Here is a 121896-nt window from a genome sequence, read left to right as displayed (position 1 = left end):
GAATCTTCACTGCTTTTGCTTGTACTCACCTTAAACAGAGAAGAAGAGTATACCCTCAAGGAGTAATTTCCTACAACCTCTGCAGAATTCAGCAAGGCTCTCATCAGCTGGGAGGAGCAGCATATGAGCATGGGAAACGGGCTTTTAGACCTGAGGGAGTATTCAGCAGTTCAGCAACTACTATGTTGGACTTCTGTAGTACTTTTCATTCCAAGAACCTCAAATCATCTTGCGATGAAAGCTTTCTTGTGTTATGAGATCCCAATTCAGCAGGTAAACCTCCTTTATTCAGAGCCCCTCAACAGAAAGGCTTTTGAGCAAAAACCAGATGGATTTTACTAGAATATAAATGAGAATTCTTAATTTCTCACAGAATTATCATGGGTGAAAGAGACATTGAATGTCATTTAGTCCAGCTGTCAACCCAGCACCACCACAGTCACCACTAAACCCTATCCCCACCTGCCACAAGTCTCCCAAACACTTCCAGAGATGTGACTCTACCACCTCCCTGGGCAACTTTATTCGGTGCTTAGCCACTCTTTTCAATGATTTTATTTTCTAATATCTAGTCTGAACCTTCCCTGGTGCAACTTAAGGCTGTTTCTTCTTGTCGTTTCACTTGATACATGGCAGAAGAGATGATCCCCATCTCACTACAATCTCCTTTCAGGCAGTTGTAGAGAGCAATGGTGTCCCCCCGAGCCTCCTTTTCTCCAGGCTCCCTCACCTGCTCCTCAAAAGACAGGATTTCTAGACCCTTCACCAGCTTTGTTGCCCTGCTTTGGACATGCTCCAGACCCTCAATAAACTTTTTGAAGTGAGGGCCCAAAACTGAACGTAGATTTTGAGACTTGGCCTCACCAGTGCCAAGTACAGGGGGACAATCACTGCCCTGGTCCTGCTGGCCACACTATTGTTGATACAGGCCAGGATGCCATTGGCCTTCTTGGCCACCTGGGCACACACTGGCTGATGTTCAGCAGCTGTCATCCAGCACCCCCAAGCCCCTTTCTACTCTCTCGGAGTGGCAGCTCTCAAGCCACTCTGCCCAAAGCCCCTAGTGCTGACCTGGGTTCTTTTGAGTCAAGTGCAGGACCCAGCACTTTGTCTTATTGAAGGTCACACAACCAGCCCCAGCCCATTGATCCAGCCTGTCAAGACCTCTCTGGAGAGCCTTTCTGCCCTCCAGCAAACCAACGGTCCCACCTAACTTGATGTTGTCTGCGAACTAATTGAGGATGCACTCAGTCCCCTTTTCCAAATCATCAGTAAAGATATTAAACAGGAGCAGCCCCAACACTGAGTGCTGTGGAACACCCCTGGCAACCTGCTGCCAAAAGGATTTAGTTCTATTCACCACCACTCTCTGGGCCAGACCATCCAGCCAGTTTTTCACAAATTGGACTGACTAGGTCAAACACAATCACCATAAAATGGATGACATAAATCCATTTTCCCCTGCCCACTGCATCCTTGCAGGGATGCCTTCTATCTAGTTTCATTCAACTCAGTCAATCTTTGGACCAGAGCAAGCCATGCATAACCAGTCCTGGTCATCATGAAGCTGCTTCTTCCCATCCCAAAGGCACTTAACTATGAATCTACTTCTTGCTTTTATTCATTATGTCCCAGCCTGCCCACTGGAAGCCTCTGTTACTGAGTGGTTGCTCCTCCCTGTCTGCCATACTCTACCTCTTCTATGAAGTCATCTCCTTCATAACACTTCATGGATAAAAAGGGTAGAAGGAACCATCTTCCTCTCACAGTGGCTGCAGTTGAGTCAACTATATCTTATTACAAAGAAATCTAAACTCTAAATTGAGGCTTAATAAAGTAGACACTGTCAATTGAACCTTGGCATTATCCTAATTTTTCAGTTGGGAAACAGGAGCCAGGAAAAGGAGACATCAAGATAATAAAGCTTTCTGTGAGACCTCTGACTTCCCAGGTGCCTCGCTCAATTCTCCAACTTGGCTGGCTTATACAGCATGCCATAAAAATTTAGATGAGTCCATTTTAAAGGCTTTCATGTCCTGGAAATGCTCAGAGAATTTACCCACTCACCACTCACAAGAACGCTATTCCTATGCATATAGAGAGCATTGGCCTTAATTAATCTGATGTACAAAATTGCATCTTAAAAAAGTCACAAGCTTGAAGGATGCTTTCCTCCACCCACAGCAATCAACAACACTTTGTTTTTCTCTCTATTTCTCAAAATAAAAACTTCACCCGGCCAGTTTTTTGTTCAGGGATTAATTTGGTTTTTGTCTGATTTCACAACCTTCCCAGATTAACCCTGTGGACTGCTGCATAACCATCAGGCCTCTGAGCTGACTTTTCATTCCAAATCAATGTTTTCTAAATAGTTATTTAACCATGAACAGGTCATAGAGGCCCTATAGTAATGTTTTCCTCCCCCTTCCATATGCAGAATCATTACTCAAAAGGGCAATGTGCCTCAGGTTTCCAGACTCCTCACCAACTCATCTTTTCTTTAAGCCACATTATGCATAAGCGTTAATGCCCAGCACCAAATCTGGAGATAGCCTGTCCAACTCTTCAGAGAAAACAAATTAATTGAATACCATCAATGAGAACGAAGTTCTGATGGCACCCTGAGTGTGTGAAGTTCCTGAATCCCTCCTAAGCTTTTCAACTAACAGGGGCCCAGGCGACAGCAAACAGCAGTTCTGAAAACACATGGAGCAGTATCATGTAATTTCATTTTCCTATATACAAGTTTTCTTATCCAAAAAGTGAATATTTACCAGCCCAGAAACAGCATTCCAGTGCTACAGGAGGCTGCTAACAGGAATTGTTCCAGGCCTGAAACTGGACAAGGAGGAGGAAAGGGAGAGGATCATAGAAGTGAGTCCACAGCATGAAGAAGTGTAGTCAAAGTGTTAGAGTTGCACAGTGTTTTAGGGTGAAGGAACCCATTCCTTTATATGGTTTCTGCTGGATTGAGTAATACCTCCATTTGGACCTGTCCTGAATTCAAACACAAAGCAAAATTCCCTTACAAGAAAGTTAAAGTGCTACAAGAGATGGCTCAAGAACAAGAGTTTGGTTGACTCCATCTTCCTCACCAGCATTCTGCCCACCAATTCCTATGCAGCGTCTCTCCAATCATAAGCAGCTCAGCATGACAGATCTGACCTTGAGCTAGGTTGAGTTTAGTTGGTGTAGGGGCACGTCACTACTCCTTCAAAGCTGGTAACCTGGACGTGGCAGCGGGCTGTATGTGAAAGGGACAATAATTGGAGCCAACGCAAGTTAGACTGAACAGGTAGCAGGGCCAAGACCCGAGTTCATGACTCTTCTCCTTGGCTCTGATGAGACTATGCAGAGTAGGACATGCTCAGGGTTTGTGCTACCACTTACTCAAAGTTTTGCAACGAACAAGATGATGATTATGGCTAAAAGTCAGATCCTGAAGGAAATGGGGAATAAAGTGAAAATGGGGAATAAATAGAAAATGGAACACTGAAATTCTCTGGGGGAAGTGCTGTTTTGTCCTGTGCCTAACCGCAAGCAACATAAATCAACAGAGATCAAAGAAAATGTTCCTTCTCCCTAGCTCTCAAACCCTTTGAACAGTAGGAGACCCACCAGTCTGAGGTTAAACAAAAAAATAAGAGGAGCGATTAGAGTGAGGCAGTAGGTCAGTACACAGACTTTAGAAGAGGAATTGTTGTATCTAACAGCCATTACTTGCCTTTATATCATGTAAGATGTCAGAACATCTGGGCTTCCTCTTTGCATCTCAGTCACCAGAAGTGGGTGATCAACAGAACACCCATTGCTGAGTGAAGAGATCACCAAGAAGACAAGAGTCAAGCTCTCCACAGCAGTGTGTGGTAGGATGGCAAGGCATGAGTGGAAAGCAGCTCAGACTGGTTATAAGGATATTTATTTTTCCCCTGGGGACAACCAGAGCTGCCCAGAGATTGAGCAGCCTCCTTGGAGGTTTTCAAGGCCCACCTAGATAAAGCCTTGGGCAGCCTGGTCTCATCTTATGGCAGATCCTGTTTAGAGCAAGATGTTGGACTAGAGACCTCCCGAGATGTTTTCCACCCTAATTATCCTGTGATCATACTTGCCCTGATATTGTTTGCATATTAACGGATCCTGTATTAGAAAAGAAAGCAGCTTTACAATTGATAGCGAGGACTCTGTCTCAGTGCTGGAATACTTGGATTCTTTTGTCTTGTGTAATGGCCAATTAAGTACCACTACAATTACATTACAGTTGAGATTACACCTAGATGTCTAATATCTCTATATTAATATCCAATTTTGACTTCAGTGTGTCAGCAAGCCAGTAATTTTCAGCACAGAAAGTTTGCATGCTGTACATACTACATACAGTCTGGTGTTTTGATATAGTGACCCATAATAGGAAAAAATACACATACACAGGAAATTAATCTTCATCTCCTGGAGCTGTTCAAACATCCAAGGTTCCATCAGACTCTTCCAGCTTAGCGCCATCTTCCTTTGCATTTCTAGAGAATGAGAACATAAGGAAATGCCATTCCTTTTACAGCTAAATCGTGCTATTACTCCAGCTACTTCTGAGATATTGGTACTGTTTGTTCTCCTAGCAGCAACTTCGAGATACTCAAACAGTCACATATTGCTCAGAGAAAATACAGAAGAAAAACAAGTTGAAATTTTGGTGGAGACCTTAATTATGAACACATAAGGACAAGTACATTTTTCTTCATTAAGTCCAGAATGTCCAGACTGTACAACACAGCAAGAATTTCTAACCCTTCTAAAGTAATGTCATTGATGCCAGATATTTAGTGCAATGATTTCAGCAGTGAATGTCAAATATCTCTCAAATATTTGCATGCTTCTTAGCTCCTAAACTGACAAGCTTTAATTTAAGCAGATATAAGTGAAATCTGCCACGGCACATGTTGGCTAAGATATTTAAATTATACAGGCCACAACGAGAAAGACACAGAGCACATGCAATCCTCATTAGAATCAGTGTGGCAGGGGCTCTTCTCATTGCAGTTATTTAAACAATAAATTAATTAAAAACTCCTCAAAAAGCCCAAGCACAAAACTATTCAAGATGTGTGGGAAAAATGCCACAGTCTTGCAATCTGCTCTTCTTGGAAAAAATGGCAGTCCTCTCTTTTCATCTTTATTTCTCTTTTCCCTACAGATCTCATGTGGAGTATATAATAAATAACCAAGCAAATGGGGCAACAGAAAGTGTGAGGATATTAATTCCTGCATCATACCTTTGTGCAAGCTCAATAGACCCCAGCAGTGTAGATGGTGGCAAGCCAAGCTGAGGGCTCCTCAAGTTCTACCTGCTCTTTCCAACATGAGTCCTTAATATGTCATACCTCCCTCAGTCCATTCTCTTGTCTTTAGCCCATCCTTTAGGGATACAGTAAGCTTCATAGGACAGACACTACACCCTTGTAATTTTACTTTTCTCAGGAAAGCACTATGTGCCATCCTGTATCTATCTATCTTCTCTCCCCCAACCCAGCCTTTTGAGCCTGTTGGCACATTTCAAGCCAGCTACTAAAGGACTAGAAGGTAAAAGATTAAATTCCACAAATCATGTGAAAGTAAGAAGGCAGGAAATTATTGTAGAGCTTTTAACAAAAGAGACCTCTAAGAACTCTTTCACCATATTTTTCATCACCAGAGAACCCCCAGAGGCAAGCACTTTGAGGAGTTTTCCAGCTGCAGGCAAACCTTGGAATAGAGCTCATGCCTTCTTAGACACAGGATAATCCAGTCACAAGATACAAAGGCTTCTCATGTGCCACTCATTAATTCCAGCTATCACACCCTAATTCTAGACCTGCTTTTGGGTAGAACTAATTGTTATCTCCACCTGTCTGTTCAAGTCCATGGAGGACTAGGGGCTGGATCTAAACCCTCATTTAGGTGCCCACAGTGCCACTTGGGTAAGTGGAGAGGCCTGATAGCAAGAGATATTCTGTTTCTCCTCTAACCACTCAGTTCTCCTCCAGAGCACTTACCGAGGCACCTTGAATTCTTCTGCTGAGCATGTCCAGAAATATAACTGTTTTGGCTATGTTGGGCCAAACATCTTGGAGCCATCCTACCCCAGAAGGCATTTGGGACTTATGAAATAGGCTGTCTAGTGCTGACATTCACTCAGCACATGGCTGGAGGAGAGGAGAAAGTCCTATTGAATCTGTCCTGTTAGACAACCAGCAGCAGCTCAGTTCCCAGGGTTGAGCAAGAGTGCAAAGAGGGGCCTCTCCTTTTGGGATCTGGTCACTTTCTGCCCAAGGTGCCTCCATCCCAGGTAGCATTCAGAATTATTCTCTTGGTCTGAAGCCAAGGGAACTGGAAATAACAGATGATGATAATGACTAACTACAGACATCCTGTTAATGCCCTGCTGAGATGATCAGCCAATAAATTTCCATCCAAAGATAAGTGCCTAAGAAAATGGAACATGCCAACCTCTCTCCACTGACTGAAGAGGCAGCCCAGACCACTCAACTTCTCTCTATTACACAGGTACATTTACAATCTGTCCTTCAGACTCCAAAATACACAATTCACTTTGGAAATCCTTTAAAATGATAACAATTTTATTCTAATAAATAATACAGACAAGCTTTTTAGATTCAGCTGGGATACATTTCAGACTCTGGAAATAATGTTCACATATTTATGTTATAAATTTAATGCAGAATTTCCAGTCTTACTTTTTAGATGCCAAATGCTTTTATTAGAAAGCTTTTTAGATAATAGGACCTTTCTTGTATTATGCATTCATAAATTTCCTTCAGTGATAGGGGTGAGTTGAAAGATCAGTTCAACACTGCTGATTAGTTTCTTAATTAAGTTATTGTGTTCAAAAAGGGATAAATAAATACTGGTCACAACTTAAAGAGAAGCAAAAGTGGGTCACAGAACTTGAAAAGGCTGCCCAATGAAATAAAAACAACAAAATGTTGCATTTTTCTCGCTGGAGAAGTGCTTTTGCAAGTGGCTAGTGCGACTTTTCTCCCTCTCAATAAGTGAACTGGAAATGCTGCACTGAGCTATCATGAAAAAGGGGTCAGTCAGGGGTGTTTTGTAAGGTGGGGAATGAGATTTACAGCAACACAATCAGTTGGCCAGTTCATCATTACACATGCACATGTCCTAAATTAGGAGAGCATGAAGCGGGTGGATACATTATGCTGTTCCACGGGAAGCTATTTGAGCGAGTTGTTCCTGTTCCAGTTCTTTGAGACTCAGCAACGCATCTCCCAGGAATCTGTAAATCATCAGCAGGTGATATTGTTGGCTGTCATAGCACAGACAGGCAGAGCCAGTTACAACTTTTTCCAGATTATTTTTCTGTTCTTGTTCTTAAAACTCTCCTTTCCAGGAAGCTGCAAAACAAATCACAAACCAATAAGCAAAGTAGGACAGCAGAAAACAAAATTCCAGAGATAAGAGACATGCTGATAATTACTTCTGTTTGGGAGCATTGCTGAGTTAAATATCAGTCCTTTACCAGATTAATAAATGTATGCATGCTCTCTCTCTCTGTTCACCTATGTAGCCTCTGTCAGTGCAGTATCTGAGTGCCTCTGGAAACACCAAGGAATGTACCCTCACAGCACCCCTTTGGGGTACCAAAATATAGAGATTAACAGACTTCTCTGAGGACAGATGTAAAATACATGGCAGAGAAAGGCCCCTAAAATTCTGGTTCCACGTAACCACAGCAGAAGCATCTATGTTACAGGGTTCCCCATGTATCTGGTACATAAAAGGTTGTTACTGATTGCCTCTGTGGCCACTGAGGAGGGAACAAGATTTACATCAAAGACAATGGTGTTGGACATGAGGGGAAATCTAACTGCAGAGAAATGAGGTACTGGGACAGGATATTCACAGCAACACTGTGACTCGTCCTTCAAATAGGTTTTTGAGAAAGGGCTGATAAATAATCCTCAGTAATGGGTCTTTCGAAAGCTGGAGTTGCCCTGCTGCATTGTATGCTGTGGACACGACAGCCTAGGGTATTACCGAGTTTGTTTTGCTGTCTTTAGCTTTGCAGTGCATATCAGGACTTGAGTGGTAGACAAGTAGTGGTGACATTTATTACCACCATGGTAAAATAGAAATGGGTTTAAGTCTACTGTGTCAGAAGATATACAAAATTATATGGCTTATGAAGTTATCAGAGTAAACCAAGAAGCTACAAAGGACTAGGGACAGGCTCTCTCAGCAATGCTGAAGCACAGTCAGTGGGGCCTGAGGGAACATCTCCGTATAAATGGACGAGGGCTCTAACATGAACTATAGTGAGTATGTAAGGTGTGCTGAAAACTAAAGTAACTTTCAGGAGTTCTCTCAGCAGCTGATCAGTCAAGAATCCATGAGATGGAAAAGCAAATGAAATGGCCACATCTGCATGGAAGATGCAGATGTGTCTTATGGGTCCAACCCACCTCCTTTTTTAATTCAACAGAGCACTTCCATCTCACTTCAGGAGCCTGGACTTGGCTTGCCCCTTACAAAAAGTGACCCAAACTTCATATTTTGTAAGGGGCTGAATTCTTAGGGAATGCCAAGAAATGTAGCACCCTCCAATGGAGTCTCTTGTTACAGCATACTTGCGTGGGACTTCTGAGCATCTGGAAGCCTGTCCTGACCCAAAGTCATGGACAAATAGTGACTGCACAGATGCAGTCAGAGTGCTCCCAACTTTCTTTATGTGCACTCAGCAACTCACAGTACCCAAGCATTAAAACGCAGGTATCACATTTCTGAGCTGGGCTTACCAGTCAAAAATGCATCTGTGCATAACCCCAGCCATCACTTTGCAATGCATCTTCCTCCCCTTGCTTGTTTGAATTGAGTTTGCCTCTGCCCTCTCTATAGAGATAAAATAATTGAAACAGTTGACATAAAGTATGTGTTCCAAATTATTTATGTGTTTTCTAGGGGATTGTTTTTAAAAAAGGGGGGAAAAGAAAAAAAAAAGAACAGAAATACCAAACATACCTTCCTATCTATGCAGCAGAAAAGGAGACAATCTGGGAACAAATACAGCTCAGTTCAAAACCATGGTTTGCATTCTGTGAGGAAAATACATGTCACATCATGTATGGGTATGTGAGTTTTCTATGGGTTAAGCAAACACCACCATATGCTGCAGGTCAAAAAAAGATAAAATCCTGTGCATGTGTAGAGTTACAGATATCTGTCTCCTTCTGCCATTTCTAACAGCATGCAGAGCTAGAGTTCATAGCAGGATCTGGCACTGAGGAACCAACATGTGCATCTGAATGTGGCCCTGCAGAGATAGATACATTTGTTTCTATGCTTATACTGCATCAGGGGTGGAATATGCAGCCCATTTCTTCTCTTTTGGCTAATCTGGGGAAGGCTCAAGTCATGAAGCCCTAGCAGCATACCACCCCTCAGGGCATTCCTGACACAAGCCTCAAAATCCTGTGAGTAGCCAAGCTTCAGATATGCACCTGAGAGTTTCCACAGCCCAGCGCCCTGTGTTACAGGATCACAGCTGTGATAACTTGATCTTCACCACTCTCTAGGGAGAAATCTAAATCAAAAGCTTTTCGGAGCTATAGGCCTCACTTTTCTGTTCATGAGAGAGACTGTTTTTATGTGGCCATGGTATGTTGCATTTATCTGAAGATTATGTTCAGCTGTTGCCTTTCCAAACCTTTTGATACAGTGCCTGTAGATGTTCACTAGCCTGTCAAGGATAAAATGAATACAGGGGAATCTTGGAAAGACATCAAGCAGAGAGGAACCTAGATCACAATAACATGATATCAAGTGTAGATAAAGATCCAAACTTATCTAGAGCCTGGGGTTTAGTTGGGCCCTTTCTCTCCACAACATCGGTGCTTACAAAAATTCTCTCTAAAATTTTACACACGCAATTTCTGTGACATTGGCCATTAAGGAACTCATGCTGGTTTTGGTAAGTGCTGGGAAAACTGGCCTTTTTGGTATAGAGCTGTCACTTTTGCCTCTGGGAAGCAAAGAAAGTAAAAATAGATCAGTGACTACAGCTCAAGAGACAGATTTACATGGCCCATGTAAATAAAAAATTTGGCCAGGCTTCTTTTATTTCCAACTTTTTCATCTTTATAATATCTTTTCAGCTTTACATTAAAGATGGTTCTTATCACAGAAATCAGCCTCAAATCCAAGGCTAGATAGATGTGGAATATCCTTCACATAGACCAACCCTTTTTAACCCCATGTATGCCCTTTACAGAGCTTAAGCTCTGGTTCAGAACCAGACCCAATTTCCAAGCTGTCCTCTTTTAACAAAAATTTAAACCTTTTTCTAAGCTTGCTGGCCATAAAGCATTTCTCAGTTTCAGTACAGCCTGTCTTCCCACATGCATCCTATGGTCTCTTCTAGAGAACCTGTCCTAAGCTGGTATACACTGTTCAGGAAACAAAAGCAAATATTAGTTTTCTAGTGTGACATAACCTTATAAACCTCTTTCAAGCCCACCTCCTACCCCTTCTCCCTCTAAGGCCAGAAACCTGTTGCTACAGATTTTTGGTACTCAAGGCTGGAATCAGCCATCAGAGTGATGAGGGGAACACGCGACAACACAACTGCTCTCTGCTCACATGGTGAGTGCTACAGGGCAGCCTCCCAGCATCTCTGTCCCTACCTTGACAAACCTTGCTGTCTGCATATTGAAACCACTTGCAGATCTCCCCTCTACCCCCATGATGAGTAAATCCAGACCACTGACTCAAAGTCTCTATGCTGTAGGATCCCCTTCCTTCCTGTTTTAACAATTTCAAAATCTGGTAGCTTGAAAACTCCCAGCACTCAGCACAAATTGCTTTAAATCCCAGTGGAAAGCAGATTCTTCCATTTCAATAACACAGAGTTTGCTTAGAGAGCTGGCAATTCAGAGGAGACTGAACCACAGTTCCTGCCAAGCCTGGGCCACACACCACAGCAGCTGGGGCAATGAGTAAGTATTTATTTTTTCCCACAGTGGTGGAATTGAGACATCACTCATGTAAATATGTTTCCCCATGTTTTAAATGATGGCTGCTAAAGGGTGGCTCCCACACTTCAGGAACATCTTTGTCTAGTCACCTGCTCAGGACAACCTGGATCAGGTCATGTACCTCCAACAATGTCTTAGATTGGATACACCTGCTGGCCTTTCAAACACAAAACATTCTCCTAAGGTGATGGAAAGGAGAACCTCATCAAAACATTATAGATGGGAGAACATTTATTCTCCTTCAGTTAGCACCTGGAATCCTCCTCACTAGTTTCAGTCATCCTCACACATAAGCCCACACTTACAACCATCCACTGCTTTCTCAAAGACCTTCGCCACAGCCTGCTAGGGGCTTATGCTAAATACTGATCTAGCCTCAGTCCCATCCAACCAGCAACACTTTTAACACTTTGTTGACTAGCTATCTGCAGAAAAAGAGGGATTATTCTTTGTCATCCTCAGCCCAGCAAGCATTATCCTTCTTAGTCATTTAAATCCAATACCATACAATGTCTCGGGTCTTCCTTACAGGCCATGGTTGCTGTTGCAGCCCTGCAGGAACCAAATGTGTTCCCTTTCTTCTCAGGGGAAAATGCCAACACCATGAAGAGCCTACCTTCCCAAAATACTCAGGAGTCAGCACAGTAATCAGCGAGAGCCAGAAGCTTTCTACAGAGCCCCAGACCCAGGACTGCAACTAAGATTTAGCAGTGTCCAATGCCGGCAGATGTGGAAAAAGAAATCCAGCTGCTGCCAAACTGGTTGCATTTGCAACTGCATCTTAAGCTGGCCAGCACTCTGAAGAGGTCTTCTCACACCTTTTCCTTAATGTGAGCAGCCCAAGCATGCCAAGGGATTAGGATCTGCACAGATGTGAGTTCAGGCAACTGCAAACAAAGAGTACACAAATCTTAGAACAGAAAACAAACCCCAACAGTGCTCACCACTCCTTCCCCACCTCATCTTCCCAGCTATTGTGTATTCACATGCTAAGGAGCTCCCAAACCTTCCCTAAATCCAACAGTTTTCAGTGCTCAGCTCAGTCCTGAACCATTCCTGCTGGCTCCCAGGAGAACCTCTATGAGGGGCACGTGGGGATGTCATGGCCTAGTGCCGTGCTTGGGAGTTTCCAAAGAGCTCTGCTCCAGTTTGGGGGGTATGTGTCAGGTAGAATAGGATGCCCCACACTGCCCTCTGTAAAAGCTCTTCTCCCCTCCCCATGGAATTTTGAGAAGGGGTAGCTTTCCCCTCTCTTCAGAACGGAGGCAGGCAGAATAAAACACCTTGCTGTTCACCCACAGCTTTCCTAACAAAACAGAACATGCACTAGCAGAAAAACAAAACAGCTACCTCCCTTTACAGCAAATTACACAGCTTTGCCTGGCATATTTTTCTACTCTAAAACCGTCCCAAGAATGAAGGCAGTAAGTGGGCACCATCGGGGGCTGGGAACAAGTGTCAGAACAAGTTCCACCGTAAAGCACTTGTGTAGCCACAGATACACATGCAATGATGAGGACATAGAACAGCTCACGAAGGAATTAACCATTTTGTCATCAGAGAAGGACTTGAATGTTGTACCATAAATAAGGGTAGATGCCACACACTAAACAGTAAGGGGAAAACTAAATATTGAGTTGCTGCTCAGTAATTGAGCACAGCCCATTCTGTGCACGAAACAAGGCAGGGATGAAAGGGGGGAAAATAGCAGAAGCATACGTAATTAAATGCTATGACAGAGAAACATTCCCACAGGGACTAATGGAAGATACCAGGGGTAGCTGGAGTTCTGGCATTTGCTGACTTGAAAGTGTTATGCACGTGCACATGTGAGTGTGTGCATATGTGTGTATTCCTGCTGTGCACGTGGGATTGCCCCATGCAGAGGTCATCTGCATAAAATCAGTAGCCAAGTCCCTTGAGACAATGCTAGAAGGATAGCAACGGAGGTTAGAAGGACAAGTGCCAGAAGTCATCAACAAAAAGCTATGCAGAATAACAGTGTTTCCTTATACTGTTCATGTACCTACATAATTCCCACTACTGAGAAATTTGTGTGAGTAGCAGGGCAATTCCAGTCAAGTTGCAGGTTACCTACTAGAAAACAACAGCCTTGCCTTTGCATCTCTGAGGCCATCCTTTAATTAATTTCTTTTTTAATGTGAATGCTCTCAGCTTCAGCATGAGCAATGGTGGGAGTAGGAGAAATTCATTAAATCTCTCTTCTAGTGATAATCTTTAGCAGGAAGCTAGGGCACCTACCCATCATTTACACCTCTCTCCAGAATGCTGTTTGCCTGCAGATCATTGATAAAAATTATAATAGATCAAAAAGCAGTTTTTCCAATTCTGGGATAGGCTAGAGAGTGAGGCAAGGCCTGGGTGGAGCTGGAAAAAATGACAGCAAGCAAGAGATGGGAAGTGGAGGTAGCCCAGGGAGGAGAGGCAGTGGAAGCCTCCCTTAGTAGGTTGCAGCTGGGATGAGAGGGGAAGTGGTCAGTTTAAGGGGAGAAGAAAAGACAGAGCCGTAATGCTGTTCACTCTGGTTACTTTACTGCAAATTACAAAAGGGAGCATGGAAAAGGAAAATCAGAAGGCAGCCTTTAACTCCTCTGATTTCTGGCAGCCTGGGAAGCCTTGTTCTGATCATTAAAATAATGACCAGCCTACAGTATAGCAAGAGGAGGGTGCCAGCCACTTCTCTTCCAAAACTGACCAAAGCTGCCAGAAATTTTCCCACTGGTTTGGGCCTAAGGGTGCCAGTAAGCTGATTGCTAATCTCTAACACATGCCTTGTCTCAGCAGTCGCAGTGGGGTGAGGCACAAGGGTTTTAATTTCTGCTTTACATCCTTCCCGCTAACGCCCAGCATGCCTCTCCCTTCACCACATGGCTTTGCAACCTCTGCTTCTACTATTTTCCACCTTCTTTTTCCAAAAGTCAGCCTCAGGGCCAGGGGAGGTGGTGAAGCACTGTGTGGGAGCAAAACCCAAACACAGCTACTTAAAGCAAATATTATTTTTCAACTGAAAGACTTTTAAATTCCCCCCTCCCCCCCAGTTTATTTTTAGAACAATGGTAAAATATACAAATCCTGGAGGCTTCAAGCACTTTCCTGCTGTGCTATTGACTTAATTTACTTCTTTAATTTGTTAAAACCTCACCAAAAAAAATGTTATTCTTTGGAGACTTTGCTAGCCCAAGTTTTGCATATATTATTTGCTGCAAAAGATTAATGAGGTAGCAGAGGCATTTTTTAATGGATTCCCTTGGTTTTCTCTCACTCTCCATCACTTTTTCTTTTTTTTCAACTCACATGGCAGTGCAGGTCCATGAGTCTGCTAAGCGCTCTCCACAGACAGGATACAGGGTATGGGAAGAAAGTAATGAAGTTAAAAAGCCTCTTTCACAACTCTTGTCCTTCTCTTTCCCCACCCAGAGATACCGTGCTAGCCAGAGCGCTGCACCAGCCTCCGGCGGATCCAACGCCTCCACAGCCCCGTCCTTTGCGAGGCTCCGAGGGAGTGGACGGAGCTGAACACCCTGGGTTTACAGGAAGGCTGCACGTGTGACAGCAGCTAATCCTACGCATAGTTCAGAGGTGCCGTCAGCGAGCCCGGCCATGCACAGAGGCCCCGCTCTTGGCTCACTGAGGAATCTGCTGACACTCCCAGAGACTCATGGGGAGCACTTTGGATCCTGGCCCCAGAAACCTGCTCCTCTTACAGGAACTGAGCACTGCCTGAAGTGTGGCAGCAGCACAGACTTCCGTGGTGATGGCTAAGGATCAGATCTGTTTCTCTTTCTTCACCAGAATAACTAGGCTATTTTTCAAGAAGACACTATGCTTAGAGGTGTCTAAATACTTTCTCTTCTCTCAGCCCACGCGCAGCCTCTGTTCCACAGAGCACAGATTTTGCCTAACAGGAGGTGAAATGGAAAGAGAGAAGAGGAAAACAAGTGAGGGAGCACAGGAAGAGTGGGTTAAGATATGGGGGTCAGGGCAGAGGGATGTGACAAGTTCTTTGTGATATCTTTAGAGACAGGGTAGGTCTGTAATAGGGCAAGGGTATGTGAAAGGGAAAAGAAGCCACAACACCCTGCTGGCAGAAGTGAGGAGAAGAAAGTTGCAAGTCTCTTGAAAAGCAGCCAGTAGAGACCTCCTCTCTTTCTTCACATGCAAAGCTGATTTTTAACCTGAACGGACCGAAAAGAAATGGCAAGAAGCCACTCTTCTAGCTTTCCTCCCTGGCTTTGGGGAAGTCTGCCCATTGCTTTAGGGCTGGAGACTCCTATATGCTGAAGAACTGAAGACAAATGCCCTTCAGCATGACTGAGGTCAGGCCACTCAGCACATCACTGCACTCAAACCACTTGGAACAGTTTGGAATTCTGTCCAGCTTGACCCATCAGAGAGAATACACAATAGGAACTGAGTCAGGGACACTAACCATGGTATGACTTCATTTAGGGGGATCGGGTAGTGATCCGAGGGCCACATACAGTCTATGGGGCAAATCCATGCAGCTCAGTATCTTTTTTTGCCATAGTCTTAACACTAACACTGTTAGGACCATTTCCAAACATTTCTGTGTGCCACTGGTGCAGCACTGAGCCTGATAATCTGCACTTGTTCCTGAATCAGAGCGTGTCAGCCATGATCAGACAGATTTCTACAGGCTCTGTTCTGCATACTCTGCTGCCCTGCTTCGAGTACTGGTGCCACAGAGGCAAAAATGTTCTGTGAGAAAGCCAGCTCCTGTAGTATTCCACTCAGGCAAATACCACCAGCACATTTTTTTCACCCTGTCTTCTTTTTCCACACAGAAAGAGCAAGGCAGAGCAACAATGCAGGAATAAGGAAATGACATGAAAGTACCTGTCTAGAACAGCCAACTCAAAGACAATGACACACAATAAATAACCCTGAATACTGAAAAATGGAACTGCCATTCTCTGTCATGCCAGAAATGTCATAATGCACAAAAGAGACATGCCAATCATTTGAGGACCCCCCCAGAAGAATTTTTATAGCACCATATTTCATAACTTCTTTTTCTGTCTAGAGGGCCCAATTTCCTGATCTATGTCTGCCTCTGCCTCCCAGCTCAGTCTGCACTGCTGCAGGTGCATTCAAGTTGCTGGCTATCCATCCCCAGAGGCACCTAGGGCCCTCCAATGCATGTAAAACACTGCTTTGTGCAACATGCATAATGCTGGGATCCAAAGGAAAGACTGCTGAGGGAGGCAAAACAAAACAGTAGCTCAGTCTGGTTCAGACTAAGGAGTAAGATCAGCTGAGAGAAAGTGTCCCTTGTGTATTTATCAAGTGTCAGAGGCAAGACTTATGTCCACATTGAACTCAGTGCTATCAGACAAGGTAGCTTAGAGCTACTTTGGGCATTTCTAGATGAGTTGCAAGCACAGCCCTACACCCTTTTAGGCAACTCTGAAAAAAATATAAATGTTTAGTTCAACCAACAGAATTTTAAGTGTGCAGAGGTAGCCCTAACACCTTTGAATATCACTGACTGGATTCCTCACTATATCATGTTGATCAAAAACTCAACAGGATTCCTCTTCTGCATTTTCTTTGGTTATTTTTGTTTTCGTTTTTTTTGGAATGGTATGACGCATGATAAACGATACCACACAGATACAGTAATGGTACTTAAATAATCCCATACATAGCAAAGATTCCTGCATACCTTCATTTAAAGTAGGCCTAAGGCAAGCCAAATATACAAACAATTAGAGATCTGTAGGCATGCCAAGAAATATTCATGCAGCATATAGGCCCAAGAGAAAATACAGTGAAGATTAAGAATATTATTAACACATATTTGGAGATAATAGTATATGATGAATTTGTCTATGAGTATCTCTGTGATCCTGGCAAATCCCATAAAAAGGACTGGACTGACGTCTTCCACATTTACCTACAACAGTCAAATCCATAGCACTGCAGTAGGGCTAATTACCTGCAATTTAAACGGCTGCTAAGCCATCTTCCTTTGTTTTGTTACACAGTAATTAGATCCACCTCATTCACTCAGTTCATGAGCAATGTTTCCGTTTCACTCACATCCCAAGATAACTTCTGTTGCCCTTTTCTTTAATTTTTTTCCACAAAAAGGCTTTTTCCCCCTCCTGAACATTGTAAGATTTTTGTTCCCATTACAATCTTTGGCACGCAATGCAGGTGGTATCAGAAAGAGCAAATGCTTCCATATTCTTTGAATTACTATAAACTGCTGTATGGTTTTGTTCATCTTAAGTACCCAGTCTTTTGATATCTCAGCCAGTCCATTCCACGCTCACGAGTTAATAAGACTAAAGGCAGGGAGAGACATGAGAAAGGCCACCCAATTAAAGCGAGAAAATGAAGATCAAAACCGGCTACTGTGCTGTCATATGGTCAGGTACTGAACTGTGCCTGGTGCAGTCACTGATAACAGGCTAGATAATGCTGCACTTGTCACTTTGCTGTGACCTTCACCAGTCACCTGGCCCGAGCCTTATGAGAGCTGACTAACTTTTAAGTTAAAAAGGCTTAGATTTAAATTATTAGTAACCCTGGAAATCCTCAAATAGCTTCACTGAAACAAGAGGAATGACTTTGAAATTACAAGCCCTGTGGAAAGGACTCTACATAATTTAATAATGGACACAGATAATTTTCTTCTCCATTAAACCAGCAGGAACTGAGCACTGAAAGTCCATGCCTACTTGAGGGATAGGGGACTGACCCATGTGGCATGTAAGCATGAGGTTACCCAGTGTCCAGGTCAATCCTTGGAGCTGCTCAGGTAAAGCTGCTGCATACAGCATGTACTGTTCTCCTGATCATGCATCCAGAAACCACAGCATAAGCATTGCTCTAGGCATCAATACTATGGAGTAAGTGTTCCCAAACTCAGTGTTGCTGTTTCTGTATGCACTGAGAGGGAAGTGAGGGGCAGGAAACTCACTGTTAAGCAGAGACATAAGCCTTTGTTAAAACACCATAATGACTATGATCTACATTTCAGAGTACTCTCACACTGAAAATTGCTAGGAAAAATAGGACACATCTAATTTACAAAATAATAAAAAAATACTTCAATGGATTCTTCCTTAGGAGTATTAAAATAAGAGTTGCCTCCTCCTGCAAATGCAGGAAGCTGAGAAGGGTTCACCACACTTTGTACCAAATAAAACTCTTATTACAAACAGAACGCATACCACAGGAATTATTTGTTGGTGTGTTCTGCTGCTTTTCACCAAAATTCTTGTGAGTTCAGCTGCCATCAGAGTATTCAGTGAAAAAGAAGAAGAGGAAGTCTAAAAGACTAGAAGTCTGCCAGTGCTACTGGACATCCCAGTTTCCAAAGAAGGCTGACCAGTTTACTTCCTGGGGAACTTGGTATTTTACACAATGACCTGTCAGGAGTCCACCTTAAATTAAATGACTAGGAAAACCCAAATAACTGGAAGGAGAGTACAGGTATGATTTAGTTACCTAAGACATCAAATAGTTTCACAACTGGTCTCTCAAAAACAAAGGAAAAAACCCATCAAAATGCTGAATTTGGCTTCCACAGTGCAAAGAACAGCTGGAGCATTTCTGCATGACTTAGTTTAATGCAGCAAGATTGGAATTTTTAAGTTCCCAAGGAAAAAAAAGGCAGCACAGTTGTTTTTCACTTTCTGCTATCTGTACCAGTTACCACCTGGATCCAAGTATTTGCCACTTAGGATCCAACTATTCAAAAACCCACATTATTAATTAGTATCAAACCAAAGGTGTGTGAAACATCTGTACTCGAGGAGTGACCTTTTGATGAGAGAAGACCATTCCTTGACTCTCCAAGTTCTACAGCTCACATTTGCTACTTGAAAAACTATTTCCCAGCTCTAAGTCCCACCAGTCTGGCAGTGAAGTGCAGGTGAGATATAAACAAACCCAGGAGAAAAGGAGAGATTTCTTATGCATGGTTGTAGGCTCGGCAGGTTCTATTAATTTGCCTGTTCTGGGGAAATTCAGACCCCTTTTCCATTTCTTTTCTGATACTTTCCTGAAACCTACACAACACAGCAAGCAATGCATTAGGGAGGACAGCTTTTTTGCCACTAGAGCCTCAAGGGTGGGCACAGATCTCATCCCAGCAAGGAACCCCTACAGTCATAAGGCAATGGCTAGACAATGACTTGGGAGTTACGCACCACATCAGCTGGAAGTCTCTATGGGGTCAGAAGAGCAAGGCAACTGGAGACCTATTTGCCCCAGATTTGCCCCCAAAATCCACATTTCTTCCTGTGGAGTTCTTTGGCACACCCAGACATGGGCATGGGCACAATGCATGTTCCTGGATGCTGCTCTTTCAGACATAAAATCATACCGCTGCTCATGCCAGGCACTGGCACTTGTTCTTAATCTTACAGGGCTGTTTCACCTAATGGCTCCAAACCTAGCTTCCTGAAAGCAGCAGGGGACAGCTGCTGAAACACCATCAATCCAGACAAAGTCAACATGACCTGTGGATGTGGTCCAGCTCTGCCAGGAAGGGCCCAACAGTGAGGGTGGCTGAGGAAATATTATTGCAGCCTGGAGGCTTTCTCATGCAGAATTCTATTTTGGTGCACCATTTTTTGTTGCTTGAGCATTCCCCAGACATTTTGGAAGCTCCAGACGCAGTAATACTTAGTTCTAGGTCACAGTTTTTATTGATAAAGGTTTCCCCATCCTGATGTGGGTGCAAACGCTTGTGAACGCTGCAGGATTATATAGGGAATAATCACTTGCCATAGCCCACAGCATATAATGTGCCCACCAAAAAGCACAGTAAATTAAATAACAGTGCTTCCTGCCAGTTCAAACAAACATTTTTCCCTTGCTAGTGGAGCAAAGGAGTACTAACCCACAGAAAGGCAGTGTTTTGGAACTTCATGTAATAGTAGCAAGAAAAAAGTCACACTGCTATGAAGTGACACAGAAACATCCATAACACATTTTTGTCATCAACACAGCAGCAGTGGTTAGACACAAGGAAATGTTTATTTGATCCATTTGCTAACATATAAATCAACTTGTTCTAAAACTATTTCATAATACGCATTTTCAAGCAATGACCCAGTTTGAGGTGAGCTATTTGAGGTAATCACTGCATGTTTTGAGGCAAGACAGCCATCTGAGTAACAACTATATCTTCTTTGTCCACAGACTGCAGAGTTTGCACCAGGAAGAGAGTTGCAATGAAAATAAATTAACCCATTTTACTTGAGCCATGTTAATTGTTTTCACTTGAAAAAAAAAGAATGAAACTGTGACCTAGTGAATGGGAAATCCTCAAGGACTTGGATAAAGTTGTCACGTGTATCCACTTGCCCTAACCTTTGGCCTTTTGTCTAAGTACAAGGGGCATATCAGTTAAGTATATGATGTCTTCTCTCTGGGAAACTCAGAGAGTTAATAAGTAATTTCAAACTATTATAATTTTGATGCATGGAAAAAAAAACCTTTGGCTTTCCTCAGACAGTACAGCTGGGTAAGTACAGAATTTCCCGGCACTCTTTAAGGCTGGGTGGGGTGGGAAAAAGAAGAAGGAAAAAGAGAAACAAATGAAGTTGCTAAAGAAGGGGAAAAAAAAAAAAAAAAAAAGAGGCAGGAGTTCTGCCAGAAGTTCAGGAAACCTTTTCTTCCTTGTTATGCTTATGGAGATCAAAAAATCCAAATTAAATATGAATCCCCCTGCAAAATGCTGATGACTTTGCTCAAACTAGGGCAGCTAAGGTGCTGAGAAGCCACGAAGCTCAGCTGTAGTCCTTCAGATAATTCATATAATCAAGTAGCTTAAGCGATAGGTCTCGTGTCTGCAGGATCAGCACAACAGTTCTAATCCTTAAGGAGGAACTGACTCGTGGGTATGCCTATAGCCCAAACCAGTTATATCCAAGCCCTCCAGGCACCCCCACAGTACAGGCAGAAAATAGCAACTGCAGAGGAGATCATATGATCTCTGCAAAACCACTGCCTTGTTTCAGGGAGATCTCACCCCACAACGGAGGAACACGGAGGGGATTGCAAGCACCTTTTCCAACCTGTTGCACAACAGAGTGAAATGCTATTGGCCATCATGTAAATGGGATGACTCATTTTTCCCCTTGCCAGTGGATGGGACTGTGCTCACAGCTATGCCTGCCCTTCAGGTGGAAGGACAGAATTGCAATCTCAAGAAAGGACTTTCTTAATGCCTGTTAACTTGGTCTTTTGTCAGCCTATAGCCATACCCTGAAATCAAATCTACAATTTTATTGCACTAAATCATCTATTTTTCACCTGAGCACCTCAAGAACAAACCCTGAAAAGTCTACAAATCACCGTGCATGTCCCCACTTAAAAAAAACACAAGCTGTGCACAAACTAATTAATCAACAGAGGGTGCATGGTGGAAGTCAAACCTACCTTATGAGTCCCATTCATTAAATGATCAGTCTTCTCTCCTCTCACTTTCCCCATGGCTTCCCTAAGTGAGAAGATTTTTCTCTCTAGGGTTTTTGAAAGACAAAAGTATCCTTTAATATGTGCAGGAACAAATTCAGGACCATGCCCACACAAAACATATGTTTATTAATATTTCATCTACATATTGATCTTGCCAATGTTAGTGACTCCCCTGACTGGCTTCCTGTGGCCAAGCAAGAGCAAATAAATTTTTAAGAGAAATTTGAAGTTAGGAAATACAACATGCAGATGTATGCATGCCAGTACCTCCCTCTGACCCCCAAGTCTGGCAGGCAAATCTTTCTGAACCAGCTTGCAGGAGGTGGCTCTGCAAGCAGGAAGGCTTTTTAAAGCAGTGCACAGGTACAGGGATGATTTTCATGTCAAGAAAGTAATGTGAAGTCCATTAAAAAAAAGTGCTTATTGCAAGTGATTCAGGGATCTGTGAAGTCAGGAGAGACCACTGGAATCCCACCCAATGCAAAACATGGGGGATTTCATCCATTCATTTCTGCAGCTGTCTTGCACAACCCACTTCATTAAGCCCCTAAATTTTGACTAACCTCAAACCTGTATTCCAGAATTAAAATTAACTTGAAAGTCACAGTCTTCAAGGCGTGTCAACGCTGCCTTGTGTAACACAAACCTGGGGGCAGGCCACTAAAATATGACTGTGCAATTGTATTGTTAAGATCCTGCTGCTCAACCTCCTCTGTATCTCATGGAGCGTCCTTGCTGTGCAGCAGGAACCTTCCCGGGAAAGAACTTGGCCAACCCACCTGCCAGGGAATATTTCCTCGTGTTTGCCAGGCATTGGCGGATTCAAGTCATCGTGAGTGTATCTCAAGAAATGCCCTATCCTGAACCCAGCCCATCCACAGTGCAAGGATAAGTTTCTTTCCTACCATGTCATAAAGCTGATCCAAAGCTAGTGCTCAGTTTGGATGCAAGATGAACTGGAGGATGACCCCAAACTTGGAACTGTGCTCAAAAGGCAGCCCAGCCGTAGCCTACATGCCAGAAAAGCCATGATCCCTCCTTTGATCATGCTCCCTTCATCTGAAGTACTCTCATCAAAAAGCAAATGCTTGAAATCTCTCCTCACTCAGAGCATCATTCTGCAGGTTCAAGAAACAATCAGTACTATGCTGTTTGGGAGGAAGGGGTGCAATTATGCAGCACAGCACTATTAAAATCATCCATATAAAGTGATTGCTCACCTAATCCATTGCACGGTTTGGCCCATTTGCTCTTTTGAGTTTCTGCTTTGTACTCCAATCTGCAGCTGCCTTGCACCTCCCACTCCTTTTCTGTCTTCATGTAAATCAAAAATCTATCAAACCTCACTTCTTCAGTAATAAATCAATTCTTTGGATTACTCAACTAAAAACCATGACCTTGTGGCTGCAAAGTCAGGGTATGTTTGAGCACCTGAATGACAGCAAGCAAAAGAGAAAAAGAAGATTTTAATAATGCTTAAAGTTCACAGAGGGCATTTTCTTCTGGGCACATTTGAGCTTGCCAGAAGGGTTGTACTATTCTAATAAAAATTCTCATTTCTTGCTTACCAGTCACCACCCTCCCACCCCCCCCCCAAAAAAAAAAAAAACAAAAAAACCCCAAAACCATTCCTATCCTTTTCTGTGCTATTTTCTCTGTTTGTATGCTGTATTCATAGCTTTCTTTCCTGAATATGGGCAAGTACAAATGTCAGAGGCAGACTAGAAATGTTGGGGCACACGCAATGCATTCTTGGTTTCTTCTAAACATCAGACAATATCACCAATTAAAAAAGAAAGGAGAAAAAAAAGAGCACTCAGTTTCCATCTACCTGCTTGCAAGCTAAGATAAGGAAACATCTCAAACTTTCCACAAAGCCTCATATTAGCTCCCATCAAAGCCAGGAGAATCCATCCTATTGTTTCCCTTGCTAGTGCTGCATCACTGCATTCCTACAGAGCTTCTGAATTTGTTCAGAGCTTGTTGATGTTGTTGTTGTTATTGTAAAAGCTGAGTGTTACACAAGACAGAGAGCTTGACAGCTTTCCCACAATCCTCAGCATGTGGGAATAGCGAGTAACAAAGTGTTAACACCTGCCAACTGGTGGTTAGGTGTACATGTCTCTGTTAACAACAAACACTGCTGCTAGCAGTCATCAGAGCAAAGCAGCAAATCTGTTCCCTTCTCCAGCTTGGAAAACACCAAACAATAACAAAAAAAAGGCACCTAATTGCTTGATTAAGATGTATCAGTGCTGGAAACTGCTGATCTAGAACATTGAATCTCTGACATTTACTTCACTCTTGATTAAACAGAAATGTTTAAAACCAGTTACTGTGCAGGCAGAAGCTCAGAGCACTGTGTACCATCCAAGGAATTGAGACAGTATAACTTTTTACAAAGAAACAGAATCAGAACCACCTCCTCTCTGTTTCATAAAAGCATCAGATGCTGGGACTCTCTGGTTATTAGGAAAAAGGGATGCAAGAACACTAATGAGGGATTAGGAGTCAGGTAACCCCTTGGAACTTCCAGGGGAACCTTGTGGAAAAGTCTAGCTCCTGCTCTGAAAAATGCTGCTAGACATGGAAGTTGGGACGGTTTCCTTATGGTGAGAGGGATTAATTGTGTACTTTTAAAAATCATGTTTTCATTTGGTGATTTCCTAGGCAGCTTAGTGAGCCAGGTGGCACTGATTTATCATCACCAATTTGCATGTGACTAATGTCCTAGACCTGAGGCTAAAAGCCTGCGTGCTCTAGATTTGCCCTCAGTAGCCAGCTTGCTTGTTTTATTGCCCGTTATGGCAAAAAAGGTAAGGGAAAAGTGAGTCAACTCACTCATCTCAAGTAAACTAGAGATTGCTAAGTCAAAAGAAGGGAAACTTCATTAATCTAACAGTACTCACAAAAGCTCACTGCCATCCAAATCTCCCTAACTGTGCATAGAAACTCCAGCTCAGCTGGGGAAGGACATTAATCCTGGTTTCCATCAGACTCTATTTCTTCAGTAATTGCTATCAAGAAAATAAATTATCCCATTCTTTAGCAGTGTGTGCGTGTGGGGGGGTGAATTTCACATTTATATCTTTCCTCTAAACATATTATCTGAAATAGTTCAGGAAACTATGATTGTACCTGATTAATCAGATGATGGCCAGGACAACGGATAATTTTAACCTACATCAGTTCCTGAATCTAAGTCACATGGGAGGAGGAAGGTGAGTGGAAGGGATAAACAACTTCTTTTGATGGTTCTACCAATTTTTGCCAACATTAACGTTGCATGAAATAAAGACTTCCAGTAGTCAGCACCTTGAAACAGAGGACACACATTCTCCTTATTTCATGAAACATCAAGTATCTGAAAATCCTACAAGTAGCAGACAGTTAGTGGTAATAAATTGTCTTACAAAGGCTGGCAGAACACTGTTCTGACTCTAAGCAACATCATTTACCAAATTGCTATGGTGAAGGCTCAAACAACCTTCCATTTAAAGCTCCCTGTAGAAGGTTCTATGGATAAAAATGGACCATTTTTTAGTTGGCCAAAAGTGGCTTTCTCCACCAGCAGTGGAGGAATAAGGTAATATACTTGCCTGCCAACATGAATATTGACCAATTTACTGAGATAGATATTTCCAAATAGCAGCTGGAAAGTTTTTTTTGGTATAGGAGGTTTAGGATCACCTGCACCAGAACAGTATTAGAGGAAAATTTCTAAGCTTTGTGTGAATATTCAAGCCCCTTAGCAGATGAATTTAGAATCTCAGTCACATGGTTTCAGTGACTCAGCCATTTGTTAGTCATCCTCTGCCCATTATATCTCAGGAAAGTTACAGATACCCGTAATTAGAAAGGCAATCCCCCTCCTTCTGTCTCTTTTCTGCCTGTTCTTTAGATATCATGTCCTCTCACTCCCTTACTAACCAGAGGTCCTGTGCTATTTATTCCCATTCCCCTCCCAGCTAGATTTAGTTCCTTACAGTCTCACCCATTTTGTGCCCTTCCCACAGTCTCTAGATCCTACCCCACGTTCAGAATGTTCCAAATTAACAGCTGTCCTTGCACCCTTCAATCCTCCCTTTTCTGAACCCAGCAGCTCTGCCCGGGTCCTCGTCTCTCTCACACAGGTTTCTATCAACAGTTGCCTTCTGTGCTCCCACGGGCCTTATTCAGTTCAGTGCCATTCTTGCCCACTCTGGAAGCATAATGCAAGAGAACTGGGTTGCTTCTGTCTAAACCTCTCCCAGGGCAAGTTTCTTTAGATAGTCTGAGTTGTCGATCTGTGGAGCTGGCACTTCTGTTCTTCCTCAAAGTAACATTGCTACCTGATATGTTATTTCTACTCTTGCACGCTACTCCCTCCATGCATCATTCCACCAGTTCTCTCTCTCCTTTGCTGCATCAAACAGCTTTCTTGGGTTTGTCTTGCAACCCACTATTTTCTCTTCTTGCTGTTCAATCAACTCCCACCATCCCTCTGCCAGGGATAGCTGCATTGATCAGAAGCAAGTCTAGTTTTCCAAGTACTCCATGACAAGTTTTTTTCATATTTTCCATTTGGTAAAAAACAGACATCTCTGAACTATCAAAGCCAGAGGGGGCCAGCTGTCATTCAGCCTGAGACAGTGCAGCTCCTGTTCACAAGGCCAAACATACAGAAAATGCTGTAGTGAATTATCAGTGTCTGATCTGCAACAGGCAAAGGGGCATGCAGCACTTAAATCTCAGATTTATGGCTCAGGTACTGGGAAGCAAGAGAAGACTGGGAAGGACAGGTACATACATGCCATTATCACACTTAGCACACTCTGAATATGAGGGTGAGAGTCTCTCTCACACAAAATTCTATCCCTTTGAAAACTACTGCATAATCTTCCCTTAAGAAAAAACACCTTGGTGGAAAATTTCAGACCAGTACTAAACTCTCACACCCTTAATGCCATAAACATCTCACACTGACATCTGTAATGCCTCTGCCAATTTAGAAATTCTTCCTGAGTTACTCTTTCTCTGGTGACAGAAGACATTAGGTTTATGATTGGCTCATTATCCCACACTTGTCCCAAACACGCGGCATGTGTATTTTACCTGAGGTTAACCCTGCCTTCTTCATGACAAGACATCCCATGACAGTCCCTTTTCCAGCAGCACTCCTACCCCTCGGGGTGATTGCTGGGCACTGCCAGGCTGCCAGGCAGACAGGTGCACACCACAGCAGCAAGGCCGGCTTAGATCCTTTTGGTCTGAACTTTGTCCATTGTGTTTCTTTCTGAAGCAGCCATCTTCAAGGCAGGTTGGTGTCTCTTTATTCAGGCACCTTGTAGCACCTGAGACCACAATACTAGAATGCTCCAGCAGCAGAAGAGCTAAATCTAATGCAGAAAACCCCAGCACAGTCTAGTATTTAAAGCACAGAGCACATGGTCTTGATTGAGCACATAAAGTCTGACCCCATCCATGACTATACTGGGTGGTGAGGGCTCTGGCAGGCTCTGATTTGGCATAGTGAGGTCACATGCTTTCCCTGCTGACACATGCACATTCCTGTATTTAGTCTTAACACGAACAGGTTAAAGTATCTTCCTCCTCTGCCATATTCAAATGATGACTGAAAGCTACATCTGCATAGTGTTTTCCCACTAGGTCAATAGCAGCCAACAAAGGAAAATTTGCTTCTGGTTCTTTAGCTGAATAGGAGAAAACAATTGGTACAATATTAGTCCAAAGAGGGAGGACCTGAAATGCACTGCCAACAAAGCAATTAGCAGCAGGATCAGGGGGTGGGCACTGCCTGCCTGCCCTGTTCATCAACCTCACTGAGGGACTCAGTTCCCAGGTATTTAATAGAACTCGTCAGAGCTAACATGCAAATTTTTGCATGCAACTATCTTGGAAATAAATTACTCTTCCTGCATTTCAGGAAAGAGATCTGTTTCTTGGTAGTCTTTGAACAAAGGAATGAGTTGTCCATTCTGTTCCACACTAATTGTAATAGTTTACACTACAGGCTCCACTACATTGCTTACAACTGGTCTATTTGAAGAGCAGCTGGGAAGGAAATAGTTCTGGTAGTGGTGATGTGGAGGACTCAAATGGACAAGTTCAAACAATGTAAGGACAATACAGGCACGTGAAAAACACTTCAACACCTACCTCCCAGTAAATTTCAGGGTGTTGGTCAGTTTAGATGGTTTCTTGGAGGGTATAATGTCTCAGTGCCAGGCAAGGCTTGGTTCTGTTCCTGTAGATCAAGGCTCCAGCATTGCACTTTTGATAGCCAGTAATGCATCCTGCTTGTCTTTCATCCTTCACCAATGATGTGCAGCCTTTTCACCATTAAAAATCAGACAACCAGAGCCTTAGTAAAAAGGAGTATTTTGGTGTGATTCTAAAAATCCCTCAAGTGAAAGGCAGATAGGCTTACTCTCTGGACTATCCAGCATAGAGCAATCTAAGCAATCTTGCTAGTGCTTGTCAGGGCCTGAGCATTGGAGTTGTCCTGATCATAAGCACTATAATCCTATCAAGAGGCAAATACATAATCACATATCACCAGTTCTTTGGGCTATGCAGTTAGGTAAGGGCCCTGCATCTGTGTGATCAGATCCTCCACTAGTAAAGGATAGCATGGAAACAATAACCTCTTATTTCCAGTTCCTATTTTGGTTTCTACTCTTCAGCACACAAAAGGATGCCTGTCTTACCCAAGGCTGCCTCACCATTAGATGGGCTATGTTTCCAGGTCACTTTCTGTCCTTTTGTCCCATGTTTTAGTTTTCTGCCTGTAAGAACAAAGCCAAGGGTCTTGAGGCTATTTGCATCTTTGGGGGATTTGGATGCACTGCAGGGCGAGGCTGGGCCTCATTTTAAGAGAAGGCTCCAGCCCACGCCAGTGCCAAGAGGCTGACTAATGCAATTATTTCCTTACGGAGCAGCATTTTTCAAAGTGCTGATTCTTATTAAGAAAAAGGAGCGGATTTGGAGCTCATATTTTGATCTGGTGCCCAGGATTATTTGGAAATTCTTTTTCCTGGAACGAGACTTTTTATTCCAAATTTCTCCATGGTGGGGAGAGAGGGTTTCCTGGGCAGAATTAGGATAATGATTACAGCCTGTATACAATCAGTTCTAACCGCTGTGGAACTCCAAAAATGAATGTTATTGCTCAGTGGCTTCATTGAAAACAGAAGTATTATTTAACCAGAAGGATGGCAACACATGGAAATAGCTCATTATCATATTTTCTCCCTATTTGAAATGTCACATTGAGCATGTATCTTTCACATCCACTACACTTTAATTAATTTGGACTGTGTTTAAATATATTACACAGCATGCTTCATTACAAAATTCTGACACATTCCCATTGATGAAGCAGGGTTTTCCTTCAAACACATGCAAAGGCAATAGGAGCTACACCGCTAAATATTGTTTTAAATACAATAAGGATACCACATCATCTCTGTGTCTGCCTGTGGTTTTCTGCGGCATGGCACATATAGAGCAAAACCAACATTACATCCAAAGCTTGCTTGCTGTTTATTGAAGGGACAATGATGTTAACATTACTATTCTAGATCTAAATCTTAACCACTTACCTTATTTACATAATTGCAAGACAAACATATATTTTACTCAATGGCTGGAAAAGATTCCAGCAGTGTGATTGCCTAGAAATTAAAAAGTAGAATTGCAGGGTGTATGTGTGAGATGAAAATAGCTTGTTTTAACACAGCTGGTGTATCTTATCTTCTGTGCACTTTCAAACACAGCACTTACGAGGATGGTTGTCCTCCTCCACCCAGGTCTCCAACAAAGTAGAGGATTTATTTCATTTGCAAACCTTCCTCTGGAACACAATCACTCCAGAAGTTATTTCTGATTTATACTTGTTTAAGCAACTGGGAGAATCAAACCAGTTTTCAAAATCATGTAAAAATGAGAGTTCATGCAACTTTTAGTGTTTCTTGGGCTGAAATCTTCTATTACTTAGAATTCTATGCTGAATGGGATCAGGGACTTTGTAGAAGGTGAGACTAGTATCTGACTGATAAGATGTCATCTCTTCACTATTGCTTCTGTTGAGGCACTGATGTACTAGCTACTGAACTACTGTAAAGCCATTTTAGTTTGAACCATCTTGGATACAGCAAACAGCTGACGACTTGCCTCCTCAGGGCAGTTCTATCTCACTCTATCATCCCACCCACTAGATGCCACTAAGCGCCGATTGTGTTTGCATCAGGAAGGAATCTCCCTCCCCACTACTCACACCCCATTCAGGAACCACGTGGAGCCAAGGTTGGTGAAGGAGACCTGATTCATTCCCTGGGAGCCAAGTGAGTGGCATACCTCACACAACAAGCCTCTGCATGACATTACAGTCAATCCCAACAGCTTGTTCTAAAATGTTCCAGGGACAGCTCCTTGGACCGTTGCTTCCTCATCCATCCTCCTAAGAGAGCAGTAATCAAAGTTTTATAATCTGAATCATGGATTCATTTTTATTATTATTATTATTATTATTCTTTTCCCTAGTAGATGGCCTTTTTCCAAAATAATTTCATAAGAAAAGATTCTTATCATGGGGAAGGTAACACTGTTCTGAAACAAACTCCCAGATGGGGCCCCGCGGAATAAACATGTTGTTCCTTAGATAAAGGGAAGGTGTTAGGCTGCTGATCACTGTGTGGATGTTGCCACAGAGGAACAGCACGGCCCTGCTCTGTGCTATTAAATACTCTACTACTTATTCTTCCGCCCTGAGTGTTCTCTCCTCACCCCACATAACCCTTTCCTCAGAAAACATTTGCACTGAGAAGAAAAATGTTTTCCAGCATTTGAACAACAACAAAAAAGTTGCGTTTAGCTACAACACATGTCTGTCTTTAAAAATCTGGATTGGTTTTATATTTAATTCATTCACTGAATTGTAATAAATGAATAAACCTAATTTGGAGGATAATAAAAAATATGAACTGTGTTGCTGAAGCCAAAAGCAGTAACTACAACTTGGTTTTTCCTGATCCTTTGCTCCTTCGGACCCAAGCATTACTGTTGCAATTTCTTTTTCTGTATTTTAAGTGGTTTTTTTATTTGATTTCTGCATTAAAAGAAAACTCTAGTGTAATATAAAAGGATACTATAATCACAATGTCTAATTACAAACAAAAGCTAAGTGTCTAATATAAAAACATGCAATAAAAAAAGAGTAACTACCAGATCAAAAGCCACCAGCACAACAATCTGATGAAGCAGGCTAAGAAGTACTGCTCAGGTCTCCCCCTTACAGAGAACCTGGTTTTCTGGTTATGGAGGTACTAGATAATCTCATCTAGGCTCCCTCTTCCATGAAAGGCTGGACAAAAGGACCTTCCAAGCCCCCTTTCAGCCCGGGCTGCTCTATGATTCTGTAAGATTGGAAGATCTCTCTGATGCATGGCTCTCACATTAACCACAGGTTTTCCTCCTTGGTTTCTTTCTAATTCCAAAGCTTGTTCTTACTGTTTTGTTGGGTTTGGGGTTTGTTTGCTTGTTTGTTTGGGGTTTTTTGGTTTGTTTGTTTTTTTCCCCTGATTCACAGGAGTAACAAATGTGAAATGGTATCCTTTTGGCTGATAGTGGGCAGGATTTTGTGTTCTTCACACATTTAGATTTTCCATCAAAATCATCAGGAATGTATTAAAACAAGCAGGCTAGTTTCCATCTCTTGGCACGAGTCAATGAAACATTTAGATGTACATGAAACACAAGACTGACTATGCAACTGGCAGCTTCCAAATAGGAGTAGATCATTTAAATATGTTCCTGAAGGAGCAGTGTTTCTTTACCTGGCATCAACCAGCTCTACTAAAAGAAACAGTAAAACTGCAGACAGCCTTGCCATCTACAGCTACCCTCAAATTAACAAGCAATTTAGGTTTGTTTTGTAGACCTTAAAAAGTCTGAAGACCACCTTTTATTAAAGGGAGCTCATTACTCTTGCCCATATGGAAGTGGACAGGAGTCTAATGCGCCAAATTCCAAGCCTGAGAGGCTCTTTAACCATAAATCCCCTCACAAAAGGCATGAGTGACTTAGTTGGATTTGAAGGTAGGAAGGACAAAGGAAAGAAGCAGTCCCATTGGAAGGATTTTTTAGAGACTCGCAACACCATCAACCCAGAGCAACAACCTTATTGAATCAGCAGAAATTATCCTGCAGAAAAAAATAACAAAAACCCCCCAACCCACAAAACCAACCCAAATTAAAAAAAAAACCCTAAACATTTTTTTGCATCTCATGTGTAGGACTTCATGTTTCTGTGTAACTTGGCAGTGGAGCAATTTTTAGCGAAGATACGAACAGAAGATTCATCAGCAGCCATACTGACATCTGAAGAGGCATATGCTCACAAGAAGTACTTTGCCTATTCACTTAAGCTGATATTTAAACCCACAAAGTATAGCTATACCGTGGATAATGTCATTTACCTTGTGCATAGGTGTGTGTTTGTGCTTTTAATATTATTCCAGCACTGAAAAAACATTTAATAAAATCCAGATAATGATGCTATAATTGTGAGACTAACAAACAGGAACATTCCAGAGAGCATTGGTTGTTTTTGTTATTTCTATTCCACTTTTGAAAGAAATTTTAAGTAGGCTGTTTTGGTTTTTTTGTTTAGCAGAGGACAACAGACATGAGACAAATAATACTTCTTAGAAAAGTGTTCTCTACAGATCAGTTCCTGCTAACTCATTCTTCCATTGGCAGACCTCATTCATTTTTCCATGTTGATTTTGCTAAAATGATTAAATAGCTTTAAGAACAATAGAATTACAAGTGTTTTGAGGAAGGGAGAAGCCTTTAAACAGATAAAATACTTTTTTTCAGAGGGAAGTCTGTTACAATCAATTGGCTACAAAGATGATGTAAACAGTCAAATCCTCCTGCAATTTCAAAATGTGTTGATTTAACTAAGATTTAAGCAACTTAAGTACATTGTTCAGGCTAGATTCTAGTCCAGAAGAATTCTGGCTACGTTTGCCAGGCAATGATTGCCTCCATTATTTGCAATAGTATTTATTCCTTTGCTCTAGTGTTCCCATTCTGCATGCAACTTCCTTTGATTTTATCATTGCTGCAATTAATTGTCCTAAATCTAAAACAGTACTGGAAACAGAATTTAACTTGGACAAATAGGACTTAATTTGCAAGAGATTCACTGCAGTGTAATCTGTGCTGAAATGTTTACAAGTTGCCCGTGGAGGAGAACTAAAAGCCAAGAGGGATTTCAGAAAGAAGCTTGTGGAAAAGCCAATTGTACCTAACTACATATACCATGCCACATCGCAATCATGCTCTTCTCTCTCCAGGGTCTTCAGTCCTACCAAGAAGTATAGCATTTCTTTTCAGTTCTATACATTACACCTTCCACTCAAAAGACAAAAAAAAAAAGTGAATTAATCTGCTATAAAGTGATAGGGATGCAAAATCTAATTGCTATCAGCATCCTAATGTAAACTGCTGTGTAAGCCTAAAATCTTTATAATTTTTTTCAGTGAGCTTTATCACTAAGATTTGTTTGCACTTTGGGTCTTACCTTCAGTGCCCTCACACCTGCATGCCCCACCTGCGTGTCTCCCCACGACTTTCTGTAGCATAGCCTAGCCCAAAGAGGAAGAAATACAGATTTAGCTTCAATTTAGTCAGTGGGCATGTTCCCCACAGTATAACTTTCAGAAGCAGAAAACCTAGCTGCTACCAAATGAAATGATAAATCTTGCTGTTTCTAAAAACACCAGAAAACGACCCACATTTTCCTGCCTCCTCTTTGCCAAAAAAGACAAGAAGCGAAATGTATGTCAAAGGCTTATACATTATTACCTTGACAGAACAAGCTGGTTTTAGGGTCCGAGTAAGAGATTAAGCTACTATAGTTTTTATTTCTAGATGGCTCTAGAAAATTCATGGCAAAGGGAGTCTCTGATGATGGGCTCTTGTTGTAGAGGGAAGCTACTCATCAGCTTGGAGAACATTCCAAGGGATTCAGGAGGCTCACAAAATAGAGACAATACTGCTAGGCACAATGTCCTATCTAATATTAATAAAACCTTTAAAAGCACGAAAATGTGAACATATTCTCTTAGACAAAGATATGTCCTAAAGCCAGCAGTATATACACACTTTTACAAACATAATGAGGTCTTGCTCCCCAAAAACTTGTGCATTTTCCTTTTTTCTTTTTTTTTTTTTTTTAATTAGTATTATTTTAACACCAACACTAAATTTCAGTGTTCAGAGAATTAGGAGGACAAGGACAGATTATTTTTCAGTAGAATTCATAATCTATTATAAATTGAATTAGTTTCTTTCTTAATGGCCTCTGTAAAACCAAGAAACAGTGAAACTGCCAAGTAATGCTACTAATAGTTTGTCACTCTATGTATGAGAAGGTACCTGTTTGTACAGAGAATCAGCCTGATTGTTTGCAGGCACAAATGGGTCATCCATTTAAAGACTTCATTTGGCATCCTAAAAGCTGTGTCTGGCTTTCTGAAATTCTGAGGGTCCGTTCTGGAGAAAAAAACAAATTATAAGGTGTTTTAAAGGGATTACCAAATATAAACTGCATAGCTATATAATATATATATATAAATTGTAAATGAAAATATATGACAGATGCATCCAGTGTTAGAAAGAATGGAAAAGGAGAGGAGGGATAGACTGGGACAACAGAGAATGTGTCCAACATAGGCAGATACGATCTAGGTTACTCTTCACATTATAGATGAATCATGACATTTCTGAGTACAAAAAGATGGCAAACAACCTTAATGAGAGGGACTACATGAAGGTCAATAAATGCATGGGTCTTACAGACCCATTTACTGATTAAATCTAGCATCTTGAATCCACTAAAGCTTGCAAACAGAGGTGCTGGAAGCCATTAAAGAAGAATGCTGTGAAAACCAACGTATAGAAGCAATTTGAGATGTTCGCTGATGACAGCATATGAGCAACACAGACCTCCACCCAAATAATATATTCCATTTTTACATCTTGAGTCTGGATGGAATAAGGAGGTGGTTAAGAGCTGAGCAGTGGTCTGTAGGCAGAAGGATCTGTAATTCTGACAATCTCTGGGAAATAAAAAAGAAATTGGTAATTAGATTATGGCATCCTAGAGAGCACAGGGACTTTGGAGCTAAGTAGTGTTGAAAATGGAAGGAGAAAATAAAGAAGTTAAGATCTGAATAAGGTGACAAGACTTGGTGCCTAAAGATACCCAATTTCTCAGCATCTCAGGAATGCAACAAGGTTGTGAGAAAATCCTATTGAAAACTTGGTCACTGCTTTTGCCACTGAGCTCATGTCCCAGTAGGGCTTTCTGCTTGAATCAGACTCTAATGTGGGACATTTTAATTGTGATTGCTGGCCCAGCAGAAAATGGTGAGCCTAATGGGCTGGTTATATTTAGCATTGCAGAGAGAGAACATGCAGAGCAGGGTGGAACATCAAAAAGGAGAAGTGACAAAGTAGCGAGCTACCTGGAGTCGAAGAGGAAGGAAGTAGATGGTAGAAGTAGGACAAACATGCCTTGGAGAAAGGAGGATGACTTCCTACTTTTGGATTGCTGCATTTCTTTACACATATTTCCCCCAATCTATAGGTGACCTCGGCTATCTCAGTTTAAGTTCAGACTGATCTCAGTTTAAATCAGACTGATTTTTTTGTTGTTGTTTCAGTTTCGTTTCCCTATAAAAGTATCTACCAGAGTCTACAATCAAATTTACCTTAAGCAGACAACAGTGCAAAAATGATGGATTCATAGAACTGCTGAGGTGTGAAGGGACCTCTGGAGATTGTCTAATACAACATCTGTGCTCAAAGCAGGGACAACTAGAGAGGCTGGTCCAGTAAGGTTTTGAGTTACTCAAAGGATGGAGGCTCCTCGATCTCTCTAAGCAACTTGTTCCAGTATTCAACCAGTTTTATACCACAAAAGTTGTCTTTTATGTTTACACTGAGTTTCCTGTGTTTCAGTTTGTGCTCATTACCCCTTGTTCTTACACTGAGCATTATCGAGAAGAGTTTGGCTCTGTCTTCTTTACCACTGCCTCATCAAGTATTTTTACACATCGGTAAGACCTGCCCAAGTTCTCTCTTGTCTGGGGTGAATAGTCCCAGCTCTCTCATCCTCTCCCAATGTCAGATACTTCAGTACTTTAATCACCTTCATGATGTTTTGCTGGACACTGGGGAGCCCAGAACTGGATCCGGAACTCCAGGTGGCTGTCACCAGGACTGAGGGAAGGGAAGGATCATCTCCTTTGACCCATCTGTTCTGCAGTATGGTAAATATGACAGAACTATTGCAGGAGATTAGCAAAGGAAGACTCCACTTACTATATTTCCAGAGAAGACTATGAGAAAAGCAGGGAGACTGTTTGTGTCAACAGTCCAATCTGGTTATACCAAAATATCTCACAGGGTTTCTCCAGTACAGACCTTTTGCCTTGTATCTTTCTCTCAGACTATGGTAAAGACTCAACACCAAAAAGCCAACATCCCAAGAAAATTTCAAAAAATCCTTCATATTTTTCAGGATTATTAATCAGAGTTGCTCACAACCTGTTACAAGACCTAGATCTGTACAGAAACAGCAGAAGAGCAGTTAGCATTATATAGCGCAACTACAATAAAGAAATCTTTTTCCACATTAATTTTCCCAGCTGATGAGAAGTAAATGCACTGTTTGTCAGAAGCTAGAAGAAATCACCACCAACATATTAAAATTTATTGTAAATTCTAGAAAAATCTTCATATTTTTCCAGGGGCAAATTTAATAGCATGTGTAAGATGAGATGTACATTTATAGCCCTCTTTTCCTCTCTCATTACAGTGCACACTCTTCTGCCAGTGAACAAAAAATCTCTGTAAGGTAGGAGTCACAACAGGTGGTGAACACTCCAACATTTAAGGGCTTGTTTAGACGGTAAATGAAACCAACCCAATTAAATCAGTTGTAAATCACACCCTTAACATTTCATCAGTAGTTAGCATGAGACAGAGATTTCAGAGCCATTTCAGTACAGCTAAATGTGATTTCTTTTATCAGCTTAAATTACATCAAAACTAGGGTTTACAAATAGAGCTTAATCAAAATATTATTAATTAAAATGCAGTTATTTCCTTTGGTTCTAGTTACCACATAGATGAATCCTAAGACTTTGTAAACATATGCATACACACACAGAACACTCACTGGTTCAGTGGGAAGACAGATTACAAATTACTCAGCGCTGCCAATTAGTGAACAAGCAGGGCAAAAAAATCTTCAAATAGAGACAAAGCAGAATGCTTCACAAAATGTATGCTGTTTCTTGTATTTGAAAAATGTCATAACTGATACTGTGAAACACCTTACCAAGAGAACCAGGGAATATCCTGTAACACCAGATATCAGAAACTATATGAGAATATACAACACACAGGAAAGAAATTCTCATTACAGCCCTGGGTTAAATATTTAGCTAATATTATCAGAAGAGACATGTGTCAGCTTGAGATACATATCAGCAAATGGCAAGGGGAGTTTTTATGCTGATATATTGACATGATTGTTCAGGAATACTGCAAGTAATTTTCTGTAGGATGCCCTAAAACAAATTAGTGCTACTATATAAACAGCCCCCCATTAAGCTTTCTACCAGCATTTCTGTGGTCATGTTATACCAGTGCAAATGTGCAAGAGCCAGCAGATCTTTAACTCTGCATATTCTGCAGAAAGTTTTCAAATAACTTCCTGTGAGGATTCAACAGAAAATTTTGACCTGCTAAGCTCATTCAGTCAGGGAAGAAAAACTGTGCCACATGACCAATAACAAACAGGCAGTACAACTTAAATTACCAATATTGAACACCTCCACAAACCACAGAGTAATTTACAACATGTCAGTCAGCTGCAAAGGCTTCTGAGAGAACGGCAGCCAACTGGGAGATGTTGCATAAGGAGGCGAGATTCAAAAAGGCAAATGAGGCAGTTTCAATTCTTACATAAGCTAATGCAGCATGTACATTACCTTCCCTCTCTTGTCAGCAAGTGGGACTGTTTTCCATGGAACATGTAGAGCCTGTGCTCTTACATGGAGATGCTTTCCATATCAGGAAATCCCATGCAATGCTCTGCAGGATGGGTATGGCCAATAAATGAACAGAACTTTGCAAAATTAGCATCACTGGCCTCCAGTTGGGATTCAGTCCCTAAGGGACAAAATGCTGCAGAGTCAGGATGACTCCAGGCAGATGCCATATCCACTGTGTGGATTAAACATGAATGTCTGGGTGAGTTTTTGCCACCCCATAACGACCTTATATTTTCACATGCTGGCTCAGCATCAGAAGACATGGATAGGGATGTGATTACTCTCTGCAAATATACCAAGGAGGAAGTATATAATAGGAGGAAAGAAGAATGCAAAAACAATGTTGGCACAGCAATAGGGAGAAGTCAGCCAGAAATATGTTTAGATATTAGAAAAAAAGGTCATAATCTTCAGGGGAAAAAGTGAATGTGGGGCAGATATTGCATAAATATAACAAGGGAAGAAATCCTTTCCTCATTTTTAACATGATTGATGCTAAGCATAATACAATGCAATTACTTGTTGCAGGAAGGACAGGCTTGGGAAGGTCCCTCTACTCCTGTCAAAATTTATATACATAGATGGAGAGACAGACATGGAAAAAGGTTGGTTAACATAGCAAGGTGAGCCTCAAAAGAGCATGAACAAAAGAAAAATTATTTCCTCAAGAAAAAAAAAAAAACCAACAAAAACCCAGCAGTGAGTAGCTAACATAAGCAGCCACGTTATAACTTAGGACATTGTTTTTTTCAAAATATTGGCATACTGTTGTCATGCAGCTATTATGAAGAAATCACACTGTGAAGCAAGAAGCCTTTCTGCAAACCAGGATGGGAAGCACAGAATCAGCTGCAGTTTTTTCACTGCAGGGGTTTCTCTAAAGGAAAAAAATAATAATCTGATCATTGGTTTTGCACACGCACTAAGAAAAATTCAGTTTGCAAACAATGAACATCCTTTGTGTTCAGTGTTGGCAAAGCAATTGATTCTAGTTTGAGATTGGACTTGTGCCACTGCAAAAGCAGTTCGTCTTTTCTGTTCGGAAAAGTACTGTAATGAAGAGCTTCAACAGAGAGGATTTTTATCATTAGACTCCAGCTATATTTTCATTCAATCTTGCTCACTTCACAAAAAAAAAGTATGGAATTCATCATTCCAGCATATTTAGAAATAAAGTAACTCTGAAATACTGCAGGAAATGTCAGAATTTATTATATAACAATCCCCCTCCCCCCCCCCCAAAAACAAAACAAACACACCCCCCAACACTAAACTTCCATTATACTGTTATCTTCCTCCTTCACAGAGTTTTCTCTGCTTTCTCCACCAACATTCAGGAACACACGAGAATATGACTTCCCATAGGTCCAACAGGTCTCAGTATGCATGCTATACACATGGTGGAATACCAGAGAAGATCCCCCATAATTATCAGGTGAGAAATAGGGTCACATAAACAGAAACAATTCCTAGAGTGTCAAAGAGCTTTTCTTTTGTACTCTTATATGTTCAAGAACTCACATTTCCTCTCAAAGCAGATACCTTTGTATATCCAAGCAGCAGAATAAGTCTACTTGAAAAAAAATCTGACCTTCCAATGGCACCTTTATGATAAAATATGAGTAATCCGCTATAAAAATTGGGACCTTACTACTGGTTTCTGAGCCCAAAAGCTTCTTTATTCCTCACTGTGTCAGTGTGTCTAATAAAAGATTTCACTTCTCCCTGTGAGCATTATACCTCTCATATCCTCAGACCATCTTGGCTAGAACAACCCTGCTGCATTAAAAAAGACTCACAGCCTTAAAACTTGACAGACGTTTCTTTTTAACACCTTTTTATACAAAAGCAATAACAGCAGGTAGTAAACTAACACTGCTGCACAGCGTGGTATAGGAAGGAAGTGCTATAAACCCTATCACAATTATTTCAGTGAAAGACAAGGCCATCATTAGTGCCGTATTGATCAACCTCCCCCTCCCATCTCCACTGTTTGAAAATTCATTCAACATTATTATTGCTGCCTGAGACAGTATTATTATAACAGACCTGCATTATACAATAAGAGGCTTTGGTATAATTGACATCTGAAGCACCAGGGAGCTTGAATGTTTGTTACTGGTTAGAATGTGGTCTCCAGAGGGACAGTTTCTTCCTCACAAAAGGGGCTATCACATAGTCATCGCAGTGTGTAAATCAAATCCTCAGTGACTGCTGTTTTTTCATTACTTGTCTGTGACCTGGAACCAGATCCTTACAACACTGTGCTGCTGATTATCCACCTCTGGAACCCCTCAACAATACACTGAAATGATGAACCAATACTTGGAAATTGGGTGAAGCAAATGACCTACCTGGGTTAAAACAACAGGAACTTGTTTATTTTTTAGCCTAGTTAAATAGGAACTTGGAAATATAATCGTATTGTTTGGTGCTGTGGAAAATCTCTGGCTCCCATGCATAGCTGGGCACAGGCCAGACACAGGAAGCACAGGTAGATTTAAAGCATCCATTCCTCCCATCCCCAACCAAATTAAGCTTTTGCCAGAGGTCATTAAAAGACGCACATGTTGCACGTTAAAGGCCATGTGGAAATCAAAGCCAGCTATTTACATAGGGTTTCTGATAGTGTGAAAGCCCAGGCATGCCTGGGATCTCTATCTGGCAGGAGGCTGAACACAGGAGCTGATGCAGGCGAGCACACATCGAGTCCTCCTGAGCCCCGTCCCCCACTGGCAGCTGCGCAATGAACAAAGTACACGAGCAGAATCGGCCCCCAGACAACACATTAGAAAGGCCGATTTTTAATGTCTGACCAGAGCCAGCTCCAGTTAGCAGTAATGATTTATAAGGGGGATTTGAGCCCACAGAAAGTTCTCTACATTTGCCATGGCATGGGGAAATTCTCCTGCATACCCCAAAGTCAACATAGCTCACAAACTTCATACCCCGCATGAGCTGGCCTCAGGAGGAATTCCACCCAGACACCATTTGCATGGATTCACAAGCCCAAAGGCCACCATATCACTCATTTAAATTGTGACTCCCTGGGTAATTGTCAGCTCCCCACTCTGCCCATACCAGCTATATGGGGCACAGCCAAAGAATGATATGTAGCTTCCTTCCGTGTTGCCATCATGGCTTCAAGGAAACACTACAAGCTGGCACAGGTCACAACCACTTCTTCTTAAGCCAGGACCTGAAATGGCTCTGCCAACACCAGAACCAAGGAAGAAGTGGGGAATGGGGAAGGCTGAGAAAACAACTGTTGTTTTCTTAGGGCAGTGAACCCTCAAATCTGATAGGATTGTTCAGGACACATAAGGGAGTGCCAGGTCTGCCACCTTCACCTGAGCCACTTCCAGCAAGGTGGCACTTGTGAGTTCACGTGGTAGGAGAAAGATAACATTACTGTGTCCACAGCCTGTTCCCCTCCCCAGAAAGACTACTTTCACCCTTTCCTCAGTTAGGCAGAAATTAAACAATTCTGCAGTATGGACCTGTGCCTGTTCCTCATGCCAATCTGGATTCAAAGGCTGACACCATGCTAGTGGCTGGTTGCTATTTGGCTTTGATTTACTGGGCTGGTGTGGGTGGGGAAGCAGGAGGAGAAACTGCTTGACGTGGTATAGGATACATATCCTTACAGTCTAATGAAACCCTGGTGCTTTGTGAGTAATGAGTCAGGAAAAGGCAGGAGGAGGCTGCTCACCATCCTGTTAGGGATGGATGTCTCTGGTTAAACAAGCAGGGAAGCAAGAGGTGCTGGAATAGAGGCCAAATGCAGGAGAAACAGGGTAAGTTTGCTGCATGCATGGAAGAAGAGCACACGGATCTAATTCTACCCAGAATCCAACAGTGACATCGCTAGTCCTGCATTTAAGGAACAGAGGAAAGGTGACTAATGGAGTTTGCTTAGGAGGAGGTGAGAGGCCCAAAGCCCTGTCTGCCGCAAGGAAGGCGCTGGGCTCTTACTGCCAATCCCCTTGGCTCCCTCTGGCAACAGTAGAAGACACAGGCAGATGCTGAACTGAGTAGATGATCCAGCAGCCCCCCCACACCAAGGCAACAGGGCCAACATTTGTTTTCAATATTCAGGAAAGCCAAGCAAGTAAGTCTTAGCAGTTAGTAATGAGAGAAAACAACAGAAGTCATGGCCCTGAAACCTCAGTGGTGCTCTCCTGCAATTATATTGAAAAAGACCCATCTTACTCTCCTGTATTTCTACTCAGCAGGGGGAGGTGAACTTATCTGCTGCCTGTGATGTTGGCTTAAAAGCTCTGCTTAGGACACCATCATAATTCTTGTCTTTCTTTTTTGCTAATGGTTGCATACCTTTGATTAAAACCTGCATGGTGCATTAAAGGCTAAAACAGATGATGAATGCCATGTAGTACTTTGCATTAGATCAGAGTTGATTAGAATTTTTGATGATCTAGCAGCTAGAAGAGGAAACTGCATGAGCAGTGAAAATATTCAGCTGTTACTGTTGTAGGAGGCAATGTCTTTTGTTTGACACAAGATACAAAACAGTAACTAAATGGGCAATGTACTCTGTTGATCAATGAATGGCTTTATAGCACAATAGAGCTCTGTAAAGAAAAGCTGGTGAATTAATCAGTCCAAATATTTGTAAGACTTCTTGCTTGTTTTCAAGTGGGTAACCCTCCCCCCACAACAGTTTTGGAGCCCGACGCTAGTTAGCTTATTTTTCATCACTGCAAATATAACAGTCAAGTATTTTAAAGAAACAAGCTAACAACAAAGCCATCTAGTAAAAGTTAAAGCTGCTGACCCAAGTGCATATCACATCAGCATCCAGACAGATATCTTTAGTAATCTGTGCCAACACACCAGTTAAGCAAAACACTATTGCTGCTCTGGGTGAAAAGATTTAGTTAAACAGGACAGACCAGTTGCAAAGGAGGAAACTGCCTGATTAAACATAATGCTGGCAGAAAACTGACAGTATGAGAAAACCCAATGTGCCATGGAAGGAGGTTCACTTTCTAAAGTCATCCGAAATATGAAAGAAGAGGGCACAGAGCAAGTGTATCGAATAGGAACAGAAGGAAAGAGCCAGAGATGAGTAAGGAGAGATGGAGGAGAGAAAAGAAATTATAAAAAAAGGCCAAACAGTCTTTATGGTACTGACTCCAAACAAGGAAACTCTTCCTTCGTAAGACAATTTTTCAAGAAAGACACTTGATGCTGCATCTTGCAAGACAGGGCAGAAGTTATTAGCTCACTATTTGTAAAAATGTTGCTAAATACCATCAATTACCTTTCCAGTCAAACTGAGTTTCAGTAACTGTCAACCTTTCCAGTTTGGTACACTGATATTGCAATGGTTTCTTTGTCAGTTAATGCCCCACATATGCACTTATAAACTAGATCATGGCACTCTGATAAATGGATGGCTAAGGTTACAGAGCTGAAGGGAATTTAAATCCAAGACCTCCCTACTTCTAAAACTACAGTTTTAAAGCTGAGTCAGAAGTAGGAACACATATTTTGAACAAGTATCAATATCCTCAGGTTCACAGGCCATTCTAGTGTTCAAGTTAGAACTGCTTTTCAAATCAGTTATATATATATGTACACACAAATCTGGAATAAACTGCCAAATCGCCTCTTAGATTTAAGAAGGGAGAACTGAGTAGAAAGCATACTTTGAGAAGCCCAGAAGTAGTAAAGGAAAGCCACAAAGGCCACAGAAATGAAAACACTGCTATTGGTATCACATACAAAACCACTTCCACAACTGCAAGGAAGCTGTAATGTGCTCTTGCTCCAGGCTTCCCCAGGATGTGCGGTTCAGAGATCTGGATCCTGGATCTTCCTGGACAAATGCTCTGTTCACCATGCAGACAGTTACAAGCTCTTTTTCAAGCAAGCTCTTGCTTGAATCCTGTACAGAGGATACTGACCAGTTCCTCTCTCCTGCATATAGTTTACCATCCTTGCTTGGATTATTCTCTCTGAGAAATTTCCTTGTGCTTTCTGTCCATTAAGATGTGAGTGCCCACACAGAAAGAAGCCATCACAAGGCCTACTTAATTTAAATAATCATTCAGCACATTACAGAATATCCTGCTCTGTCCAGGCCAGTGTGAGCTTTAGTCCCATCAAAGTGCACCATTGCTGCTATCCAGACATACTTTTCCTAAAGTAGGCTGCTGCAATCAGAGGAAAAAAGAAAAACAAACCTCAACAAACCAGAGCAGTATTTCTAACTGCAAAGCACAGCTAGTGCCTTTTTCCAATTTTTGCTACCCACAACTCTGTTGCAGCAGATTATGTGTTTAAGATGCATAAATGAAAAAGAATCATCCTGGAAAGAGGGTGAAAGCAAAGTACTTTACAGACAGCTTCAAACAAAACTAGCACAAAAAGCCAGAGAAGTAACTAAATAATCTCTTCTCTTACGGAGATAATGGGTTTCGATCCAAAAACTGTATCGAATTTTGTATGTATTTGCACTCTGCTATGGTTACGTGCTCTTTCTCCTCAATGTTTGGAAGGGAACATACTCCAAAGGCACACCAGCTAGATTACATGGACACATTTTAAGTTTCACAATCTTGAGAGCATCCTACTTTGATCTCAGAAGTTGATTGTTGGAATCCCACAGAGCAAAGAGATAGCACAGGAGGGTCTTTTCACTGATATTCACATAAGGAAGAATTTACGAGATTTCTGTGAAATTGCTTTGGTTTAGAATTTTCTCAAGTGTTTCATTTCAACTATAAATAGAAAACAGAATCTCATGACAAAGATGTAGTTGACATAGTGTGCAATTTATCATCTGTGAGCACATTTCAGAGTGCTTGTCTCAAAGCTGACATGCTGTGTGGACTCTGCAATATGACTACTTTAATACATTCCATGACAAATGCAAGTAAAAGTAGCTGATATACAAACAATTCACAAAGAAAATTCTCCATTGCCTCTCCTGATCTGGACTTCTTTCTGATAACAAATAACCTTGGGGAGACAAAAAACTTCCAGCCTAAGTGGAAAAAGCATTGTTTCTCAGGATTACTTCATACCATGCTTTTGCCATGGGTTGTAAAGACCTATTCCTGGGAGCACACTTAAATAGATTTGACTTCTTCCCCACCTATAAAAATACCACAGACATGCAAATGATCCATAATAAATATGTAGACAGGCATTGAAGTCAACGAACCAACATAAACAAAAGCTACAGTATCTGGTTCCATGACCATCACTCCCTTTCAGAGTATTTTTCTCCTCAGAACCATTTCTAGCAAGAATGAAAAAGTAATGTTTTACAGTATAATGCTATTATTCTCCTGCATCTCAGCCAGCAGATCCATAGGTGTAAATATAGACTGACTGTACTAATGCCAGCACAACTGAAAGAGGCAGATGACCTTTTCTTCTAAAATCTAGTTTAAAGTGTCAAAGGCTGTAAGTGATATAAGGCTGCGGCACCCTGGAGGTGAGGTGCCCAGCCTCAGAGTCCAGATGGTGACTATTACAGAAGAGGTTCTAGATTCAACCCACTTGAATATTGCCTTCAGTGACCATAGCATACGGAACGCCCTTGGATTATCACTGAGAATTTTCTTTTCTTCCTTGTGCTCTAAGAGGCTACCTCCATGCTGCAAGGGCAAACTCACAACTTTGCTATAGTAATAGTCAAGCAGTTTAGAGGTTTCCCTATCTTTTTGAGCCGGTTTCCAACTCTTTTTGCACAGGTATAAATCCAGACTGCTGAGTCTGGCTGCAGCAGAAGTCTGGATTTGCACAGGAATAACTGGTAGCAGACTTTAGCCCACTGTTTTTCTTTCACAACCCTTGCAATAAACTAAAGCAACAGCAGACAACAATTCCTAAAAAATAAGGCCCTGACTGATACTTGCTGGATTTTTCTTCGCTTCTTGTAGCACCTGCTTCTCTTACACAAGTAGCACAGACTCCTGCAACTGGGAGCAGCAATAGCCTCCTGCTCTGGTGGACACGCCACCAGAGGGCAATGAAACACATAGACTGCGTCAGCATCTTACAGTTGGAGATTTTTGGCCCCAAGTCTGGCAGGTGAAAGCTCCCGTGACAGCCATAAACACACTTAGCAGCTGCCATGAGGAGACCCGGATCCACTTAAAAACCACATCCAGTCTGTGCTTCTACCCAACATTACACATGGATCAGGCTGCAACTTCTCTTCTTGTACTGGTCAAACCTTGGAAAGCCAACAACTTCCATAGTCCTAACAGACAAAAATTGACTGGTGACCTTAGTGCCTGAGGCAAGTACTTCCACTGGAGAAACCCTATCCAAAGTTGTCAACATGCCCTTGGCTTCATGCTCATTCACACCCCTGCACCTCCATGCTGTTCAGGAGAGGAAGAAATCCAAGTTCTCAGTAATGGCTCATTCAGTTGAATTTGATATCTCTTGGGCAGAAATGATGATGTTCTTTGTCACATGGTAAGCTTCCATTGAGTAGCTTCCACTCTTCTGGGGTGGTTTTTACTCTTTCAGGTCTATTATTTGCAAATGCTGTTTTGGAAATCCAGAGGATAAGAACTGGTTATGCATTTTTTTAGTGCTAGGTTATGTATAGAAATATGTGTAATATATACCTCTAGTTTCAAGTCACTTTCCAACACTTCATTATTTTGCAGAGCAACAAATGGCCATTAAGTACAGAATCAAAACTGAATCTTGCATTTGGTGGCCTGCTAATTTTCTAATGTCACAATTTAATCATCTTGCTTTGGCACCAGAAACTACTACCTGCTATTTTAAGCACCAGGTACAGAATTTGGGTGTCCCAGCTAAATTCCAATTGGCCTAATACAGAAGCTGGTTACTACCATTTATATGATGAGAGCCCTCTGAATCAGCTGCCTATTTTGAAAATCTGTGTACTCAGAACATGCTTGGGTAGAATAGCCGGCTGATATCTTTTCAGCTCTGCTAGTCTCAGCTCTGGATTTCTCCTGAACAAGTTCACATATTGATGGGTACTCAAAGCAGGGTTCCTATATCTAGATATCAACAAAGTCTTCCCTGTTTTCCTTGCCCCTAATCTTGGGGTCTGATCAGGGAAACTGTTGAAGTCCATGGGAGCCAAAGCGATTTCACGACTTTAGAGAATCAGCATCTTAATCACATTGAAGATATTTAATTAATACAAAGCCAAGGAATGAAAGAAAACCTTTACCATAAGTAATGAAAGCTTTAAAAAGCAGGGTATGCTGCCTGCTAGACTACACCAACCAGAGTAACTTTTGTCTTCCAGGCATGAGTCAGAAGGTAAGATTAACAGTCAACACAATAATACTGGTATTAGTTATTGATGTCTCAAAGACTGATGTCGTGGTGGGATTTGCATACTCACCAGTGAAGGATCTCAACTCCAACAGGTACAAATATAGAGTTCAAAAAGTCTAAGAAAATAAAGAGTTTGAGAAGTCTGAGACTGATTTTCTCTTAATAGAGGGGTTAGGATAAATCTTCTGTAAAAGGAAGGAAAGCAGTCGGTGCATGTAGAAGACGAAGAGACTTAAAATGTAGGATGGGAGGGGAAGGAAAGAAGAAATGAGACTGGGATTTGGAACAAGATTCTGTAAATGTTGCTTTAACTATTAATTGAAGAGTAAAAATCATATTAAATTCTTATGGAATGTATGCATGAAAAGTGGTAGCACAAGTCAGATCTGCCCCATGTGGATGTTGTTTATGAAGCAGCCTCCTTGGAAGTGTTCCTCAGACTTTTGACAAATGAACTTTCTGTAGGTTGTACGTTTGAACACGGAGTGCCTATTGTTTCCATCTGCCTTTGGCTTGTACAGTTCCTTGGGGGCTTAATAGAGAGACAGACATTTAGTAGAAAGAAGGCTTTATGGAGTGGCAAAAGCACATTCTGGGAGAATGCACTAGGAAGAAAAAAAGAAAACACAACAAAAACAACTCACAACCAACCACTGGTTTCTACAGAAATTAAAACATTGCAGAAGAAAAGTGCTTTTCAAAAAGCACATACATTTTTCATGGGGTGGGCCTAAAGCACTTATTTATATTTCATCTCTGTATGACACGATTTTGCTCATCTAATTCCATTTAGAACATTACAATTTTTGTTTCAAATGTCTCTCTGCTGAAACATATTCTCTGAAGTGCCCTGGAGCTGCTGGTATTGTGAATGTTATCTAAATGACTCATTCGAATTTTTAAGGACAACTCAGCTTAGAAATACAGTATTCTGTTTTTCAGTTATTTTTATTTGAAAGGTTTTTTTTTTTGGGGGGGGGGTGCAAAGAAGAAAGATGAGGAACAACAGATAGCACTTGAATGGAGTTGCACAATTGCTGCTGTTTTCTACTTTACAGGATGAAGCCAGACACAGGCAAGTGCCACAGTTTCTCCTGATATGCACAGAGTGAATCTTGATTACTTACAGTGTTCCTGCAAAGGCCTCTTCACAAAAAACCCCCCCCTGAAATATCTCTGGTTTTGATCAGAAAGTGAAAGAAAACTATCAAACGCTGCTGCTTAGATGATGTCTGTTTCTGTGGTGCTGCTTCATATTTCACAAATTGCAGAACTTCAACTTAACATTTCATGCACACATTGTCTTTGCACACCTGTATATACACCTGTATGGTGAAATTCTAGCTCCAGTGGAGCAAAAGCTTCTTAAAATACATATTATACTATAATCTTATGCACATAAACATTCACAAATACTTCCTTGCGTATAGATCAGGTCAGGTTCTGTGTCATGTATATCACAGGGCCCCTGAGGCTGCAAAGTCTGTATTTTGAAGGCAGAATTTGCTATTTTGCTGAAGTAGACAGACTTAAGGGCTAAATTGTATGCTTTCTGAAAAAAGAATTCAGACTCAGGAATACCTTGTTGTATTCACTGACATGGAAAAAGTCACTGTAGAAAGGATGTTCCTCTAGTACCAGTACACAACAAGACAGGAATCCATTGGCTGTTGAGCTATTTTAACTACCAGAACACTACTTAAGGTGAGTTACCTGTAGTTTTGCACTGGTAGTTTCCATACAGAGCCAGAAAGCTCATTGAGGAGGATATTCTTTCAGGCAGTACAGACATTCAGTTGAGATCAGTCTACAGAATTGCATGGTTTTTACACATGGAAATGCACAATTTGAACTGTGTATGTTGACTGTTGCTTGAAATTAAACTAAAGCAAGCTGGAATTCTGCTGTACAGAGAGTAAGATTTTCTCAGGCTGTCAGAACAAGACCTCTAAGGGAGTCAGGCCATTTTCAGAACAGAAAAGGGCGCATTCCTAAATAACCACCCCAGCCTTAACCAACAAGACAGCCTATATAGATATCATTTCCTGAAAGTTAAGGCCAAAATGGATACCAGATGCACCTACTGTGTATTCACAGACCATTAATTTTAACCAAAACATCTAGTTGATGCTCAGACTTTAGTGAGGGAAAAGTATTTCTCTGCTTAGAAAACTATCTGCTACAAGCACAGGATCGGCAAGACCTGAGGAAGCCATGCAATGGCAAGGAATTAATCATCTGAGATGTACACAAATGATCCTAGCAGACGAACCACACCTCATGCTATATGAGGTGAAAGATCCACAGAGCCTGCCAACCTGACCGAGGGAAAATTCCCTCCCAACCAACTAAGGCAATGCATACTCACTCTCTGTGCCACCTACAAAGAGATCTCCTGCTCTGGCCAGTCTCTTGTGCTCCAGGGGAAAGCAGTTAATAACAATGAAAAGAAGCCGCATACAGAAACCTTCGGTTCTTGTGCAAGGGAGGAGATGAAAAGAAATCTGCCCTGATCATCTCCAGAGAAATTCAGGTCTGTTAATTGTCTTAATGTGAAGTTGCTGGCTATAAGCTTTTGAGTTGAATGCTTTCCCATAAAGGAAAGGGATGAGAAAGACAAGCTGTCCAGGCCAGGCTTGAGCTCTCATGATCAACAGACCTCGCAGCCAGAAAGCAGCTTCTTATTTCAAGACTGAATTAGCTGAACTTCAGCTTCTGTCAGCCAGGTGGAAAAGCCTCTGCTGTCAGGTGTCTTCTTCAGACTGACCTCTCACCCTGCTCTCAAATTATCTGAATACTCTGAATTCTTGACACCCCTCATCCTGATGTTTGCTTTCTAGTCTTTAACTCACATTACAGCCCAGCTTAGAACAGGACACATCACCTGATGAGGAAGCCTACAAACAGTACTAAATATTTCTGGTTTTCATGGATCACAGTATCCCTTTTTTGCCACAACACAGCAGGAAAAATTAAAGAAATTATCCGTGGTGCCACGTAAGTCCATCCATAAACTACTGTTTTCCAAAATGTGACTTACTGCGTTCTCCAAGCCAATATATACCAGCTCAGGCTTGACTGCATTAAAAAAACCTCTTCTGTTGCAACAGAAATTTTAAGCTAGGTGATAAGACCAAGTACAGACTAATTGTTTCTTTTCTTGCTAACCTTTTCATCAAACTTGGTGGTATACATCAGCAGATGCCATACATTGTGGTGGTGCAAGTGACTCCAGCCACTCTTTGTCCTGAGGAGAACTCAGACAACCAGCTGTGGTGGTCGGCAACCCAAGTTTAGCATGTAACTTTGCAGTCACAATGAGAACCCATGATTCCCTTGTTCTGCTTTTTGCACAATTGGTTAATGTTTTCCTCATCCTGTTTTATGCATGAAGTTATGTATATTCATTTCCCTTCTTTAATATGTATCAGTTCTAGAAAGTTCTTTTTTCCTCGACGCCCCATTGGATCCTTCCCTGAGTCCCTCCTATGTGTTGTTCCCATTAGTTCCCTTCCTGTCAATCCCCCCTACTTGTCTCTATCCCATTGGCTGAGATCCCTTTCCCCACCCATTCCATACCCAGTATAAGATCCCTGGCCCGTCCCACCAATTGGCCTCTTCATCCTTGTCTTTTCACTGGAATAAACCTGTGTGGAACGCATACGGAGAGTCCCCTCTGTTTACTTCTTTGCCTTCGCCTGTGTTCCTGCTTAACAGCGACAGGAAGATACAGCCCCTTTTGGGTGAGGAGCTCTACCCCATTTTCATTGTGTGTTGGGCACTGAGTGCCGCCTTCCAGAGGGGTTTCAGCGTTGACCTCCAGGCTTGTGTTGGCACGTAAAACCCCCTTCTGGCAGCTCCCGGTGGCTGTTAACCCCCGTAATACATTACCGACTTTATCCCTGATTAAGGTTTTCCCACTCCCTCAGTGTGTGGGGTAAAGCTGCCGTAAAAGTACCTGAACCAGCTGAATGACTTATGGGGAAAGGATGCTTCCTATAGAGACTATTACAACTGGAAGCAGAGAAAGATTATTGAATATTTTAGGCAGTGGGTAAAGCTGTAAAGTTGAAGAATATTTCTTTGCTCCTACAGAAAAAAAAAAAAATGTAGAGGAGAGATTTTGCTCAGGGGACAGCAACTGCATTGCTGATTGAGGTGGAAAATCTGTGAAGGAGCCCCTTGGTAGAGCTGCTGGCAGTGTATCATCCAGAGCTGTACATGCTTTCTCTTCACCAGACGGGGATTTTTCATTTCATCTATCATTCAGAAATTGTTGTAACGCTTCCAAAAGGCACATTACATTGTCATACACTTCCATTAACACAAAGACTTTCACTTCTTGAAGAAAATGGCTGCTGTGGAAGATGGGCATAGGGAGCAGGTGCTACAGGTGGCCTTTTCACATTGAGATGCTCCACCAACACACTTAGCCAGAGAAGCTGTGTTTCTTCTGAAGATGAGTTGTATCTCCCCAGCTTCCTCCACAACACCTTGTACCTGGGTGTTCTGAATATTTCTAGCATCCTTCTCCATCACCATGCCAATTATACTACTTAGAACACTCCCAGCCAAATTAAACACAAGAGTTGCTTCCACCAAGTAACAAAATTTCTGAGACCTAAGGAAAGCCCAGCAACACATCTTAAGCTATTGGCTACAATCTTCTTCCCTAAGGAGAGGAAGGCCAGGCCATATAATATTTTCTTCATAAGAAGGAGATCACTTTTGCCCTCAATAAAAACACTACAAATTAAGCTGTGTCACAAGCCGTAGCTAAAGTAGTACTTCCAGTGGTCAGGAATGACAATCACGTCCTGTTTCTTCTGCTTTACTCAGACGTGTTGCCTTTTACTTTGGTAGCAAATTTGCTTGAAAAATTACACCAGGATTTGTACCTCTAAAAAGTCGTGTATGCCTTTGTTTATTCTTTCAGGATAAACAACTTCTCTTGATGTTATTAATCACAATTAACAAAAAAAAAGGGAGGGGTGCATATTATCTAAAGATCATATATTATATAGAGCAACAATCGTTTGCATGTGTTTTCACTCCCAGTTTTAGAAAGACTCCACTGTGAAATGGAGTTAAATTTGCACAAGCAGCTCAAAAATACTAACTTAATTCAAGACATAACCAACAACTTCTGTTTGATGCACTTCCTACCCCTCAGTTGCTGTGGGTGTTTGTTTCAGGTATTTTGTGTTGGAAATACACGCTGTTACCAGCAGCTGAGAGGAGCAGCTCTGATTGCAGAAGCAGTGGTAGCATTCAATGCCCCCGAATTTCTTACGTGGTACTGTCCATGCTCTGGATGTTCACAGGTTACAAGAAAGGTCTTAGGGGAAAACAAGTAAAAATAAACATTTTTATAGGCAGAAAGACAATTTCAGGAGAAAAAAGTTAAATCGTTAAAAGAAAACCTCCACCTTCATAGTGGACAGATTTTTTAAAATTTCTTTTCAAAAATGCTTGTTCTATATAGTCTTTGATAACATGGTAAAAATGTCTTAAAGCCACAGACCTATTCAGAAACTTCAAGAGCTGAGAGTTGATGGCATGCTGCACTTGCTGTTTTGATGAGTTTACACTCCACGAAGAGGAAGGAAACATCCCCCTGCACAGCATATGGCAGCACTACAGGAGATAGCAACAAGAAATGACCTTCAAGGGACCATCTGCCAGTTCTGCTCCAGTCACACCTCCTCCTTGCCCACAACATGACCCTTTTACCAAGGAGACCAGCAAAGGATGCACATGGGAAACATCCTAAACAGTTAAAGCTCATGCTAGGCTTGCATCATTCACTTCACCTTTGCTAGAGTTTTTCCAATCAAATGCAAAGAGCACTTAACCTTTAACACATTGTCCAGAAGCATCTGAACATGCCACTGAAATCATGGCCCAGAGGTGGTTATCCATTCCTCACTGCTTCCTCATCTTCACATATTCTTTCAAAGAATAACAAAGGGAGAAAACTGCTAAGATAAAAATGTGATCTTTATGGCAGATGGTACCACAGGATAAATGGCTGTCGGTCTGCTGTAAATAATTCATCATTGTCAAGTGTGGTGCTCCAGTCATCTCAACAGAAGTATGTGATACTAAGAAAAATGTAACATTTGTCACAGAAGTACCAAAGACATCATGGGGCTTTCTTTTTAACCCAAGTTAGGCACAAGAATATGATTGACAGAGCAAGACTTTAGAGATGCACAGGAACAACCTTCCTTACGCACACACACATCCCACACCGCAAGCTGTGTGACCCCCATAACCAGAGACAAGTTAAGCTGAGTGCCACTGACTTTCCATTCACTCGTGAGAAGGTGATCAGAGAATGAGAGGAATGGGCAGGAGCTTTGTTCTGTTTCTCTCCTAAGCCCCCACCATGGCAGCCTGTGCACATCACATTCCCTGCACATTTAGGCCACCAGCAATTTATAAGATGTGTTAGAGAGAAAATGAAGTAGGGGGTCAGCTGGGGCTCACAAAATACCCCTCAGCCTCACAATTCCTAGCACAAAGCCTGGGGCAGTCCAGCTCATGCCACACTGCTTGACAACAGGGTTCAACCTCCTGTTTCAGGGATCATATGGGAACAAGTGGGCAAACAGGCAATCACCAAGTGGAAGACATTTCTGAATACTGCCCTTATGACGTAGCATTTCCCTTAGACGGCTCCGGAGAGTCCAGACCTACTAGAACTATTCTTCCCAAATTACAGGGAAGACCAGAAAAACAAGGACAGCATTAGTTGATTCAGTAGAGAAAATCCAGGTAAAGAACTGTAAACACAGATTTACTTGTTCCCCATGCTGGTCTCTCCAGTAACTGCACAGAGATGATATGCTTGACCTCAAAGGGCAGCTTGAGTCACCTATTAATCTCCTTCTCGAAGAGGTCCACATATCCATCTTAGGTGCTCAATAGTGGCACTGAATGCATCCTTAGGGCTCTCCCTCATCTACACCTCTTATAAAATATACAATGTTGTTACAGGTCCCAGCTTGAGCATACAGTTATTTAGCTCAAGAGAATTTTTTTTAATCCCCTACACTTCTGGCTGATGCTTGTGCATTCCAAGCATCAGTGAGAAGTGCTTCTCTAACAGCCATAATGGATGGGGCACAGGACCAGCCCAAAGGGCCTCCAATGCCTGCCCATGGCAGACACATTCCCCCAAACAGCAGGCAAGGATGAGCTGCCAATGCTGTTCCAACCCATAGAAATAGCAGACAGACCTGAGATGTAGGATGAATATAGTCTTCATTCAAATAAAATATGCTTGTGCAAAATAGTGTCAACACCTCCCCTCTTTTTTTCTTCTCCCCTCTTGTCACTTCTCTCTAATTTCTGCTCATTTTACCCACATTACAGCTGTAGCTGTATAAATGACAGGCTGTGGCCTAGCATCATGTGACGGATCATCCTGCATCAGCTCTGAAAAATGGAGATGCTGTCAACTGTCTGGTTCTCCTCACATTCACTGTCAGCATCAGTGCATTCAGGCAGCATGTCACAGCCATCTGAACAAGATGAATACAGCACTGTGAACATCAGCTTGGGAACCAAGTCAATCAAACATGTGACCACAACCACACAGAATCATTTGTGCTGAGAAACTGCCACAGAGAAAGGGTGCCTAGTGCCCTACTGTGCACTGCCACTGGTAGTTTTTAATTAAAATATCTGCTTAATCTAGCTGAAAAACAAAGAGGGATTTTTGTGATGAGGCTTTCCATACAGTAGCTCGTAAAGAAAATCCCAGCAGCCCCTGGGGTTGAAGACAACCTTGGTGTGAACTACAGCTGTCAGGGACCAGACTTGCAGTTCCTAATCTCACTGGACTAATTTCACTGACAAGCTCCCACTGTGGTGCAAGGGGATTGAGTCTCCTGTGCTACCCAGGTGCTTCTAATAACAGGGTCAGAGGAGATAATGTTGCCCTCCTTTCCTCTACCTGGTCTAATAGGTGTCACGGCCTATGGCAGGGGGGTTGGAACTGGATATCTTTAAGGTTCCTTCCAACCCAAACCATTCTGTGATTCTATGACTGTTCAGTACAGCTAATCTGGAAAGGAGGTGAAATGAAAGGGACCAAAGAGAAGACTGCTGCCATTTAATTCTCATTTGTAAAAGCAAAAACAGCAATGAGCCATGCAATTGTTCAGTGCTACGCTGTTCACAGTACAACATGGGTGTGCACTGCCTCCTTTCCTACCATCCCCTCCTCAAGGCTCCTGGACTCCGTATCCCAGCTGAGTGCATTAAAGGTTGTGCACCCCTTATCAAGGCACCTTGAAACAGAGGCCTTTCCCATATAACAAGAAGCTGCACAGTGAAAAATGGTAGAGGGCATGAAATGGGAAAATGAATGTTAGTCCTGTTCCACTGTATTTCATCAGACCATATCCATAGTTTTTCTTTTTTTTCCTCTCTTTCTTCTCTCTGTCCCTAGAATGCTCCTCTCATAAATGTGTGCAGGTCTTTATGTGTCTCTCTCATAAAATGTCTGTATTCTGTTGCCTGCTACAGGTTGGTCTCACAACATGGACAAACAATCAATCACTACACAAACAAGCAGGAAAATGTTAACCCGTTGTGCCTGTGCTCAAACTGGTTTCAACATCAACAAACTAAAGCAGTGGTCTGGAAAAACACCCAAAATGCCTTTAGCAATTCAGTGATAAAAAACAGCATTCACTCAGTTGAAGTGGCATTTATGGGCAAATTTTTGAGCACTGTCCCAGAATGAAAAATGGGCAGTATGTTAAAATAAGTATCATAAAAACATCAGGAAAAATGCCAAAACAGCAAGACTTTGCAAAAGTCAGAACAGTCGTATTCAAAGAGAATAGGATTTCAGCTCAGATAAAAGAAGACTGTTTCAGCTGTGTTGGGAGGTTCTCCAACCAGAAGATCCATTCGAATTGTCAGTGGAAGCCTGGACTCTTTCTGGCTGCTAACAAAAACATTGAATCTCTTTCTGGGGTGGCAGAACCTCTGCTACATGGCCGTATATGAATGACACAGCTCAGAGGACAAAGAGGAACTCCACTGCAGTTAAAGGAACACTTCTGGCTTTATCAGAAGGAGATGAGCTAAACTGTGAAGGAAAAGCTGCATACCATACCATTAACAGTAAAGTGACCTCCTGATTTTTTGGATTGCGTCTCTCGGCCTTCCTTGGATTGCCATCTCACTTGGTACCTGAATGAGAGCACTGTCTCATTCAGTACTTTATTTGAAAATGAAAATTTAGAGTAATTGCATGAGGATCCCTCCATGACTCTTCTGCCCCTCATATGGCTCTTGACAAAAGGAGAATGTTCCTTGCCTTCTTGATGTAGAATGCACATGCAGCTGAGATAGGCAATTTATCTGAAATATGATACCCATTATTAAAAACAGCAAAAATCAAGACAGGTTACTTAAATTAGTAAAAATATTCCCCAAATTCCAAAAGACAACCACTATAGTTCCTGTGGATTCTCTACTGTCCTCGTCCCAGTCGGCAGGGAGAGACATATGGAGATGTTCATGTGCAACTGTGGATATGAATCAAATGAAGATCCTACTTCTGAAATATATACCAAACTGTACCAGCTACTTCTGTCCTATGATCTGCCTAAACGAAGAGATGCATTTGTTTAAATAGCTCCCTGCACTGACAAGGACCTTAAAACAGCTCAGTATCAGTTGATAACATCTAGAAAGTGAAATTAGTTCACAGCCAGGGGATCATATAAATTGTGGAAAGTTTCTTCAGTTTTATATCACAGCCTGCGCTCCTGCCATACACACATGAAAAAATAAGCAGTGAGGCCTGAGACCGTATTTGATTCTGCTAATATTCAGACCTAGTCCATTAGGGAGATTAAAAAAAATTCTACTATAGTTCACGAAAGATAGAACAAAACTGAATTTCTCCTTTCTACTAACAGTATTTTGAAGAATAATGCAGGAAAGCTGTGAGAGATTTTACTTTCTATTTAAAGAAACACTATAGAAATTACAGAACAATCTGTCTTAAAATAATTAATTCTTCATGACCTAGCAAATTGGACTTTTATTTGCCATGAGGTAGAGTTACCTGACACATTGTCGAGTTGATGGATATTTTTAAAGTTAGATCTCCTCCTAAAATGCAGGCTCTCTGCTGCCAGCATTTGAGTAATGCGCTGGCTCATTAACAGATCTCTTTGTACGAGAAGAGGTAGAAGATTATCCCCAAGCTCATGTCTTCTAGCCAAACAGACACATTATTCTTGCTGTGCTCAAAGTTCTGAATGGTCATTTACAGTAAAGGCAACAGCTTTCACTGGAAAACAAGTGACTTGCCAAGAAATGATGAATTTAAAAAAAAAAAAAAGAAAGAATAAAGAGAAGCAGATCTATTGCAAATCTCCAAACGATGAAGCTTTGACAGGGAACAAACTTGAGAAATGCTGTAACTTGATCATCTATCTCATACCTCAACAGCTCTGCTATTCCTTTGGATTCTACCAAGAGGAATACAGAAATGTGACAGAAATGTAGGTGTCAGAAGACAACCTGACTGGGGGCAGGGACTGGAGAGGCAAAGAAAGCTATGAAATGTGATATAGGTATAGTGCCAAGTAATGCAGTATTAAGACAAGCTGACATTACTAGAACAGATATAATTCCTGGCCTTACTTGATGGTGCTCATTCACTGTGTTCATCACTTCTTATCCAAGCTGTCAGGAACATTGTAGCACTTATCATACACAGTATTAACAAAAAACACACCTTTGAAAACTGTGTTAAACAAACTGAGATAATTCATGACAGAGTTGCTAAACTCACAGGAAACGGGTTTGTTTTCTGACCACTGAGCCAAAATCTTGAAGATTTTTCATGACAGGCACTTCTCATATAACCATTGCTTACGTTTTTCTCAACAAGAAGCTTTCTAAAATCTCCGTCTTGTGGGGTAACTGCCAAGAAAGTAGGCAACTTCAAATTCTTCAAATCTAAAGTGTTAACTGGTGGGTCAAATAGAATCTAGTGGGTCATCTGTGTGCCATGTCAGCACTTCAGTCAATAAGAACTGATACCTAACAGACCAAAACCCTTTGGGATATTAGTTTGTGTTCTTTTAAATTAACATTGCATGTAAACTAGTCTACATAATTGAGTTCTGGGATAACATTGTGATATTAGGGCAAGATTTGAGCCAGTCTCACCTGTCATTACTGCACTAGAAGAGCATAAACACAGATCCAGTATGGAGTGCAGTCACACTTGTCTGGTAGTTGCATGCAGAGAACATGCCTCTCATCGTTTACATCTCAGATCAGTGAATTAGACTTCTGTCAGCGTCAGTGGAGTCAGTGAGGGAGAAAAGAGAATCAATCTGCATTCCATACTAGTTGGATAAAGTAAGTAGATCTGGTCAAACAGTGAACTAATTCAGAACTAGGTCATGAAACAAGTTAGCTCTGATATTATTGACCGAGTTGCATTATTCATTGTGTGCAGATAATTGCCAGGTCATTTGCAAAATATTTGTGGCTCATGATTATTTCACAAATACTCATTTCTTCAAAAAAAGTTTCGGTCACCCAGTGAGGAAACAGGGGAAGAATTAATATGAACTGGATAATCTATTATATATCACAAGCATTGTCTTGCTGAAGTGAACCTGTCATGAATAATCCATAGACCAAAAGAGATGCACCTATCGCTTACAACCAACACAGAGATAACGGGCTTGGTCTGCAAACAATAGAAAGTAGGTTGTTTATTGTATAATTTATTTGCAACAAAAAATTCAGGGTGCTGATTTCTTTCCCAGGACACATTAAAAATAATGTCTATTTTGAAAGCAGTGAAATCATATAAAGTTAAATAACAAAAATTAATTAGATTAATTAATGCTAAGAACTTGAAGGTTGACTTCAGAGCCAACAAGGAAAAAGAGTAAGATAACAAAAGAAATCTATTTACAGATTCGATATTGCTTCTCCTGGATGATGGAGAAGTGATATGTACTGACAGTGTCAGTAAACCCACAAATTTGCTGAGATCACTATCACCATTGCTGAAAAAAGTAGCCCACTACTCTCTATCAGCCTCAAGACATGATTACCCAATCACGTACTTTGCTACGTGCACGGAGTCACCTCAGTACCACCTTCAGCAAAGTTGTTTCAGTAGTCAACGTATTACCAAGAGGCAGTGTCAGGGAAAAGTCAGTAGTGAAAAATCTAAATTTCTTCATCCAATAATGCTTCACTGCTATGAATAAAATAGGCCTTTACTGTTTTAAGGACATCATTTTGCTGCCTCCAGTTGTAACCTTCCCAAGTGCCAAAGATGAATAAGAATGAAGTGTTACTTGGCCTTGAATGGAAGACTCCTTGTGAGAAGTAAGAGCTTAAAGGACACAGGGAAAATTATTCAGACATTAGACATTTTTTTTCCCATGGAATTCTTATTACGCTTTGAAATTTTCCTCTTGAACTTCCAAATCTGGATATTCCTTTAATGAATCAGATGTCTAGGAAATGGCCATAGTTTGCTTATTTTCATCTGTTTTATCATTAAGTACCTCCTTAAAAATCTTTCCTAATTTCTTGCAGAATTAGAAATAATAGGATTGCTGGAGATAGAATCTCCAGATTTGCCTTCACAGAGATGGCAAAAAAAAAAAAACCAAAAAAGACCCACTTTAAAACACATAATGTGGCCTTGCCTTCAGGTTCCACTATGATGACACTTTTCCTTAATAAAGGAGTGAAAAAATGTGGTGAAAATATGTTCTAAGTCAGACACTCTAATCTGCCTCTTTCTGGTTTTATTAGTATCTCAGTTTACAAATTTGGTAGACTTCATGCCTGAAACTCACAGGCAGTTGGGGATAACCACTAAAGGGAGCTGTACAAAGCTAAAAACAAAGCAGCTGCAAGTGTTAGGAGTGGACTAAAGACTTAATCCTGCAACATCCTACTCAGGTAAGTGGGCCTTAATAATGTATCTTAACTTTGTGTAAAATTGGACACAAGGAACAGCTTGAAGACTTTGTGCATATTTTGCAGTAGTCTGAAATGTTTCATGAAGAAAACCAGGTTTTCAAGTTGTCTTTTGGGTGTTACCATGGCAGTTGATAAAAGGAAATAATTTTCAAGGACAGACATGTCAAGTGCCTGATGCCCAACAATCATCTTCAAAATACTTGAGGCATGAAGGCAGGGCTATTCACCCACTGGTAGTACAAGCAGGAAAGAGTGTAATCACTTTGCATAGTTTCTCTCAGGAGGCTGAGGACAAACAGGAACAAATCTGAGGTCACTGCAGGCTAACATGGCAATTACCTTACCCTCCTTTTTCCCGAGAGGTGTCCCTTGTGCTTTTATGAGTTTCAGAAGAGTACTCAGCAGATGCTGAACTTCCAAAACAAAGGATTGCTCACATGCCACCCTCACAGTTTAGGGGACAAGGACATGCTAGAGCATTTCCCTGATTCAGGGGTCAGATGAATAGACAAATCTTCAGACTTTTTTCAAGTAGCTTATTACTCTGTTCAATTTTATATTCTCTGTTCATAAATACCTCTTCTACTTTTGTCCTAGCTTTTTCTGTTAACTTTTTTACAGTTTCAGAAAAATTCTGGAAAATATGCTCATCTTCTATATTTCTTTATTTATTTAAGATCCAGTATTTCATATTTACCTCCATTTTATGGCCCCTTGGAATACATGAGTCATATCCATAGCAGTAAATGGCTGTAAATAATGCAATGTCATGTAACAATATGAAATACAAAAGCCACACGTTAGAAAACCACACTGGTCAACATACAGCTTGTAGTCCAACACTCTCAATATTCTCAACTATCTACCTAATTCAAATTGGTAGTTTTACAAGGAATATGAAATTTTGGTCTAAATCTCCTTTAATGTATTTTGGACCTAAGCATAATAGACATTGTTTTGGTTTCAGACCCATATAAAGTGGTTTTTATATACAGGGAGAAATAAAACACAAAGGGAGAGAAGAAGAGAACAATTAATATGATTTATTAATATGAAATATGCATTAATCATTAGCCAGCCACTCTACATTCATCACTTACAGGAAGGCTCATCATTCAAACCCTTTTTGGTGTCAATGCTAATTGCCTGATCTTGGGGATGATCTTCCTTTCCACTGAAATCAACAAGACAACAACTTTCACTAACTTTTACGGGTACACATTTTGCACCTTCATGGCAGCCAAAGAGCTACCTCCTTGTGTTTCCTCCGTTTCCAAATAAAATGCCTCCTAGGCCTCTTCTTTTGCCTTAGTTTTTTTCAAGATGACACCTATATGTTCATAATTTTAGCAACTGTTTTAATCTACAGCGATTGCTTCATCACTGAAGCTGCTGGGAACATCACAAGGTTTTCTCTGTAAATCACTCCGCTCTTTGCTCTTGAGTTTTACAAGTACAGCCACTACAGATATAACATCTGACCTTAACACAGGCATTTAGTGCTTACCTGCCACTAAAACCACTACTTTGCATATCACCACAGAGTAAATATAACACACGCTCATACCAGGAAGGCTGCTTGGTAGGAGGATGGTACATCATACACAACACATAAAGTACATCACCTGTCGTAGCAGATGCCATATCTTTATGTAAGAGAATGTCTTATTTTGCTTTACTCATCAGACTACTGATGTCAGAGGCTGAAAATCTTCTGGTGCTCATACCTTACTTCTGGAATAAATTTTTACCTCCTCCAACAGGTACCAGCACATACAGGAAAGCTCTCATGGGAGATTGCAAATCCACAAGGATGTTCACCTAGGCCAAACCTAGAAGTTCACAAAAGTCTGGGATTCTTTGCAGTCCAGAGCTCGCACATGAGATACTCATTCAGTGTAGTGGCTTAGACAGGCTTAGAAAACCACTGTACAACAGGCAGCTAGATCCATTTAACTCAGATATGTAAAAATGCATCTCTAAAGGTATTATACTACCTGCAGCAGCCAGCAAAGCAATCACACAACTCAACTCTGCGTCACAGAGAAGGTTTTCCCTCCCCACACACCCAGTACACGTTCATCTTTAAAATAGTTCCCACACCATTTTTGTCACTGAAACAGCATTACTGGAAAATTGTCACTAATTCTTTTTTCATCTTTCACAAGAAATGTTTCCCCATTATTTTATTTTAAATGTTCACATCATTTTGAAGCAATTTCCAAAATCACTGACATTTTTATTTCATGAGAAGCAGTCTTTTCTTAGCCTTCACTAAAAAAGAATGTAACCCCTGCTGTTTTCTGTGAATTGGCATTTTCAAAAGTTGTTTTGAAAATTATTCAAAAATTGTTTGGAGTCTAGTCTTTAGTGTAACACAGCATAGAAAAGTTCATTGGAGATAGATCCATTTCCAATGGTGCGTATTATGTTATTTAAAAAAAAAAAAGTGCTTTCTGATTGTCTATATAAGCCTACAATAATTTCTATCAAGAGCCCTGAATGTACTAATGGACTCCAATTCCCATGAATTCAATGGAAGCAACACACTTTAGCATCTCACAAGGAGGTAACTGCCACCACATGACTGGATTTTCAAAGGGCAGTTTCTCAAACTACCTTTGTCTTTAAAGAATTCAATTTAGTCAGCCCCAAAGCCTGTCTCAGTCATACAATACATGTTTACAGTCCAGCTATTTCTCCCATTGTTCAGCACATAACTTTCAAAACCAGCTATTAAATGGCTGCCTCCTTAGTCCCCAATCTCTTTAATTTGCAAAACTGCTCACCTCTTCATTGGAATGTCCCCAGAGGACTTGACCATTGTCTGTTAGGGAGCCTACCTAAAGCCATAAGATCAAACAAGCAAAAATTCAAGTTTCTGAAAAAAAAACCCCAAAAGCTGGTTGTTGGTTGCACAATATAAGAGGTTTGAAGAATTCAAGCCAAGTTAGAAGGTTCTGGATTTGAAGCAATGACAACAATAATAAAAATCACAGAAACTGAATTGACTAAATTAATTTTCTTGTAAAAGTGTCACAGTTACAGATGGTAACAATCTGGAAATAGCTGCAAAGAGAAAATAATTACAAAGGGATGAAAATGTATTAATGCTCAACCGTACTGGATGTGTGGGAAAGTATACCCTGATGTATTCCGGCTGTCCTTAATTCATCACCCCACTGTACTAAGCGCCCACGTTTACAAACAAAAACATTGTCTCACTTGTTGAAATCCTTTATTTAGTAATCTGTGTAGGCTGAAATGTTGAAAATGGTTTCTAAATTCCTGGCTTCTGAATCTATCTTCAAAGTTGGTTTTGCCTGTATTATCATACAGCTGCAGGCTTTAATCAAAGGTCATTAGATTTACTGATTTCTGTCAAAAGTCCTAACATCATTCCTTCAAAGGAAATACCTACTATTTTAGAACTTGCAAGGAAATGACAATCTGAAATTGTTCCAAAATAAAATCTCATGCCGAGGGTGAGAGGCAAGAAGAGAGAAACTCTGGAACATTCTTCAAAGTGGGCATTAGTATGGCTTGAGAAACTGCAAAATTGCAGAGAAGTTTTAGCCAAAAACCCGAAGTCAACAGACCCTCGGTGCCCATGATACCCATGTCATTTTTTAGCACCTACAATCAAGCACTGCTCCATGAAACACTGCACCTGTCAAAAATCACCCAGGTTTTCAGTACCCTCTGCCTCAGGTGCTCACAATTGCCCACATGGTCTAGAAATTAACCCCAAGCCATTTGAGAAGTCCAGTCCAGCAGGTGTGCTAAAGCCTCCATCGTGTGTCAGGCACATTCCAAGTGGAGCACCATGCCTCAGAAGTGCATGCCCTTGCCAGGAAGCAGACAGCAGGGCTTCATGCAGGTACCTGTGTAGGCAGCCTCCAGGTAATTCCATGTAATTCTCTTGGAAAAGATCATATTCACTCTCTTGAGATAGATCTGCAATTCTATACAGAATTAAATGCAGTCTTGGAAAAAGTATGACAAATTACATATTTTCCCTCATTTATAAACCACAAATGGCTATTATGATACATAGAAAGGTGCCCCTAAGTGCAGGGAGGGCATACACAATACTCTCTCTTTTGTAATCCCATCAAGGTGGTAGGCTCAAATAAAGTCCCTGATGTTTAGGAGAGCTGCCAGTATAAGTAGAAGAGGAAGAAAGGGGACACATATTGATAGGATGCACCACTTGGCAGCAATGAACAACTGCAACTTCTCAAAAGGTGACACAGCTACTTATTGTCTTGGCAAGTGACATTGACTTTAACCTCCAGCAGATTTTGAACAAGGATAGAAAAAAGGTTTCCGGAAATGGAATCATACTAATGATATTGGGGCTATTTAATATCAGTTTCTAGAGATGACTGCTAAGTGACCAGAGCATAGTGCACAAAGTAACATCCTACTGCCTGGACTGGCAAAAGCAAACAGTACCACTGTATAGATCTGTCTCTCTGCACATGAAAGCAGAACCTGCACACACACTTCATCAGGCTCTTAATTTTTGTCTACTTTGGACAGTGACCCAAATAGGCTAAATGCTTTATGGACCCATCAAGAATCGCCTGCTCTGTTGAGCTTAGCCATAAAAAGGGGAACCACAGCAGACGTGTTCCTTGCCATCCTTGGTGCTATTTACAGCTCCCAAAATCATCAAAACCAGAAACAATGGAACAAAACTGAGTACAAGATCCAAATGGCATGGTCAAAGAAAAGCAATTCCACCCTTCATAAGTGGTACAATTTGAATTTTGTGAAGAGGTACATTAAGGGATGTAGCTTGAACAAACAGCTGTCCAGGCATCACAGGATTAAGACAGATGTTTACACATGAAGAAGCTCAGCTTTCTTTCCAGGCAATGCACATTCAGAAGACCTGCTAAACACTGGATGCCTTTGTGTCACTGCCAAGCGGTTGTAATGAATGAAGCACTTCTCAATCCCAGCTAAGATCAAAACATTATTGGTGAAGAAGAAGAAAGATCCTTCTGTACTAAATAAACCAAAGTTTCTGTACTTCAAGCAGTCCTTTGGGGAGTTCAAGTGGAGCCTGAGAAAGACATGATAGAGAATACAATAGTCCCTCTTCTGCAGAAGCAAAAGAAGAGTGCTTTCCTTCTTTCCAGGCCTGAAAAAGCAGTGCTGCCCTCAGCTCCCACATTGTCTCAACTGGTGTTGTAAAAGGTTCCATCTGCTCCAGCCACAGAGTCAGTTATCCATGATGCTTACTCTGTGCAGGCACTCACAATTACTGAAGATTAGTGTTCATGTCTGAAACTGTTCAAAGCAAAAAGTAACGGATGTTTTATTCTAAATAAGATCCCAGCGGATACATATCCGCACCCTCACCATTACTTAAGTTTTTCCTCCATATTATTTGGAGAATATGAGAGCAAGCAGATAGACTCTCATCCTGATAGTCTAACTGAACTGAGATTTAGCTTTCTGAAGATCAGCAAACTGGATTGCAAGCACATTATTGTTTGCAGCTATGCAATGGCATTGGTAGCATAATGTTTGTTAATTTTCTGTAGGGTTTATGATCAAGTGTATGCACTACTGTAGAGAATATGCGCAACTGTAGTTACACTCAGTTTATCTATAAAAGGGTTTGTTTTGTTTGCATTAGACAAAAGAATTTCATTGTCAGAAGAAGGCTAAAGTTTCTGTTATTGTTACTTGGGCAGTAGTAGTGTGTGGGTTAGTGGATCTGCCCACAAAAGCTAAATAGCTTTAGCCACTTCAAACACAAACTGTGAAGAGTTGTTATATCCTAAACTGTAGCCAGAAAAGGTCCTTAGCATAGTTGGCCTAAACTAGGAAGCATCTTAGCTATGTAAACACTACTTCTGAAGAAGATTAACATGGATAACAAGTTGCTGTCCTGATGAGCTCATAAATGGGGTAGGGTTTTGGTTTTGTTTTGCTGGGGGTTTTTGGTTTTGTTTTGGAGGTTTTTTTGTGGTTTTGTTGTTGTTTTGTTGTTTGTTTTTTGTTGCTTTGTTTTGGTTTTTTGTTGTTGTTTCGTTTTGGGGGGAGGGGGTTGTTGTTTTTTTTAAAAGGGCATCAGAACATTAGTTTCAGCAGAACTAACTGTAGCTTAGATTCCTGCTGCTATTTCCCAACTGGCTTCTCAGAACAGCAATCCATCATAACTCTCTTGCTATATTTTTACTCTATTTATGTGTTTCCATTCATTTCAGTTTGATCAGGAAATAATTGAAAAGTTCAGTCTTTTGCTACTAATGAAAAATGGACATTAAAAAAAAAAAAAGTCAGCAATTGACACAATTACCTAAGGGATTTAAATGTTAACATAAAAGGAACATTAAGTTTATCCTCTCCTTAAGGAAAGCTTAGATTGGACGTTTATGCTAGGCTTTGTAATACCTGTGTAGCATACTCCTGACATCAGCAGCAATAATCATGCCAAAGTTCTACAGGCTAAGTCCTGTGGTCTCTGAAGTGGATGAACTGAGTAAGTCCCTTTTCAAGTAACTTCCACCTGCAAAGTTACACCTGAAACATTGCTCACTTCTGGGTCTAAAAAATGCAAATGTGAAACTTTCTGGTTATTTTTTCCAAGTGTTCTTCCTCAGTCATTAAGATTCATAAGAGACATTACAAATATGGAAGAGTTTTTGATCTGAAGTAAAAAAAATTATTTAGAGAAAAGTAAATAACAACATGAGATACTACTTTCTCATTTAAGCATCATGGTGGGTGTCTAAAGTTACGGAACAACAAGGTCACTTCTTTTTAAAAATTGCAGTAATGCAAAACTAGGGAAGCAACTTCAGCAACCATAGAAAAATGTGCAGTGAATCCAAGTCCAATGAAAAACCTAATCTTTTACACATACAGGCTAATTCACCGGAGCAGGCCTTCCCCAGCTGCAGCTGCTCAGAATCAGTGCTTGCCCTCCCCAGAAGCTGCCTCTCCAGCACAAGGCCTCTTGACCAGCAGAAACACTCACCCTACCTGTCTCATCTTGTTTTCCCAAACCCTTACTAACAGAAACACATTAACTGTTAATCCAGGCTACCCAGCATTCTGCTGAGCATCTCTTTCATGGTTTAAGCAAAAGAAGGTGCTACCTTTTCCTAAAATCAGAGCACAGCAAAAGGTTATGCAACACAACATTCACCACTCCACGGGACAAAGCTCAAATGCATGCTGAATATAAATAATACTGTATGTATATGCTGTATGAAAATTAAGTTTGCCAGTAGTTATCTTTTGCCCTTTCTTTGTCAGGGCAAGGAGAGAGCTTTCCTGACATCTATCTTTTCTTACTTGGAGCTTGTGCATGAAAGAATGGGAGGTGTCTTGTTCAGAAGATCCTTTTTCTTACAGTAACCCATTTCCCCAGGCCAGCTATTGACAAAAGGTTTGTCCCATGAGTAGTCTTGCTTTTAGTACACTTGAAGAGTCAAATACAGCTGATGACAATACAGAATCCTTGAGCACAGCTCGAAATTCTTGCTTAATTTTCAGTGAATTTTATAGAATTATGACTACTGCTATTTGGAAGGAAGCTAGCTGGCACAGGATCAAGCAATACACCAACAGTTTCCAATATGGAGTAAGGTATTAACTTTTCCAAGAGTTTAGAGCTCAGCAGTAGCTGTCTTTTAAGAGCTACATTTGAAAAATAAGAAAATAAAAGTACTTTTACAAGTACTGCTACTTTTAATTACTTCTACTGCTTTTAAACACTTTAAAAGAAGACTTAAAAGTACAACTAAGGTTATAACTAGACTTAGTTTTAAACAAACAGAGAGATATAGTTTACATATTAAAAAAAAATAAAAACAAAAGCAGCTCTGTCTGCTGAGTGGACAAAGTCAATTTAACCAGGCAAGATCTAGACAGCATTCTCTCTCCATAAACAATGTAAATACCACACCTCTAACACCATTAAAATATATGTAGACATCAAAATCCCTGGGTTCCAGGTGCTACAAAGTTAACTTTTATTGTCATGCAAGAAGTCATGCTCATATCAACAAGTGCTGCTTACAGTTATCTTCCACTTGAGAAAGAAAGTTTGGCTTGAACTTTCATCATCCTCAAGACCTTTTATTCTTTTTAAAGGTTACTGTCAATCAACATTTGTGCTAAAAAAACCCCAATTTTCCTCTGCTCGTGGTTCCTTAACTGCTTACATATTACCTTAAGATAATCTTAAAACATTCCTAATCTTCTTTAAAGCAAACCCCTTTGGGTATAGGAACACAGAGATTCAGAGCAAGTTTTTCTTCTCAATCTATTTGTACCTGTCTTGTTAAGTACAATGTGTCAACCAAGCCCACATCCTGGATTTAAATTTATAATGCTCAGTTCACCAGAGGGATTTACCTTTGCAGGCAGGAAAGAGGCCTATTCAGATGCATCTTAATGCCTGAATCATTTTCAGAAAAAATTATTATGCAAATGAACATGAATAGCATTAAAAAACATATCTTGGAGTTCTGAGTTGCAGTAGGAAAAAGTTGGTTTAGTATGCTTCCCTTTATCCATGGCTGATCAGTACCATATACCATGGGCTGGTCTGCACTGGCCATTCAACACAACAACAGGGCAGTCCCTGCTGTAGATATGAGAGCAATTCTATGGTTTCTTCCACTTGCCTTCCTCTTATCCATCCTCTAAATCACCCTAAGAAGGGTTAGGATCTGTTGGATTTGGATTACACCCATAGTCTAACATTTTAATCTTCTGTGAAACGCCATTCACAGGAAAATGTGTAATGTCCTCAAGAAGCTGTTTACCAAGCACCGCCTTATTGAGGCAGCATAATTAATGAATATTAATCCAGATAATAACTCAGCAGACAGACAGGAATGCAGTGTCAGCACCCAGCAAGATGAAAATGGGATGCCTTCCTGTGTGCAAAGAAAGCAAACACTTTAATATTAAAGAAATTTCGGGAAATGAAAACAGAAAAGGCTGGGGAGTTCAGCTGGAGGTGGATTTGCACACTGCCAGATTTCTATTTCTGGAACAAGTTTTTACCTTTTTGGTTTTAAAATGAGGAATTATGAGAAACTCTTCAGTGTCCCAGGAAGTCTTAAAATGCAGTAAAATGCATCTTTCTAAATTTTTTGATCAGGCAGCAAGAAGTGATTAAACTCCTTGTTGCCCAAACTAGCAGTAGGTAACTGTAATTTCAGTTACAGCACTGGAAGGAATACTGGGAGAACAATCTATGTTCTTATGTCTCTGTGCTGGCTATGCCAAATCACAGGAGGGAACTGGAGGCTGGATTGTCTGCCATACAGCCTCTCCGGTCCTTGCAATCTTATCCCTGGTCTCAGAGTATCTGTTGCCTATGCAAAAACCTGCTCTTTGGATCTACTTCTCGGATGTGACACTTGGTTTTATTTGAGGAGTTGAAGTTGACTCTTCCCAGGGAAGGGAAGAAGCAAGTACCCAAGTCATGGAAACCTGCTGTGAAGGTCCATATGTATCTCTCTCTGCTCAATATGGAATTGCACTGTGATGATTAAAACAAATCCAGATTTTTTTCATTATACTCCTTTTCCAGAGGAAAAATAAATTATATTTTTCATAAAAATTATCTGGTTTTTTTTTTTTTCTTTTTAGCTAAACTTCTTTAGGGTGCAATTAGTCTGGAAAGTCTTATATATTGTGTTTTCACATAGGGAGCTATATAGTTCTTTGGAGGACAAACATAAAAGACTTCATGAGAAAACATGAGCTAAAGATATAAACATATTTTAAATACAACGCAATTTTTCCAGAGCTATGGAGAGATAAAAACATTAATTTGCTGAATAAATGGTTTTAGGATCTGTTGACATATTGTTACTGCTAACTCTCAGCAGTACAAAAGTTCCTTGAGAAGCAAAACTAATGAAAACTGGTTGGTTTCCTATCAATCAGGATTCCACAGACATTCTGTCTAACACTGTATATGCTCGAGGCACAGATTTCCCTCTGCTTTCAGGACATTCATAACATCACTCTCCTCTGCTGATCTCTGCTGCCCAGTAACACATTTATGTTGCTGCCTTTATGTGAATGTGGACATGAACAATATATCTCCTCTACTTACTTCCATGAATCATGCAGTTTTGTAGGCTCAGAAGAACTAATTATCTTCAGAACTTCTGTCAAATTTGGTTAAAAACAGTGAAAGCAGTGAGAAGAGTAAAAGGAGATGTGTGCAGATGTGCAGACAAGCACAGAGCATGATCTCTTAAGCCATGTTTCCTGAGGAAAACAAGCTAAAAAAGGAGTGTGGCAGTAGTTTTTTCAAAGCTCGTTCAAATAAGGAGTTACATTGTATATCCTGTTCAGCATGCCTTTTTTTATACTATTGGAATGCAGTTGCATTCATAAGCAGCTATAAATACATGCCATAGAAACAACATATAGTTGCTGCTTCTCCTTGCTCCCAGCCAAACCTCATCTCTCCAAATCTAAGACAAGAGCCTATTTTGGAACTGAACTTCTGCAATATGTGTATTTGTGCTATTTGGAAAAGGACAAGTTTTTTTGAGAAACAAAACCAACATAAAATGCCCTTGTATCGTTAGTTGTACAGTTTTCCTTCGCAGCTAAAAAGAGCAGTAATTTTAACCTTGTAGGCATTAGGATGCAAAAGCTTTAAAAAACTTATAAAAAACTTCTCAAAAAGGTGCTTTTTTTGTCACCCTAAAATAAAGCAAATTCAATATCTCATACCTACTTTGTAAATACACCTCACAGACAAAGAACAGCAGCTTGCTTTCATAGTGTTGGTATCTTGGAAAAGTTGATACATGCCTCTGGCATATCAAAAATATTTTTCTATAACATCAGGGAACATTTCGGGAATAGGGCCACGTGACAAGCACAGCACAAATTCATAAGGGTGCTCAATCCACATTCTCAAGAGATTATTGATTTGAGAGGACTTTTGTCCCTAAGTGGCAAGCTTGCCATTGCAAGGGAAGAGGCAGGCTTAGCAACATGACTCCATGTTTTCTGTGCAAGCAGCAGCAGTAGTCCAGGATCTACTCCAGCGGCACAACTTGTTAGGATAAGGCCAGCAGTGTGGAGCAATGGCTTTCAGCTTTATGTTCACACAGAAGCTTGGAGCATGATGCCAAGAACTTGTAAAATCACTTAGTTCTTTTCCAGCACTCCCTGATCTCCAATTCCAAGTTTGGAAGGCTGATGTTTAATTGAATGTATTAAGTTTAGCTGCATACATTTGAGGGAGGAACAACCAGACTGTATCCACGGCTCCTGCAAGCTCTTAGATGTGCCTACAAGACCACAGGCTAGAACTATCACTGTAAGCAAAAAGCCACAGGTAATGCCTGCCCAACAGCCTTAGCCAGTGAGAGGAACCCCTCATCACTAACTGGGAGAAGCCCAGTTTAAGAATACAAGTGGTACAAACCTGCTGACAAACCCCCTGACTTCCTGCACTTCCACTACTGGCAAGAGAAGCCGAAAATCCCTCTGAAAAGTGAAGAGAGCACAGCTCTGCTCACAAGCTAATTCCTATGACTAAAAAGTCTTGATCAGAGCTTCTGACTATTGCCACTCTTCTGTATAGCAGAGCATTTGGTTTTAAAGCACTTTGTGCTGGATCAAATCCATATGCAAAATGCTGGGCTATGGCAAACTCATTCTATACAAGAATATTCTAAAAGAAAAAAAAAATTAAAAACTGAAGGGGCATCTCATTTCTAGCATACTTTATGCCGGATTAGGTATTGCCTTTCCTCCCACTGCTGGCACAATCCCAACATAAATTCTACTCTCTGTTCTGCTTAATTTGACACTTGATCCAGATCGTATTTGTGCTGCTTAGTGACTTGGTATTAATGAATAAGAATCAGATTTAGGAAGGTCTTTTCCATCCTAAGGTCAATCAGGGTAATTATGATAACTTAGTTTTTTATTCCTGCATTACAGAGATAATTTCTTCTAAAACAATGCAGACCTACACATTTAAAAATGCTTAACAGCCATAGATCGTCCTTCTTCTAGTAATCTTCAGAGATTATTGAATTCCACAAGTTACAAAAACCATAGCATCAGAACTGAGTGTTTTGTAAGCTATTTTCTCCTTAGTTCGTCTCTTCACCTAAGGGGGATACCCAAGCAAACACAACTGAGGGAAAATAACAACTCTATAAAAATAATGACTGTAACCAAGTTCAGAGAGCTTATTCATTAATATGCCACTGATAACTTGCAGCAGTGCTGTGTGGAAAAGGCTTATGCTCATTTTCTTCTAACAAGGTCTCCTGTCACTGCTACCCTCTCCTCTGGGAGTTGTGTGTATGTGCTTAGACTGCCAGGTTACTCTTCCCCAGTCAGGGTCATTCCCAGAAATCCATGCATCCCAAATGAAGGGTAACTTGTTCCAGCTCATTGCCTGCTCTTCATATCTATCCTTGGCCCAGCCCTACACTGGGTGGTGCCTTCCCCTGCAAAAATTTCCTCTGACAACAAATCCCAGACTTGCAGAATCACGAGACATGATTATCCTTTTGAGACACACAATAGGTCAGGAGTTTCATGCATACATATCTATTCCCATGCAAGAGTTCAATCAAATGGTTTAACCAAAGCAGTTCAACCAAATACAAAGATTTAAAAATTAGGCATTTATTCTTTAATTTAGCAAGAACACCATCACTAGGTTTGAAGTTCTCCCCTTGGCATCATTAGCACTGACTTCTACTCAATAGGCCTGACGTGTCATTAGTGCATCAAATTCATATATGATAACAAATACAGGACTGAACTGTATTATTATAGGCTTAGATCTCAACTCATAAGACGGACTTGGATGTAAGTTATTAATCCAGTGATCTGCAAGAGCCAGAAATCATCCATAACCTTTTCACTATAGCAACTGGAAGATTTATATAACCAAGAGTAGTCTGATGGGTTTATGATTGTATTGAGCTATTCATCAAGACAGTTTCTCAGAGATCTAGACTTGTTCTATTTTTGTTTAGAGTTGATTTCAGATGTGGTAAGGCAGAAACAAGCAACATTTACAGCCTTTCTTCATGGCAGATAAATAATTGAAATATTCATTTCTCGTGTGCCATCTCCATATCTGTAAAGAACAATTTTAAAAGCAGCTTACACCAAAGCCAAAAGAGCTGAACACAGCACAGATGAACACACTGTTCTTACTAAACCAATGAGCCACAATGACCACAACCAACTTATTTACACATATGTCTCCAAGGTGTCCATTGAACTTATTTATTACTGTAAATACCTACCATTGCAGGTCAGATTTTTGTGATGAGATGGTCAATTAACAAGTTGATATCCAGTGAGTGTAGCACGGGGTGAGATTATTTATTTACATGAGCAGAAGTATAAATGATGTACTTAAATATGTACATAAAACAAATAAACACAAAAAAACCCAAAGAAATGCCCATGTCCCCCCAGCCAATTTCTTCTATTTGTTTTCTTCCAAAAATCTTTGTTCACTTTTGGCAATGTTCTCAGATACTGTGTAGCACTGCCTCCAAACAAGCAGGGTTTTCAGCACAGAACTGGCTGAGTTTTCATGCGCCATGCTCTAGTGCAAGCATCTGAGGATTATGGTAAAAACTTTGGTCATGCTCCCACCACTTCAACACAGTCTGAGGAACAGGACTCTTTTTTGACAGGCAGCGCCACCATCAAACTTGAGAATGAAATAATAAAGTTGACTGCAAAGCGCCCAGAGCAATCCAGCTAGCTCCCTTGATCCTGTGTTTCCTAAAGGAAGATGCATTAGATTGTAAGAGAGAGCTGAATTGCCAGACAGTGAATTTCTCAGCCTTCCTGTGGATCTCAGAACAGCAGGGTTCATGGTCTCCACCCCACAACACGTGGCAGTGATAGAAGTTGGCAGAAAATCTTGGGACTATTTCACTCCTTGGGACCAGACTACTTACCAAAGCGAAGTGCTACAACCACCAAAGGCTGTTCAGACATACTGAAAAGCAAGTAAACCTACATGAGGAAGACTAATTAGGTGCTGGTTTACCTAGTACTTATTATTTCTCTTTAACTCTTAACTTCAGTTTCACTCCCCACATTGTGGTTAAAAAAACTTTATGTAAAAAGACACTGCACACAAGATAATTGTCCTCAGGTGGCTGGTTTATTTCAGAAATAATGTACCTAAACCATCTGTTGAGCTGCAGTCCTGTAAGGCAGCAGCAGCCAAACTTCTACTGAAGGCTAACATACTACACAAAAAACCATATTAAACCATCACATAAACTTGTCAGATTTCCAGCCATTACTTACCACTGAACAAAAGTAAGTAATACCTTTTACTGAATGCACTGCTTGCACTGTAACAGGAAATAATGCTTCTTCATTCTGGGTACACTGTATTAAACACCCAAGATATATGTACATACAAACGCATATACAAGAACAAAAAGATGTAAACATGGCTTCCAAGTACACATCAAGACTGGAGAAATTCCTCACTTAGAAGGCCAGAGGGGCATCTGGGTGTTTCTGACCTCACAGCCTCCATAACACACAGTGGTGATCTTCACCCACATGCATCATATTCGTAACTGCAAAGTGCTGTACACAGTCATATGTCACCGATCCATTCCAGATCCACTTAGCGTTGCCTACGTGCCAGAGAGGTGTGTGTCTTTTGACACCATACCAAAGGTGTATGTGCAGTGTGGTATGGCTTCATGGTGCTCCTTGATGGTACCCTGTCATCAGCCATGACAATGATGCTGCAGGATAAAAAAGAAAGCAGCAATATGGGCACATCAGCACAGCTATGACATCTTCTAAGACAGAGCTGTAGTAATGGGTGCCTGGGGTTCTCCTCCGAGAACCGTTTGCTTCCGGGTCCCTTCCTCTTCTCCATACTCTTCAGGTTTACAGGATATTATAATAATGTTTAGGAACTGCAGGCAAAGAGAAAGAGCCTTCTGTTTCAAGCCCTGCACAGCCTCAGAACCAAAACTGCCCCAAGCAGTTTATCCATACCAACCTTCCCATCATTTTCAGAACAAGTAGAAAAATCCTTTTCTACAGACATGGCAGCCACAGCCCTCTTCCCTTAAACTCCCTGTGCTTCAGCCTCAACTCCTTCCCTTGTTCCCTCTGTTTGTTCTGAGCAAGCAGTCCTACGCTCTGAGCTGGCATCTCTTTCACAGTTTTGGACACAGGAGCCAGACAGAAAAAGTCCATGAGGAAACTGCTATCCAGTTTATGAATCTCAGCAGAGCTCTACCCTCAGATTTCCCATGCACAAATAAAGCCCATTCTGACACTATTCCTGATTGACTTCAGTTGATGGAGAATTCTCCTAATGCCAAAAGGGAATATCTCTCCAGCTTTCCCAGGGAACCACATTTGCCTTCAAAACCACAAATCTTATTAAGGATTTCAAATCCTGGAGAATGAAAGAATTCTCATGATATTTAATGAGGGAGTCAAACAGAATAGTAGCCCCAAGGAGTACAGGTCGCATAAAACAGACTAGGACCAGGCTTTCAAAGCTACAACAGAGCAGAAATTCCCAGAAGGCTCTTCTGCTGGTAAAAGGATTCTGCACACTTAGAATTAATGTAAAACTTAATTAGAATCTCAGTTAAAAAAAAAAAATCCATTTGGAGATGATTATAAAAAGGAGGCAGTTATAACAATTATTTATCATCTCTATTTTTGGAAGAGAAATCAGGAGCTTCATTCTTGGAGGCATTCAACAAATGTAACAAGAAGTCAGGTCCTGCTGGCCAGCACAGAGAGAATCTGAAGGGTTTGCACCTGCTCTGATCACCTCCACTCAGCCAGCATTACTGATGCATAACCAGCTGAGTTATTCCCTAACACAACTGTTATTTCAGGATCTCGACCTATTGCCTCACTTGCGGGCCACTCTTCCTCACCACCATCCCCATGCCCGGGAAATTGGACTTCTTCCCATACAGCACGCAGAATCTGTGTTGCCTTGTGGCCACAGGACGACGCTACCAGCCTGGTGACAGATGTCCTGATGCTGTGAAAACTTCAGCTGATACGTCATGGAGCACAGGAGGTTGGTTATCAGTGCGCCGAAATCCTGCTTTGCGTGCATTGAAAAAATATCCTATAGACAATGCTCTTGGGAGCCATCTACTGGCATTTAGGAATTAACTATTTGCATGTCCACAGAGAAATTAAAGAGCCACTTGTAACTCCGCCACCTCAGGGCATCTCCTAAACTCCTGCATTTATGACTGGAATCTTTTGAGGGATCACCTGAAAGCTGGTTATTTAACCATAGCTAAGCATTATAGCCCTATTTATTTAATTATTCTGAGCCCCTCATAGGCTCAATGTGCTACCTAAACATTACTATCTTTCCTAATATGCTTGGACCCCAAAAGATGGAAAGCGCTGTAGAAGCCGTGTTATTTTGATGCTAAATGCAAAGCCCTAGTAGGCACTCTCAGGAAAAGTAGGAGGAAATTCCAGGCCACACAGCAAACTCAAATGCCATGATTTGAAGATTCAATTCCATGACTGGAAACACTAGGTAAAGAAGCCAAATAATTCCCAGGAACTAGGTGGGAAGAGGGTAGCTTTTGGTTGCAGTGGAACATCACCACTGGGACAAGAACATGAGATGCAGGTGGACAACTACTCAGTGAAGAGCTGGTCTTCCCCCACCACAGCATGACAGTGTGAACACAGCCCCTTGGGCTACTGCAGATACATTGCAGGTGTCAAACTGGGAGAGAGCAGATGCTGATTTTGCTACATCTCATGCTTGGATGGTTTAAATTGCTTCCCTACTAAATGCAGGTCCAAAGGCAAGGAAAGACTCCCAGCAGTATTGTTGTAAGGGCTGAGGATAATTAGAGGGGAAAAAAGTACATGCTCAGAAAAAGGGGTTACCTTTCCAGGAGAGGAGAATTTCCTGGCACGGGGATGTGCTCACAACACACATCAGTTCCCAAGCCTGAGGGCATGACCCAGTTACATTCATGTTATACAGAGGACAGACTTGCAGCAAGCATCATTCACCCAAAATGCAGGGAAGAGTGTGGCCAGCACATGCAGGTCCCCCGCCCTCAATGCCCAGGATTTCAGCTGGAGGTAGAACATGTGCTTCAAATGGGAGCCCTGGCACCTACCAGCTCATGCATTTTGTGGTTAACCAGCAGATAAAGAAAAAAGTCTGGGGCAGTCTCCCAGGACACAGAGTACAGCCAGACCAAAAGTGATTCAGAAATAACAATGTCTTCCAGGAAGGTCTCAAAACTAATGCCTGGGGACTCACAGCAAAGTACCAGGAAACCAGCAAAGAGGAAGTGATTCATGTTTATCCTACTAGATTTTGCATGGCAGAAGGTTTCCAGGGCATTCCAAGAGCCTAGCAGACACAACACAGGTGGGTACCAAAGTAGAAAATGAGATAACCTCATATTTATCCTGTGAGGATATTGTGCTGTAAATGCATAGACCAAAGAACAGAGGTGAGAGCCCGGGAAGTAATGTCATTGCAACACACATGTGCAATATTTCTTAACCAAAAACATATGAAGTTTGTTTACATAAACACAGATTAAAAGGATCTCACTTATCACACCACCTGCTAGTTACAAAGAAGAAGATGGCAGCTTAAATATATATATCCAATTCCCATTGTGTTTCATACTTGGGTTTAGATTTAAAGCCATGTTATTTTAAAATTAAAAGTAAACCCAAAAATGCCCTGCTCATATATCACCTCTACATCAATGCTCAGTTTTCAGTCAACCATCATTAAAGCACCAACTCTGCATTAAGACCTAAAATGCTGCCAATTTTCTGTGTCCTTTGTCAAGGTCCAGTTAATTTCTTGATGTGAAGTGGTGCTGTTTCTCAGTCCAGTAGTAGTAATGCTCCATGTATTTGGGTTTTTCCCCCCCTCCTTTCTCTTCATGTCATTTTCTGTGCCAACTTGTTTTAGTGAGGCTGTCTGGCATACTTTCCATTCCTTTTAATGGTTTAAAAGAAAACATTTTTCATCAAATGAAAGCACTTTGAACATAAACTATTATGAAGAATAGAATTTTTTTTTCTCCTCAAATGTCAGTTTTGTAGGGCACTAAACTAATCTTTTGAGGTTCCTTATATCGTTAAATTTAGAAAGTCAAGTAATAGCAGCGCTACGTGGGCCAAAGGATGATCTAAGGATGAGGAAAGCAATATATCTTTTTAATAATTGAAAGAGTTGGGAACATTTCCACAGTGAGAACGGACTTAGCAAATTTCTCTGCAAGCAGGACACTTAGATGCATGGAATATTTCAGCCCCAGTAGTAATCCTGCAATGTTCTGTGCTGGAAGTGGAGGTCAGCCTTAAAGGAATTATGTTAGACATACAGTCAGACAAGGCAGGCACCTTGCGGAATAGCTCCTTGCATAAATACAAACACACCACCTGCATGCATGTCATTGCTTCCAAGATGCCACAGCTTCTCCTCTCCTCTCCTCTTCTCTTCCTACCTGCCTTTTAGAAAACCAGAATTTGACACCATGCTATTTTGAACTATCCACAGCTTTCATTTATGTGTAAAACATCACTGCACATGCAAGTAAACATGGAGCAGACAGGACAACCATTCTCAAAACAATGCCCGTGGGCACAGCCAGGCTGTTAACACACAGGTCTGCATTCAGGACTGTGTTGTCTAGCCCTGCCACATAGGGAACTCCACGTCAGATATTCTCAAAGAATATAAAATACTTTAGGTTCACGAGAGAGAGGGCATTTCCTCCAACAGGTGATTTGATGTCAAAGCCTGATTTATTGCTTCTCACCACTACTCAGAGACACTCACCACCCAAGTATGATCACCCATCTTGGATGACTCAAGTTCAACACTAAGTCCCTCCCCTACCCAGCAGCAAGTGATTCACCCAAAGAGCTCTGAACAGACCATCTCAGGACTTAAGATGGAAAATTCTCCGTGCAGGGCCCAGCTGTTTTGGTACAACAACCACAGCTTTTAAAAATCCACAAACACAACCTGCTGCAGCTTTTTGGAGAGTCCAGCCAAAGCTGTAAGTCTCCACCCTCAAGACACGTGCAAGGCCAGCTGAGTTCCTGAGGGAGAGAAACTCCATGGCCAAGTCCAGACTGGAGCACGTTCTGGGTTTTTTTCCATTCACAGCAGAGTGGCAACATATTTGAAAAAGCAGCTTGAAGCAGACATTGTTCTGGGATCCAGGGAGCACCACACACACATACCTCGCTTTGGTTCCCCTCCCAGCACAAGCTCTTATATTATGAAATCTAACCACAATTACTCTTTTATAAAATAGTGCAGTGTCAAGATCCTGCTGAGACCCAAGTCTGAAATTTTAAAAAAAGAACATTTACAGCTAGTCTTGCTTATTTGGAGTTCAACCACAGAGCAGGAGTAAGACCTGATTTATAGCAACCAAGGAGTTGATACAGCTAGAATAATTCCAGACTGATGAAGGACCTCAGCTGCAAATTACTACTGTTTTGTCCACTCTGTTTTAAAAACTGCTAGTTTCCAAAAATGTAGCTCTTGCAGAGACAGCTTGGGCAAGGAAAACAGGATTTCTTGTTCTTATGTATATTCTTAGCATGATTTAATACACATAAACAAACTGAGCTTGGTTTTCAAACCATAACCCAACAAACTACCTCTTTTTTTTTTTTTCTGGTGGCACTGGACAATGAACACCAGAAATTTAGCAACAGCTCATTGCGTGTATGCTTCCTATTTTTTAATTATTTTTTGTCGTAAGTTACAATACACTTGTTGTATATATTATTACAAAAACAATGAATACAATAGTGAAAGTTGGAGCCGGGACACTTGTGGCCTATTCTTGGCTGTATGCAGATGTGCTTTTCTCATCTTGGGTGAGGTATCCTACTGTCCCTCAGCTGAGGTACTTCTGTAATAGGTGCACTAGGTACCTGTTTCAGAGGATGTTGTGAATTAAGGTCTCCACGTGCTTTGAGATCCTGCAAAGGATGGCAATGTACCAAGCATAAATTCTTTAATAACTGGGAACCAGAAACAGAAGGGCAAACTAATTGCAAGGGTTGCACAGATATTTTTTTGAGAGAGGACAAGCAGGAAATACAAAAAGAGAGCTTGGGCTTAGCAGGCTCAGTGCTGCTTGGTGATCTGTACCTCTGAACATCTAAGCCAGCAGTTTCAGTTCCAGGCTGAGCACCAGTTTGCCTGCAAACTGCAATGAGGTACAGCTGTTCATCAGGCCAAGAAACCCAAAGGAGGATTCTCGCCAGGGATCTTGGGGTTTTATGAGGCATTGAGTGGTGACAGCTTCTCTGGGCGCTGGAAACACATGGAAACCTGCAGGCACGTGACTGCACTGAACAAAAGAAAGATGGTTTCACTTCTGAACTCCTCAAGCCTCCAGACAAAGGGCTCTGCAAATGTTCCAGCAAGATATCCCGGACCAAACACATTCAATTCACTGGAACAGACAGTAACATTTTAAGTTACTTTCACAGAATGTACCTAATTATGTCATCACAAACTATAAAGGCTGTAAGAACACATGCTAGAGCCAATATCTTGACATCATGCACACATGCTTAATGTCTTACTAAATCTTACAAGAGCAAGAATAACATCTTTGTTTAACAACAAAGAAGCAATGCTGGGTTTACTTGTCTTAATCACCTTATGTATAAGATTATTTTTTCTAGAAATCCCTGCTCATACAAATGAATGTTTGCTGCAATGTTGTTACAGCAGTGCTGTCTTCCATTTGCTGTTTAATTTTCTTTCTTCTGGAAGAAGATTCTCAATGGGCTTCACAGACACTAGATCAGGTATAATTTCTGTTTTCCTTTTTCTAATTATTTGTGTAAAAATAAGATTATGATTAAATGAAACAGTGTAATATACCCAAAATAACTACTGTCAGCGTCTACTGTCAACTATTGGCAGTAATAACTAGCCAATACTTTCAGCTGCTTCTGTGAGGACTTAAGCAAGCGAAGCCATTAAGCACGAACAATCTGAATTTTAGGAAATGTTTGTGGAAATCAAATTTGGGACTTGAAATTTTAAGTATCTGCACCCAAATCCTGATCCCAAGCACTGGTCTAATGCAATCAAAGTAACCAACACAGCTCAAATTTTTTATCCCATGTAGTCATAACAAGCTGCTTGAGAACAATCTACAGATCAAGACAATTTCAATGATGAATAAATTCATGAAAGCCCTACACTGTCCAGAAATCATTTAAACACAGGAAAATTAGGTTTAAAAGCATAAAATATACTGTATTTTAAACTACCTCTGAAGAAAACACACAAAAATACTGAAATTTCGATAAAATACTTGAAAAATACGAGCACAAGAAACATAGTCAATATAAACAATGTTCCAATAAGCACATTCACCTCCTACATTAACATCTCTATGTCTTAACCAGTCTCTAATTCTTTGTTGGAAGCATTCACCCATTTCCATATTTTTACAAATCTGGCTTTTAGACAAACACCAGATATTCAGTCCTTAGTTAAATGATAATATCTGCTGGGTATATGGTTCAAACACCAAAGAAAACTTAATTATCAGGGCAAACCCTTAATATTTAAATCCATCATCCCTGCAAAGCCCCCCATATTTATCAGCATCACGACTAATGGGTGGGTGGTACAAATAGGAGGGACCAGAGGTAAATCACCCACTTAGGTATGTCCCTTGGAAGCTAAAAAGTAATAAATATGGTAGTGATGTGAAGAAATACTTGGAAAGCAGAGTTTCAGGGCTACATCTGGAAAACAATCCCGAGAAGTGAGGAAGAATGTTCAAGAGGAGTATTTATGGCAAATGGCGAGCTAGAGCAAAAACACAAGGTATTCCTCGGAGTTCAGGGCCCCAAAAGAAAGAACAAATTTTCAGCCTCCATCTTGTCTCAGCTCACCAAGCTATCGCTTAAGACATGCTATAAAGTGACGTGTCTCTGCTGCAGACTTCTCTAAGGCAGATAAAGCAAAAAGATAAGGCCTCAAGGCCTTGTGTCTGAGGCACAGTCCCGCACAATGAGACATGCCCCAAGGGCAGCAGCAACACCAAAATTCTCTCTTCTTGAATCCCCAGCTGTGCAGCCTCCAGGCACTCACCTCTACAACCTTTAGGCACACCAACAAATGGAAGGTGACAGCTACACTCTTCCTATTCCTTCCCTTTCTTTAACACTGGGAGCACAGGCAAGAGAGTTGGGCCAAAGCAGCAGTCGCTGTGGATGAGCACTGCCATTCCTTGGATCTCATGACGGCAAGCTTACCGTGTCTGTGGCCATCCACTTCCCGAGATTCCTCTCTGCTTCCTGCCATGCTCAATTTGCCCCCACTCTTCACTGCCTGTTTTGCCTGGCAGCCAGGTTCCAGGTTTTTGTCCTTTTTTTCCATACCTACCTGGCACAGTGTACGGACCTCAGCCCAGCCAATAACTCTGCCTTGGCCAAGAAGCTCAGAAGAGAAGTCCCCACAGCAATTAGGTTGTCAGCTTTCTTAACCACCTCAAGCAATGAGTTCTGATGACCTTCTGGCTAAACACATCCTCCCTCCTATTCCTTTTTCACCATCTAGATTAGAGATCATGGTAACATAGGGATGTTGGAAAGCACATTATGCCCCTAGCAGGTGTGCAAGAAAGCTTGACAGCAGCAAGTTCCCAATTTCCCTGGTTATGCTCAGATGAATCTGCATACTAATGGAAGAAGAATCAATTACAAATTTCTGTTTATCCTAATAAACTTCACAGGACAGATCATGAAAAGAAGATTTTTGGAAGCCTTCAATTTTTAATTTGAAGCCTTAAACAAAAAAATCTGTTCTGAACTGGCTTAACATACCAGAAGATTTAACATATCACAAGCTAAAGACGCATACATGCATTGGTTTTGTTGCAAATAATTAAATATTAGTCTGATTATAATTACTACTTCTAATCCTTCAAAGGATTAATTCAGTTTTTATATGTCTTAGTCCCACCCTAATTTAACCAAGATACTTCAAATTGGAACATACCACCACAACCAAGGGTCCAGCTCTCAGAGTTCCTGTTCTATCACTGGTGGTATCCCACACAAGTATGTGAGGAAATCTCCTTCTGCCTCACTTAGCAAGAGTGGTCAAATATGTCATAGCTGTGCATATATTTTCAGAATTTCAGCACAGAAAAGAAAACCCTTGATACCAGTTCTTATACCTTGAAATAACATATTTACCTGTTACAGTGTTCTATCTGAACTACAGTGTTATCCAGAGAACTCTGATGCTTTACACAAGGCTCATGAAATTGGCTGGCAATTTTAGCATCATTAAGTACAAGAGAACATATCTGCTTAAGTGTTCAATTGAGCAGGAACATTTATGACTTATTACATAGCTGAAGAGCGGCTGTAAATGCATAAAACTAGCCAATGGACTTCATATAAAAAGAGATGCTGGTCTTTTGACTACACTGCACAGGAAAGAGCAGGAAAGAGATCCTTGTGGATAATTGGGTTCTGAAACTGGAATAGTGGCAGCGAGGTCTCACTGAAACATGCCTGCACTGGACAGGCCAATTCATGCAAGAGAAAGGCCTAAGGAGCTGTTGCTCTGATTCTTAGCTGACTGCATCACCTCACTGGAGGTGTTCTCCTGGACATCATGTCACATCAGTGTGACCTGGATCCAGCAAATGAAGCCCTTGGCAGAGTTCTCATAGACTCTTCTGGATGAGAGGATGAAAGAGGTTTTCAGAAAGCTACAGCCTGTGAAATCTGAAATGAATGTGAAAGTGGGGATGGCACTGGACAATAGCAACAGGGACAAAAGATGACTCATGCATTAGAGTCCAACTGTCCAATTAGGAAACTATTTGTACCCTTTTATTGGCTAACATCCCTCCACCAACTACATAGACAACCAGAAAATGTGCACAAAATGTACTCTAGCTAGAATCCTCCTAACCTTGTTTGCATATGAAAGAAAATCAACTCTTGATTTCCTACCTCAGAAGTAGTTCAACTGGACTGAAGAAACTGCCCACCTGGGAGTAATCTTTCAACCACTAATTCCAGCATCATTTTGCAAGTGGGATACTCCCCTTACTTCCAGCAATGCTGTTAGCTGGGAGGCCTGGGTCCATTAATGCTTGTGCACAAAAGAAAAATGTTTCCATTATTTTCCTTTTTTACTAGAATAAGCATCTTCTAGAAAAAAAGGCTGAAATCAAGGCAAAATAGCTTTTCATGTGAGGAAGAGAATAAAGTCATTAGCTATCCCAGGGGGAGCATTTGTGTGCCGTCCCACAGGGTTTAAAATTTCTGACCTGTAAAAGGAGGGAAGTCTGGATTCCCTTCTCATTCCTGTCATCTTTATCTGCTCTCTCTGCATAAGTAGGTATACTTACAAAGAGCCCCTTTAAAGGAAATATGCTTAGATGTCAATGGATGTCCCTTTTGGCTCTGAAGATATATTTAATGTATAGTAGTACACACTGTGGCAAAATAAAAAAATTTTAAAAAATAAAAACCTCGCTCGAGTTCCCCAAGCCTTTGCTGTGAGCCAGAATAGATTAAGGAATTTCAATAAAGAGGAGGTTTTGCTTTGAAGTTTTTTATCTGAGTGTCGCTTAACTATGTGACTGTCATGGACACCTAGCCACATATCTCAGTGGACAAAAGGCAAAGAAAGGAGCATGATATTTGCAGTTGTGTTGTAGCAGAACAAGCTGCAGCCTAAATCATCTCCCTGATCTTGCAGGCAGGTAGAACTCTTGCATATGCATTTAAACATTGCAACATCCTTGCTTGCTCATTCACAAGGACAGAAGAGGAAGAAAAAAATGTGTCTGTCTTCTGTCTTTACAGAAAATGTTTTGTCCCAAGTCTGCTTCTTAGCAGGAACTACAGCATTTCACTTGCTGAGCAATTTTCTTACCCCAAAGCATCCTTCATTAAATGGAGAAATGCAGCAACTTATACCAGGCAGAATAAAATTGCAAACTGCACTGATAATGCCTCTGTAACTCATGCTGCTTAAATCATTAGTTATGTAGGAACTGGAAAGTCAATGAGCCTTGCTCAAATTACAGAATCTTATTAATTCTGCCTTTTATGAGTCTTTTTCTACCCAGTTTGAGGACATTTGGCCCATGTTCACATTCAGAAGCTAGAAGAACCACCTCCCAGAGGACTAAATGCTTAACTGATTAAAAGCACAAAATCTCTCTGGTAACCCTATGGTTTTTGTGATATTTTTAGCACTCCCACAATGAACCCTAGCTCAGAAGAAGATCATCAGAAGCAAACAAGACATGAAGAAATAAAACTGGGAGCTCATGTGCACATATGAAATCCTGAAGAACGTGGTTTGGTTTTTTTGAGGGCAGCAGGCCATAACAGGCACAGCCCTACTAGCAGCTCCACTTCTAGACTACTCAGAATGTGGTGCTGGTCTCCAGCATTTCCTTTCCCTGTGTGTGTTCAGTTTCCCACCTACAAACTGGGAAAGGGAAGATGGAAATTTTTCAGTTGGACCAAAGATACAAGAACCAGGCACCACTGACTAAAGCCCATTTGCTTTCAAAATCCGTGGATTCTCTTGTTAAGCTCTTTAGGTCACAGCTACTGACCTTTATTTTATGTACTGCAAGGCTATTCCAAGCAAAGCAACAGCTCTCTATGATGCTCTTTTACTAACAGGGCTGGACAGAAAAATGCCTAAGGTAACAACACTAGATGTTATTCAGGCATGGAGAACAAGTGCCTTTCCAGGGTTTCCCTCAAGAATTAGCCTCTGGAACATTCATGCACCTGGCTTTGCCAGGGAGGTGTGGTACTGTGGGTGTTTTTCATGCCTGAAAGATGAGTCATAACTTCAGCCCACAGAAGCAAACCTAATGAAAGGTGAGATTTTTCTTTTCCTTGCCACCCTTTGACATGTTTCTGTGAAGATGCCCAGTTACTGGAACTAGTACAGCCAGGAAGCATCTGCTATTGCTGTCCAACTATCAAGAGGAGCTCATGCCAACATACACTTTACTTACAGGCACTTCTCCTTAGTAATGCTGGATAATGCTTTGTAAGTAAATAAATGTAACAAAATCACTTAGTCTTCCCGGTGAGTAAGAGTAGAGGAAGCCACTGGAGACCTAAACACTGGCACATGGAATCTTACTTGTGACCCATCTATTCTAACATCCTGCCTCTGGCCTGAGCCACACACCAAGTGTCCTAGAAAAAGAAACAAGGAAACCTGTTAGAGGTAAGGTTTCAGATATGCCACTCCTTAGAAGGTTTTTTGGGATTTTTTTTGTGGTGATCACTAGATGTTAAACCCTAAAGCTTGAGGCAGTATTTCCACCTGACATGTTTGTCAGCATTAACAGCTATAATTCTAGATATTCTGGTTATTTATACAAAAGCATTCAATCCCTTGCTTAATCCTGCTAAATCCTCTGGCCTCAGCAACGCCTTATGGCAACCATTTTCACAGTCAAATCACATCCATGGTCAGGGACTTCAGAGCTTGCAGGCTTGCTGCCATGGAGTTGGTTAACACAGCAGCTCTGCAGGCCTGAGGTGGCTCAGCACTGCCTGCAGGACACAAGGAAATACCAAGAGCAATGCCATTTCACCAGCCCTGCTGGGAGGCAAGGTGCAAAAACTAAGGCAGAGGTGGGCTTCTGGCCCCCAAATTAATTCAGAGTAATTTTGCTGTCTGCATCAGATATCTACAGTGTAGTCCTGTCCCCATTCCTGGCACTAGAGTAGAACCCAAGGCTCTATGACATCTCTCAGCACTCACAGATGATCCAGGACTTCTGGGTTCCAAAATCCCCTTTAGTTAGGATGGTTGGCAAGCAACCTATACTTAAGAAATAGAGCTGCTGCTGAAGCAGTACACTTACAGCTTGGGCTCTAAGGCTTTATTTCAAAGTGAAATCAAAATAGACTAAGAGAAAGGTACTTCATTTTTGATTTACCATAGAAAACTTAATCTTTTTTTTTTCTTCTCTACCTCTATTTTAAATGGAGCCAAGGTTTTAACTTCTTTTTCAAAATCAAAACTTTTGCACCTGTGCCAAACATACATTTGGAACTCATGCAGTCATTCCTGTAGTCACTGGAGGACCAGTGAAAGGTATAGTTGCCCTAAAAAAGTGCAGCTACAGCCAGGATTTTGTGCATGGACTTTGGGAGGCTTTCTATCAAAATAGGAGGTCAAAATGGGAAACTGGGGACCACAGACAGGATGTGACACACACAAAAGTTTATCGTCATTATGATTTGTTATCACTACTGTCCACTGTTCAGAGACAACTAAAAGCAGCAAGGTGGCTTTGATGTGCCAGTTAAAAACTTGCTGCAAAGAGCCTGATGCACTACCTTGACACACCTCTGCTGAAAAAAAGTCAGAATTACTTTGCATTTGAATCTCCCCAGGTGGGATACTACAGAACTCTATAACCACATGCCAGTACCATTTATAAAAAGACTCACTACCTGGACAGCTTGTGAGAGGTTCTATATTCTGTCAGTATGTTGGCTGCATTCACATTATAAAAAAAAATAAGCCGAGCATAGATCATCATTATTTATGATAGCACAGGAACTGTCAGGCCTCCGCACACTGCCAGAGTCTCACTTGGAATCTGCAGAGGCTGACTATTAAAAGTAGTCCATGAACAAATTCGTGTTGTAGATGATTCTCAATATATTTATTTTTTAAAAAACAAATAAAAAAAATTTGCCTTCATCAAGGAGACATTCTTGTATAAATTGAAGAGAGAAACAAAAGTAGTACTTTTGGCAAATAATTTATGACATGACATATTTAGAAAGTCGTCAGTGTAATATTGGAGGTGAATCTGCCAGACAGAATTAAGACACCTTAGACTATGCCAGCATAAGTATTTCTGGTGGTTTTGGTGCTCTGCAAGGTCTCAGAGAAAGCTGAAAACTGGTAAATCTGGATTAAAAGAATGAAGTTTTAAAAAAAGGAAATAAAACCACTTTGGATCAATTTTGAAAGTCTTGTGACATTTAGACCAATTTCAAGATATATTGAAAGAACAGGGAGAGAAAGAAAACTCCTGAGCTTTGAATACTTGGATTTGGCCGCCATGGACAGTTCCACTGGCTTTCACATCATTATGGGATTCAGATCAAAATCAATCTCCTTGTTGCAAAAATCCTTCACAGGCTTAATCTGACCAACCTGTGAACTGTGGCCCCTGTATTCAACAAGTACTGGCTTTCTTTCCGTCCTTTCACTCATTCTTGCCTTTCTCTCCCACAACTCCCTGCATCTGCTTTGTGAGTCACCAATCCATCCACACAAACAAAACTCAGCAACAGCAACAAAAAGCAAACTCCTGCTCCCACAAAGTCTCTTTTCCCCACCTTATTTTCCCCTTGATTTCTCTCCCCTTCCACTATTGTTCACCATTTGCTTTGGTACCTCTGCTGATGTCCTGACTGCAAAAGGCTTCTCAGACAAGGAAAGTTGAGACACCTCACTTCCACATTCCATATACTACTCAATATAGTTACCTCTACACCTATACCAGACTGCATATGCTATTCTATTTATCCCTGCAGTGATGGTGGCTACTACATGAGGGATGCTTTACAAAATAAAATGTGTCATCCAGGTTTAATAATAGGATTGTAAAAAAAAAAAAAAAATAACAAACAAACAAACCAAAAAAAAAAAAAACAAAAACAAAAAAAAAAAAAAACAAAAACCAAACCAGAAAAAACAAACCAAAACCCACAAAAAATTCCAGACAAACATGATGCTAAGACTAGAGACTGCTAAGGTGGGAAAAAGTAGTTATAAAATAAATAGATTTTAGTGCTTCCCAGAAACCACATGGCAATATCTTCTCCCATTGACTAAACATCACCTACACCAACATTTCTGTACGGGAATAGTAAACCCTTGGTGGCTCTGCTTCAGAAAGAGCATTAGACTTTAAATCCTCCCTGAGCACATTTATGTTTAGCAGTTTAACACAGCGCTGGAAGAGCACAACAAGGACTAGATGCATATCTACACATATATAACTTGCAAATAACTTATAAACTTTATTGATTTTGGAAGACAAGGCCAGGTATCTCAAATGTTTCCCAATTTAAAACATTCCATGCAAATGTTCGTTTATGACAGCACTAGGGGAATTAAATATGTTTATATTTGAGCTGGCAGATTTTGACTCAAAGGAAGACCTGCACCAACATCACCTCTGTAACCACCTGGAGGATAGAAAAACAACCATACAAGTAAAAAGCTGTAACTTTTCCTTGGGTTGCTTACAGTGGGAAGCCAATAGAGAGTAACTCCAGGTGCCTGTTCATCACATATCAGATATTTGCATCGGGTGGAGAGGAAGAACATCTCTTCAAAAGATGCAGGACGTAGTAGTCAGCGTTAAGAATCCTACCCATATATACCCAAATCCAGATCCTAAAGGAATTCAGCAGAAAAACTGCATTCCATGGAATTATTCTTCTGGTAAGGAAGAGAAAGAGGAGTGCCAAAACACAGGTTGCAGCAAAGGACATTGATTTCTTTTTCTTGCTCCATGAAGTTTTACTCATTTTCTCTGCCTGCTTATAAATCCAACAGCTGAAAAATCAGACCTTTCAATGGCCCACTCTCCCCTCTGACTTCACCTTTTTATGGTGTGCTTTTCTGACCTTTCACTGTAAAACCTTCTCCAGTTTGTGCCACAACTCAGAGGTCTTGTCCTTCAGACCACACTTATCAAAATAAATTCTCAGCCACAAGGAGGTAAAACCGTTGATTTGATCATCTGTTCTATTATATGACTTATATGTTCATGCAAACCATTTTGGGGTAAGCATAATAAAATATAAATATTCAATAAATATAACTATAGGGGTTATTTTGTTACATGGAAGCACATATTATCAAGTACCAATTATCATAAGCCTGAAAAGGATCCTCCACACCTATCCAGCTTCTCAAAACGGAAAAAATTAGTCTGTGGTTAAGTACAGCTCTGCCATGAGTTTGGTCTATCCAAAATATCTTTTCATAATTCCAAAGTTGTGACACTACTCTGTGCATATACAGTTACTAAAGAGACAGAAGAAACTAGACATTAGAAAACAGGAGCCCTGTCAAAAAACAAGGAAGACCAGCACTTAGTTAAGGAATGAAAGCAGCAGTCAGTCACAGAGCAAGAAAGGATAGGTGGGATTTTGTCCTGCCAGGAAAGTGGAGCTAAGAGGAAAACAAATAGCACCTGGTAGCTGAGACACTGCACACAGGAGTACATTCAGGTCCGTACTTGACAAAGGAACTCCATATGAGGCACTTGGCTACTATCCATAATCAAGTCGTAGTAAATTTCAGTGAGCCTTAAGGAAGCATCCCTGTACTGCCCCAACCTAGGACACAGTGAAAACTGAGGATGCTTGGAGGGCATTGTGTCCTGCATCATTTCAGGGGTGGTGTTGTCATACATAATCATGTAATTGTGAAAGTCCAGGAGCAGCAAAGAGATTGTTCCTTACAAAGTGAAACTTCATCAACAGGCACAATATGAGAATGGGGAAGCAGTTCTGTTTCTATTCCCTATATTCCCCTTTCCTGCTTTGTTTTACTCCCTCTCCATCTTCTGCTTAGAGATCATCTCACAGACCAAACCCAGCTGGCACTCTAGATTACTGAAAACAGTCCAGAAGTAATGCACAAATTTCCTTAAACACTGGAGATGAGGTATCAATAAAAGAAAAAGTCCCTTTTGTCCTTTGCATCTCTCCAAGAAAAGCACATCATCATTAACTACCAAACACCATGCAAGCTTTTAGCCAAAAATAGGTTGATTGATATATTATGTGTTGGCTCATCTTATCTAAGCCTCATGAAACAAACTCCTTGCTGGTTTATTTTTTTCCACTACTGGAAATATTTATATTATTTGTCATTCTTAAAAAACAAAAAAAGCTAGTACCAATACAAACAACCCAGATACACTCCCTTAAACCACCAACAAATCATTAACTGAGCACCAAGTTAATAGCTTAAGAATATAAAGTATAATGTATTGTAACAGCAGTGATAGAAAGAAAAAGATTTAAAGGGCATGGAACTATTAAAACTAGTTTTGAAAGAGCTCAATGTGAAATCAACCAGAAAATGATCATTCCACAACTATAAATACAAGTACTAAAACCAAAACAAAGTCTCTAGCTTTGTGAAAAAAAATCCATAAATTTAAAAAAAACACCCCCTAAACCATTTCGGGGGAAAGTATTTAATGCAGCTATAAAATACGGACTCTGTTTTCTTTATATTAAGTGTAGCTTTGATTGAGTTTGTGGAATTAAACACTAATGTTATTGTAAGTAAAACACAAGGAACTGGAATTTGTGTTTGGCATATAATGAAGTGAGTTGCAAAGCCAAAGGATGTGATATGCCTTTATATGGCTTACTTAGGGTTACTTTTGATGCACTGTAAAATAAAAGTGTTCCTTCTGCAAAGATACAAAACTCTTTGCAAATATACAGAGAGCTCACAATCTAATATTCTGTATACACGCACTGTGATCTGAAAGTACAGATTCACATGTATAACACTTTTGGACTTTGGATGGACATGTTTGATGTTCTCAATTACTTTGTAACAGACTGAAGGAATACATCATTTAAGTTTTTGAGAGTTTTACAGCATTTTAGATGACCTACTGCAATTGATCATGCCCATAAAATAAACTGGCAATCAGAAAGCCCAGCTTTGCCAGCTCCAACAATTTCAACCAAAAGTGTTACAATGTTTGATGTTCTGGTCAAAGTTCTAGCTCCCAAAAGTTAGCAGTTATGTGAGACCTAAAATTTCTCTGTAAAACTAACAGTGGTGAAAAACACCCCAAAACTAACAGAACACAAATGAAAACTCAAATGAGCAAACAAACAACAAAATTCAAAACAAGACCATCACTTCAAATCATGACTCAACTAGCATCTTGAAACTCAAAAGGGAAAATACTTTGAAGTATAAAGCTGCCTTATCACTTAATAATTTGCTTTTGTGTCCTGCATCTCACAACATAAACCCTCTGTAGAATAATCTGAAGACCTTTTAAGTACCTGGGACTGGTAGTTCCAGAGTACAGACAAGACATTAAATGACTCCACCTGGAGACCTCACCCTGAACGATTTCCATTTCGCCCCTTCCCCTGTCAAAGCCAACAGAACCCAAGGTCTTTGTAAACTGAGCCACCAGTTATACAGATATTGCTAATGTAATAGGACAGCAGTAGCACCCAAATTTGAGTTTCCAGAGCCTCTGGGATAGGACTAGATCAAGCTTCAAATATATAGTGGCTCTAGGGGCATACTAATGGTTCTGCCATTTGTTCAACTGTAGTAGTAAACTGAGACACTACAGTTACTCTGAAAGAGTTACTCTGAATTATTCTGTAATCTCAATCCTCTCAAAACCCTCTGCCTAGATTTCCCTGCTATATTTCCCATCAGGAATCAACAAAGCAGACAGGGCATGTGTAAAGAATCTATGTGACAGAAAACTAGTTGTAGCAAATTTCTGACTTAATGATAAAAAATCTTTAAAAGGGTAGTAAAACATACTTACTGGTGCCCAACAGTCTAAACACGTATATTAGGCAGTGGCAAGTAGAGGAGAGTTCTCTAAATTATGAAATAGCCAGCCAGTGTATCAAAGCTACTGCAATGCACCCACATTGCAATTAATATAGCTAAATGTCTGATTGCAGAGTCACTGTGGGTTGGGTGCTTGAAAAGCCAAACATAAAATGACTGGGGTTAAAATAAGGACAGCATTCACTATCAGCTGCATCAACATGACAGTGAGGACAGCAAAGAGAGAAAAGCCAAAAATCATTAAGTAACAAAGATGAAAGGAGAGCTGCAGGAGTAAAAAAGCATCTTTGGTTTGTGTGGAAATGGAACATTTCTTATGGAGACATCTTTGAACTTGATACAAATAGCAGACAAGCTGTGATGGCTCAGAAGAGCCACAGCCAATCCAGCATACAATTGTACTGTAGCTGCTCCATATACCATTCTGAAATCTGCATCTCTTCTCCTTGCTAGCTATCCAATTGCATTTTACTTTTCTGCAGGGAGAATCTAGTCTGCACCTGTTGTTACAGTTATAATTTCAATTATAATTTCAAATATAAAATGAAAAGGATAAGGATATATTGGTAGAAAGCCTACTGTGAAGATTTAATGTCTAGTGTAGATGTATTTGTGCAAACTGACATGCACTAGTACTACACTGCATGTTAGTTCACACTGTATGTGGGACTTTATGAATCTAAGTGGTCCTGGAATGACTCTGTGAAATCAAATTGGTTACCAACAGGTTTGTAGAGGAGATTATACTTAAGCGGTTTCTCTTTTTGGTTTAAGGATATACAAGTGATCGTATTATCACTGCAAGTAATGATGTAGAGTATTCTGTAGGCAAAGAGTATTCCTACCTAGTTCATCAGCATGCCATGGTGAAAGACTGGAACAGAGGCCATTATCACATAAAGATCCGAACCTCTCACTGTGATACACCCAAATAGCCCCATACTGGGAGCTGTAACACTTGGAAAGAGTGATCAGAGAGATCACAGGAACAGCTTTCTCCTGTGCCTTCACATAAGGACCTGCTTTACAAAAAATCACTAACAGCACTAATAGGGAATCAAGGACCTGCTGAGTACATTTCAACTGCTCTTCAGTGCTTTGATGCTGAGCACTTCCTGCAGAAAAAAGGAGGAAGTATGCTGATAAGATGAATACATCTCACTACCCTCTGCACATAACCAAGTGGCACTAAAAAAAAAAAGAAAAGTAAAAAAAAGAGAACTAAATTCCCTTTGGCTGAGAGGTCTGGCACATATGATCTGAACTCAATCTCAACAGCAATTAGTTTCCACACAGAGGTTGGAAGGGACCTCTGGATATCATCTTGTCCAAACCCCCACTCAAGCAGGGTCACCTAGAGCTGACTGCTCAGGACCACATCCAGATGGCTTCTAAGTATCTCTAAGGAGAGAGATCCCCAGGGCAACCTGTGTGACCACCCAATCACCCTCGCAGTAAGAAAAGTTTTTCCTGGTGTTCAGGGGGAACCTCATGTGTTTCAGTGTGTGCCCATTGCCTCTGGCCCTGTCACTGGGCACCACTGAAAATAGTCTGGATCTATCCTCTTCCCTCCCTCCCTTCAGGTGTTTTCATATTTTGATACAATCCCCAAGCCTTCCCTTTTCTAACAGACATCTCAACAATCTTTCTTAAAGCTGGGTGTAAGCCAACACACATTTCTGCTACCTACACACATATACCTATTTGGAAGTAAACTGGGAGCAATTCATTTAGTATTTCATCCAACCAACATGATCATGACCCATACTGGGGATTTTGCTAGCTTATCTGCAAGACCCTTGGCAATTCAGACTGGGTAGATACTGGGTTTTAGGTATAAATACGCTTAAAGGGAACGAATTCATTTGTTAGATTGCTTACGTGCAAATGTGAATATTGCCATTTCAACTAGTTCCACTTGCTAAACTTAGCAGAATATAACTACATGTCTTTCACACAAAGTTATCCTAAAATGTGTGTTAGTACATGGTGAGGAAGAGGTATCACATGATAAAGTACCTACCAAAGGTCTTGACCCTGTGACCAAAATGTCTATCGAGATACCTATGGCAAGACAGAGTTTTCCAATTGAAAATATTTCAGCTAATAGCTGAATCTAATATTTTGTTGGTGGAAGAGAAATATGACTATACAGCCTTTAAGTTGCAAAGACAATTTTCCAAATATTGGTTTCATGAATCATTGCTAGTATCGCTGCCTGCCTTTGCTCACAATTGCGCAGGCCTCTGAAACGCAGATCTCAACCCCTTGTATGCTGCTTCATAGCATTCTATCAGTGTCTTCTATGAGGTGTTAAAAATACCCCACAACTCTTCTGAAATGGTTTCCAGTTCTTTAAATGAAGTAAACTCAACCAGAAGCCTGGAAAGAGTTTGTGTTTGGAGTTTGATTACAGTTTAACCCCAGTAAATTTAAACCGATTTAGTTAGCAAGACATTTACAAATAAGCGCTAATTCAGTTATGAACTGGGATTTTTTTCTGTGTACTCTACAGCACCTTGAAGCAAATTTGAACTAATACAAAAGTGGCCATTCCCAAACTAAACATCCACTATCTGAATCCCAAATTTAAAGCTGATTAGAGTTCAACTAATGTCACAGTCTTTCAAAAGCATGGCTTTCCTTCCCCCGCCTTAAACTACTCGTTGGATGAATCCATTCTTCTTTATCTTTGATTCCATAAATTCAGTCAAGTTACTATTTGAATTTACAAAAGCACTTAATGTTAACAGATGTAGTTTTGTGTGTCTCACTAGGAAAACGCTGCCTCTTGAGGCAAAGACAAACAGCATGACAGATGTCCAGAGAAGTCTAACAACGAATTTCTGTGGCAGTCTACAGACAAGCTCTCTCCACTCTCCAAACTTAGCAGAAATCTTGGTGCACTAAATTGGTCATAATTGGACTCAGTCATTTACACCTCTGGCTTCATCGCCATTGATGGAGCTCTGTTTGTATTCTGAGACTGAGTATGACCTACTGAAGATATAACTTTAAAAGTTGGCCTCACCACACTTTGAACTATATGCTATGTAGAAAGCGCAAGTGTTTTTCAGGAAGCCCCAGACTTCCCACAGGAATACCAACCCAAATTCTGCATGAGCAGCTCCTGCCTGGGAGGTGAAGGATTAGCTTATACCAGTGCAGCTGATTCTACTCAGGGCTGGTACATCATCTTACTTAGCCACAAGCACAGAAACACAGAACAGACAAGCATTTCAACATTTCTGGCTAGGGGATCTTGCCCTCAACACACATACTGATGCTTGTACATGGTCTCCTGGCTGTCTATACTGCTGTCCATCTGTTGGGATGGCATGACGCCAGTTAACAAGGTAGCACGCCAGCCTCACTAGCACAAAGGTGCCAAATAAAGATAGGTTCTTTTAAATGCACTGCTTTCAGAAGACAGCAAGAGCCACGTCCCCACTAAAGAAAAACAGCAAGAAGCTTCTACTCATCCCCAGAGCTACTACAGTTATTTTAGGTTTGATCTCCCCTTTATTTTCAATATTCAAGCACCTTTCTAAACATGGAAGTCTGAACAAAGTTGTTAAATATCAGAGATTGCCAGGCAAAGCAGGCAGTATTTTAACAGACTCGCTGGTGAGACCATTGCACGCCTGCAGGAGGTCCTATCCCTCCATCTAGTCACCCACTAAAATCCTTAGGAAAGAGCTTTCCCATCTAAATCTGCACATTCCTTCACTGTTTTCTTTCTAATTGACTCTACTCCTCCATATTTTAAAAGCAGCTCTTCTCATAGAACAAAACCATGATTTTTCAAACACTGATTAGCCTCTTAAACAGAACCAGAGTTCTTGCTGTTGGTAAGTATTTAGGAAAGCCTTCACATCCAGTAGTACTCATTTAACTTCAACTTTAATGTGAGCTTGAAAATTACAGAAATAGCTCAAGAATCTGTGATATCATTGTATTCATAAAAGTAGACCTTTCCCTATAAGTACTAATTTAGAGGTCTGGAGAAATGAAGATTCCCTTTCTTTGGAAGTTCACATGTACTTGCGAACCACACGGCCTCAGTTCCCCGAGATCAGCAAGTCTGCAGAGAGCCATAATAGACAGGGTTTAAGAAGCCAGACAGTTTGCCAGCTCTAGGCATTACTGAGCACTCTGGAAATACTGGAAATTATCTCCTGTAAAGTTTTACACCCGAGCTGTATTTGCCATATAAAAAGAGCTGGCCAAAATTAGAGTTGGGTAGAGGGGCAGAAAAGGAATTTATGTAATAAATATTGTTGAAAAGAAGCAGGGAAATGGAAAAGACAGTTAAGGCCTAAACAAAGCCAACAGAAACAACATGAACTGATCCCTCCTGGGTTAATATTCAAGCCATCATAAAGATACTCCAGCAGCCACAGAAAATTACAGAAAAGTTGGTTTTCCTTTAAGAAGAAAAGCTCAGACAAAGCTACCTGTACACCTCCAAATGTCTTTCCACAGGAGTTACTTCTCTGAGCATCACATACTGAGCTTACTGGTGAGTAGAGATTTAATGAGCATGGGCACCCTTCTTGTTCTTACACAAGCCCTGAGTCCATGCTCCCCAGCCACCTCACAAATGGCACTGTGAAGGGACAGAAACAGAGGAAGGTGTGTCTCACAAAACAGTTGACTGACAAGCCGAGGGTTCTGCCTGCCTCTATCTGTATCAAGTCCCTAGAAACACTACATGAACAGGATAGAGTCATTCATCCTTTTCTGAAGTCAGCACAGTAGTGGAGCCATTTCTTCTCAGGCCAGTTTAGCCCAGCTATTTAGCTGCTCTGTCACTCAGACCCCACTGCTTTTGATACTGGCACATTGCTGGATTGGGCTCAGATAGAGACCATGGTATATGCTTCATGACTCCAAAGCCAAAGAACAAGTTCCACCCTACCCTTTCCTTCCTCTCACAGAGATTCTGCCCTAAGAGCAAAAACAAAAGATCTGGCTCTTAGCCTTTAGTGCAGTTTGTCACTAGCAGCCCCAGACAGGTGTCATACACAGAAGCATCATTTTTGACAGCAATAGAGTATGTGCTGGTGGGGGGAAACACAAGGCGTGGAGACAGGCAGATCTGGGAGAGGTGTGTGATAGTAAACACAGCCAGCATGAAGGTAACCGTCTGCTGGGAGGGTATTCTGACATGTAAAATATTGAGCAAGCATGAATGAAATACAGCAAACCCCACCTGAGCACCAGACACAATCAAATCTGACCCCCTTAAAATTTTTATTTGAGTTAATGTTACCTTGTAATAACCTTTCACTGCTCTCTGTAAAGATAACAGGTGTCATTAAAACAGCTGTCACCGTGCCAATCTTCCCTGAGACACCTATTTATTTGGATCTTTCAAGAGAAACATAAATGAAATCAGTCATTCTATATTAGAGGGTTCCCAGGGACAGTTAGTTGATTGGCATCTCATACTAGTGGGCAAGTCACCACAAGACTCTTGTAGAAGACAGCATTTTCCCTGAAGTCTTGATGCTTTAACATCTGACAGGAATGTGTATATACATATGGATTGATTTTTTTTCTTATTTTTTCTTTTTTTTTTCTTTTTTTTTTTTTTTTGATGAATGATATTCTGTGAAATATCAGAGAGAAAAATGTCAGACATACCTTGCATAGCAATCGAGGACTAATGAAGATCCAGGTATTAAATCAATTAAGAAGTATCAAAAGCTACCTAATCATCAAGGAACAAAATTGGCACCACAATATGTAGTGAGTATGGGAAAGCCTAATTTACTAAACATACCCTGCAGTCACATAATTGCATGTAATTTTACCAGCATAATTAACTAATTTAATTACCACTTCTCAAGTGCATCAATTATTGACATTACAGAGTTTTCAGACAGCAGAATTACTGTGTGGTACATTCAGAGAATGCAAAATGCTTTGTACGCCTATTTTCCAGTCACAGTCAACAACTGAGGGAACACAAGCAGCAAAAGCAGAAGGAATTACAAGTTCACCACACGGAGCACAGTTTAGCTGTCAGGTTTAAGAGATGAACTAGACAAAACCATGCTTATGTGGGACTGAAAAGTCAACAACAAATAACTGGAGAGACCAAGAAGACAAAATGTAAGCATGGTACTAAACCAGACAACTCTTATTTCTGAACAGTAAGGTCTAGATTAAATTAAATCTACCCAGGAGGGAATAAGTTCTTTGAGATCTACTAGCCACCCTTATCTCTTAACCAAGGGCTTGATCTTACAGTAATATCTGCACGGATGTACAGGTGCACCCAGCTCCATTGGCCTCACTAAAAAGCCATAAAGGTGTTAGGTCTGTCTGCACAAGTCTCAAAGCAGAATCAGAGCCCAGAGAGACTCAGACTAGGATGCGATAAGAAACAGTGTGTGCTTGAAAAAAAACCAAGATGGGCCAGGGGGGGTTGTGTGTGAAACTACAAAGATAAAGTATGGATGCATTCTTATTAATTAAAATGTAGCTTTGCCATGTGGGATCATTACTCAGACTTGAAGAACTATTGATCCCCTGCTTAATGTTTAGACACTTTATGTAAATCTTTGCATAAAACCCTTTTGTTTCAGCAATGAGCTTTTCAAAGTCAAGAGAGATGTCAGCATCTGCTCCCTATGGAGTCTTAAGAGTCGGTGTCAGTAAAAAATGGGCAGCGTCAGTGAAAATTATGCCCTGTGTCAGTAAATTTGTTAACAGGATGGTTGGAAACCCTGGGAGCTGTGGTGTCATTTTCTTCTCCCATTGCCCTCTTGTACTTGACCTTTGCACAGCTGTTTCACAGTATCTGGAGATGGCTGAACTGTGAAATAGTGATTACAGGAAAGGGGGCATTTTAATGAGAAAATACAACCTAGAACAAGAAGAGGGCATTCTTTCAAATGCCAGTTGAGATCTGTAAAGTCTTTTTTGTCTTTCAGATTCAATTAAGAACAATCACGACAACTCCCCTTTTAAAATCTAATGCCAATATTAAGTTACCCTTCTTAAGGTCATGAAAGCTTACTGGATTCATTGTGGTGATTATAACAAGCAAGCAGAGACACTTTGTTAAAATAAAAGCCCAACTAAATCATCAATAGCCAGAAGAACCAATCGAAGACTGTTCCTCCCACAAGTAGCTCTGCAGGGATGGTGCTATAAACCTGTTGCAGTCTGTCCCTGTGAGGGCCTTTTGTGGATGCAGCTCAGGAAAAACTTACGTATGTGTTTAAATTTAAGCAATGGTTTAAGCTGCACCACTTGCTTGAAGTATAGCAGACAAGTACATATTTTACTAGAGATAATCAAACTGGCCTGGTGCACGTGGCAGTAATGAAATTTCCTGCATCCTCCTAAAGCACAAGAGATTCCTTGAATCTTCTTCAAAGGTTTCTATGCAACAGCAAGACAAAGCCTAATCCTATCTGGACTCCTCACTCAAAACCACAACATGAAAAATCAAGACAGTGAGAAAAAGCACATGTTGTGATCACAGGCAGCAGAAGGAAAAGAATGGAGGAGAAAGGGGACCACAACTTTTTCATGCTAAGAGACGACTTTTTGTAAGCAAACCTGATGAATGATGCTCTTCATGCTGCTCGTTCTGCAGGCTGCTCTCTGTACACCTGCCACATGGCTGCTATCAGTAAAAGCAATTCCAGTAATGACATTGATGTGTGAGGGGCCTGCTCCTGTGAGACGCCAGGCCTAAAACATTATTCATTGAAGTTGTAAGTGGGTGGTGGAACTTAACCAGTCAGCTGAATTAGTTCATATAAATGAGCATAAACAGACAGCAAAAAGAGTAGATGAGTCAATAGCAACAGGAAGGAAAAAAAGATAAAATACAAAAATCCTCTTCATACACTGTCAGCCCTAGCAGGGATTGCCACACTACTCCAGCCTTCAAATGTCCTCTCAAGGGACTGCAAAAACTTGAAAAAGTTTTGGGGTTTTTTTTTAAAAAGAGTTGTGTTTTTGTCAAACACCAACAAGAGTTACCCATCTGGGGTGTATGCGTGCTACTGTACGTACTTAGCAGCCTGAAATACAAATTATTAATAAGGTAAGTTATGCATTACACAAACATCCCTCTTTCTGATTGAAAAGACTTACATCGAACAAACTACTAAAAATCATCATCCCACACACATGCCATACACCCTGCAAATGTTGTGGCCTGTCATACATTATTTGTGCCGTCACTGATCTCAGACTCTGTCAAGATGGAAAAGTTTGGGGTTGATCACAAAAAGGGCTCTAACTTGTTTCCCTCACAGCTTGCAAACAGAGCTGCTTACTCTCCTATTTCACAGAAACTAAGGAGTGAAAGCGGAATCAGACATTCATGCTCATCAGTGCTGTAGCATCTCTCTACCTGGAGATCAGACAGATGAACTGGAGAGAATAAGATGTTTCCTAAGTTGTTCTTCCCAAGACTTTACTTGAAAAGCTTTTGTCAGCCTCTCTTCTCAAACAAATTAATTTGGATGAATGCTTCTTACATATTCCATTACCCTTTGATAGAGCCTGGAAGTTTGGTGACCTTTCTAGGAGAACCTTACTGCCATTGGTAATGGAAATCCCTAACTCACCCAGATACTATCACCTCCAATGATGCCATGATGATTTTTTGCCCTTTTTTACGTATACTTTTTATATACCCTTTTATATAGCTTTTATGTATCCCCAGTGCTTTTAGCATGCATACTTGTAATTCCTTAAGTCTGATAACTTAGCTTAGACCCAATATGCTGTTAAGCCAGGAGACCAAACATCCTGGAGGCCTCGCAGCTGGAGGCCAGAAAGCCCTATGCCATCCTGAGAAACCAAGGCCTTTTCTAGAACACATCCTGTAAATTAAGACAGGCCCATCCAGGGGGTATTCCTTGGGATGGGGGGGTTCATTCGAGCCTCTCATTGGGGAATCTTTGATAGATCTGCTAATTTGCAAGGTCTGTAAATTGGATACGGGATCTATTGTTGGGGTGCATTTCGGGGTGCATTTGAGTGTGCATTTTGGCGCATTCCACCTGGATGAAGTGGTGCACCTAAAGCATCCTTAAATAAATACCGAGGTAAAAACGCCTTTTCCCTTTTAACCATGTTTGGTTCTTAATTTTAAGAGCAGAGAAAGGCAACACCAAGGTATCACCAAGGTTAAATAATCTTCAGCCTTAATTCTGAGTCTGGTAATTTGGACAAAACAGCTTTTCTCCTCTGCTGCATTCCCATGATTTCAAGATGCTTCAGTACCACTTCAACATGGAATGCAGCACTGCAGATACAGATGGGAACAAAGCAAGAAGGGCAGCACAACATTATAAAAGGTGCATGACCAAGAATAGCTAACCATCTGGTTCTCCTCACTGGCATTCACAGGATGCTGGTTTTCTCTTGCTATTGTAAGAGGAGTGAAAACAAGTTGAACCTCCTCTATTACCACATATTTGTAAACCAGTATGCAAAAGTTGCCCTAAAGGGTAGCACATCTGGCTAATGCCTCAGTACCACCCTAATTGATAACACAGAAAATCTGTTGTGAGCTGCTCTGGATCTCTTACATAGCTGGACTTCAGTGTACTTGCCATCCATTCACCACACAAGGCCGAGAAAGCAGCAACCTGCACACCCAGTCTATTACCAACACACAGTAGAAGGCAAGGAGGGGCAGAACTGAGCCTGAAATCTCTGTCTGACCCCTTCAACTAAGCCAAGTCAACATGGAAGTCCCAGCAAGATAAGCATCAATTATTAACTAATTCTGTCAGATCTACATTAGGGAGAGGGAAAGGAAAATCATCAAAGTCAATATAATTCAGTAAATGTAAGGAGGGGGGGAAGTTCTCTGTGTCCCACAGAGTACCTTCCTCCCATACAACGTATCGTTTTGGCAGATGAGAAAGAATAGGAACAGAATTCAGAACCAGTGTTCCTTACATACAAGTGAGCAGGGCTCCATCACACCTGCTACATTTTTACAGCACATGAAACCATTTGCCTTTCCACTTGGTGCTCATCTAGGGTCAGCTTAAAAAAAGGTGAATACAATTAGGCCTGAATTCACCCAGCAGGAAAAACCAAAATATGAGGGAAAGATGACAACAACTGGCAAGAGTTTAAGAATATCTTGTATTAGATACCTCAAAAGCCACTGTGTAATGATTCAAAATAGAATCACACTGGTTACTGAATTGCAGCCAGGCTTTCAATGGAAATGAAAGCATCTGCAACTTTTCAAAAGCCTATAACAAATGGAAGAAAGAGGAAGGTGAAAATGGTAAGTAGAAAACAGAAGTTAGGCATTGTAGAAAATGGAGAAGGGAAACAAAAAGACAATACCAATACCCAACAGAGCCAAAGGACTAAAACAAATATTTTGAAGTTCATTAGGAACAGAAGGACCTTTCACAATGACAGTAATCTATTACTGGATGAAAAAAGTTGTCTTGTGAGCAATAATAGCAAAAAGACGTAAATCCTAAAAAAAAGCCAGGTGATCTAACACTGCTAAACAAACCAAAACCAAAATTCCCAAATACGCCCTGCATGCCAGAGAAAGATCATGGTCCTTCCAATGTCTAGTTAAAATAGAACAATAAAGCAAGATTTAACTTGTAGAGTATTGTAAATGGGAGCTAAAATGGAAGACTTAGTATCTAAATCCAACAAAGGCAAAATATAATTGAAAGGCAAATTAAAGCTTGAAAGATGCAGAAAATAAACCTCAAATAAACCTGAGATTCTTATTTTGAACTTTGCAAGTATCTAACCCACTGGCTAGTTCGCTGCTTAACAAATGCTTCACCATTCACATCCCCGGCTCTCATGGACTAGCATGACCCAGGGAGAGATTACAGTGCACATGCTGATTTATACTGGCAGGAAATTTGGCCCTCCGGGTTTTGGGAAGAACTGTGTTTTATTCCTATTTTTGTTCTCTTAAAAAGATGAAAGAGCAGAAGAATTCAGAAGCTGTTCCAAAGGTGCAGGTGCTCTGCGCCGTTCTGCTGGGAGGTGGGCAATATTGGCAGAACCTCCTCACCACTGCTACATCAATACCACACCTTGGCTCATCAACCAGTGAGACCAGCTGCAGGAGAGACAGTTAGGAAGCTTCCTTTTACACTAGTCCAGACATTTCCTTTCCACTACCAATTAACTACCCACAACACAGGAAAGCTTATCAGCAACATCAAAGAATGCATTCCTTACTAACACACACGGTATGGCAGATAACGTCTCTGGCTGCATCAGATTTTCTAATTAAGCATGTGGGAATGGGGGAAAAAGGGGGCGGGGGGGAGGCTGAAGAAAAAAATCAAGCAGAGCACACTGTGTGTGTTGTTAGCAGTCAGTACTGTAAACTGAAATACAGGTGCCATTAGCAATCTGCTGTCTGCTGAGCTGCACTGCTCTGAGGCCTCACTTCCAGCGCGTCTTTTTTTGTCTCTGTCTCAGAGAGCAATGCAGAGAAGACACCTTCAGTGCAGCAAGGTGAAGAAATAGCGCAGTGATTTTACTTTTGCCTTATACATCTACTGTCTCACAGCAAAAAAAAAAAGAGAACAGATACTGATTTCATTAAAAGACCATGTTGCTTTAAAAAACAAAAGCCAAATGGAAGAAGCAAATAACTAAAATGTAATAGGTTGAATTGTCTATTAAAACAGTTGAACAAATAATTCACTGTAAGATTTTATTAGCTTAATTCAGCTCTCCAATCCCCTGTTCTAAAATTCACTTGAAAGTATTCAACTGAATTGAGAGTAAATCTATTTCAACTCTCCTGAAGGGCAAGCACAGTTGAATATTTTCTTTTTAAGCTCCATGAGAGTTAATTGAGACTATTTACACTCTTTTTTGTTTCCTGAGTGAAAGAACACACATGCAGTTTCAGCACAAATAATTGTGCATATAGTTTAAAAAATTGGTGTCTTTACATATTTGTGGTGGCAAAACTTGACAGCAAGAGTATTTACAGGAAGCAAACACAATGAAGACATTTCTACAGATGAAGCAAATTAATTTTCAGATTGAACATTCCCAAAAACATTGTCCAGCTACAGACAGATCATTATGCTGAAGTATGAACTGTGAAAAATTAATGACAGAAAATATGCAGTGCCTACTTTGCAAACCTCAAATCGGATAAATCACCTTAGGTCTCATGGTTGTAGTAGCTGCATTAATTGCTCAAGATCTGGTTCCTAGATAAACTTCTCTGCATGGAAAACAAGTCTTTGTTTCATTATTAAATCCTAATGCGAACTGATGGTGCTATGCAAAACAATATTCTCTTGAAATTCCAGCAGCAGCTCAGTTGAGTTCAGCTTGGAACTGGAAACCTGCATTGTTCTGGTTTAGATACAGGAACCTGTCACATGCTGCTTTTTGTTGCCTGTAAAAAAGAGTTAATATTTGGCTAATATGTTTATCTTTGCATAACATTACTGTCTATGTGCAGGAAAGAAAGAAACAGCTGTTGCAAGCCTAACCCTTACTCATTAATCTTTCATCATCTTGGGACTTCCAGCATTGTATTTTGTATTACAGCATCAGCTTTCTATTCAGCAGTGGTATCTGAGAGCAAATTCCTGACAAAACTGCCATTTTCACTTGCCAGGTCCACTTGTACTTAACCTGGACACTGAGGGCTCACACACCCCATCACCCAGCAGAGGCTGGGGCACGAGGTAAGTGGTATTTCTACCTTACCAAGGCTTGCAGAATCTGTTTGCTGGCAGCTGCTTGTTTCAAGGGGAACAGGAGGCCTCCCAGTGCAATATTTCCTTCTGGTAGCACAAGGAGCAATTTCAGCTCCCTTTCTTCAAACTGATGTTCTGAGTTCTACTCTGACTTAACCACTTGGCAAAAATTCTGAACCTTGGAGTGCCCAGGTAACACCCAGAAACTTACAGATTCAGCAGCAGAGGACTATCTCCTCCTCCTCCTGTTGCAATGGTCTCATAGTTGGCTGATTTTCTTCCCAGCCTCCTTTTGGATGTATGCCCAAATCCACAGATGTGCACAGGAGGTAGATGGCACTAGAGGTGCCCTTAAGCACCTCAGCTGTTACTTCACACTGCCTCCCAGGTGTTATTAGCAGAAAACATGCATTGTAGAAACCACAGTAGGATTGTCTTTATACCATCCTTGTTTTAAATCTTTATGAATTCTCAGGAAACAGAGCCAATGGGTATTAGGGAGTCAGAGCTCTATGGCTTTCTCCTCCCCCCTCCCCCCCCCAATTAGACTGTATTTTTATAACCATGCAGTAAAGCATACCTTGGTCTTAGAAAGCTGTTTGTAGTGTGTCAACTTTATCTGCTGTAGTAAAGTCACCACTCTGGCCAGTAAACACAGCTTTGCCCAGCTGACCAGGTAGCATCATGCACATCTTGGCTCTGCCTTCTGCCACCTGTCTTTGGGCACTCAGGCCACAGGCACCAGATGGGAAAGAGTGCCCTATGTAGCCACACCTATGCTGCAGACAAACTCCATCCAGCGCCTTATGGACTGTCTTTAAGCAATTCTGGATGGGTCCATGCCCCACCCACCACTGTTGCACTGACTTACGTATGAAATAAATACAGTGAGAGAATTTAATTCCTCACACCATGTGCTCATGCTAGGGAAGGAGTTGTGGTATTACTGATGAGGTTCCTCACCACCATTACACGTACACACTACTACAAGTATAACCTGGACCACATTTAAGAATAGTGCAAGCTAGTCAGGACAAGAATAATTCAGTATGTTTTCTTCCAGAAGAAGAAAGCCGGTAGAAACTTTGGTCATTTCATAGTACGCTTTACAAATTATTTGTGCAAGCATGCACGCAGAACACTCACCAGCACTGGGTGTGGGGGAATTGCTAATTCACGTAGCACTTGTATCAATAGAACTGAGAATAAGACTGAACTCATAAAATAGATAACATGGTCCTGTCCAGAGGTTAATATCTGTACTAACTTTTATTTGGTTTACTCATGTCCTCCATGCCATTTTTCCTTCTGGTCATCAGCTTCACAAGAATCAAAGGGCATTCTTACCTAGCACAGTAAAGGCAACCTAATTTTCACACTAAAAACCGAATAGAAAAAAAAAGCTCCAATATCTTGTTATTATTTGTACAAGGTGTGTTACTCATGCTTACCTCATCTGACTTTAATAGGTTGCCTTCATACTCCCTTCACGGAGTTACAAATTCTCATGTTAAACACGGAAGCTCCTGACAGCTCTCTCTTTCCTAGGGCAAGATTGCTCAACTAACAATAACTAAGATACCTTTTGACAAGTGCAGCTAAGAGCCAGCAAAGCTTAGTCAATCTGCATCAGCCTGTCTTGGCACCTTTCTTTCAGCTTCATATCTAAACACTGGATGCCAAAGTCTCTAGCAATGATTATAGAAAACTATAAAAAGGGAAATGAATGCAAAAGCAGAAATCATATTAATCAGTTGAAGGAAAATACTTTTCCAACTACAATTGTGGCTGAAACCCATAAATTAGATGACTGGAGTAATAAGACATGTGAAATGGCTTTTAAGTCCACTACCAGCTCCATGCAATAAATTTCAAATGACATCCAGGCTTTTAGTGGAGGGGATGATTTATTACAGTCTGCAGGAAGAGAGCTTTCATGGATTATCTCTAAAGTGGCAAAACTCTATTCTGAATTTTTCAAAATTAGTGCAGCTCAGTGAATGTCACTGACAAGCAAGTCCAAAAGCACTTTAACAGAAAATTGTAAGAAAAATAGCAAACATATTTTAGAACATCAACAGATTTTTCTAAGGGAACTACATCTCATCTTTTCCTAAGCCATAAAAATCCCAAACCTAACAAGAGTATAACACTTGCTGCGTGTGTTGTTCACATGGGCCTCCTATAAACAGAGGTATTTCACAAGTGAACATTCTAAGGCTTTTGATCCTAAAAGCCTTCAAAACAATTAGGAAAATAGCACAAGTTTCTTCCTGAACCTATAAACGTAGATACACTCTTTCTTCTCTGTTTAGTCATTAGGCAATGTGAGTGAAATACTGACCACAGAAATGCTCTCCAAAGGCAGCCCAGAGCCTACAGGGTTCTGTTTCCTTTGAGCACACAGAAAAAGACTTATTTCCTCTTCTCTGGTAAATGGAATCAGAGAAAAATGTGTCTCCACATGGAGAATCATGGAGTACCACAACATCAGTGTACCAGAGTTGTGATGCTCACTGCAGAGATCCTGAATTGTACCTGACTACCAGAGTGTTGCACAGTGTGCTGGCTCTGCTGTCCCTTGAGGTGAACATGGGTGGTAGGTGCCCTGGGATGTTGTCACAAGTCATCCCCGGTACACTCTCATTCAGCACTAAAAGTAATGGTGCCTAAGCAGAGGATGTTACAGGAGACAGGCACAATCCTCTTCAAGAGGCAGAGATGTACCTTGGCTAAAAGCTGTTAGACACAGTCCCCTAATTTTGATGGCTTTGCAGGCTAGTGATAGGAAATCTGGTAATTCTCAATACACGGAACACTGAATTTGCATACCAATGGCAGTTAAAACTAGGCTATGTATGTGTTAAGTAATGGAAATGTTACATACGGAAAACATCTTGCACTTTCCCGACACCTTTCACCCAGAGTAGTTCTAAAATATTTTATGAACTAAGCAGAGATCTAATTCCACTGGCATTCAAAGTAGAAAGTGAGGATCTATGCTTTATTCAATTTGTTTATATAGAAAATGTACAGTGGTGTGATTTAGTCTCCCAGGAGAGAACAGAAGACAATACACCAAGACTAACAGCTCTGCTTTTACATGTCTATTAATGATGCTTTGGTTTTCACTAGATTCTTTCCTTCTGAAGACTAACCACTAGCTTTTTAAAGCATGAATTCAGCACTGACCTGCATTAAGATTGGTATTTCATTGACTCCACAGTACTTACAGCTCTGACATTTCTCCTGCAAGTCACCTATGCAAAGTCTGATACTTAGTTTATGGGGATTTCTGGAAGCAATAAGGGATTCGTGTGAACACTTTTTTTAAAATGAAGTCGATCCTAACTTGAGACATGACCTACACTGTAACACAGCTGGACAAAATTTATTCACAACTTTACTACCCAACCCATTTTCATATACTGGTGGCATTTTTGTGGTTTGAATTTTGTTTGGTTGGTTTTGTTTCAGGTTTTTGCTTTCTTTGGTATTTTTTTGGCAGGGGGTGGAGTATGAGTTGAATAGAGCATCTTTTATGAAGCTAGTCACAGACAATATCTTAGTTTTCTAGACAGAGACACTGAAGCATAACCCAGTGAAAGTACTGACTTAAGAGTTGCTGGCAGGCCAATGACAAAGCTGAAAACAGAACAGAGATTTTCACCCAAGCACTTTAACAATCAGATACACTGCAGATAGCACTGATTATAAAGTATAGGATGTTTTTTAATTTAGTGTATATTTTTTAAATCCTATTCCTACCCGTGTTCAAGCAAAGCCGGACAGGTACTCTTCTTCATCCTTGGCTTAGGGTATCCAGACACATACTAAACGTAAGTCTTACTCTGCACTCCGTGTGACACAAGCCACAAAAATACACTGAAATCTTTTAGTGATGCCAACTACTCTTCTTCATCAAGTACAGACAAAATTCAGAAGAAATCTTTTTTGCTGTCATTACTTAATAATTATGTAATTTCCCAAATGTTCACAGCCAGAATTATGGGACTTAGTGCATCAAAAACCAGCTTCTACCTACTTTGTTGGAGACACAGAATAGAAGACATTTTCTCTGACTAAGCAAGTCTCATTCTGTCATGAGCCCAGCAGAACATCCAATACAACACAAAAGGACAAAATGGACTCCATTATCAATGAATACATAAGCACACTGCTACTGTTCACTTCAAATATTTTAAGTAAATTACAGGCTGGGTATGCAGCACTTTCCAGATTTTGATCATGTGCATATCCTACATTTTAGGCATCGCAGAGAAACCATGTTTCACATAGTGGCAAAGTGATGATAAATGACAGAGCACTTAGCAGCATTGCAGCACAAACAAGCTTGTCCTATTTTATGGAAAATAAATAGAGAAAAATAACTTTGATATTCTTTCCCCATGTCTTTTAAAAAAAAAAATCTGTAAATTTCAAGAAGAAATGGCATAGAGAAAACAAACTTACATCAATTATTTATATATTCACGTGGAAATGCATGCGGAAGTCTTTCCTTCTGACCTGTGTACAGAGCTTCATTTGCAGTTATTCTGTAGAATTCTACACCAGTTTAATCCTCCAAACCAAATTCCCCTACCTATAGACTGACTCTATAGAGGGGCCATGTCTAAAGAAGCATTACAGTAAGCAGATAACAGAAGGCTCTTGCCTTACATGTCTAACTCCCTTTCTCATTAGTGGGCAATATGCCTGCTCAGACAGGAAAATTTATCTCAAAGTCTGTGATAAATCAGTCAGATTTGATCTGCTCTATGTAAAATACACAGCCAACACTGATTAAATGAGCAGTGGAGTGCTCTTTCAATAGTGCATCAATGCTTTTCAGCACATAGGCATGGACAGACAGCTCAGGCTTATAAATGAAGGAGAATCATGACTTATGCTTTCAGTCACTGGAAGAATTCATTGTAAAATATGAATAAAATTATGTGGCCTCCTTTCCCATTCTATTTTCACGTGTCCATTAATATATTTCACTGATCATTCATATTATGTGAAACAATTTGGGGTGCAAAGAGTTTTATGCACACTGCTGTGTCATTTTGAAACACTTTGTAAATGAGCTTGGACAGCAGTTCTGTACCATAACACATTTTTAATAAAATACTTTTTAAAAACATAGTTCTAATTCCCAGTCACTATCTCTCCTTCCTTCATCCCCTCTACCCTTCCTTCCTCACTAAGGAAAGCAAAAAGTTGTCAATAAAAGTTGACCAAATACATTTTCCTAAAAGACAAATCACGAAAATCAAGAATTGTCCACTTTGAGCCTATAGTAGTGATCCAAAACAACCCCTATTCATATATCTGACAACCCAAACATCAGAAGCAACCCATTGCCTTTTCTCTAAAAGCAAATCTACACAGAACTTTACCTACAAGGTCTCTCACAGATCCAAGTCAAACAATTTTCCTAGCTGTTTTCTAAATTCCCTCTCAGGCTGCCAGTCCCATGACAGTAATAAGTGACACACACACACACACACACATATATATATAAAAGCAACCTCCCATGAGCCCTCATCAGCACGAGACCTCTCTGTTCAGGAAGCCAAGGAAAGTCCTGCAGCCTCAGCCACAGTTCAAGGCTCTGAGATTCAGGGGACTCCTCTTTCCTCATGTTGTTGAAGCTCAAGATTGGAGGAAAAGGAATCAAAGAGGGAAAATTTCAAGCAAATTTGGAAAAGGAATTGAAGAGGGAAAGTGTCAAGCAAATTTGACCAAAAAACGATGCTTCCAGAATGATTTCTGAAGTTGCACATAATAGATGAGTTCCCACACAATAGCAAAACCATAGGAAAGCCTGACCAAGACAGACAGGTTCACTTGGGATGTTCAGGAAAATGTATCAGGTCCACCACTGACACAGAGATTTGGCATGTACTGGGGTAGGAGTGGGCTGAGAGGATTCCTAAATTTCAGAGACGTTCCCCTTGTGATCCTGCTTGACACATGCACTCTGGCTAGCACTTTATCCACAGATGCCTTTCTCTCACTTCCACTTTGTAGGTTTCCAAATTTGGTCTTGCAGCTCAGGCTGCACAAGCACCTGTTCATAAACACCTCAGGTAGGGACAGTGCAAGAACAAACCCTTGTCAGAGTTTCAAGAGCCCCACCACAAAAAGAAAGAAATATCTGGCATCTGCCAGCCCCTTTGAAACCACTCTTTAATAAGAGAAACTCTAAAGTAAAACAATCTTTACTAAGAAGTAGAACATGAAAATCAATCCCAAATTCTGGAGACAGAAAGGAATTAAATACTGAACTTTAACTTGTCCTTTGCTGAAGGATGGTCCTACATAATTTAAGGGTTCTCCTCAGTCAGGAATCCCAAGACAAGGTAAATGCAGAAAAGGATCTTAATTCCTCAGACTTTTTCCCTTCTTTGAGGTGATTCCCCTTTCACAACAGGGTTGCAGTTGAGTGCTTCCAGAGAATCTCTGTATTGATCATTCATTCAAGGCACTGACTCCTGTCTTAAGCTCCTGAGATCCTGCCTGTCACAGTACCTTATCATAGGAACCTCTCTGAAACACCACTGCAGGGGTCCCAACCAGACCTAACCCTCTGTGGACTGTACTCGGACAAAATCTCCTCCTAGAAGAGAGAGATTAGTACAATTTACAGACTCATTATGTATATTATGGAAAGTTTTATTCCAGAAATAGTCATTATAAAATTCCAAAGGAGCAAACTAGAAATGTTGGGTGTTACTCGTGCTAAAGACAAGCAAAAGTCGGCAAACCAGCCTGAGACAAAAGTTTGGATTGGAATGGCTGGATACTATTCCGAGACTACTCAAAACACAGATACTTACCTCCTCAGCAACAATGCAAAAAACCATAGGAAAGTCAGGAAAGTGCAAAAGAAAGGGGAAGAAAAAAAAAGTAAGTGTAAGAAAAATGAACCACTTTGCAAAGTAAGGCTGGAAGAAAAGGTGTGAAATTGAGAGGGAGAAGAGTAGAATCAGACCAAATAAACTAACGTCCTGGTGCTCTGGTCTATTCATTGTGGAATAATCTCTCTGAGGAACTGAAGCAAAACCTCATTACCTGTAATGCTTTTGCTCAGATACCACTCTAATGAGTTCATTAACACTAGAACATCAAAACCTAACTGAACCAAATGCTTGGTAATGTAATGCAAGGGGAAAACATCACACAGACAGAACAATACTTCCACTTCTGTCACAGTAACAAGCCCTGAATGACTGTGTTCATATCCTAGTTTAGTTTACAATGTTCTGTGAGGAAGGGAAAGAAAAAAAGGGGGATGAAAATGGAAAGAAAAAGGTTTAGGTAGAAGAAATCTTGTCACCGAAAGAATGAATAACCTTATTTTCCATTTGTAAATTAAAAACCTTTTTTAAACTGAAAATCTTTTGAAGCTAGCCATTGATGTGAATATCAAGTACTACTCAGCAAAGGGAGATTTTGCTTGTATTTATTCAGTATCTGATTTCTTACAGAGAATATCCAATTTCCACTGAAAACAAAGGGATGTTCATACATTAATTCCAATGGAAATTTGGACAAGGCCCTTGAATAAACTAGGAATAAACAGTTATTTGGACAATATTGAGAAATTGGAGGGAATTATTTAAAAAAAAAATACACAAGGAACCCACAAAAACCCAGATTTCTTTTGTTTATTTCCTTGCCCAATACTTTGCAGTCCAGCAAAAAAGATGCCAAGTTGCACAAAGTTTGGTTCTATTCTCCTTATTCTGCCTAAAGACTCTATGACCTCCAAACCCTGAACAAAAAGGATGAATCCCAAAGAAAGAAAATCCTATGGAATCATACATGACATTTTTCTTCACACAAATAAAACTACGTGGATACAAATAGCACTAAATTAAAGGGATAGCAAGTACCTTTACATTCATATATTACACTTACTCAGTGATACGTGCCAGAAGATCCTATACATTGATTCATTCCATGAAGATTGCACAGGCTTCAAGGTCACTTTTGACATGTTGAATCAAACAGTGCGTTTGAAGAATGCCTACCAGACACAGGTCTTGATATTTATGAAAACATCATAAAATGGTTTGGTGTTAAAGGGCCTTGAAAATCATCCAGTTCCAACACCAGCCCCGCCATGGGCAGGGACACCTTTCACTAGGCCAAGTTGCTCAGAGCCCCATCCAACCTGGCCTTGAACACTTTCAGAAATGGGACATCCACAGCTTCTCTGGGCCACCTGTTCCAGTGTACCACCACCCTCATAGTGAAGAGTTTCTTGCTAATATCTAATCTAAAACTACCCTCTTTCAGTTTAAAACCATGCTTCTTGTTCTGTCACTGGACGTTGGTTAAGAATCCCTCTCCAGCTCCCTTCTAGGCACTTGTAGGCACCAATACGATAAAGCTGCTCTAAGGTCTCTTTCTCTTCTCCATGCTTAACAATCCCAAACTCCCTCAGTCTGTCCTCAAGGGAGAGGTGCTCCAGCCCAATCTTCAGAGAAGAAACAGCCACAGAGTAACAGACCTGTTTTACACTAACAGGACACAGAATCCTCCAGCACACAGCTGAATTGGAAGCAAGAACAGAATTGAATCCTGACTACAAATAGACACATGAATAGTAGTGTTAATACCAGAGTACACCTGAGTAGATGATCGTGCCTTCTCCTTTAGCTCTCCTTGCAACCCCCAGTCACCCACCATTGCCTGAGTGTGGCACATACACAAGCTCTTTCACTATCAGGCAGCTGCAATCACCAATGGTCATCTCTTAAAGCTGAATGAGCACCAGGACAAACACCCACAATGCAAAAGCTCAGATATTATTTTAGCTATCAACTGCAAAGGTAACAACTATGTAAAAGCAACTGCATGGACTTCCTAAGTCTTTGGAGGTCTTATTTCTCTGAAGTGCCTTGTTCAGCTGGAATACTGTACAAGCATACAAGGGAAAAGGGAATGGAGTTTGTCCCAAAGAAGTTTCGTTTTAAAGAAGCGAAAGAAACAAAACCTGAGTGACACAGTGAAAGAGGAACCTGGAAGTATGAGAGGAGAGTACAGGACACCAGCAAACTAGCAGCTGACAAGTTGGCTAGCTCAATTTTAATGTTTTTGTTTCTTTGGTCGGTTTTAAGGGGCATAATGAAAAAGGACAGTATGAAGCAATGGATATGGATATGAAGAACTCTTCTGGAATGGCACAGTGTGGAAGGAAACGCAGACATTTATTCAATCTTTAATGTGAAGGATGCAGAAGCTGACACTGTGGGCCACAGAAAAGCAAAATTATTTTAGTAGCAAATAAATGGTTAAAAAACTGGCAGAAGTCCAAAACACCTTGGAAATGAAGACTAAGATTACATACAATAGGAAAAGGAGAAGCAGATGAAAGATGCAGAGAAAGGAATAACTTGGACAAAAATACAGGGTAGCAAAGTGATTTTTAATCAACATTTTATATGAACTTAAGTGCATTATTTTTTAGATTGTCTTCTTGCATATTACATTTTATTACATATGTGCTAAATTATTTATTATCTTATAATTACTGAATCAGAAACTTTTAATTCAACAAGTACACTGAAAAAAGGAAAATACATAGCTGCATATGTTTATGCTCCCTTTATAGCGAAAAATTCTACAACCTTGTTTTTGTAAATGTGTGATTTTCTATGTTGAACATTTTCCATGACTGACAGAGAAATGGGAGCTGAAGGAGAACAGGTGTTTCTGTTTCCAGCATTCCCCCAAAATCTTCACCTATTTGTATATTATAGCAAAAGTGTTCCCATCTTCACGGGAACAAATGTACTTTAAGAACTCCTCTTGGAAATCCATGCCTGAATTTTGCTTTGTTTGAGCAACACGAGGAAGTAGCTCCAGTTTCTTTCATGAATAAAGTCCTTCATTCATACTTTTCATGGTGCAATATATGGAACTTTAAAAGTTTCAGTCAATAGCTTGGTCAAGCAACCAAAACTGAACTCTGTTATTAACAATTCAACCTTCTGAAACAAATGAGTCATATTATACCTTGCAGTAATGGTGGGTCACTTTCCCTAAAAATGTTATCTGAGGTTGGTTAAGTCATTTGAAATCAAAAAGCAGAAATAAATGCATATGACTTTTTAGAAAATAGAGACTGCGAACCATAACAGGCTTTGCATATTTTAGATAATTGGGCTGCTCCATGGCTACTATTGTGCTCTCACACTACACAGCTGCCTGTAAACACAGATTTGGCATCTAAAGGAACGAACATGTGGGACAGAAGTATAGAAAAGGTAGATCGAATAATCTGTGGTCAAGTTAGAACTATTGTAACAGGAAAGTTTGTCCAGCACATTTTGGTGCAAGCTGGAACAATTTTCTTGCTATTATACTTTACAAGTGTGATTACACACAAGTGAGTACCAGTATTTTCATTAAAAACACTCTGAATTAGGCAACAACAAGAATTTTTACAAGCTTGTTCAAAGTTCCGCAGGATGCTTCGCATTTTAAATCTGTAAAAAATTCAATAAAAGCTAAAAACAATCAAGTAAATTATTTTTCATCAGTTTTTAGTCTTTTACAAACACTTAAAATTTCTTGAAAAATAAATGGAATGTTTAATTTCCCATCAAATAACTATACTCAAAACATCATGGCTTCAGCCATTTTAAAGTTCAGCTGACAAACATAAAACCTGTTTAATCCAGTCTAAATTCCCTCTCCAAATCTGGAAACAGTGAACAAACAAACAAAAAAAGGTTTTCAAATAGCTATGTAAGTCCAAAACATCCTGAATGAACAACAGCCTTCACCAGCTTTGCAGAGATCATCCCATTTACAGTATTTTTCCTTTGTTTCTGAATCTGCTTATCTCTGTCTACTTGTATCTGATTAAAAATGGTGTAAGAAACAACAGTCAGTAATGCTGCTGACTCTTTCTCTGGTCTGAATGGTTTCAACGCTCTTTCTAAAATAAAGAAAGAAAGAGATCATATTGTCCTTTACACTACTCACATTGAACACTCTGCATGAGACAAACTGTTTTATACCAATGGAAAAAGAGCTGACTATATTTTGGTAAAAATTTTAGTGAAATTCACATCTACTGGTATATGTTGAAAAAGAGAGGGTAAGAATGGTAAGCTAACTTCTATCTTGTTCACTGCGGCCACTGTATAGGCATATTTCTTTTCTACAGGCGGGTTCTGTGTCTTATGTCCTATTGCTTAAGAAGTTCAGCATTTAGGTGGCCAAATACTGCTGTCCTTAAGAAAGTATTTGGGGCTATACATCACCTTGAGTACCATTTTTAGAAGCCAAATGTCCATGCCCCAGAAAGGGACTACATGATGGCACAGCTACTCTCAGCAGTAAAAAGAGGTTACCAAACTGGGAACGTGTCGTGGATTGTGACCCACAGCATTTCTGTCAACACTGTTAAATATAGCCAGTGCCAAGTCAGATTCCCTCTCCATGCACAGGACTGTACACAGGTATAGGCACTAAATCCTCTCACCAGGTAAAAAGGAGTCACCATGCTACGAGTCCTCATTTTCTGCTTTGAGCCCCTGAAGTGCTGTGGGCATGTCCAATATCCTAATGGCTTCTGATGTCAAACATATGGGAATAATGCAGTCAAAGCCACATCAAAAACTGAGAGGACCCAGATGTTCTGGGGTCTCCCAGAGAGTCTCAAAGTTCAGTCATTTATAAACTTCCCGTACCAAGATACTTTTCACGAGAGAAATCTGTTCAGATGAAGATGCCTGAATGATTATTTGTGAAAGGCCAGAACTACAACTGCCACACACAGGGATAAGCACACCAAATGCAAATAATAAAAGGGATATCTGACCCAGCAAATGTGGTAACAGCAGATATTTGGGGTCATCAGCACTCAGCAGCAGCATTAATACACAAAGCAGCTGACTTATGACACCAAAATCAATATATTCGCAACTCATAGCAACACACCATTCATTCTTCTGAACTAGAGAATGATATTCAAAAAAGCTCAGATCCTTCTCCCATACTCAGTTGGAGACCATGAATTATTTAATTTCTTGGTTGCCTTTGTGTGTGTAGCAAGGGGACCTAGTTTTCTTTTGGCTTGACAGTTATATCATGTATTTTTCTCTCCCAAAGCCTTCATGCAGCTTTTGATATGAAAGCTTAGCTTTCTGTAGACAACTGCTATTTCAAATTAAAAGCTGCATGAGTTGTTGACAATATAAGACTTCATATTTAATTCTCCCTTCATAGTCCACAGAACGTCTTTTTCTATCGTTCAGTCCATGTTATTTCATAGAAAAGATTATTATTGCAGCATACACCCATCAAAGACATCTTTCTCATCAACAAAACGTTGTTTGTAGCAGCCACACATCAATGAAATTTCTTCAAGCCTGTGACTGTTGCTTTTTCATAATTATATTTTCTAATCCCCCTTTACACACAAGAGCTCAATTCACTTCCTGGTACAATGCATTAGCATCCTCTTCAAATCCATTAGCAGTACCACAAGAATCGCAGCATCTCTCCCTCTTCAAAATAGTATGTTATTAAGTTACCATACAGCAGGCTGAAGACTATGAATATTTTAAGTCCCCTGTATGTACCAAAGCAAAGAAATCAATCCTAGTCTTTTACCATACTGGCAATATTCTAAGACACACTTATGGGCTTTGTTAAACTTGAGTTGCTGGCACAAAAGTATATGGTATATTTAATGAAGAGATTTAATGCGTATTATGATGGCAACAGCATAATCATGTCCAGCCCATAACACTCAATAGTGGGAGACCACAGTCTACCACCCAGCTAAGACAGGACCAATATCCCAAACACTTTCAGTAAAACAAAACAAATTAATTTAGGCATATTAGGTGTCAATGATATTATCAAAACAACTAGTAGGATGTTTCAAAATGTGTCATAGAGTCTGTAAGTGGGTTGACATACTACAGACTTTTTGGGTTTTGTTTTATCCCATTCCCCAAAAAAATAATATTTGTTTTGAAGCATTTCAGGAATTTTCCTGAATCAATTCTCACATGTTCATGCTAAAACTCATTTAGCCTTTTTGAGTTAATGTTGAAGTCTGCACTTGCAATGAATAAGGCAAAAAATACGAATTACCCTGATTTGCACCCTTTGCAAGCACAGGTCCAAAACAAGGTTGACAACCCAATGTCCAGCACAAGGGCATCAGATGCAGTAAATTAATTCCCAGCTCTCACAGGCTCCACCAGCAACAAATTCCAGACCTTTTTCACAGGCATCAGCAAAAAAGAGCCCTCTTCTAGAGATTTTTCCATGCCAGAAATCCAGGTGGGTTTACATATGGGTTTTGAAGTTTCTTGGGTGGCATATGGAGCCTCTGTGTTTCAGTCTAGGAGATCAGATTCAGCAAAAAACACATGGAACAGCAGCCAGCTCTTAATGTTATTCTACTGCATACCCCTGCAATGATTTTTAGGCATTTTGCTTGCAAGTAACCAACCTCCCAATGCAAAGAGTGCTGGTGGAGCCAGGATAGGCTAAGTGGGCAGAAAGCAGCACAGGAACTCATGTCACAGCACAGATCTCTCCTTTCCTTTTATCCTCTCCACTCCAAACCAAAGGCTTATTTCATTTGACCAGCTTTCCCAGCATGAACTAGCCTTTATTTTCATTCATTCTTCTACTACTTTCACTATTTCAGATGCCACATTTTGTCATCTTCCTGCTACACCCAGGAAATGATTCTAAAAAGCTTAAAACAACAGTTAAGAAAATCCCCAACCAGTAAGTAGTTCTACACAAAATGTTTATGCAAGATAACTCCCACTCTCAGACACAGAAATATTTTTTCAGAGTGGTGGTCTTTCCTTCTCAGTTTTACAGCTGACATGCTTCAAGCAAATTAAGGGTGAGCAATTTGACATCATTAGACCATTTACCTCTGAATTTGAACCCTTCAGATTTCCAGCAGTTTGCAACACCCCTTAAGCTAGTTATGGGTCTGGCATGCCTTAGGTTCCTACAAAACAATGATGCCCCTGCTGCACAAGATGATTGTTGTCAAAACAGATGCTGACATACCAAAATCAGCAAGAATTCCTCAAGTAAGAATAGCCAAATGCTCTCTCATAGGAAAACTGTGTTTCTTGAGCTGTCTGTATCCTTCTTTGGACTACAACCATGTAGAGAGCCCACAAAATAAGTAGGATCCGTTATTTATTAATTAGTTTTATTTAGATAGTAAAGTCATCTATATCATATTTGAAATTATATCAGTAGCTGTATCTTATACAAAAGTAAGGACTTTTGTAGCATTGTGTGAAGGTCCTGTCCTATCATCAGCAAATTTGCAGACTACCAGTCAGGAAAATTAACCACGGACCAAAGACATAAACCACTGAACAAATAACTGGAATAGAAATATGATGTCAGGGTTTAGGGGATTGAGTCACTGTTTCATTACATTTGAATTAATTTTCCCAGATTCTGAGGGTACTGGATGCAAAGGGTTTCTATTCATCACCTCTAATTTACTATTACAAATTGCACATGGTTCAGTGGTGTCTGCTGAGAAAAAGAGAGCGTGCGAGCAAGTAATCAGCAGTGCAGCTCCCAATAATCAGCCAGATCAGCCCCCATCAAAGTGCAGAAACTAGAGCTCCTCATCAAATTCCATGCTTTCCTCCCATTTCTTTTCTGCAGGACCTGGGTGAGACAGCAGCCACAGCATGAGACAGTAATCTCACTAGTTAGCATTAACAATAATAAATATGCAAAAAAACTCTCTTTCCACGCTTCTCAGTATAAGGCATACAGAATTCAAATATATTCCTGTTATTAAAGCCATAACATACTATAAAAGAATGAGACAGGGGAAAAAGTTGGAAACAGCATGGAACAACCCAGTGGTGACACGCAGTGGGAATTACCAAAGCTGTTCAGTAGGTGAATCAGTTACCTGAATTGGGTAACTGAGTTTGGTCAGAAAAAACACCCTCTTTATATCCAGGTACTGCAAGGATTCATAAATAATTTGGTAAAGCACAAGCGCTCAACAGTGTACACACACACATCCTTTACAGCCTTTGTGTGTTTACTCAGCAGGGGTATTTGCTTTCACATGTAGGTATGTTTTGATCTCAGAAGAGCAGTTGCTACTTTTGCAGCTTTAAAATGTTTTGTGACTCTTACTGACAAACACAATGTGTGTTGCGTAAAAAAGATTCACTTAATGGGATTGATAATCTACAGACCAGCTCTGTCATAACTCATAACTTGCAGTGGTTTGGTAAGAATCAAGACAATCACCCTAGAACTGAGTTTGGTCTGCAGAGCTTCATGACAGTCTGTCTTTCACAGTGTTGCAGTATCATGAATACTGGAGTCCTTTCCTCTGAGAACACAACCCTCTCTATAAACATTGGCTAACGAAGCATTTCTTCACTGCAGTAAGACTGAGAAATAGGTCACCATTATACAAAGAAGGAAAAATGAGGCCTGAAAGGGTCTGTCAGCATTTTAGGCATAAAAGAACAAATACTTTACAGAGAAGGTCAATAGAGTGACTGTCATTTACTAAGTTTACTGAACCACCCCATTATCCCTAGACACATTTTTCACAAGTAGTTGACCAGATGACTCTGACACTACCACCATGCATTCACTTTTCAACTGCAAAGTACCTGTACAACAAATCTCACCAGTGGACCAACTGTTCATGTGCTTCACATGCCCAAAAAATCTGACACATTCAGGGTGCATCATGTGCACTGTGTGTATCTAGTGCAACTTCAGATCCAGATGCATCACTGGCACACCAGGCAGCATAATTTTTAGTGTTCAACACAACAGCTTCAGAATTTTCAATCTTTTATGTAGAGCAGGAGATTCAAAATGCAGATACTTAAGTTCTGCCCTGGTTTAATTGTTCTGGCCGCTGTCTGGCCACTTTCATGTCTTTTCCACTCACTCCTCTTCTGGCCTTTTTTTTTTTTCCACTATGAGCTTCATGAAGCAGGAACCGCCCGTTTGTTTGGGTTCCTGGCATGCAGGACAAGGACCTATGGGTCATCTCAGCATTTACTGAGCTGCCTTCTGATACAAATCAATAGCATGAAGTATAAAGCTGACAGAAATCACTTTGCCTTGTGATCGCCTAATGGGACTGGTGTCTGCCTCATTCTCAGCACGAGTTACACAAGACACTCAACTGCCTATGTGCAGGTGTCATGGGCTCTTTCAGATGTCAAACAAAGTGATGTTTGTAGGTGTCACACAGTATCTTACACTGCTTTACCTGCCTCTCCCAGAGAGCATGCCCATCCCATGCATCCAGTGTTGTATTTCACAGATCCATGGAGGTGGGTCAGATACCCTCAGGCATCACCATTCATGGTTAGGCAATAGAGACTCCTGGAATATTGGCATTCAGGTACATCAGAAAAACATGTGAGAGACCCTACAGAATCCTTTCTAGTAGTGTGCTAATAACTATTTTCTCTTGTTTTGCTTATTTGGGATGC

At 40.7% G+C, this 121896-nt stretch overlaps 2 long non-coding RNA genes across 3 annotated transcripts; both read right to left on the bottom strand.

Annotated features, from left to right (window-relative positions):
* Positions 1-6590: 6590 nt before the first annotated feature.
* Positions 6591-15352, bottom strand: LOC109145061. Of its 2 annotated transcripts, XR_002046207.3 has the most exons (5): positions 14355-15352; positions 11656-11926; positions 9028-9101; positions 8805-8898; positions 6591-7403 (listed from the first exon to the last, which is right to left on the bottom strand). It is a non-coding gene; the product is annotated as an uncharacterized LOC109145061 (long non-coding RNA). The 2 variants fall into 2 exon arrangements; XR_002046208.3 differs by lacking the exon at positions 8805-8898.
* A 17759-nt stretch (positions 15353-33111) lies between these two features.
* Positions 33112-105483, bottom strand: LOC109145062. Its single transcript, XR_002046209.1, has 3 exons — positions 105390-105483; positions 33969-34085; positions 33112-33175 (listed from the first exon to the last, which is right to left on the bottom strand). It is a non-coding gene; the product is annotated as an uncharacterized LOC109145062 (long non-coding RNA).
* Between the last annotated feature and the right edge of the window lie 16413 nt (positions 105484-121896).

This window comes from Corvus cornix, chromosome 2 (genome assembly GCF_000738735.6).
Source record: "Corvus cornix cornix isolate S_Up_H32 chromosome 2, ASM73873v5, whole genome shotgun sequence".
NCBI lineage: Eukaryota > Metazoa > Chordata > Aves > Passeriformes > Corvidae > Corvus > Corvus cornix.
The sequence above is the reverse complement of the archived record's forward strand: the minus strand, read 5'-3'. Positions and strand labels throughout refer to the sequence as shown.